General features: G+C 29.6%; 12 protein-coding genes and 1 long non-coding RNA gene across 16 annotated transcripts in view; 9 read left to right on the top strand and 4 right to left on the bottom strand.

Annotated features, from left to right (window-relative positions):
- Positions 1–870, top strand: part of LOC133036824 (cytochrome c oxidase copper chaperone 2) — a 1589-nt gene extending 719 nt beyond the window's left edge. The window contains exon 2 of the mRNA XM_061113587.1: positions 373–870. Within this exon, the coding sequence (XP_060969570.1) occupies positions 407–649 (243 nt within the window). The 5' untranslated portion in view covers positions 373–406 and the 3' untranslated portion in view covers positions 650–870. The remainder of the gene's footprint in view (positions 1–372) is intronic.
- An 8939-nt stretch (positions 871–9809) lies between these two features.
- Positions 9810–10683, bottom strand: LOC133034289 (uncharacterized). Its single transcript, XM_061109343.1, is given in 4 exon segments — positions 9810–9959; positions 10055–10162; positions 10283–10334; positions 10523–10683. Coding segments are annotated over 4 exon segments (360 nt in total). The 5' UTR covers positions 10573–10683.
- A 5489-nt stretch (positions 10684–16172) lies between these two features.
- Positions 16173–18381, top strand: LOC133033518 (uncharacterized). The gene is made up of 3 exons (XR_009685634.1): positions 16173–16520; positions 16651–16727; positions 18010–18381. It is a non-coding gene; the product is annotated as an uncharacterized LOC133033518 (long non-coding RNA).
- Positions 18382–24775: 6394 nt separating this feature from the next.
- LOC133036817 (probable ubiquitin-conjugating enzyme E2 26) lies at positions 24776–30063 on the top strand. 4 transcript variants are annotated; one of them, XM_061113571.1, is made up of 8 exons: positions 24776–25012; positions 25118–25221; positions 26432–26569; positions 26682–27809; positions 27935–27998; positions 28216–28355; positions 28443–28754; positions 29278–30063. In XM_061113571.1, the coding sequence occupies exons 2-8, from the start codon at positions 25144–25146 to the stop codon at positions 29695–29697; spliced, it is 2280 nt and encodes a 759-aa protein (XP_060969554.1). In that variant the 5' UTR covers positions 24776–25012; positions 25118–25143; the 3' UTR covers positions 29698–30063. The 4 variants fall into 4 exon arrangements, with proteins under 4 accessions (XP_060969554.1, XP_060969561.1, XP_060969564.1 ...); XM_061113578.1 differs by having other exon boundaries at positions 24779–24969; XM_061113581.1 differs by having other exon boundaries at positions 24806–25008.
- A 3908-nt stretch (positions 30064–33971) lies between these two features.
- LOC133033517 (translation initiation factor IF-1, chloroplastic) lies at positions 33972–34704 on the top strand. Its single transcript, XM_061108329.1, has one exon. It carries the CDS (start codon positions 34083–34085, stop codon positions 34515–34517), a length of 435 nt encoding a protein of 144 aa, XP_060964312.1. The 5' UTR covers positions 33972–34082; the 3' UTR covers positions 34518–34704.
- Positions 34705–39973: 5269 nt separating this feature from the next.
- Positions 39974–42398, top strand: LOC133033515 (probable protein phosphatase 2C 39). Its single transcript, XM_061108327.1, has 4 exons — positions 39974–40269; positions 41139–41387; positions 41472–41748; positions 41896–42398. The coding sequence occupies exons 1-4, from the start codon at positions 40237–40239 to the stop codon at positions 42183–42185; spliced, it is 849 nt and encodes a 282-aa protein (XP_060964310.1). The 5' UTR covers positions 39974–40236; the 3' UTR covers positions 42186–42398.
- Positions 42399–42418: 20 nt separating this feature from the next.
- Positions 42419–45266, bottom strand: LOC133033516 (squamosa promoter-binding protein 1-like). The gene is made up of 2 exons (XM_061108328.1): positions 44651–45266; positions 42419–42880 (listed from the first exon to the last, which is right to left on the bottom strand). Exons 1-2 carry the CDS (start codon positions 44971–44973, stop codon positions 42664–42666), a joined length of 540 nt encoding a protein of 179 aa, XP_060964311.1. The 5' UTR covers positions 44974–45266; the 3' UTR covers positions 42419–42663.
- A 17328-nt stretch (positions 45267–62594) lies between these two features.
- Positions 62595–64010, bottom strand: LOC115707409 (uncharacterized). The gene is made up of 2 exons (XM_030635366.2): positions 63816–64010; positions 62595–63140 (listed from the first exon to the last, which is right to left on the bottom strand). Exons 1-2 carry the CDS (start codon positions 63933–63935, stop codon positions 62778–62780), a joined length of 483 nt encoding a protein of 160 aa, XP_030491226.2. The 5' UTR covers positions 63936–64010; the 3' UTR covers positions 62595–62777.
- A 10984-nt stretch (positions 64011–74994) lies between these two features.
- LOC133033514 (uncharacterized) lies at positions 74995–75815 on the bottom strand. Its single transcript, XM_061108326.1, has 2 exons — positions 75620–75815; positions 74995–75410 (listed from the first exon to the last, which is right to left on the bottom strand). Exons 1-2 carry the CDS (start codon positions 75725–75727, stop codon positions 75168–75170), a joined length of 351 nt encoding a protein of 116 aa, XP_060964309.1. The 5' UTR covers positions 75728–75815; the 3' UTR covers positions 74995–75167.
- Positions 75816–84546: 8731 nt separating this feature from the next.
- LOC115706259 (uncharacterized) lies at positions 84547–87471 on the top strand. The gene is made up of 4 exons (XM_030633848.2): positions 84547–84879; positions 86330–86551; positions 86662–86774; positions 86883–87471. Exons 1-4 carry the CDS (start codon positions 84694–84696, stop codon positions 87256–87258), a joined length of 897 nt encoding a protein of 298 aa, XP_030489708.1. The 5' UTR covers positions 84547–84693; the 3' UTR covers positions 87259–87471.
- Positions 87472–89272: 1801 nt separating this feature from the next.
- LOC115707075 (small ribosomal subunit protein uS10y) lies at positions 89273–91105 on the top strand. The gene is made up of 3 exons (XM_030634910.2): positions 89273–89549; positions 90221–90334; positions 90723–91105. The coding sequence occupies exons 1-3, from the start codon at positions 89438–89440 to the stop codon at positions 90863–90865; spliced, it is 369 nt and encodes a 122-aa protein (XP_030490770.1). The 5' UTR covers positions 89273–89437; the 3' UTR covers positions 90866–91105.
- Positions 91106–93036: 1931 nt separating this feature from the next.
- On the top strand, positions 93037–93454 carry LOC115708312 (UPF0329 protein ECU05_1680/ECU11_0050). The gene has a single exon (XM_030636545.2). The coding sequence runs from the start codon at positions 93162–93164 to the stop codon at positions 93324–93326; it is 165 nt and encodes a 54-aa protein (XP_030492405.1). The 5' UTR covers positions 93037–93161; the 3' UTR covers positions 93327–93454.
- A 10676-nt stretch (positions 93455–104130) lies between these two features.
- On the top strand, positions 104131–108348 carry LOC115705064 (protein DETOXIFICATION 19). Its single transcript, XM_030632303.2, has 7 exons — positions 104131–104883; positions 105002–105546; positions 106151–106237; positions 106354–106410; positions 106512–106750; positions 107686–107804; positions 107951–108348. Exons 1-7 carry the CDS (start codon positions 104536–104538, stop codon positions 108050–108052), a joined length of 1497 nt encoding a protein of 498 aa, XP_030488163.2. The 5' UTR covers positions 104131–104535; the 3' UTR covers positions 108053–108348.
- Positions 108349–128651: the final 20303 nt, after the last annotated feature.

Raw genomic sequence — 128651 nt, 5'->3', positions numbered from 1 at the left:
AATCAATGAGGGCATCTTCAACTGTGATTTTTATTTTACTTTTATATCTAAGTTGAGGTTATGCTCAGTTTTATGGGTTTTACTTTTGATTTGTAGCTTTTACTTTGTGCAACTGTATAATAATAAAGCTTAGACTTTGTGAGCTATTTAGGCTGTGAATTGGTTTTTGTTTTTGCTCAGTTGTTACATAATCTTGCTGTAGATATTCAAGTGTTGTTTTTCAACCTTCTAGTCATCTAGACATATTTAGTTTTTGTGTTCATTCATTTTATCAGACAATATTTTACTTGAACTAGTTTAACCCATGAGCTTTGAAGTGCATAATACTTCCATTACTGTTCATGATCCTCTGTTTTTTTTCTTTGTCTTCAGAGTTCAATTTCATTTCCTCCAAGTTTATTCTGAAATGGGTGGGTTACCAACAGACGATACTTCGTCTACTTTAGCTTTGGCAAGTTCCCAGCAAAAACATGAAACACCTATCAATAAGCCTGCACCTGAAACAAAGCCGAAGAAGAAAATTTGCTGTGCCTGCCCAGATACCAAGAGGCTGAGAGATGAATGTATTGTGGAACATGGGGAAGACGCTTGTACAAAATGGATCGAGGCTCATCGTATGTGTCTCCGAGCTGAAGGCTTTAATGTTTAGTGCTAATGCTATAAAAGATGGTTAAGTGACAATAAAAATGATTTTGACAATTATCGAATACAAACTTTTTGTTTTAGGATACAACATACGAGATGATATCTCAAAATTCCAGAATAATGTAAGGAAGGACACATTCGTTTCTTGCCTGTTTTTCTATCATATTGGATAATTTTAGTGAGCATTTGTTGAAATGTCAAATGGATGATCCCATTTGTTTAGCATTTGTCTTGGGTATATTGTTCATTTTGATTGGTACTTAAATCCTTTCACATCTCACGTGTTGATCAATATGTGAAAAGTGCTTAAGCAAAATGAGTCAGTATTCGTTTTTTTTCATTCTTCTGATCTGAATAATATTTGTGACAAGATAGCAGTTCCATCTTGGCGTTTCAGTGTCTGCCAAAACTGGAGAATCTCTGTTCAATTTACGATCATTCATTTATGATTATTATCAATATGCTTGTGTTCTATTGATATGACAACTGCACACTGGGTATTTGTGTTTGCTTAAACATAAAGATCATTATTTTTATATTTTTATTTTTTTAGAAACCAGTTCATTGGAAGCACGAATGCTCTTAATTTGTATTTGCGCAAAGATAGGTACTTCCAGAAGCCCGAGTGCTCCATCCAAGACATTGTTTAACTGGATTGTACTTGCTATATATGTAGTTCCAATGGGTGGGGGATAGAGATATACCCGAACCAGACCCGCCCAGGATTCAAACCTGGACCCAAGACCCGGGATCGGACCAGGACTCGAATCTAGGATCCAAGTCCGAGACCCAGACCCGAACCTGGGATCCAAGCTTGGGACTCAGAACCCAGGACCTGAACCCGAACCCGTGACTAGACCTGAACCCGTGATCAGACCCGGAACTAGACCCAGACACCCGAACTTGGACCCAAACCCGAGACCCAGTTCAGGGCCCTAATCTGGAACCCAGACCCGGACTCGGACACAGAGACCCGAACCCGAATCTGTGACCAGACCCGGATCCTAACCCCAACCCGGGACCACACTCGAATCGGACCCAAACTCGAGTCCCAGACTCGGACCTAGGACTCAAACTGGACCCGGACCCAAACCCGAACTTGGACCTAGACTCGGGACCCGAACTGGGACCCTGGTCCCAGCTCCGGACCCTGACCTGGACCCGAGACCCAGACCCAGAACTAGGACCCGGACTCGAACTCGAACCCGAGACTCAAACCTGAAATTGAACTCGGGACCCAAACTAGGGATCAGAATTGGAACTCGGACCCGGACTCGGACACGAACCCGGACATGGGACTTGAGACCCAAGACCCGACCCGAACCTGATACTCGAGACCCAAACTTGGGCCTAGGACCTAAACTCGAGACTCGAGACGCGAACATGGGACTGGACCTGAACCCGAGACCTGGACTCGGACCTGGGACCGAACCCGGACCCAAGACTCGGGACCTAGACCAGGTATCCGGACCAGATCTGGCCCCGGAACCCAAATCTAGACCCAGACTCGGAATTTGGACTTGGACTCGGGATCCGATACCCGAGACCCGGATCTAGGACGTGGGACTCGAGAAATGGACCCGGGACTTGGACCTAGACTCGGGACCAAAACCTGGACCCGAGACCTGGATCTGGATCCGGGACCCGGACTCGGACATAGGACTCGGGAGTTGGGACCCAAGACTTGGGACCCAGACCTAGACCAACACCCAAACTCGTACCTGAACTCGAACCTGTACCCAGACCTAGACCCAAGACTAGGACCCGAACCCAAACACGGACCTGTGACTCAGACCCAGACCGGGATACGGACCCGAACTGGGGACCCAAACCCAGACCTGGGATCCGGACCCGGACTCGACCCGTAGTTGGTGTTGGGGTCGAGCTTTTTGAAAATATATTATAGCTTTACACAATCTATTAATACAAGTCAATACCAAACATAGTATTGTATTGAATAATACTAATACAAAATTAAAATGGATATAAAATTATAAGTTTAGATATTAAATTAAAATTCAATAAAAAACAAAAAAAAAAAAGTCGGGTCAGATCTGATCCGATTTGAGTATCTAATCTAGCGGGGCGAATCCTTACATGATGTAGATCATGTCGGATTATAGCCGCATCAGATCCAACCCGATCCATTTACACTCTTACACCAAATATTGTTAAAAGTACTTAACCTAACTTAGCCTAAGCATAAACTGTTGGGTTTTATGCCATAAATAAAACTCATTTCAATATAATCAGATTTACTTATTAATATAGATCAAAAATAACATTTAATGTTGCATGGTTCACATGATTTATTTCATGATTATATGTACATAATGTATGAATTCGTCTGAAACCCTTTTCACATACATGATCCTGTTTATTGTGATGTCAACACATTGGAAAGTAAACATGACTATGTGAATAAAGTTTCCTAGATTTATCAGACACAGGGTTTTACTGATATGATAATCTACAACAGAGTTTACTTGCATTTGGAGAAATGCTATGTTCTTTCCAGAGCATTGGTTAAAGTAAAGCTCAGGTTGGATGCATAAAGTATGCATCGGAAGGGACCGATATTGAACTTTGACTTAGATTTATTAAACTTACCGTAATATCTATTCAAGTCAATATCGCCTAGTTGATCCTAGATCAAATGATCTTAATCCTGTTATGATTAGGCTCAATCTCGAGAGGCTATTCGTGTTCTTTGATTTGTTAGTTAAGCCTACATTTAGGTCAGGGTGATACGTACATTTTGGGAACACGGTAGTGCAATTGAGTGGGAGCGCTAACATAAACATGGAATCTATAGCTTCTATCTGGCGAATAGTAAGTAAAGGATGATCTCCTTCGAGCTTGACCAAACGAAAATAAATGGTGGAGATCTCATTTCACATAAGCTGAAATATCATTTATACGGGGTTAAGTGTTTTAAGGATTAAATACATTGTAGGGTGTAACGGTAATTATAATCCCTTTACAGTGTAGATCATTCATATAGAGGATCATTGATCAAATTAAGATTATAACAATGGATAACTAATGATGTGTATATATGGTGGAACATATAGAGCATTCTATATACTGAGAGTGCAATTCTAAGTTCTATGCGTGGATTCAACGAAGAATTAATAAGTTAGTGAATTTTAGTAATAAATTCTTGATCTACTTATTGGAAGCTCGGTTATATAGACCCATGGCCCCCACACTAGTTGAGATAATATTGCTTGTAAGACTCATATAATTGGTTTTGATTAATCAATTATAATTCTCAAATTAGACTATGTCTATTTGTGAATTTGTCACTAAGTAAGGGCGAAATTATAAAGAAAGAGTTTATAAGGGCATATTTGTTAATTATGATACTTTGTATGGTTCAATTAATAAATATGATAAATGACAATATTATTTAATAATTATTTATAGTTATTAAATAGTTAGAATTGACATTTAAATGGTTGAATTTGAAAATTGGCGTTTTTGAGAAAATCAGATGCAGAAAAGATAAAACTGCAAAATTGCAAAAAGTGAGGCCCAAGTCCACTAAGCATGGCCGGCCACTTTTGTAGGGAATTTAAACTGATATTTTCATTATTTTAATGCCAAATAATTCAAACCTAACCCTAGTGGAATGCTCTAAATAGATAGTGAAGGCTCCAGGAAAATTACACTTAAATTTTCTATTTTTCCTTCAGAGAAAAACCTGAGCCTTCTCTCTCCCTATCTTTGGCCGACCACTCTATCTTTCTTCTGTTGGAAATTATTTTACCAGGATCTAGATTTACTAACAAGTATGTTGGATTAACAACCTAATATGAATTCTAAAACAATGAAAATAAACACATATAAAGTTAGAAAATCTTACAGTGGGTGCAGCGGAATATTATGACTCCTTCCGTTCAGATCTCTAGCCCTTGATTCCTTTCTATAGCAGAGCATCACCAAGATCTGAACCTGGATCTTCTTTTCTCCTTATTTGATGCAGAAATTCCATAGTCTTACATACTATGATTGAGGTACCACTTGATGTGTGTGGGCACTACTCATCTCACAAGGATTTCGAAATTTTCTCTCTTTTTCTCTCTTGAATTTCGTGGCTTATGGCTTACAAGAGAAGAGAACAAAGGTTGCTTTATATAGGGAGAAGGGAGAGCACAACTTTCCAAATAAAACAGTTTCCTTAATTACTGTGTAATCAATTAACTGCCTTATTCAGTGTGATCAACCACTTTCCTATTTTTGCTAGGCTTTGATTAGCAATTACATGGCAATGAAAATTGAAAATAATAATTGGGAAACACACAAAGAGGTGCCGGCCATAGGGTGATATGGGCCTCACTTGGATTTTGTAGTTTCCTCAATTTTATTTCAATTTCTCCAAAAATGCCATTTTTCCAATTCTAATCATTTAAATGCCAAAACTAATTATTTAATAACTAAAATAGATTATTAAATAATATTGTCATTTAAAATAATTATTAATTAGACATACAAAGTCTCTTAATTAATAATTAAACCTAGAAACCCTTTTCTTTACGATTTCATCCTTAAACTGTGAGAATTCATAAAGTAGACATAGTCTAACTTTTAGAATTATAATTGATTAATTAAAATTAATTAACTGACTCTTACAAGCAGTATGGTCTCAACTAGTATGGGGACCATGGGTCTATATAACCGAGCTTCCAATAAGTCGAACCGAATTTACCAAGTAAATTCCCTAACTTATTAATTCCTCATTGAATCCACACTTAGAACTTGGAATTGCACTCTCAGTCATATAGAAACGCTCTATATGTTCCATGATATAGACACGTCATTAGTTATCCATTGTTATAACCCTAATGTGATCAATGATCCTCTATATAGATGATCTACATTGAAAAAGCACTACTGTTACCGCTACACCTTCAATGTATTTTATCTTCGTTTGGTTAAGCTCGAAGGAAATCATCCTTTACTTCTATTTGCCAAATAGAAGCTATAGATTCCATATTTATGTTAGCGCTCCCACTCAATTGCACTACCGTGTTCCCAAAATGTAAGTATCACCCTGACCCAAAAGTAGGCTTAACTTAACAAATCAAAGAACATAAATAACACTCTTGAGATTGAGCCTAACCATATCAAGATTGAGATCATTTGATCTAGGATCAACAGGTGATATTGAATTGAATAGATATTACGGTAAGTTTTAATATATCTAATCAAAGTTCAATATCGGTCCCAATTGATGTATACTCCATACATCCGATACTGGTAAACTTTGCCAATGTCCTGGAAAGGACATAACACTTTTCCAAGGTGTAAGAATACCTATCGCTGATTATACCATGTTAGTCTAAATCGAGTGTTCTGACAAATCAGGGAATAAACTTTTGAACATATAATAAAGATTATATTCCACTGTGCTGACAACACTATAATCTTTAACCAACTCATATGTTCTGGACTTAAAAAGAATTCATACATTATATACATATAATCATGAAATAAATCATGTGAACCATGCAACATAAAATGTTATTTCTGATCTTTATTAATAAGTAAATCTGATTATATGAAATGAGTTTTATTTAGGGCATAAAACCCAACATCTTCTTCATTGAAATTTCGAAATTCTTAGTGTGAGAATAGTGCCCACACACAGCAAGTGATACCTCAACCATAGTGAGGAAGATCGTGAAGAAAGACTTTCAGCAAGAAGGAGTTTCAGCATCAAAGATTCAGAGAAAGAGATCCAAGTTCAGATATTGATAATGCTCTGCTACAGAAAGGAGTCAAGGGCTAGATATCTGAACGGAAGGAGTCATATTATTCCGCTGCACCCAATGTAAGGTTTCCTAAACTTTATATGTGTTTATTTCATCGTTTTAGAAAGTTCATATTTAGGGTGTTAATCAACATACTTGTGAGTAGATCTAAGATCCTGGTAAAATAATTTCCAACATAAACAACACCATTTACTAGTCTAGGATTAATACATGAGCGAAAAAGAAAACCTTTTTGATGGTATGCTACAAGATGGTTAAATTTGACATACAATAATTTTTGCTATTACGTACATTTACATTTTTGTATAACGGGTACATTTACGTTTTCAAAAAAAAAAAAACTATCTTTTTAAGGGATTTTTACATCACATACTGAAATTTTAAACTTTTTTTTTTACTATGGGGAGGAATTTTTTTCAAAAATATTGTGTTTTTTTTTTCAAAAATACTGTGCAAGTTTCATACTGTGCACTCTTAAGTTTTCACTGTTATTTTACGGTGGATTTTTAGTTGTTACTGTTGTTTTTAATTGTTCTGATTTGTTGTTTTAGGTTGTTTTATTAAAAAACAGTATTTTTGTAAAAAAATTCGTGTGACAGTAAAATTGTAAACTTTAACACAAAATCTAGTATTTTTGTAAAAATTCCAAACAATAATTTGATATTTATCATTAATTACAATATATTGCCATTAATAATCATGAAAATTACACTGTATACTTCTATTAATTTGATGCCTTTAATTTTTGGGTTAATTTCACAAATGCACAAAAACAACAAAAATACGGTTTCACAGAATTTTAAACATTTTTACGACTTTTTTGATTTTATTTACATAAAATACGGTTTTTTTATGTTGAAATTATGTTCATTTGTTGTTAATTTTTTTGCTATATGTATGTTATTTTTTGTTGTTTTTTTGTTGTTATTTTGATGTTATTTTGATGTTACTTTTATGTTGTTTTCTTGTTGATTTTATGTTGTTTTCGTGTTATTTTTCAGAAAACCGTAAAAATGTAAAAAAAAAAACATTCTTTGAACGTAAAAATGTAAATATTTTATAAAAAATAGTGTCTTATGTAATTATTCCTTAATTTTTTCCATCTTTTTCAAAATCTATTATATTTACCTATTTTTTTTAATCATTTTACTAATTTTACTTCTATCACTTCTCAAAAATTTTCATTCTTCTCTAATCAAAATTTTGTCCAAACTTGATTCAGTTTAATTGTTTTAGTGAATACTAAAGTTTTTTTCTTTATTTGATATGATTATTATTTTGATACCTTATATTAATCTTTTAAGAAAATTTAATTTCCTAATTGTTTTTACCATATATTTAAGAACAATTAATGGTACCATTTATAAGGATTCTAAGGCACGTTTTAATTTTTATAGTTTTTGTTAAAAGTCAACTTTTTTACTTTTTATTATGAATTCATTATATGTTTTTTTCTTCTTAAAGAATTTTGCTTTTGTATTTCTTTTAGTGTTGTAAAATTATACTCTTTATTTATTTTGTTTCTTTTTACTAGCTATTCAAAGAGTTTCTTACTAGTTTTTGTACTATTTTTGATGGTTTTGATGTCTTTTATCACTTCTGTGCCTTTTATGGCTTTTGTGCCATTTTTTGTCTTGTCCCTATTTTTTAGGGTAGTTTTGTGGTATGATCAATGGCTATGAGAAGTGATCCTTCTTGTCCCATGATTTCTACTTCAACGACCTTTTCACTTTTAATAGATAAGTTTTTCTAGTCTTTTAAGTCCTTATATTTATTTTGGATTGATTTACCATCATTCCTATTGTGTGGTAATAGAGTTTTATTTTTCTGTTATTTTGTAGAAAGTCTTCAATTACTGAGAATTCACCGTTAAGTTTAATTTTAAATATAATCTGAAAGATATTAATTTTTAGTAATTTTAAATTAGGGTGTTAGTATGTTGTTACTAGCCAAAGATTTTACCTTTGGCTAGTTATACTTATAATTTTGTTGGTCTTTTAGTTTTTAATATTGTTGAGCTAGTGATGTGTAATTATGTGTTAATTTCTAAAGTTGCTTTTTAATTTTTTCTTGAAGATTGTCATTCTAATATAACTTTATTTTTTGGTTTGGTGTTGTGATATTTTTTCAAATTTGGTGACAATGGGAAGGTGTTATTTCAATGGGATGAGGCTCTGTTTGAAGTTGTTATAGCTTTATTGTCTAAATTTTCGGAGGCAGTTTTTTCCTATGTGGCTCGTGATTAGATTTTTGCAGCTCATGGTTTGACAAAACATGCCTTTCGGTTAGACAATGAGCTATCCTGGTTCGAGGATGTTCCACCACCGACTCTAGTTTGCTGCATTGTTAATCTTGTGTGACTCTGTTCACCACGTCAAAAAAAAAAAAAATTGTCCAAACTTAATTTCCCACAAACCTAACATCCATTTACAAAGAACACAAATCTATTACGTTTAAAATTATGTCTTAGTTATGTGAGTGCGTGAAGATAATTTGAATACAAGACTCGTACATAAATAGAGGTATATTTGAATTAAATTTTATTTAGAGATAAATTTAGTTGATGTATAAAAAAAAGTAGGTATTCTTTAACTTCTCCCAATAATCATTAATGATATTTTAGCAAAAAATAATCATTCATGATATTTTTACTTTTTATACTACTCTGCATCATAAAATGTGAATTAGCACAATTACAAATATTGTGATAAATATGGTCTAATCCTTTCGAAATAATTAAATATTATTAAAGTTTTTTTAACCCTTAAAAAAACAATCTTAGCTAGTATTACTAATTTAGTTTTTTGTTCTCACTAAATTTTTTTTATACTATAAAAAAAGAGTATACATTGGATTAATTAGTTCGTAAAAAGAAACGATTATTATTCTGTTTTCTTACAAAATCATTAATTATACAACTTACTTTAAGGGATAATATTTATACAAAATTGACTTTAAATAAAAAATATATATAAAGCTGTAAATATTACCAATAAATTGTCACCAAACAAAAGTATAGTAGAGATAATTATTTTCCATCCTTTATTCCTAATCAATCTCTATCTCAACATTTATATTAATTATTATATATAAAGATCTGTCAAAGCTCTCCACACACTATAGCTAATCTTCTACAAGTTTTGCCAATATCAGAGGTCCAAGAATAATATTGGTGGGTATGTATTCATTTGTCTTATATTAAATTAGCCTTTTAACTAAGAAAATCATATGTTGTTCTTTCCCTGTGTATTCCTCTTTTCTTATATTAATTATTTTGTTCATGGAGTACTGTTCTAATATTAGTTAAATATATAGTTTAAGAACCAAAAAAATTATGAGAAGAGAGAGTAATTAATTAAAAAAGCAATAAATTCATTAACTTTAAAGTTACACTATAGGCCACAGATCGAAACAAAGGGAAACAATAAACATAGTAAAAACTGAAGACACACAACACATGCATATATCTTCAGAAGAGACACGATAAACAAACACAAGTTTAACATCTGAACAACACACAATATTGTTATTTGACCACTAATATTACATGATTATTATTGTTCAGTAGTCAAAATAAGACTCCCCACATTAATTATTATAATTATATATATAATAATAAGGAGTGTTTTTGCTGTGCTTAATGACCACAGGTGCAGTTTGTGCAAGTGCAGCTAGTACCGCACTTGCACTTTCCGTCGTTCTCAGCTGAGGGACCATCCATCACCATGGTCTCCATGTAGCTGCAATATTAATTAATATACCAAATAATTAAGAATACATATATAGTTTCATTATATATATCTTTTGTGTGAACCATATAGATATATAGATCCTATGTGTAATCAGAAAGTATGTTATACGTACCTCTTCTCAGCCTCGACAATAACGAGACTGTAGCTGCTTCCCTTCTTCCTGCACACATAATAATAAAGCCCATGTTAATTAATAATATATTATACTTGAATATAATTATGCCTAAACAGCTACTAGCTAGAACTGTTACAAGTATACATATAATATAATTGTACGTATGCATATATATAGTTAATCAGGATGATAACTTTTAGACTATAATTTGTAGAAATTAATATATTACTTACACACACTGGGTCTTGTCAGCACAGTCGCAGTTACCGCACTTGTCCGACATGGTGATTGAGCGAAGAATTAAAGGTTTTTAAAATGTAAGTTTGATTTTTGAGCTTTGATAATGGTATATACTACTTGTGTTGATGAGTTCAATTCAACTCAACTTGGTGGTGAATTTATAGATGGAGGAGGATATGGGCCGAGAATGATAAGGCCCACTAGCCACACGCTTCCCCAGAAGAATCCGAAAGGAATCTTAGCAGTGGGGCCCATGGACTGGCTTGGCCTTCTACCCTCCTCTCGTGTCAACTTCATTTCTCTTTTTACAGAATAACTAAATCAAATCAAACTCTAATAGTTGAAGAATGAATTCATGATATCTCAACAAATCTTTCTCTCTATTCATTTCCTCCTATCTTTTTCCACCTACTAATTATTCTCTAATCTATAAATAATACAAAAAACGTACCAAGTAACATAAAGTTATTTAGAGAGATATATTTAATATTGTGAAAGTTTCTTCATAATTTATCCAATCATTATATATGCTTATCCACAACTGTGTAATTTGATTTTTATTCAAGTGATGATTTAGTAAAAGAATTTCTGTATATTTATTTGTGTTATATTCTTTTTCGTTCTTTTCTTGCTCGAAACGTAGAGGAGTTAACTATATGCGCATCCATATTACTTTAGCATATATAAAAATATAGATGCATCATATTTAGACGTGGACGAGTTTCTCTTTTCTTCTTCTTTTATAATTGAATGAAAGAAAATGACAATTTTGTTCTTCTCCCATAGAAAATTTTAAAAATAAATAAATAAATAAAATGCTTATTAAATTTGCCTATGCATATATAAACGGTAGATGTATATTACTGAGTGTAAAATGATATGAAAATGATTAATATAGTTTTTCATTCTTCAATGATTTAATAGTTCCCTAATCAAGTCATCTCATCAGCCATGCATACTTGAGTACAGAATTCCCGCCAGCAAACTTTGGTGTTCGACAATTAATATGTATATATAAAATTCTTTATTTTTAAATGGAATTCGAATAAAATCAACTCTATTGATTATTAAAGACAAATTACAAGAAAATTCTCATTTAATGTTTTCCTTTATTACAGTCAAAACATTGTTAATAGGCACTATATATGCTTAGCACACCTAATATATAATATATAGTTTGTAGTTTTTTACAATCATCATTAAAATAAAGTAAAAGATGGACATCCGAATTTTGACATTCAATTATATTAATACTTATAAGAATATTAGGCACTATGCCCTTATAATATTCTAACAAATACATGCCATGCCATATATTTAATGTTTGAAACGTGATTACAAATATTCTTATCAGTAAATTTAAGAAAAATATAAATCCATGTCCATCAAAGCTATTATAAATTAAGAGCTAAATCAGTAATGAATTATAATTTTTTGTGCACTATATATCATTGATCAACCTCTGAGGTGCTCTCTGTAATTTCGATCGAAAGAAAACAAAATGGGATTATGGCCGAGCGGGTGGGTCTCCGTCTTTGTATATATATATTATATATATATATATATATATATATATATATAGGTTGCTTAAATGAATTGACAACTTATTTAGTTTGCTTTCAAATATTTGTGTGAAGAAGTCTTAGCCTTAAACTCATGTTTTCAACCTTTTTATCCACAATAGTATATATATATATTACAATGCATACATATATAAATATTTATATCATGATCATGCCTGTCCTTCTCCAACCCACTGGTTCTCAGTTCTCACTCCAAATTAACGTGTCCACTTTAGATTTAAATTTAGTTGATTGTTACAATAAATAATTATAAGAAGGAGAAAGAAATTCAAAGAAGAAGTAATTAATTTGAAGTATTAAATATCTCAATGAGTTGAAAAATTATCTTTTGAACACACTCTTATATGAGGAATTTATACATGTTATATAAATATATCTATTTATGATGAAAGGTCATCTCTAAACCGCACATACATGTTTTATTAGTTTCTTCTCGAATGATCTGAGTGTTATTTTTCTATTTTAAGGTTTTATTTGTATAATTTGTCCAAAATTCTATTTCTCATTGGTCACATTATTTGAATTATTGTAGCTCATGGATGGAAAAAACGATAAAGATATACATACATAAATGATCAATATTAGTTCATATATAAAATAAACTATGTGTATTCTGAAAGTTAAATAAGAAGACGTAATGATAATTGATAGATGATGTTAAGCAAAAATAAAAAAGATAATTGAGAGATGATATATGAAAGGCTCATAAAAGAGTCATTTTTCTAAAAGCTGCTTCAATATTCGGCCAATAAAACCTATTGTGGAATTGGACATCGGGAATGCCAATATTCATATGGGGCCTAGCACTCTCTATAAACTAGTAGAGCAATTTACAAAAACTATGTTAAAATAATAAAATAATTAGGAATGTTAATTTTAAACTTAATTTATGAATATGGACAAAATAATAATAACAAAATATGAGCTTTTTTTCATATTTTATTTTATTATGATAGCCAGATATTAATATTGAGTTAGTTATTTTAAAAGTCTGACGTGGCAACTGGTAGTAACTGTTTGTTAATCACTATAATTTTTTTATTGATGGTAACTGATTAATATTAGATTACTTTTTTAAATAACTAATTCGATCATGGTAACTGGTTATTTTATAAATTGATAAGGAAAAAAATATCAGAAAAATGCAAATATATATATATTTATATAAAATAAATAAAAAAGCGCAAAATTTATAAAAAGAAAAAAGGAAAAAAAGAGACTCACAAACTACTATTAAGACCAGCCACAGTGGGCTCATCCTATGGCACTGGGCGTAATAATGGGCCTGAAAGCTAGTTTGGACTTGGTAATATTAAATGGGAAATTTACAAAAATACTGAAATTTATGTTATCTTTTACAAAAATATTGTCACACGGAAATTTTTTCAAAAATACTGTTTTTTTTAAAACACCAGTAAAATACAAAGCAGAACAACTCAAAACAACAGTAGAACACTAGTAAAACACCAGTAGAACACCAGTGAAAACTTAACACAGTATACTGCAGTATGAAACTTATAAAAAAACACAGTAAAAAAGTAAAAAATACCGTCTGACAGTATTTTTGTAAAAAAATAGCAAAAGTTAGTATACCATGTAATTAAATAGGAAAATTTCCAATTAGAGTACAACTTTCTTTGATTAATCATATAATAGGAACTGAATTTCATTATGTAGATTGTGGGACATTTGATAATCTCCTTTCATTTTTTTTTTGTTCTATATACAAATGATTCAAACAACGTATTGAATACTCCAGTGGCTGGCTTAGAAGAAAGAACAAAGAAGAGAGGGAGAAAATAAATGGGAGAGACCATCCACAAGGTCAGACGTACGACCGCTCTAATGGAACTGGAAGACCATAGTGAATCGAACAACTATCACGGTTGATTAAATCCAAAAAGTTAAAGCTACTTATTTGTTTAGAGTACTATAATTTGATTCAGTGTTTTTTTAAAGAAGAAAAATAAAATCTACTATTTTGGGCATCCTTATTCCTTACATGTATACCAATTATAGTTGTTTCTTTTTGGGTATGTTGATTATTTTGGCCATGTTTTCCTTTGGATATATTTGTTGATTGAGTTTGGATTTTGGTCACTGATATGTTCCTTTTCTAATATAAAAGAATGATTTAAAGTTACTTTGTATTATGTCATAGTGATAGTGTTCGAAATATCGCGACCCAATAGAGGCTAGAGGGGCAATCCCCCCTTAAAAAAAATTGAGAAATATTTTGGTTAGTTATAACGGATATTTATAATTAAAGGTGATAAATATAAACAATATTAATTTTTATATGTTGGTTAAGTTATTTTACACCTATTATAGAAGTCAAGTAATCAAATCCTAGTATAAGTATCTTTATTTTTAACTAGTATACTGTTACGTGCGATGCACGTATGTTATGTTTTATATTAAGTATTATATTATGAGTTCGGAAAGAAATAAATGAATCAAAAATAAATAATATTTAATTTAGAGAGATTTGAATAATAAATTTAAATTAAACTTTTATGTCTAGTATAATGGAGTTTAAATTAAACTACAAATGTTAGTAAAAATATATTGGAAATAATAATAAGGTTATAATATATGTTGCATTTGTTCCAATAATAGCAGCAAGAACATCTTTGACCTGGAAAAATAAATATTACAAAATTAAAAATAACTAACACTGGAAGGAACATTCTCACTACCAAGAAGAAATCTTAGATATATATTACAAATATTACAAAATTAAGAATAACTAACACTGGAACATTCTCACTACCAAGGAGAAATCTTAGATACGGAGTCAAAAACAGAGCAAAATTAAAATTAATGTGTACAAGTATTCCTAAGAAGCTACTATTGTCAGCCTACCAGAAGTCATGAATTTTAACAATACTAACTGAAATCTCATCTGCTCATTATAAAGCCACCGTCACACAAAATAGTACAACAAAAGTAACGAAGAAATATTAAAATTTCGTCCGATGATTGCCTGTTATTGAAAACACCAAAATCCCAACTGTTAAGAATAATACGATTACTGCCACCAAATATAATCGTCTCAGTCTTTTCCTGTAGTGCAACTCCTTGGAATTTTCTGAAATCGTCGAAGCAGTTTCTTGATCAAAATCGAATTCATCATCATTATAAGGATGAACTTGATGAGTATGAATCCCTGCCATATTTACATATATGGATCGATCTCTTGGAAAAGAAATGAAGTACTATAATTTGTAGTTTATATTATAGAGAGAAGTTTTCACGTAAAGAAATAGGTATATGGTTTATTATATTTATAGAGTTACTTGAAGAGATTTGGAGGGTAAGAAGGACACTTTTTAATTATTATAATATGATGATATATAGTAATAATATGTGATGAGAAATATGTAAATATTATTTAATTTTTTGGGTTTAATTATTGGGTTTATTTTTTAAAATTTGAATGAAGCTGTAAAAAAATTTCAAAAATGGTGGTAGAATTTGTTAGAGAGATATGTGGGTAAGATATTTTTTTTAATTTAAAAAAAAGATTGTAGCCGTGTAAAAAAAATTCAAAAATGGTAGGATTTGTTAGAGAGATATGTGGGTAAGATATTTTTTTTAATTTAAAAAAAGATTGTTTAATTTTTTGGGTTTAATTATTGGGTTTATTTATTTGTTAACGTTTAACGTTAACAGGCTAAATAAAAAAAAAATCGTTAAACCAAGAATTAAAAAAATTTCAAAAATGGTGGTAGAATTTGTTAGAGAGATATGTGGGTAAGATATTTTTTTTAATTTAAAAAAAAGATTGTAGCCGTGTAAAAAAAATTCAAAAATGGTAGGATTTGTTAGAGAGATATGTGGGTAAGATATTTTTTTTAATTTAAAAAAAGATTGTTTAATTTTTTGGGTTTAATTATTGGGTTTATTTATTTGTTAACGTTTAACGTTAACAGGCTAAATAAAAAAAAAATCGTTAAACCAAGAATCGTTAAACCAAGAATTGCCGTTAGATAGGCACTTTTAATATATAAAGATATTTAGTTTACTTTTTGTCCTCCTAAAAAAAAGTTTGTCCTCCGTTCAATTTTAATTCTGATGGATATATATAGAGAGGCGGATCACATAGAAACGATGTTAAATCATCTTCCGAAAAAAAAAATCGAGAAAAATGAATATTTAGGGTGTGTTCGGTAACCATTATAAAAATGGTTTTCTGTTTTTTTAATCAAAAATTTAAAAATATAAATAAAAATTGTGTTTGGTAACTCCATTTTATTTTTTGTTTTTAAAATTAAAAAATAGAATTCAGTGAATTTTAAAAACAGATTTTAGATGATTTTAAAAAATTTTAAAAACACTTTTACTTCTCTCTCTCGTTAGTCATTCTTCAGAGTAGTTTCCATGGCTTCAACTTCACCATTACAAGGTAAATCTCTTCTTCTCGGTCTCTATTTCTCTCTGTATATTTATATGGCTCTCTTTTCCTCTCTCTCTATGTATCTCGCCTCTCTCTCTCCCTATTTCTCAGATTTTTTTTGTTATTCCTTCGTTCTTAGATTTGAAAATGAAAAAATGAGAAGAGCATGACAATGAAAGTGGTTTCTTAGAGAGAAAGATCTTTTTGCTATTACAGGTATGATTTTCTTTTGTATTTTATTTTAATTTTAGGGTTTTTATTTGAGAAAAATTGTTCTTAGCTTTTATTAGGATTTTGGATTTAATCTTTCAAATTAGTTTTGGGTTTGATTTCTGAAATGAGATTTTGTTGCTTAATTTAAAAAAAAATAGTGAGTTTTGAGTATGTGAGTGTTTTTTGTCATTAGTTGATTCGATTGGTACTCATTCATTGAATTTGAATACATCAATTTATTTTGTTAGAACCCTCCCTTCAGATGAGAGAAGGTTTCTGAGATTAATTTGGTAGATACTGTTAGGTATGTAAGTGGTAGCGTTGGTGCAATTGTGGTAGAATAATTGGAATTTCTTCGCCTATAACATCACTGTGATTAGGGAAACAGGGAACAATTTCTTGGTGTCATAGGTAGCTATGCTAGAACCAACATCCACTCTGCTCATTGTTTTAGGATCAGTGAGTTTAAGATAGTGAAATTGACACAATAAATAATCTTGAAGAATTTGGAACTATTTATTACTAGTTTGAAACTGTGATGATTAATGTTGAGTGGAATTAGGATTCACTTAAAAGAGTAATAGAATAAGTAACTGGGGTAAATATGTTAACTGATTAACAATCACTACTACATCATTATTTTTATAATATGTCTAGTTATTATGTTCGTGAGACTTGCGAATTGAGAGAGGAATCTAAGATTACTATGCTTAATTAGTTCCGAGTAATGATCTGAATCAATCAAGCTAGATTAGAATAGATTAGTGTTGTTTGATGATAATGATGATTATTGGTTTATAGGGAATGGTGCTACCTTGGACTTGGACTGTTGAGAAATAAGAATTTGTCCATATCAGAAGAGTAACTCTGTAATTCTGATTGATAGAAAAACAAATGATTTCAAACACTAATACATACCACTTTATAATTCCCTTTCAAAATTATTACCACTACTCAACTTGATCAGAGGCATACATCAATGCTATTCAATTCTAAATTTTAAATAAAAAGAAAAAGTTTTATATTGATTGTGCAAATTTTTGTTTTGTTAGAGACAAGAGATTGTATTTTTTTTTTTTAATTCTATTGTTACTTTATTGTGATGGGATTGGATTGGATTAGTTTCTGCTTGAATGTGTTAGTGAGCTTTATAAATTGATACCCAACACTTGTTGTCAACACTTGATTATGCTTCATTAGTTTGTAATTTTTTAAATTAATTTTATTGTTTTTTGTTTTATATAAGTTTTAGAATTAGTTTTATAATTACATGTCGATTGAATAGATGGCAGGAACAGATAGTGAGGTGGTTATTATTGATAATAGCGAAGCTTCTGTTTGGCCTGAAAAACATGAAGAAATTTTTATTGAACTTATGGAAGAAGAAGTTTTGAAGGGAAATAGGAATACTATAACCTTTACAAAGCAATCGTGGAAGCATATAAAGGAGGAGCTATATTTACAAGCGAAGAGAAGTTACACTGATATGCTGATCATAAATGGAGAGCAAATCGACGATGAAGATAATGAGTGAAAATTATTAACAATTAGAATTTTTTTAATAGTTTTCTTCAATATTAGACAATTATTAGTTCATATTGTATTATGACTTTGTCAGTTTTATGTTATAAATAATGAGTTTCGTGATTTTAAATTACTTGAATTTTTTTAAGATGTTAATGAGTATTTTTTATTTGATTTTTTTTTATAATTTTTATATATTTGTTTAAAAATAAAAATGAATGATATTCATAATTTTTTATTTAAAAAAAGAAAAAAAAATCAAATTTATGTTTTTTGTTTTTAAAATTAAAAAATAAAAATGGTTACATAACACACTTTTGTTTTCTGTTTTTAAAATTATAAAACAAAAGTAGTTGTAGAACATACTTTTGTTTTGTGTTTTTAAAATTTAAAAACAAAAGTAGTTATAGAACACATTTTTGTTTTTTAAAAACAAAATTTTAAAAATAAAAAATCTACTTTCATTTTTCTGTTTTTAAAATTAAAAACCAAAAGTGTTACCAAACGCCACCTTAATTAGTTACAATATATATTTGAATTTACTTAATATGTTTACATAATAGAGAAGAAATTCTCTTTATGTAAAGTATTTAATATTATTTATATTTAGTCATCATTGATTGGAATCAATCCTTGATTGATATTTTTAGTTTTACTATGTATAAATAGATTTTGTGGTGTTTTTATGGCATATTGAAGAAATTGTGACCTTGGTTATACATGAAAAGTTTGTTGATCCTGTCTGAGTTGTCACTATAGAGTGTGATTTTTCCAGTTTATTTTAGAAAAATTTGTACACTTGTCAAAATGTGTTTGTGGCTGTTTCTAAGATTTCAATTTTCTATATTCATCTTTGTGAGAAGAGAGTTTCTTGTGTGAAAACCTAGAGTGTTTTACTAGGTTTTAATCTCTATATTGTTGTTCTTTCACTGTTCTTAGAATAGGGTGAGAGATTTGTTGAACAAGAGAATAAGTCTTCGGAAGAAGACTTGTCTAAGACTTACTACAGTAGGAAGTAAGCACGCTCACACCAAAAGCTAAAAAGAGTTCACTATTTGGTGTTTTCGGAAGTCAGATTAGCAAAAGAAAGTACAAAAGATTATTGTAATATTTTATAGGGAATCTAAACTTGTTTAAGTCAATTGTATTTGTAATTTTTGTGGCTTTACTCATTGATTTTCAGTCTCTAGGTGTGACCCTGTGAAGTAGTAGTGTTTGAAAGGACACTAATACCACGTATAATTCTTTTGTGTCAAGTTTTAAATTCTAGACAATTTATTTCTGTTTTCGCTTTGTTACTGCAAGTCTATTTTTTGGAGTAACGAATTTTCAATCTATTTCTGCAAGTCATTACAATTATTAAAGAAATAAATTGGCATATGCAAAAACACAAATTTTCAATTCTAAATTTATAAATTGGTTTATTTTGTGGGGTTTAAATTATAAATATCACAAATAATTATTTTTTTAATTACAATTTAAATAAATCATAGATTTTTGTTTATTTTTTTTTTTAATTTAAGTTCGTATTTATAATTAGTATAAGTTGATTAATCATTTAAGTGTGTGTTTTTTAAGATTTAATTTAATGTAATGTTTTGTTCTACTTTATTTAAAAATAAATATAATACTAAAAAAATATTATTTTAGTGTATTTTTAGTATTTATGATTGGAATGCGTTTTTAACACCAAATTTAGTTTTAGCATGACACTAAATTAACTGTTAAGGTTAGAGAGATGCTTTAATTACAATAAACTAATATTATTTTAAAGTGAAAATTTAATATAAAGAGTGAGAATACAAATTTATTTATCATATTTTCTATCATAAGGATAAAAGAATACTAGCCGTTGGAAAAAAAACCAAAAAATTGTAATATTTATTCATACCCAAAGTGTGCACTATATAAATATTAAGTATTAATTTCATAGAATTAGGAATGTTTATAAAATAACTAATTTAATTCATTTGCACGATTTAATCTTATCTAATTTATAAAAGTGTGGATATACGTACTTGTGTAGATTAGATTGGATTAAAAAATTGAATATTGATTGACATGTAAAATAACTGATCCAGTTCAATCTACATGTATTTATAAAAAAAATTAAAAAATTATATGTACAATTAATATTTTAATATAAAAAAATAGTAATTTAAAAGTCTAATGCATTTAATACAATTATATTTTAAAATTTAATAGATCAAATGTATATTCCATTCTTATATATAATTTTTTTTTCTACATACAATTTAAACAAAATTAAACATTTCTTTATAGCTATTTTTTTATTTATTAATTTCTTCCATTTAATTTTTTATTTGTTATTTTATCTATTTTAATTTGTTATGGAGACATAAAATAATAATAATTTATTTTATTTTGTTGCTAGATATTTGATTTTTTTCATAAATATTAAATAATTTAATATTAAAAAGTCACCATAAAATAACTGATCCAATTATATGCACTTTTGCAGATTGGATTGGATTTGAGCTATTGTGCAGATTAGATTAGATCTAAAATAAGAAATATGCACTTAGTGTGAGCAAAATAGTATGAATTGAATTGGATGAACACCCTTTTTATATAAAAATATGTAGCGAGATTTACTTCATAATTGTAAGGAAAGTATATTTATGGGCTTAAATTTTATTTGTTTTCATGTATTTTGAAACTTTCGTGTGTGACTCCCAAGGAAGCCTACTAAAGGTTGAGCGAGAAAGTAGGGCTGTTTGGGATGAATTAATGCTAAGAGAATGATAATATGAAACAATAACTTTTGTTTGTTTTAAGGGTTTAACCTTGAATGTTATTCTCTTATAAGTAAAATAACTATTTTAAAAAGGGATAATATTGATACCTAAAAAATAGTGGGATTGAATCATTCCCTTCCATTATACTAATTTAGATAGTATTTTTTAATTATTAAATAAATTTAAATACTATTAATATTATGAATTATTATAAACAAAATATTACGATATATATTTAGTATATGAGATTATTTTTTTCGATTGAGTTATTTTTATGTTATTATCAATAATATATATATGTATTATCTTAATCTTTACCCACATGATGTGACACCTCTACATGACCAAAAGCAAAAGACACGTGCAAGACAATCAGCACCAACCGACCAGAGTAGTGCCGTGCAACTCTCTAACCCTCAAGATCTTAGGGTTGCGAGATGGACTCAAACAAGAAGAGCATGAAGACTTACAAGATCCACATCTTCAAAATTATGAGACAATTAAGTTCATCCTGATATTGAAATCTCTAACAAAGCTACGAGGATCATGAACAATTTCATAAAAAAAAAAAAAAAACAGAGATGCACAAAGTATTGACAAGGCCTTGGTCAAACCTCTAGTTGGCTGGCCAAGGGTGACAACCCATATACTGGGCAACCTCCAAATATGGCTGACCGACCAATACTCGTATTACGCCCTAACATTTGTAGATTTTCTCGTGGGCCTTGTAAAAGATTCCAAATATAGGAACAATTCAAAACACCCACAAAAGTAGAAAAGTTTTGCCAAAATATATCTGCCCTATATTCTATTTATTATGTATTTCAAATAACAACTTGTAATGCTCTAACATTATATAAAGAGCCTTAACCCTACGTGAAAGGAATCTTTATCAGTTCATTCATTATATACATGCACAATTAAGAGCTCAGAAGCACTAAGAAATCAGACTCTCCTCTTTCACAAGTCTTCTCATGCTTGTTCTCATTTTTGTATCTCAAGAGTAAATACAAAAAGGAGTCGTTACTTGATCAAAGTGACAGAACCTCTATCACTGCCGGCCCTGAAACAAAGTGGGCCACAGGCAAAAAAAAATTTTTTGGACCCTTATGTTAGAAAAAATATGGTATTTTTCAAAATTAATAAAAAAAATTGTATAATTTTAAAAGAGGAAAAAAAAAATTGGGCCCCTGGGCTGAGTGGGCCCTAGGCACAGGCCTAGCCCGCCTATGCCCAGGGCCGGGCCTGACCTCTATAAATCTTGTGTCTTTCACAATTATTATCATTCAACTCATGACAATTATAAATAAAATTCGATCCTAGTCAGACTCTATGTTAGTTGGCTAAATTTACAATCAACAAATATGCATTATACATAAATTTTATGCGAAAGGTATACAAAAATGATACAGCTAACAAAAATAAATAACACAGTTATAAAATATATAAAAATGTTTATTTTAATTAATAAAAAATACAATAAAATTCAATATTTACTAATTAATAAATATATATCTTTAATGAAGAATTATTTTATTTTTATGTATAATTAATATTAAATAGATATATTGTTAAAAAAATATTAAATAGATATAATAAAAAATAATTTTATTTTAATTTTTTAAAATAATATATAAGATTTCTGTACTCAACTAAACAGTGTAATTCAATTAACGGGTATATAACTATATATTATCCTACACAGCCAATAAATAAAATTTATACATTTTCTTACGATTATATTTTCTTTCATAATATTTCCTATAATTAAATTATTTTGAACACTTCTTTATTTGGAATAAATTCGCTTAGTCAATAATCATTGAAAAATGACACACTTCAAGCAAATAAAATTTGCTGACAATTGGGAAGGTAACCCTCATTTTTGTAGTGTTTTATCTTAATTAATTTTTGACATTTAGAGTTTAACTATATGCAATTGTACATATTTAAATATTCTAATTAATTATACTGTTGTAATACTTATTTTCATTTGAAGTGCGCACCATAATAAAGATGCCCTAAGATTTTGTAGTGAAATGTTCTTAGTCTAAATTAGGATTTGATTGTTGATTTTGCAACTTATAAACCGAAGTGTCATGAGATTTATAAATTCTTAATATACATATTTCCAAAAAGTAACTTTACATATAATTTTCTTTTTGCGTAATATGAAACTTTTCTCCGTGTATAGTTGTCAGTAAAACCTATCAATGGTAAAACGAAAAGGTACAATCAATAAATTGAATGCTTCTAATGATTATAATTATAATAGTAACACATGCATAAATCGACAAACATTGAAGATTCACATAATCTAAATAAAAAATTATCGACGACTGAAAAAGTAACCCTAACTTTTATAATACATTATCTTAATTTTATTTGTTCGTTTGCATTATTTGAAACTTATCTTTGTATAGATTTACCAATGGTAACACGAGAAAGTACAATCAATAAATTGAGTGTTTCTAATGATTATAATTATAAAAGCTATACGTATGTATAGATCAACAATTATTGAAGATCCATATTATCTAAGTAAGAAATTATCAATCATTGAAAAATAACCCTAATTTTTATAATATGTTATCTTAATATTTTTTGTGAGGTGATATTTAAAAATTTCATTGTAATCATACGCATCGTACCTATTTTAATATTCTAATAATATGGAGGATATATATTAATTTTATCATTTTTAAATATGATGCATTGATAGCTATTTTTTATAAATGTTTTTAGTCAAGTATTTTCCTATCTTATTACTAGCTAGAAAAAAAAAGTATAAATAGCTAATTTATAGTGTTCACTTTCATTTTTTTCTCTTTGTCAGATAAATTTAAGGTGTTAGCTTATGTTTAAAATTTTTAATAAGAAAAAAATAATTGATCTCTAACATTTATCCACCTATTCATTCATAATAATCATTACCAATACTTGGTATTTTAAGAGTTTATTTCTTTTGTAAGGAGTTGGATTTGAAGGGATTGCGTAGTCATTTTCCATGAAATTAAAGGAAATAAATTATAGTACAACTTTCTTATGATGATAAACATAGTAAAAATCTTGCTAATAAATACAGTATTATCTGAAAAAGACCCACCTCAGATGTTTCCTTTCTTAAAAAGAGTATTGATAGGTGCAATTACATCATATCAATTATGGAAAAATCTCCTTTAGAAAAAAAAATAAAAATATATTTATTCTTTTGTTTCACAAAAATCATACTTTGGTTAAGAAAGAAAAAATGAGGGGATTTTTTTTTTTAACGCATAATAGGGAGTTAATAATAAATAATTTAGAGAAGAATAATTCATAATTGCAAGGACGAGGCGTTACTAGTCAAAGCTTTTAGCCAACCAAATCCATTTACCTTACGTGGCTATTTTGCATGTTTGGCCCACTTTCCACGTGGAGGCAGGAAAACGCAGAGATTAGCCCATTCAATCCCAGCCGTACATTAGCCATCATTATGAAACAGCTTAAAATTATTCTCGTGCTCAGTCAACTATTCAGTATCTTGGTCGATAAGTTTGGGAATACTCCTGTACGACCAATGAGTCAATCAGGTTGGAGAGTAATACCATCAGACGGTTCTGAATTTATTTCGAATTTGTGAAAGATTAAAGGGTTGGGCCCGCATTGGGAGTAGTCCAACAAGCAGTGTCATAAACGTAATTAATGAGAAAAATACGAGTATTTAGTTAAGATACTCTCGTATTCGTCGTAATCAAGATTGATCTGCTTCGAAGGCAAAGCCACCGAGCCATGTAAATATATATAAATATAATGAGTTTACAATGCTGTAACTATTCCTTTTCTTTATTTCTTCAGCTGAGCCGAGCCGGAGATTAACCTATTCTAGCTTTAATTTGTTTGTATTTAGGATTAGGATCAGTCCTTAAACTCTCGCGGTGAAGCCGATTGGTCATTTGTAGCCGCCGCCGCCGATACCCTAAGTGCTTTCCTCAGGCTCAGAATTTTTGTTTTCTCTCTCCGTTTGTATATTTTATTTCTCTCTCTAATTCAGTCTTCGACTTTTTTAAAAACTTCTCATTTGGTTCGCTTTCTCTTGACTTTTCCCTCACTTTCTTGCTCTCCAAACAGGAAGCTAGCGATTATTTTGGGGGTTAATGGATCCTGATATCGTCGAAATCTCTCCGCCGCCGGCGTCGGGTTCTCAGCCTCCTCGAATGCGTAAACATAAAGAGGTTTAAGTTAAAACATGATTATTTTTTCCCTCTTCTTCCTTTCATTTTATTTTATTGTCAATCAATTACTGGGATGAACGTTTACACTCTAAATTTTGGTTCTTTCCCCTTAGGTTTGATCATTGAAATATACAGTAAGAGGAGAGTTAATTTTTTTTTTTTTTTTTTTTTTTTTTTTTTTGGAGTTAAAGCTGATTTTATAGATTGTCGTTTTTCAGTGGAGTGAAACTGACTTGATTATAATTGTGGTTTGGCATGTGCTCCCTGGTTGGGGACACATTTTGGAATTATATTGTTTTCTTTGGAAAAACATGTACTCAACCCGAGTCGAAAACTCTATTGGATTTTTGTTCTTGGAAATTTGGATTTTGCTCCATATTTGTTATTGAATTTTTCTGTTTTGGATATGGGTCCTGTAATTCGAATTGGGGAGGAAAGGGTTTTGGGAGGTACAGGTAAGACTTTTCCTACCCTGAACGATAAAATTATAAGCAAGTTTTTAAGAAGCGTTATGATCTTTGTGTTATCCTTGATCTTCATTGTTTTCAATATATTTGTATGCTTTATTTTTATTAGTAGGGCTCGACCCATTTTTTGCAGTCAATCAATGTAGTCGAATGTGGAGTCTGAGCAACATAGGAAATAGATTGGAACTTTATGTGTTATCTTTGTTTGGGTTTTTGCGAACGGTTATAAATTATAAATGTTTTAGGACAATCTGTATTAGTGAAAATAGAAGAAAGGAAACAAATAGATACGAGGAATTTAGAGTTGTGGAATATAATCATGAAAGTGATTTATAAGAGAGAAGAGATCTGTAAACTATGAGGGATTTTGTATGTTAAATAACACTGAACATCTGATACTTTTTTATATTTAGCCAAATTACAAGATAATCATAATAAATAAATCTATCACTTTTTTAAAAGATGATTTCACATATTAAATTGCAATTATATTGATAATATCTGAGAGACTCTCTTAATATAAAATTCTTAATAAGTTCATGTTTTTTTCTTAGAACATCAGGAGAGCTGCTACGGGTAAATTTGTGTACTTTATTGTCCTGAGTATTGCTGAAATTTGTTGCACATTTGCGTTTGTGTGTGAAATTTATAATACTGATTTTTTTCTGCAATTTAGTTGGAAGATTCAGTTTGTTCTAAACATTGTAACCCCGTATGGTTATGTTATTTTTTACCTTACCTAGATTGTTATGCATGATGTGATTGAAATCGATGAGGACGATCCTGCCGGACTCTCATTTCTTGATAAGGCTGCTGATAAAAGTAACAAAGGGAAGGCAGTAAAAGTTGATTCTGATGGATACAGTGATTATCAAACCAAGGTTTCTGATTTCTAATTAACTTAAATCAAAATTTACTCATTTTCATATATAATTGCTCTCAATGTACAATTTAGCTTAACCAACCATTCTTATATTTTTAATATCATTGTAGGAAGCTATGGTTAATTTTTTTGGACCCTCTGGTGTTGAAGCACTTGGAACACTGGATGGGGTTGAATCTTCTAAGAGTTTTGACCCATCAAACATAATTGACCTTGATGGCCACAGTTCCGAGGGATCTTGTGTTGATGATAAAAATGATGATGATGTTGATGATGACGATGACTATATCGGTTTACTTCAGGATGAATTTATGGATGTTGATCAATATTCCATGTTGCAAGCCCACTTTGATAGTGTTGATATTCCTCCCGGAATAGAAGCACCAATCCCTTTTTTTTTGGATAATAGTTATGGTGGAAGTAGTATGGCTCATAGCCCAATGCAATCATTTAATGTTGATCTCCACGGAATCAACAAATCTTCGTCTTCTTGGTCACCAAATTTTGGTCAGATTAACAATAATTCAACCTCTGTAAGTAATCCAAGCTTTCAGATTCCATTCGATTCTGTAATTCAGTATTCTGGAATGGATCTATCATCCAATAAGTTTGCTTCTCAAGTTGCTCAAAGTAAGAAGGCAGTAGCTAATTTGCAACTTAGAGGAGCTGCTTCCAGTCCCCCGCATGGAGTACTATCCAAAACTCGGAATCGGAAATCTTTTCAGTTGAAAAAGAAGCAACTTATCATAAATAGTTCAACTAACTATGATCCAGTAAATCAATTGGACACAATGAAGCTTCCTATCGCAGCTGAGCCATTATTTTGGGATCCTATCATACCCGAAAGTATGAAGAAAAAATTTGGTACAAGTAGTGATAGTTCAAGTTTTTCTGTTCCTGCGAACATGCCACAGCATCCTTTTGGATTTAAATCTCATCTTTCGTGGTCAAATGGGTCTATAAAAACTTTTAAGCCTTTAGTTGCTCATTCAGATTTTTATGATCCGTTGGGTTCTGTATTGGATTCTGAAGACATGGCCAATCCTCTGTGGTTTGACAATCTTCATTCTCCTGTGAGTAGTGAAGCTGCAGTAGGTAGTTCAACAAACAATGTTCAAGCAACCCATAGCTTGGATAGAGATGAAATTCTTAGAAAGTACCAACTTTTCAAACAATTCGATACTGTTGAAGGTCATACAGACCATTTCTATGTTAAGGATAATTCTTCATTGAAGCTGGTGAGTGTACATGATGTGCTGTGTGGCTTTTCATTTATATTAATTGTAATGTCTAACTTTGTGAATTTTTAAATAAACGAAATCTCTATTACCATTTCGGCCATTTCTAAATTTAGTTTTGGCAGTCATCAAAGAATTGGGCGAAGCGCATTCAGGAGGAGTGGAAGATTTTGGAGAAGGATTTGCCTGGTCAGTTTTCTGGATTGATTTTGTCTGTACGCTGTAGTGAGACTTTGTTTTATAAACTAGTCATTTCATTGTGTTTGTATGTCTTGCTTAGAATTGATATATGAGCAATGAAAAGTTGTCAAAAAACTAAGGTTTCAGCCTGCCCCTGATTCAATATCTTTCTTTCTTTTTAACATTCCTTTTGGCTGATCTGCTGCAACATTTTCTGTATCAACAGATACTATATTTGTTAGGGTTTATGAGAGTAGAATGGATCTTTTGAGAGCTGTTATCATTGGAGCAGAAGGCACTCCATACCATGATGGTCTGTTCTTCTTTGATGTCTTCTTTCCTGGCAATTATCCTAATGTACCCCCGGTATGTAATCAATGTTACTGTAGCCTATAGTGCATCATTGCTGTATTTGCACACATTTAAAGTCTAATAACCACTTGCTTACTTCAGCATGTCTATTACCATTCTGGTGGCCTTCGTCTAAATCCAAATTTGTATAATACTGGAAAAGTATGCCTCAGTCTACTCAACACCTGGTCTGGCAACAAGAATGAGAAATGGATCCCAGGTACATCAACGATGCTTCAGGTTCTGGTCTCCATACAGGGGCTGATCTTGAATACAAAACCTTATTTTAATGAGCCTGGCTATGCTCCAATGAGTGGGTCAGAAAATGGTGAAAAGAGGTCCCTCCAGTATAATGAAAGTACATTTATCCTCTCCTTGAAGACGATGATGTATACAATTAGGAGACCCCCAAAGGTAAACTTTGTGAATTTATTTATTTTTGCAGTTTGTAAGAAATTTCTGGAAAAATAGTAGCTGGGCTTGCTTTTTCAATGATATGACCAAAAGCCGTATAACCCTTCGACACCAACTTGTGCAGTTGATAGTAGTTTCCTCTTCAATATTTAACTACGTTTGCATGTGAATTTTCTAGTTCTAATAAAGTATTTCCAAAACCCTTCATCACGATAGTCCTAATTTGCATTATGTTAGAAGTGTAACAGCCTATTGGGAGTAAATTTAATTCATTCCTTTGTTTTGACCTGGTATGTTTTATTTGCCGGTGGAATTCGGAAACATGCACCAAATTCCACCTGCTGAGGTCTTCTGGCCTATTAGATACTCCATACAAGATTTTTTGTTAAGTTCTTTAATTTGATTCTTTGAATTCTAAGGTTTACGAAATTGTGTTACCATGTGGGTACTGCGTGTATGCCTACATGTTTATTACTTATATTGGACAACTTCTAACCATAGAATCTTCGTTGATTGGCTTCAGCATTTTGAAGATTTTGTGATGGGGCATTTCTGCAGCCGTGCTCATGATATTCTGGTTGCGTGCAAAGCTTACATGGATGGTGCTCAAGTTGGATGTCTGGTCAGAGGTGGGGTTCAGGATGTGGATGAGGGTGATAAGAGCTGCTCAAAACAATTCAAGAATTCCTTGCCTGCATACGTGAATAACCTTGTCAAGCAATTTTCTCAACTTGGAGCTAATGACTGTGAGAAATTTCTAGTAACGGATGGGAATGGAAATGAGAATGGAAATAATGGAAATGGGAATGAGAATGGGCATGAGAATGGGAATAAAAATGCAAAGGTGAAGGTGAAGACAAAGGTGAAGAAGGTGAAGGTGAAGGTGAATTTGAATTCAAATGTGAATGCAAATGGCAGCATTGCACATGCTTCTGCTCCATGAATGGCTTTGATTATGATAACATTTTATTTTGTTAACATAAAGCATTTTACTTCTGAGGAAGAAAATGCAACTTAGGCGTCTTTCAATTAAAATTAGTTTATACTTAATTTATAGAGTACATTTTATGTACACCCATTCTGTATGGACACATTTGTATATAAAATCAAAATGCGGATGGGTGTACTGGGTTCAAGGCGCTCTTCAAGAAGTGAGACTTCGGTGGTAATTTTTTTGAAGCAAAAAATGCTGGTAATTTTAAAGTAGGTCAACTGAATTGTATAGCTAAAGTTAGTGCTGTTGACTGGTTTGAGACATTTGGTACCTGAATTTTTTTTCAAGTGAAATCGAAATTATCGACCGAGTTAATGCTGTCTTCATTTTTTTTCCTGAATTAGTAAAAGGAGTGGTATGGTCATTTCACCTATTCATTCTTTCTTTTGTTGTAGTCTCATGCCTACTTTGAAACTCTAGGTAAATTTTAATAGAGAGATGATATTGAGTGGAGCGATAGGTACCAGTAGTGTTATTTAGCAATTTTTTTTTTATATATGTACAAGAATCTTTTCAAGTGATATATCCTTATTGGTACAATTAAGTATTTGGTCTTATATAAATTAATTTAAGTGGTGTTACACTAGTTTTTAATGGCAATGCTTTTTCTTTAATTTTATCTACAATAGGTTGAATGTGATATTTTACCTATTTTCTCTGTGTTTTTTTTTATCTGAAGTCTTTGATGGCGTGGAGAATGGAGTAGTGAACTCTGGACTGTATAGAAGACCTCTTTATTGGTGTTCTTTAGATTGCTCTATAGTCCAAACGACAACCATCATTGATGAGCTAAAATTGTTTTCCAACAAGTCAACAAAATATTAATTATTTTTTTTTCTTTTATTCTTTCTCTCTGACATCATAACATAGAAACTTCTGTGGAATTTGTTTTTCAAAATAAAATATCACTCTTGCTTTTCTCCTTGCCCGGCCAGCAGTAGGGTGTATGAACATCAAACAATAATAGATTAGTCCCTATGAATAATTAGGGTAAATACTCTTGTTATGTAAAAGTTAACATTGAAAAATTGATAAAAATAGAGTATTATCTTAAAGAATAGAGAGTGTGATTTGTTTATTTAACAAAACAGATAAATGTATTAGATAAAATGTTATTTACTCACGCAAATTATATTCATCATGGTTATCAGTGAATTGGTGAAATGAACTAGAAAACATGTAGTAGAAATGACAGCTCAAGCATTGTGATGTGTATGACCAACCCTCATTCTCTTATAAATTGTAATGGCTATCTTTAACATCTCTTCCACTATATTCCATTCCTACGATCCATTGGCTATGCCATCTCAATCCTCTTAAGCCTATCCCATGCTCTTCTTTCGTCCCCATATCATACTGTGTCCAAAAACGACATCATCTCTACTTCCCGTTTCCCACGACATAATGGATTCTACCGTACCAGAGGAAACGACACTAATCTAAGACTAAAACATAGGTTTCTTTTCTACAGGAGCCCTCCAAAACTATTTCATTCATTTTTTGGAGTGTCCATGAAGCTGAATTCCAAGGTTTTGTAGTTGCATAATCTTCGAGGCACTTTGACACTTCGTACCAGTGTTGGAATTACACACTATTCTGGAAGAGACTTCAAACGTTACAATCGTCTTTACTCTTGACCCGGTAAAATTTGGTAGATGCTCTCCATGGTTTAAATTCAGTCTTAAGTGGATTTTGGTCAGAGTCTTCAGGAGAACTCTGCATGGTTGGATTTGGTTATAGCTCTACTGAAGGGATATCTGACCCTCTTCATTTTGAAACACCGGAGTTGGTGTCGACTGCTTTTGTCTTCAATGAAGTGCAAGATCCCATTTTGAGAGCAGATGTGGAGACTATCAAAGCTATTTTCTCCAACACGCTTGCTTGTGTTTTTTCAGTGTTGCAGATCTTTCACCTGAGAAGGAATCCTAATGTAGTTTCATTCGTTTCAATGATCATGTTTTTTTGACTCTTAACTTTGGCCTACACAATACCTCTTATGCTGGAGTTTAATCCATTTTCATTACAATTCATAAAGCCCAAAACTTGTTTTTTTGGTGGTTGGCTTGAAGCCAAACAAATAAGTGAAAGGGGTGATAAAAGTTGCATTCTTCTTGTTCCAATCTCGTCTTCTACAGCACACATGGCTGGTCAGAAGATCCTCTCATGGAGACAATGAGGGACTACAAATGGCGGAGAAGGAGGCCATGTTTGTGACATTACGGGTTTATGCTGAATTGGCCTTTTTAAGTCGGAGGAAGAGAAATCATGAGGTTTGTTATTCTTTCTTCTGCCTTCTTGACAAGTTACAAGAAAGACCGCATTTGGGATACCATGAAATCTTGTGCTGACAGACATCCTTTTAGATAGATAGCTTTCTCTTGCCTCAAATATTTTTCAAGCTGTTCAGAGATTCAAGAGAGATTTCACTAGCTTATTCTTACTACATCGGAACAACTCTTGTCTGTTGGATCCTTCCCAATGCTTATGGTTTTGTTCTGCTTTCTTGTCTTGACATATGAATAAACTTTAAAGTGAAGGATATAACCTCAAATTTTAATCAATCTCTTACTAGGGAAGTTTTCTTTGCATCCAAACAAACTATAAAATTATTTTATTATAGGCTAATTAGTAATTTTTCCCCCTGAACTTTGACATGTACTAAATCGTGTCCCCTAAACTTTTTGGATCGTTAAAAATTCCCCCGAACTATTGAGATTGTTAAATTTAAGGACTTTTGTTTAATTTTAGTAAAAAATTCTAACATGCATGAAAGTTCAAGGGGCATGATTTAGTACATATCAAAGTTTGAGGGACATGATTTGGTAGATATCGAAGTCTTGAATGAAATTAGACAAAAAATTTTAAATTTAATAATCTAAATAGTTCGAGCGGAATTTTTAACGGCCAAAAAAGCTCAGAGGGCACGATTTACTACATATCAAAATTTAGGAAGAAAAATTACTAATTAGCTTTTATTATATTATATTGACACATTTTTAATTTGTACTCACTTTTTTTTATATATAATTTCATAGTAAAAAATCAAACAAGAAAATGTACACTATTAAATAACTACGAAAATAAAATAAAATAATTAAAATTAACATAAAAATATATGAAAACCATTATTATGATTAAATCTTTAAAAACCAATATTGTAGTACAAATATAAATTTTATGAATGTATATAAAACTGTGAAAAGAAGATTTCAAAATATTAGGAGTCATTTTTTAAAATTATTATTTTTTTTATTAATATAGTATTGCACTTATAATTTTATGAGTGCAATTAAAACTCACCAGTTATAATTATTTTTGTAAAATTTTATTTGCACCCCATAAAATTATAAATACACCTTATTATTAAAAAAAATATAAACTTAAATAATTTTTAAAAATTATTCTTAATATATTTTTTAAATTTTTTCCTTACATTATTTTATATTAATTTCAATACTTATTTTAATTTTATTTTTATAATTTTTTCTAATTCATATATGTAGATATGTATATTTTTTTCTAAGAAAATTTCAGATAATTTTTTATTTTAATTTTTTTTTTCATAATATTTAAAATATAATTTAATTTTGTTTAATAGATATATTTCTTTAAGAATATAATTTGGAAGAAAAGAATTAAAAAAATTAGTATAAATAAATATATAAAATAAAAATTATTAAAATGGAATGCCTAAAAGAAATTATAGTTATTTAGTAAGGGGAGTTATATTTGTACCCCATAAAATTATAAATACACACCATTATTAAAAAAAAATATAAACTTAAATAATTTTTAAAAATTATTCTTAATATTTTTTTAAAATTTTTTCCTCACATTATTTTATGTTAATTTTAATACTTATTTTGATTTCATTTTCATAATTTTTTCTAACTCATGTAAATATTTATTTATTTTTTTCTGAGAAAATTTCATATAATTTTTTATTTTAATTTTTTTGTCATTATTTTTAAAATATAATTTAATTTTGTTTGATAGGTATATTTTTTAAGAATATAAATTGAAAGAAAAAAGTTAAAAATACTTAGTACAATTAAAGATATAAATTTTATATAAAATAAAAATTATTAAAATGGGGTGTACTTAGGAATTTTTGGGGTGTAAATAAAATTTCCCAAGAAATTATAGTTATTTAGTAATTACATTTACAATAATACCCTTTGATTTACATTTTAGAAGAAAATAAATGAATAAATAAATAAGCCCTAACTATTCGAACGCTTATCTCCTTCTATCCGTTTCTCCCCTCTTTCTAAACCAGAGAGACACAAAACCAGGGATAACAAAATCAAACTCCAAAACCATTTAAAAAAAACATGTGGAGCTCCGGCACGCCCCAGCAGGCGTTTCTCCATCTTCCTCTAGGGCCGAGAAGCTCTACGACATTGATCCCAATCTCAGCAGCTTCAGCCAACTTCCCGGAATGGCAACAGAGCCCGTTGTGCTGGGTTGGTTGTGGGAAGCGTACTCCTTTGGTAGGGGTGGTGATGGCAAAGGCTCCAGGGTCTAAGGACAGCTCAGAGCAGCAAAAATGGACCCAAGAAGGTCTGGTGACGGAGTCACTCCCCAACGGTATGTTTCGAATTAAATTGGATAATGAGGACATGATAATCGGGTACATATCTGGGAAAATTCGTAAGAGTTTTATCCGAATATTGCCCGGAGATAGAGTCAATGTTGAGGTTAGTCGTTATGATTCTACTAGAGGTCGAATTATTTACAGACTCCGTAGTAGCAAAGATCCCTCTTGAATTGAAGCCTTAATTAATATTGTATTGTGTTGTATGATGTATGGTTCGGTTCAATTTTTGAGGCTAATTGATTTCTCCACATTGCTAATGGCTAATGCTATTCACATTTGTAAACAAGTGGGATTTGTACTGTGTATTAGAACTATGTAATTGAGTTTGAGTCTCTATACAAATCTAAATGCCCCCATATTTTGTTCCAACTTGTTAAAAAAACGAGATTAAGAAAATGTATCATAATAGTTTTTTAGAAAAGTGAGACTCATAATGCAAGCCTTTTCTAAATTCTTACGCTAACACAGTGTTTGGTAGAGTGGAGGGAGATTAGAGAGGATGTAGAGTAGGAGAGAGATTAGAGAGAAGGAGAGGAAAGTTATATTTCAGAACTTAATTGTTTGTTAATATTTTTAAGAGTATATTTGCTATCTTAACTCAGTTGTTGTTTAAATATAATTTTATAACAGAGTATATTTGCTATCTTAACTATCTCTCTCTCAGACATAGCTTGAGGCATGCAGTAATAACAAGTTAGAAGTTACTCCTGACATAACTAATCACAACACCAATGGAAAATAATAGGGTGAGAGTGGAAACAAGAGGCAGAATAATAGAGTTAACTAGGTTGATACATTCAAACCTTTCATCCAAAAGGCCTTGGTAAAATTTGTTCAATCATCTTTTTATTCTATTGAAAAAATGATTTGTCAAAATTAAGTTAATTGTCATGTGCATCAAATTCAATAAGAATGAATTAAATTACTATTGGACTGGTTACAATTAACTAATTAAGTGTATTTTAAATAGGGAAATTTGCGGCATTAATGCTTAAATTGTTGATTTTGTTGCAAATAAATACCCAAATTCTAAAAATAGCGGTATAAATACTCAATTTTTCAATTTCTTTTAATCCGTTACTACTCATTTAACTATTCTGTTAATTGCTAACATAAATACCATGTGTTAATACTTCTTTAGTCCATCTCATAATATTTATTTTAGAAAAATAAAAAAAATCATTTAATTATTATAACAATTACCCATTTAACTACTTTGTTAATTCATCCAAAAATAAAAATTACCAAATGTTGGTATTTTACTGGTCCACTTCAAAATATATTTTTTTAAAAATATTTAAATTATTAAAAATGTAATTATTATATTTTTTTAAAATGAAAAATGTAATTAATTGAAAAATTATGAAATATTTTAAAAAAATCTTTTTGAATTAACATTAAAACTTTTCTGAGCCATCATCTTCTCTGTCGCACTCTCAAATCCCAAAGTATTTGATCTTCCTCCATAAAATAGATCCAAATATTATTTCTCAAGCAAGTGTGGAGGGAGGGGTCAGGCGAGGTTCAAAATTCGGGCAACTCTTTCTCTCCGAGAGAGGCGAGGAACGACGAAGGACCATTGAAGGTGCATCACTCGTCGGTGGCGGCTAAGGGACGAGATCTGTGTTAGAAATTTCTGTATGGGATGTTGACGGTGGCATGGCATCGAAACTTGGACCCGGAGATGGATCCAGATGCATGGGTTGAACGCATGGCATAAATACTCAATTGATTTTTTCATTGTTCTTGATGGCTTGAGTGTTGATTTTTGGTAATGAAATTTTTTGTTTGGTTGTGGATGAATTTTGAGAGTTTTTTTGTAATTTCTCTCGACAAGGTGAGGTTGTGCGAAATTTTTTTTGATTGGGGATCAGTTTGTTTTTTTCTTTTTTTTTTTAATGGAATATTTTTTGTTTAATTTTTTAAGCTAAAATCAGTTTAATTTTTAAAAGCTATTTTATAATTTAAAATCTTTATTAAATGATTTTTTATTTTTTTAAAATGAATATTATGAGATGGACCAAAGAAGTATTGACACATGGTATTTATATTAGCACTTAACAGAATAGTTAAATGGGTAGTAACGGATGGGAAGAAATTGAAAAATTGGGTATTTATGCCACTATTTTTAGAATTTGGGTATTTATTTGCAACAAACTCAACAATTTAAGTATTAATGCCGCAAATTTCCCTTTTAAATATAGCAATGTGATTTTCGATGATTGTAATATAGCATAGTATAGTTATCAAATTTTTACTGTTCTCAAGCCAATTATTATAGGGCAAAAATCACATCATGAAAAAAAGTTAGTATACCAACCAATTCAGAGATAACTGAATTATTTTTAGCCAAAAAAAAAAAAGAAGGAGACATGACACAATTAGGATATGATCTACAATAAACTTAAGTATAGATAAAAGTCCAAAATAAATAGAGCTCAACACAATTCCGACCGAAACAACTACAGTTCAATTTTGATATGTGATAATATGAGTCTTATAAGTCCAGAATCATATTTGTAAAATTACCCCTGCCCTGCACTGCAGCTATTATTACATTATGAGACACCATTAATTTTGACTGTTAGCTATAACTATAAATACATCATGCCATATATTCAGATAGATTATATATTACGTATTAACATATGTTTTACAGCTACGACTACGAGTAATAGTTACTTATCATTGGATAGTCATAACAATTTCTTTCACTTTGGAGCTGTCAATAATCATATTTCATTCACGTTTAAAAGAATGAATATATTGTTTTTTTAGGAAATGGAATGACTATTGTTTGAAGGGTTGAATAGATTTTTATTTTATTATTACTGGCCAGTTTCTTATGAATAGAAAAATTAATGGAGCTCCAATCAAAGTGCGCTAAGATTTGATTCCTACCGATTTATATCCTCAAATTAAGATAATGACATAAATGAAAAAGTGAACAAAATACTTTTTCAACAAATCTCTCATTAAATTGTTGATTGGTTTAGAAATGTAAAAAGAAAAGTCTAAAGATAACTTAATATCAATAATAAAAATAACTAGTACCTGTTTGTCCTTCTCTCATCAGTCATCAATAATTTATAATGCATCCAACTCCCTTTGATTACTAAGGTTCAATTATTAATGCTTTTTTCTTTATCAAAAATAAAAATAATAATTTATGCCTTTTAATGTGTTAATTTATGTTCATAAAGAAGAAAAATGAAAAAGCCCAGACCAAGAAGATTCATCAATTAGAGCACTCGGTTCATAAAAAAAAAAAAAACACTGTATGTATGGATTTTGGATAATATATGTGGTGCTCTAAAGCAACCCCATTGCCAGTTCTTAAACAATACACAATAGAAACATTTTCAAAAACATCTACAATATATTTAATCTCATGAATAATGCTCCTGTTAAGATTAAAAGCATGAAAAAGAAGTCAGTGCCTCATATTAGCCAACGAAAAAATAAAATAAAAAGCAAACTTATTGTATGCCAGTGCCAATATAATTATAAAAAGAATGAAATGATATCTCCCAAATTAATCTCTTAATTCAGTTTCAAAAAATAAAAATAATAAAAAAAATTATTATCTTAATTTTCATTTGTGCAATCCGACAATAATTTTAGCAACAGCTCAAGATTATAGTAGCATAAATAAAGATAAAAGTGAGAATATATATTCACACCTCACCTTCTTTTAATTATTTTATGCTGAATATATTTACATTCTATAAATGTGTAAATATTTATTTATTAAAAAATATTAGCTAATGTACTTTTAAACATTTTTTTTATATTATTAGTTTATTTTTTGTATTAAATTTAGGTGTTTTATTTATTAGAATGTAGATTTTTCAAAAAAATAATAAATAAATTTTTATTATTTTTTTTTGAAATGGAATAAATTTTAATTACTTTAAATGTAAATTTTTATATATTTTATGTTTTATTTTAGATATATTTTATATTCATATGTATATTTTAAAAGAATGGATGCAAGGAAATAAAATTAAAAGAAAATAAATAGAAATCTTAAAAAAAATATATACGTGTTAACTTTAATAATCAAAAGAGCATTGAACATCTCTAGTGGTGGTGCTTAGAGATGATGTGGTGGGATGTTTGAAAGATGCTAATTATTGGGATATTTGGGTGCTAAATTAAAAAAGAAATATTGATCACAAAATTTAACATTGATGACATTGATGCCATATTTATTTTTTAATAACAATAAAACAAATAATGTTAAATAATAATGTGTGGCATTATTGGCAAATTTGAAGACTGTTTATTATTGTAGTACTTAATGTGGAATAGAGATACAATAAAATTTTAATTTTCTGATGATTGGAGAATTTTGGCACTTTAAATGCATCACTATTAGAGATGCTGTTAAGTATAAGTAGTGTCAAACATCATTTATAAGTGATATCTTGTAATTGGTTAACGTATTTCATGTAAGTTATTTTTATTAAATTATATGGTACTTAATGCTTAATTGTACTGACAATAATATTACATGTTGGAAGGTACTAAACACTAATAATACCTTTAATTAAAAAACTAAAAAAAGTATGACTAAAGGTGAAATGTCCAAATAATAATTATTTTAGAATGTACCGGTTGTGTTCAAAATCGCGTGAATTAGGAATACATTTCTCGACATATAATAAACATACAGTATTACTTTAATCAAATTTCAAAGGGTAAATATAATGGTATTTATTTTATTCGTAGTAAATTAACACAAATATCCAAACTTACCTTAACAACATCTCCAATGAAAATGTAAATAAGTAGTGAAAAGTTAAAATATAACTCATTTAACAAAAAATGTGCTCCAATAGCGTGCTAAAAAGTGAAGTAAATTTAGCACATAGCAAATTTTGTGTCAAATTTAGTACGACAATTGCTATGATGTAAAATTTACACCACAGTTAATGTACTACTTTTTCATTTATATTTATGTCATTTTTATTATTTTATTAGTATATTTAACTATCACATTAAATTATGAAACATTTATATTATTTTTTTATTGGGTATATATTAAAAAAAAATTAATCATAAAGTTATTATATTTAATTTTTTTAATAAAACATTAATTAGATATTAAATTTTACATCAAAATTTTGCAATTGTACATTAGAGCACAAAGTTAAACTTTGTTGTAAATTTACTACAAAATTACTTTTTAGGCTAAATATAGTAAAATTTTTATATCTCCATGGTCCAAGAAGATAACGATAAATATTCTCATTAGATATTAAAAAAGAGATTATTTTATAAATACACAAAAATAACAAAAAAATTATAAAAATACGGTTATACTGAATTTTAAATATTGTTATGATTTTTTGATTTTATTTACAGAAAATACAGTTTTTTTTATGTTGTACTCCTGCTAATTTGTTGTTGATTTTTTTTATGTGTATGTTATTTTTTGTTATTGTTTTGATGTTATTTAAATGTTATTTTTATTTTATTTTATGTAATTTTCTTGTAGGTTTTTTGATTTTATGAAAAACCTTAAAAATATATGAAAAAAAATTCTTTAAAGGTGAAAAATCTAATTAATGTTATTGAACAAAAATATTGGATTATTAAATAGTAAAAAAAATAGGGGAAATGGATAGAGGAAAAGTCATGGGTAGAGTCGACAGCTTGTTAGATGAAGGCAAAGAACGCGGCAATTACAGTGCTCGTGTCAACTGTCAACCACACCATCGATCTTTATATCCTCATCACTGCCCACTTGTCTCTCCCTCTTTTCTCTGCTTCTCTCTCTCTTTCTCATTACCCTCTCTTCTGTTTCTCATTACCCCGCCCATTCTCTATTTTACACTTCACATTCAATACATACATACATACGTAACATATATAAAAACGCCATGACTGGAAGAGAAATCCTTAACAAGATGAAGGTACGCCCTTTTTTTCTTTTAATGCTTTTCCTTCTATTTCCTTTCGTGGGTACTCGTTCTTTTTCGTTTTAGGATTTGGATCTCTCCTCAATTTTACCATTTCCTTAGACTGCTTCTGCTTCCCTTTTTGGATACGAAAACCCGTTTCTCTAATTATACTAGTTTCAATTGGATTCTTTTTAAACTTCAATTATGGGAATCGTACCTGGGATGTTGCATAAGATTTCTAGGGAGTTAATTTTAACAGCACCTTTTGCATTGTATATATTTACATTCATGGAACCCTGTCGTAGTAAACGTTAAGGCATAATTATTAAGTTCTCAAGATCAGAATAATCATCAATAAGAATTATTGAAGAGTGGATGTTATCATGTTAGGATCCGGATTTTCTTTGTTACTTCGAAGGTTTAATTCTCGGTTTGCTGATGATTATCATTAGTGGTAATGATATCTGCGATATGAAGGCACAAGATTTAGGAGTTAATTGCAGTCTTTTGGGGCTCTACTAATTGCAATCTTGAGCTGATTGAGGTGAAGGATGCGGCTGTGGATTCGGGTGGCATTGCATTGAGTGCAGGAGAATGTTTGTGACAAAATTTTAGATACCTAAAATGCTTTGGAAAGTTCAATTGATCATTAATAAAATAGGGGCACGTACTGAAAGAAAAGAAGAGTTTAACTATTTAAAGTTAGGTCCCCTTCTTCCACCTGGTTGGGCCGCAAATTCACACTCTCACATTAGTACGATAGCTTGTTCATATCCCAACATTTAATGACTAGCTTCTCTAGATTCACTGTCTCTTTATTGTTTGTACAAAAGTATTATCTGCTGAAAAATCATATTGAGAATAATGCAATTCTTCTACAGGAAAAAGTGGGATTAGGTCCATCGGATTGTGAGTCTGGGAAAGGGAAGAGCAAACTGCAAAAGCATGTAACACATGGCTTTCACTTGGTGAAAGGAAAAGCACAGCATCCCATGGAAGATTATGTTGTTGCCCGGTTTAAGCATGTTGATGACAATGAACTAGGATTATTTGCAATATTTGATGGCCATTTGAGCTCTGAGATCCCTGGTTACTTGAGAACACATCTCTTTGAAAATATTCTGAAAGAGGTAATCAACGGTACACATTCAATCTTTTCATTTTGGGATGCTGTAGTCTAGTTCTGTTACTTTACTTGTGCTGTTTTTTGCTAGCCTGATTTCTGGACAGAACCAGTGAAAGCAGTAAGGAGAGCATACCGCATAACAGATGATACCATTCTGAACAAGGCAGTTGATTTGGGCAAAGGGGGGTCAACTGCAGTTACAGCCATATTGATAAATTGCCACAAGCTGGTTGTGGCTAACGTTGGCGATTCTCGAGCAGTCATATGCAAGAATGGGAAGGCCAAACAATTATCCATAGACCATGAACCAAGTGTTGAGAGAGAGCACATCGAGAATAGAGGTGGTTTCGTGTCCAACTTTCCAGGTAATCTAAACTAATCAAAAGTGTCATGACAGTTCTTGACTGGTTAACGTTATGATTGTTTTTTACATGTGGGGTAACGAAGTTGGTTTAGATGTTGGTTATCTCTCTGTATTCATGATTGAGCATATCTTTTTTTCATGTAACCAGGGGATGTTCCACGTGTTGATGGTCAGTTGGCTGTGGCGAGGGCATTCGGTGACAAGAGTTTGAAGAAGCATCTGAGTTCTGAACCTGACGTGACAGTGGAGCTCATTGATGATGAGACAGAGTTTCTTATTCTGGCTAGCGATGGGTTATGGAAGGTAATGACAAACCAAGAAGCAGTAGATTCCATCAAACATATAAAGGATGCTCGCTCCGCAGCAAAGCACCTTACAGAGGAGGCTCTTCACAGGAAGAGCACTGACGACATTTCCATTGTAATTGTCCGCTTTTAGTCGTTATATATATGTGTGTATATATATAGCTCTTCCTCTCTCTCTCTCTCTCTCTCTCTCTCTCTCTCTCTCTCTCTCTCTCGTTTTCGGATTAAAACAGCCACAGTAATGTGTTGCATATTTTGATGATATGTGTCAACTATTTCGTGCATGCAAGACATGAAATGATATCACATGCTTTACTTAATGGCTAATTAATTTTCATTTGAAAAACTGCAACAATTTTTGATTAACAATAATAAAAGCTTAAAATTTTATTTATGTAAGTGTTAAACTCTTAAACACTAAACCAAGCAGATAATAGAAAGTCAAGAGACTTCAACTTATTCTTACGAGACCATGGAGCATGTCAGAACATGGCCGATAGATACACGCACCAGTTATTTATATATATGTCTTTATATCTATATCGTAATATATATGAGTGACAGAAGAGAGGGAGCATATATGTATATTTTATAGTGCAAGAGTATTTGTCTCATGATCTAAAATGGAGATGCTTGTAAGTAGAACTGCCCAGATACTTGGGCCTTTGCTGGTCATCGAACTCTGACCTATTAAACTGTTGAGTTTCTTTCGAGGTTTTAGCGTCTCCATAAGACTCAACTGAGCTTTTCCTGCGTCTCTCATTATGTCCAGCCAAACGCCTCCGGCAGCTTCTTTTTGCATCATCAAACTCAGATATTTCATGGAACCTGCTACTTGACTATATCAATTACTATACGGTCCAATTAAAACCAATAAATGTTTCTATATATATTTGAAGTTGAAGTGTTCTAAACACATGTAGTTAGATGATCATACTACGCATAGGCAACGGATATTGAAATATTAAGCCTGATATAAAATTAAACAATCGAGCATATATATAATTCCTAGACATTATTAAATGGTGCAAAAATATATAGACTAACTACAGACAGAAAGAAAAAAAAATGCTGGAAAGGGATCATAACAATATTATATTTTTAGACATGAATATTCAGTCATTTGAACAATTTAGGATATTAAGTTAACGAGCATTGTTATTGGATACTAAGGGTGCCTAGGAGGATCCGCTACTTAGTCACACTAATAGCAGTTTTGCTAGACAATAATACCTTTTAGCAATTCTCTAATTTAATATATACTTAACATTTTATGACCATCATGTGGAATTTGAGAGAAAAATATTAGCCGCCTTGGTCATAAACAAAATAAACATAGCTGTTAATAGTTTTATAACAAAAATCATTATATAGAGAGAGATATTTTTTATAAAAATACTTTTAACAAAAAATGACACTTGTTACAATTGGAGTTTTAGAGTGTGTGCGAGTGTGGGAAACGATTTAATTATTAAATAATAATATAAAAATAAATTTACGAAAAGAAAGTTCTTCAACTAAACGCCAAATGAAATCTATAACACACTTGGGATATAGGTAATAAATTAATGATTTGGAGTTTGATAACTTTCATTTTCACGGCATTGACATATACATAGCATCTGCAAATAAACCCTTCTAGGATGGTCATATTCACACACGTACACTTAATTCCACCAAGCTATCTCAAACTTCCAGTTCCACAACAACAATAGCTGCTTTAGTTATATATAATTACACATTAGGGTTATTGTGGTCATAATACTAAATTTTTTCAATTGTTATATATTTTAGTTTTAGCGTTAATAATATAAAACATTAATATTTTGTTACAATTAATTATAAATGGTTAATTTTTTTGTTGTCAAATAATTACGTAACAACACTTAAAGTAACACAAAAAAATATTTAAATTCTAAATTAATTAAAGAAATAGAATTATATATGCTAGCATGTCATTGTTTTAATAACAAAAATTAAACTAACGGAAAGTGTAACAATTAAAAAAATTAGAGACTATTAATTAATTTAAGGCCAAAACTTTTTCTCGGTACAATGATCATATGAAATCAAAATTTAATGTATATATCAAGATTTACAAATTTACTACCCTATTCATATAAATATATGTACAGATATTTCTTTATTTCTAAATTTCAATTGGCCGAAGAATTCTCATCGCACTATTACTCCTTATTGTCTTTTAATTTTCTTCCTATTGTTACTATACAAAATGGTCATTTAAGTTGGTCAATAGCTAAACGCCGAAATTATAAATATTTGAATGCAGTGTAGATTAATTGATTTTTTTTTTTTTTTTATTATGAAAGTAGATTAATTGATTGAATATGAGATATTACACTTTAGAAAATAGTACTTTTCCATATATATATATGCATAAAATTTAATGATCAGTACCATATTGATTGTACCAATCTCTCAAACATAGCATATATATATAATTAAGTGCAATATATAGTTTTGCATTTATAAATGTAATATATTACGAATGCAATAATAATAATAAAACTTAAAGAACTAAGCAAGAACGCTAGTAACAGTACGTATAAAGAAAAGGAAGAGGGAGAGAGAGATGACCTGCTACATTGCTGGCAAAAGCGCTGTTGAAGTCCGGAAACGAATACTATTGATGCCTTGGAATGAAACTCACAGACCTTATGGCGGCGGTGATAACGTTTGGCATCACTTAGATCAGCTCCACACCTCTCTGCCTGACACCTTGCTGGCGAGACATCACCACCACCGCCACCTCCCGACGCCCTTGATGATGATGATGATGATGAATATGGTGCCCCTGCTCCTCTCTTCCTCTTATCCTTGTCATGATTCATAATCAAGCTGCCGCTCGATTCACCTGATTCGCCCCCGAGTACCACTTCTTCATCCTCATTATTGTTCATACCTATTAATTAATACCTCTCTCTCTCTATATTTAGTACCTACCTATAGTACTATATATTGTCCAATTTTTTCTCCAAGTTTTCCTGATCAGTTGATCATATATATTATATAGTTCGTAGGCTTCGCTTCCATGAAAAATTGAAAATAAGAAGGATATATATTGATCCCAATTAAGAAAGTTAGAAAAGTTTATAGGTTTATATAGAATCTGTTAGGAGCTTGGAGACCACTTATTGTGAAAGCCAACTGGCTAGTTTTACTTGGGGAAAGGTCCTGAAAAAAGTTGGAGAGCAAGAAAAGGACCACACTCTATACCTCCAATTATTTATAGTGTTGGGGAATTGCATGTATATATTATGTAGAATAATCGCAAATGACAATATATATTTTAAGAATATATAAAATTAGTCGTCACTTTTTTAGATTTTTTTTTTTGTCTATGTTATATTTTTTTATGCCTGCATCATACATATGTGGTCTCGTCTTTTTCTCACACGATTAAGGATGATTACGTACGTACGAAGTGTTTTCTTTTTCTTTTATATATGTACGTATTCACTATATAAATACAACTTTTAACTCACCAAAAAAAATAATATATATATAATTATAAAATATCTCCAAAATCTATATGGGTGACTATTCAATGGTTACATTTTTATTGTAATTTCTTTAACCTGTAATAGCATGTTACTAATAGGCAGATTTTTTTTTAAAAAAAATTTAATTAATTATAATTAATTATTTTCTTAAAATAATTAATTAAATAGTAGACATTCTTTTTTTAGAATTATTTAATTATAATTAATTATTTTCTTAGAATAATTAATTAAATATTTAACAAGACCTCTTTTAGCAATTAATATTTATATTTAAATCCTTACTTGAATTATTTTAATAATTAAGCCATTTAATTATAATATTTACAATAAAATTTATTTTTTTTTTACAAAAATTAAACTTCTTTTGACACAAATTAAAATTCTCTTCTTATAATAAATTTTCAAATAATTAATTATTTTTAAATGATATTTAATTATTTTGTTACAATTATATGAACTAAGTATGAGGTCTCAAGCTAATCAATCGATAACAAGTGCAGCCATTTTTTTTTCTAAAAAATCCTTCAACTTATTTCATTTTTTACTTTTTAAATATTTAAATAAAAAAATTAAATAATTAAGTGTAATAATTTAAAATTAAGATTACAAGTATAATAAAATTTAAATTATGAAATTATATGTGTATAATTTTAAATTATAAAAAGTTTTGCTATAAAATTTTAAATAATTTAAGTATAAAAAAATAAATTGCTAAAAGATCCTTATATAGTAATAAATTACAAAAAATTAATTAATAATTATAATTAATTTAATTTTAAAATATAATTAATCTTAATTAAAGTTTTATAAGGAAATAAATGATTAGGTTACTTTCAGGTTACAAGTTATTTATTATTTATTTTTATTTAATTTCCAAATTAATCACAACCATTTAATAGTAATCCAATGGCTTAAAAAAATGTAACCATGATGGTTACAATAAAAATGTAACCATTAAAACATCTTCCATATATATATATATATAGTTATTTACTCTATTTTCTATATACTTATGAAATATGTGTAAAAAAGATTGAGTAAAATAGAAAATTATGCACTATTTAGCAGGAGCATGGTAAATTAGCACATTAATTACATCAAATTAGTTTTCCAAAATCAATAAGGAATAAAATGAGAAATTTGTTTACTTTCTATAATTACAATAAGCAGAATAGGAAATTAGGTAGGTTTCCTTTCTTCTCAATTACTACGAATATATCCCATAAATTTAGAGATAGTGTTGTCTTACAAGGATATATAGGATATATCTCTAAAATTGTATAACTCGCATCCCCTGGTCAGTGTATGTTAGCCACCTGCTTGATATGGAAGCTGGTCGGGTGTCTTCGCATGTTCTGCTCGGATGTCCCAACTTCTGTTTATCACTTCGAGTATCAAATCTTCTTGCATGACTCATTAAATGTACAATCTTCTGTCCAGGTGATGAATTTTGTCACGTGTCACCCAAGTGGATGCCACATCACCTTGGGTAGAAATTTGGACAACAATTTGCATTCGACTTGTTCTTGTTTAGATAATTTTTCTTCCAGTGCCCTTTCTAATGACAATAGGCTCATTCATCTTTCGCAAGATATCTTCTTGATGACTCTCCTCTAGACGTTGATTTGGATTTCCCCTATTATTCGATTTACCTGATTACTTGTTGTTTGATCTTCCTCTACTTGCATCCAATGCTTCTGGCGTTGAGTCTCTATGATCATGTTGATCCTTCTTCCGGTACTCATTGTTTACCAAAGCATTAGAAACATCTATAAACTTGTTAGACTATTTTTAGCCTATGTTTTGGGTCACAAATAGAGTCGTTTTTCGATGTTTTAGGATAGAATTACGCTTGTTTTCTATGTTTTTAGTTTTCTCATAGCTGTGGACGTTCGGGGTTTCAAAAGTACAATAAAAGACAAGTTGAGCCAAGAAAAATTGAAAAATCAGGATTTGGTTTACTTCTGGCCGCGACGGATTTATTAACGGCCGTGGCCAAGATTTGGCAGAGAGGTACTTCCAAGATGGGCTCAGTAGCCGCGGCGAGCTACTCCATGGCCGCGGCCAAATCAACACTCGCCGCGGCGAGGGAATCTATGGCCGCGGTGAGGTTTCGTACGGACGAAAAATATAAAGAAAATTGCGAGAAAGAGAAGAGGGGAAGCAAATTTTAGACCTAAAAGCAGTCAAGAACGGCAGGAGGAGCAGAGTGGCGGCCCGGATTCATTCCACCAACACTTTCTTTCTTCCTTCCTTTAATTTTTCTTTATGTTAAATTCTGTTTTAAGAATGGTTATGGATTTGAACATGAACTAAATTCCCAATTAGGGATGATGATGAATGTTGTTTAAAGTTTTCCCTAGTTAATGTCAATTGTCATTCCTTTCATCTTGATTTGTGAAATTATCAATATTTGTGTTTATAAATTTCATGTTTAAGCTTGATCACCTTTTACGTGTTCTATGATCTCAATTCAAAATCTGAAAAGTGAGAATTGAGAATGCTAAAATTGGATAATCTAGGCTTTATGTGAAACAAAAGTATTTGCGTGACCTATGTGACAATTAGATTATTGCTTAATGCTGATTACATGTGATTCTACTTAAGAGATTAATTAGAGAACATGTGATTTAGAACCTAAAAGATCTGAAAAGAGTTAGGTTAAAATTGTATAATCTGTCATTCACATCAAGAAAAAGGATAGCAGTTAGGCATTAACAATTGGGTAAACAAATCAACATGATTCTCTTCCCTATTTTCTCATCTTGATTAATTTTTATCTGTCTACTTAAGCTTCTTGAATTTTTATTCTGTTTTTAATTATAAAACTATTGGTTTGCCAAATAGAATCATAAATTTAGTCTAGTGGTATTCAATCCAATTCCCTGTGGTTCGACTTCACATGTGTGAGTTTACTACTTTACTACGTGCACTTGCGTACTATTTACAATTCTCGTAACAAAACTTATCCTCATCTTTACCATATAATAGAGTTGTAGTTAAATACTCATAGCTTTCAGATAATGAATTCAGCAACAACATAGCTTTATCTTCATTACTAATTTTAACATCTAAATTTTGCAAATTTGCCAAAATTTTGTTAACATTATCTAAATGTTTAATCATAGGGGTACCTTTCTTGAACTGGAAACGAAAATATTTCTTCTTCAGGTAGAGTCGATTCTCTACACTTTTTGTCATGTACTTGTCCTCTATCTTTTTCTTAAAAAAAAACTGCAGCTACACTTTTTTTCGTGATAAAATACTTCTGATCTTTTCTCTGGCATATAGTCGAATTGTGCCACAAGCTTGACGATTGACAAAATTCCAATCTTCGTCAAAATAATCTTCATGCCTGGACTCCAAAGCAATATTAGTTCATTCTCGAAACAATATAGATCTGATACTTTACATTGCTACATGCCAAAGTTATTGGTACCGTCGAATTTCTCCACTTCAAATTGTGCATTTGATAATATGGTTCTCCTCATAGAACCTCTTAATGCGCCAAAACTTTTTACGTCAACTTGTGCATCTTACTTTGAAAAACAGATGTTGCGTTGAATTCAGAATGGTCCAATTAGCTAGGAACAAATTCGACTCGGTTAAAAACGGGTGAAAAATGGAATGGACCGATCCAAAAATCACTATTGGACTGAGTTAAATCGGTTGCTGGCAGCAACACTCTAGCAGCTACTGGCGGTGTGTCAGACATCCGATTGAGGAAATTTTTGCGGCGTTAGATTTGTCTCGCCAAGAGCTTCGATTTGATATATAATGTTGCTATATTTGGCTCTCATACTAAATTGTTGTGCGCGGAAGCAATAAATAGTAAAAGATAGCGATAAATATATATCAAAGCGGTAAATAATAAAACACGCAGAATTATGTGGTTTGACAATTTGCCTACTCCACAGGAGGCAACTGATATTATTGATCTGAGTAGAAAATATATAAATTATCAGATACATATTTCCTGCTAATAATATCTCTTGAGTGTTTTCCAAACTCACCAAAATATTTTTTAAAATTTGGATATATAGATGCTCTTTCTTAGATTACCCACCGAGTCCGATTGCACTAAGTTGTACACTGAATTGTTCACCCTGAATCCGTACACACCAAATTGCTCCCAATTATATATATATCTAATTGATAACAAAGAGCTCATCTTCTAATTATATATAATAATAAGAAGTAGTTGCAACTATATAATAAATTTGAGAACATATATAGCTATTGCATAGCTTCATATAACAAAATGTGATATCAAATATTAAACCATACATTTGTTAGAAAAATTAATAATAAACCCAAGATCTATTTGTATATAACATAGAACACAATAATAATATATAATAATTAAGTATGCGTACCTGATTGATCCATAACAATTATCTCTGTTTGATCCACAACAGTTACTCCACTTTGATAGTGCAATACTATCAACTAAGTCTTCCTCCCTAGATCTCTAAATCAGAAGCAGTTTATTTATCTGATTATCAAAAGGTATACAATTGTGATGAGACAATATGTATTTATAGAGTTAGGGAGGGGACTTAGCTACAAAACCCTAGTTGGGCTGGGCCTGCTCATCAAAGGCTTCAGTCAACTAGAAAAGCCCACACTTCTGCTTCACCTAGACTTTACACACAGATGCTAAGCCCATTAGTTCTTTGTTGTGTTAGCCCATGTTGTTGGTGATCAATTCTTATCATGATAAGAAGTGATCTTGATCTTGGAGAGGCATCTTTAGTTTTGGAGATTGAGATTTATCATGATAAGAATTGATCACCAACAACATGGGCTAACACAGCAAAGAACTATCCAATCAACCCAAGTTTTAATAAAACCAATAAAACTTAATGTAAGCCCAAATAAAAAGTCTAACATTCTCCCACTTGGGCTACATTAATTTTAATACATATATATTATATATCAAAATAATTTTATTTGAAAACGACTCATGGGTTGAACAACAAGAAAACATTTGTGGCCACTTTAAAAATGATAGTTCTCTGATAGCATCTCAACATACCGGTCCAATTTAACCTTTGATAATGAACTATGACAATCATATTGTTTTTAACTCAACAAAAGACATTCATAATCACAAATACCAAAGTATTAAATCGACATGGTCAATAAGTCTAGCAGTGTGGTAAGGAATTATGTTCAACATGTGATCAATTTAAAATAACATAATATCCTTATCAGTCCTCAATTTCACTGATACTGTGATGCTTAATAAATAAGCCAGTGAAATTAAACATACACAACTTAATAAATAAGTCAGTGTCACTAAATTTGCTTAAGAATTAAGCCAACAAAATATCATTGTCATTAAGCAGATATACTTAATATACAATGATCACAACAAGATATGAACTACATGTTTTCAATTCAATTATTCTCGAGAATATAACAAAACCTAACTGAAAGCATAAACATCCAATAATCAAAAAAGTATTGGCCCACAAAGTAGTTCATAACATCAACAAGTAAATTACATATAAATGTAATCTCAAAAGATAAAATAAGAAACTCCCACTAACCCAAAGGAACAAAAGATTATAAAATGCTCATATGAACAACATGTAATCAAACAATATGGCACTTAATCCTTTGGTTAGAGGATCTGCTAACATCAACTTGGTTTTTCAATATTCTGTCACAATGTCTCCTTTCTTGACCAAGTCTCTAATAGTGAGATACTTTATTTCCATATGTTTAGAAGCACTACTAATCTCATTATTCTTTGAAAAGAAAACAACAATATTATTATCACAATAGATTAGTATAGGAGAGGAAATAGAATCAACTAGTCGTATCTCTAAAATCAAATTCTTTAACCATAAAGCTTACAAAGATGCCCCATAACATGCAACAAATTTAACATACATAGTAGATGATACGATTAAAGTCTATTTAACACTTTTTCAAGAAATAGCAGCACCAACAAAAGTGAAAATATAGCCAGAAGTTGACTTTAAATCATCTACATAACCACCAAAATCTGAATCTGAATAACCAACAACTTAAAGATTGTTGACATGCTTATACACAAGCATAAAACTCTTCGTTCTATGCAAATATCTCAAAACTTTCTTGGCTGCAACCCTATGATCATGGTCAGGATCAGATAAATATCTCCTAAGAACATCGACCATGAAAGCAATATCAGGTCTAGTGCAAACCTAAGCATACATCAAACTCCCTACTGCACTTGCATATGGGATATTCTTCATTGCTTCTTTTTTTTAAGTCGTTCTTAGGACAATGTTGCTTAGTAAATTTATCCCTTTCAAAATAGGAACGAAACCAGCTTTACACAAATCCATGTTGAACCTTTTGAGCACACGATTATTGTAAGCTTCTTGAGGTAAGCCAAGAAATTTTCAATTCTTATCATGATAAATCTCAATCTCCAAAACTAAAGATGCCTCTCCAAGATCTTTCATATCAAAATTGGTAGATAGAAAACTTTTGGTCTCATTTAGTAATGACAAATCACTGCTGGCAAGTAAAATATCATCTACATAAAGAACAAGAAAAAATATGATGACTCCCACTGATCTTCATATAAATACACTAGTCAAACTTGTTCTCGATGAAACCCAACAGTGTCACAACCTTATCAAACTTCAAGTACCACTGGTGAGATGCCTGTTTGAGACCATAAATGGATCATTTCAATTTGCAAAACAAATTGTCATTTCCATTTTCCTCGAAGCCTTCAGATTGAGACATAAAAAATTTGCTCACTCAATTCTCCATTCAGAACAATAGTTTTAACATCCAGTTGATGCAACTCTAAATCAAAATGCGCAACTAAGTCCATAATAATTATGAATGAATCTTTAGTGGAAACATGTGAGAAAATTTTGAGTGTAATCAATACCTTCTCTTTGAGTAAAGCCTTTAGCCACTAAACACGCTTTAAACCTTTCAATCTGTCCCTTTTTATCCCTTTTAGTTCTTAAAAAATCCATTTGCAACCTATTGGTTTGAAACCATCAGGTAATAAAACTAGCTCCCATACACCATTTTTCTTCATGGAGTCGATCTCATCATCCGTAGCTTCTATCTATTTTGAAGAATGTGGACTATTAAGTGCTTCACTAAAAGTAAGAGGTTCCACAAAATGACCAAGATCACATTCACCTTCTCCAAGGTAAATAAATTTATCATCACACCTTATTGACATCTTTTGTCTTTGAGATCTCCATATAGAAGGTACTTCTGGAATAACCTCTATTTATTGACCATCATTTTGAATGACATATTCCACAATTAGATTTCTCTGATAACAAGACCCTCATCAACAACAAAACCTTCTTCAATAATAGGTTCCTCATCAATAGCAGGACCCTCGTCATCTTGGATAGTAGGAGCAATATATTCATCAGCAATGGGAGTGTTATCAACTAGAGTAAGAATAAGACTGCTATTATTATCATCTCTTGAAAAAGAGATAGGAATAAAATTTCCTTTAGATGACTCCCCCATTTCAAGAGATGGTGAAGTAATATTTTCAGCAACATCAAATTCCAGAAATTTAGCAGTCTGAGATTCAACAATTCGCGTACCACGAGTAGGACAGAAAAAGCGATATCCTTTTGAGCGCATTGGATAACCAATGAAATAACAACGATTTGTTCTCGAATCTAACTTTACAAATTAGGATCATAAATCCGTACTTCAGCTGGACAACCCCATACATGAAGATGATTTAGACTAGGCTTTCTCTCAATCCACAACTCAAAAGGATTTTGGAAACAGATTTACTGGGAACACGATTTAAAATATAAGTTGCAGTCATGAGTGTTTCACCCCATAAAAACTCTGAAAGATTTGTTCTACTTATCATATTTCTGATCATATCCATGAGAGTGCGATTTCTCCTTTCAGCAACGCCATTTTTCTCAGTGAACCTGACATATTGTATTGAGAAACTACACAATTTTCTGGAAAATATCCAGCAAAAGGCCTCATGTGTGTTTAGATTCTATATAACAACCAGAATATTCTCCTCCGCGATCAAAATGAACAAATTTTATGACTCTTCCCAATGATTTCTCAAGAACATTTCGAAAGATTTTGACTTTATCAAAAGCGTTGGATTGTCTCTGATCAGGTAGGTGAGGCCATAAGAAGAAAAAAACATCGATAAAAGTTATAAAATACTTGTTGCTGCACAACGTGTTGGAATAAGGTTTACTGATGTTAGTGTGGATAATCTCTTATAAAGAGTGACTATAGTGAGCAGTCTGCTTTCTTATTTTAGTCAATTTTTCACCAGTACAATCAGCACAAGTATCACAACCAGAAACATCAACAGGAGAAAGAATTTTAGCTAGAAGTAATCGATCAATTCTTTCTTTAGAAATATGACCCGATTTATTGTGCCAGAATAATAAGGATGTTATCTTAATATAAGATTTCTTATCCACAATATTCACAATATTGAAAAAGGAAACTAAGGAAGTCAATGATAATTTGAAAAGAATATCAGAGTAAAAACAGTTTCCAATTATTCGGAGTCAAACATAATGTCAACACTATAATTGGCAAAACGAAAAGAAAATCATTGTTTAACTATAAGCGGAAGCGAAACTGAATTACTTTAAAAGTAAGAATCAAGAAAGTACTGTTCAAGACAATCTGAACACTAAACTGTAATTCAAGAATAAATATGCCAACATAGATAACATCATCGCTAACATAAGTGCCACTTTAAGCTTTGACTCCTTCTCACTTATCTTCTTGAAATCCCTTAGCCTCTGGTTGTTGTTGTTTGTCTTCATATTTTCTTTATCCTTTGTTGGGCTTGAGTTGAGAAACAAAGTGAGAAGACTCATTCTTTTCATTTTGTTAGCTTGCTTGTTTCAGCTACACACTGAGAAATTAGATCACTAAAACTCCATGTTTTATTATAAGTGTTGTAGGCTGTCTTGATAAGACTGAAAGAGGCAGGAAGTGCATGAAGAGCTCGATGAATAATGAAAGAGTCAGGAAGAGGAATATTATGATCTTTCAACTTGGACTGAACATTCACCAATTTCAGAATAAAATCTCGCACTCCTTTTATTTTTCATACTTAATGGTTGCCATTTCATCCATAAGATGTCCAGCTTTAGCGATTTCACTAGTGTGAAATAGTTTTTCTTTGCTTTGAAAAACTCATTAGTATTTAAGGTGTTTGGCAAACCATCAAAAGATGTTCAGGAATTAAACGGTTCATAGCAATGAAACTAAGATGATTTGAATTTTTCCAATGTGCATGAAGAATTTTTTTATTTTTTATTTTTTTTTTTTTGGGCAACAATTCTGATATTAGAATAAGATCAGCAGATTTTTCTTCTCGAAGGCATAAGTCCAAATCTATTATGCCTAAAGTATTTTCACATCTCGTTTCCATGTCTTAAAGTTGAAGCATTCAGAATTCAGATGAAAACGGTATTGTTGTTCGTAGAAAGGAGACCGAAAAATCCAAAAAAATAAAACTTGAATAAGCAATATGAGCGATGCATTAGAAAATATTGTAGAGTCAACTGGTCATTATAAACTCCCCTTTGGGGTGAGAATATAACACACACATGATCTACCTTCATGAAGTTAACAACAAAGAAAAAATACATATCATTGAAGAATTTTATTACCTTTGGGCAAATAAAATTCTTAAAAATATGTATTAATTCAAGCAAAAAACTAATAATAAATTTATATATTTAAATTATTACCTTTGGGCAAATAATTAAAATATATACATTTAATATTAACTCACTTCATGGAATGTGAACTAATATATGTAAATACTACCTTTGGGCAAGTAATTACACATATAGTCAACCAAAAGATATAATATTTTCTTCAACATGTGAAATTTGGTGATAAAACAATCATTGAAAATTAATAATTTTCAACCAAATTTCCAAAAGAGATATATAATTGCTTTTATTATATTGATAATCAAAAAATAAAGTGTCCACCATAACACATTATTTTTGTATCAAACAACCAAGTTTTTTTTAACTTTAGAACAACAAATAATCAAAAGATGTGAATATAAGAAAATTGGTGGAGACTACATAGTTAAATAAGGGAGTGACTATGTCTAATGGAACGAGAAGAAATTCAAAAAATTTTCTATGATTTACGGATTTTGAAAAATCATCAAAAATTATTTTTAATAATTTTTTTAACTGCATAATCATCATTAAAATAATAATAATTATTAAATTGCGTCAAAAAATTAATTAAAAATCACCAAAAAATCAGAAATCAAATTCTAATAATGCTGGAAAAAAGAATCGTCGAAAACGGAGTCATTAAACTACCTCACTCTCTCTCACTCTCCGGCAGCCGCGAGTGGGCTTCGTCCCAGCGGGTTGTCTTCAACCTCCAGCAGCTTCCATGGCTGCAACATGGATCTTGTGCGACCCGGTTCAAACCCGGTCGGGTCGGGATGAAATTCCGGCCATAAAAGTGACGAAACGGAGGGGAAAAAGAGGGATTTTGATTGGTTTACAATTTCTAATAGATCTATGTCTCTAATTTTGGCTATTAATTGCTAAAAAAAATAGATCTAAAGAAAAGCTATCCAAAAAATAAAGAACATAAAAAAAAGTTTATTTGGATATCAATCTTGATCAAAATTCAAAATTAATCATTGAAGAACATTCATAAACAATTAAGAATGAGATATCTATAATCAATTTTAAATTAAAAACAATAAAATCAAAAAACACAAATTATAATTTCATATTATAATTATATAAACCCTAAAACTTTAAAGTTAAAATTCTCTTAATATACACAATGATTTCATGCATGTAATATATCAATAGAACGAGAATTTGATGATAAACAAAACCCCTAAAGTTTTAAGATTTAAGAACAAAAAATTCAACATAAAATAATAACGAAATTCATATGTAATTATGGATAATTAACATATGCAAATTAATTATACTAATTATAGGTTCTAAATCATATACAATAGGCAATTTGATACCACATGTTAGAAAAATTAATAATAAACCCAAGATCTATTTGTATATAACATAGAACACAATAATAATATATAATAATTAAGTATGCGTACCTGATTGATCCATAGCAATTATCTCTGTTTGATCCACAACAGTTACTCCACTTTGATAGTGCAATACTATCAACTAAGTCTTCCTCCCTAGATCTCTAAATCAGAAGCAGTTTATTTATCTGATTATCAAAAGGTATACAATTGTGATGAGACAATATGTATTTATAGAGTTAGGGAGGGGACTTAGCTACAAAACCCTAGTTGGGCTGGGCCTGCTCATCAAAGGCTTCAGTCAACTAGAAAAGCCCACACTTCTGCTTCACCTAGACTTTACACACAGATGCTAAGCCCATTAACAATTGATCACCAACAACATGGGCTAACACAGCAAAGAACTATCCAATCAACCAAGTTTTAATAAAACCAATAAAACTTAATGTAAGCCCAAATAAAAAGTCTAACAACATTTACAAGGGCAACTTCAAAACAATTTAATTTTTGAGCCAAATCCAATAATAACTACTATATTAGTCTCCTTCACATGTACGTGGATCTAAAGAATACTTATAGAATTACATGGTGTATACATTAATGTCATATTATATTTAAAATAGTAAAGACCTAATTTTAATAAATGTAATTAAATGAATTTTTTTTTTACAATTACTATGAATATATATTTTAATCGAATGCACATATATTATTCCTCTGTACTTTTGTGGTCCAAAGGTTTTACTGTACATTTTTGCGTCACTAGCTTCCGCGTCGCACTGGATGCTTATTAGATGATGACCTATATATCTTTAAGTTGGCTTTTGGTCCCGATGATCACTTTCCTATATATTCCCATCTCTATATATACCTAGATGATATATATCATTATCATTTGTTATATATATTTCTGGAAATTAGCATTCAACTATTTCAATCTCATGATGATCATGAATATAATTAATTTGAACACAATCATGTCACGCGCGCAGAGATATTAGATCTTATATATCTTATTTATTCCAAGTATCAAATTCAATTACCCATATAATTAATTAAATTTTTACTTTGTGTATTTATGTGTAATGCCAAGCATCTTAAAGTGTCTAGTATGATCTAAAATTTCTTTTGGACTTGATTTTACCTTTTGTATTCCCCGAAAAATCTATTTTATGGTATAGAGGCCGCTTAATTATATATGACCTCCCCCTCTAGCATTATCACATATAGATCAATACTGTTCATATAGATCAATATATGTAAGCTATAATTAATGCGTGTAACGCCATCTTATATATGTATTTCAAGTTATTTATAAGCCTTATGTCTAAAACAAATAATTACAAGATTAGAAATAATATTTGTAACAACTAATTATATTTAAGTAAAATATTTGATAGTAAAACTTCTTTCTATATATTAAGAATTTATTAAAATTTTACAGTAGAGTCAAATATATATTAACTAGCTTGATTAAAATGAGACTTGTCAACATGTGTCTAACATCCTTTTGTTTCCATTCAAAGAAAAAAAAAAAAAAACTTCATTTTGTTTACTTTATTATTTTGTTAAGTTCCATGTTGAGAAATGCACAAAAGGTTCTTTAAAATTATTTAACATGTTTCAAATCATGTCATCCGAACTTACATTCATATGATGGAATTAGAGAAGAATCACAGGAGGGGCCAAACAAATATTTTTATATATTTATTTTTACGGTATATATACAATTATCATTTAACATTTAAAATAATTAAAAAATGTACAAAATGCTTCTACACAACTTAGATTATCTCTAATAGATAGTGTAAAAATTTTGTTCTAAATTTAGCTAAAAAAAAAGTTAATGGTATATTTACTGCAAATTTTACACCATTAATTATTAGAATTTTATTTTATAAACATGAGCAACAAAAAATACATATACACCACACTTATATATTACTTGATTAGAGATGCACCTATATGAAAATAAACATCACACAAACAAATTCTCAATTCAATACTGGATCTGGGTTTTTTCTTGTGTATTTTTCTTAAAAAAATTTCATAGACTTTTATTATAACAAATCAATTGTTCTTTTTAGTAGCAAAAAGTTTAATTAACTACTTAATGTAAATTATATAAATTACATATTAAAAATAAAATTTCCAAAAGATTAAGGGGGACATATATGGCTACCACATTGTAATTATTAGTAAAATTGGAAAGAATCAAATTTAAGTCCTTGAACACAATCTACTGCAAAATTTGTTGAGAAAAATGGAGAAATACAATTTAATATGTATCAAATTAGCTCGAAAGAGGAAGAAAGAATCTAAATAATTAATTAACTACTACATAGAGATTTCGTTGCTATATTATCTAAAAATTAAGTTATTGACAAACTTGAGAATGTAAAGTGGGAAACCGTGTAAAGTAAATTTAATAAGATGTGTACAGACCCGCATCTAATTATATTTATTATATATAAATGTAATTATGTAACAGAATTATTTAGGGTTTAGAATTTAAGTTTCTATGTTAACTTTAAATATTATTGATATTATTAATCTTATTTTTAAATTTATTAGTTTAACTTTAAATTAAAATAAAATGAAAAATTATGTAAATATTTTATATAAAGAAATTTAAATTTAACATATTATAAATATTTTTAATCATATTTTTAATTTTATTATTATTTATTTTATATTTTAAATTGAATTCACACACCACATAAAGTTTGAAATAAAAATTTATATTTATATTTAACCCATATATAGACACACTCAAATTTAATGAAAAATAATTGAGATATAATATTAGTGACTCATTTAAAGGATTTTTGAAAGAGAGAACGCAATATATATGTAATATTAGCTAGGTTGTAAGGATTCGTTTCTAGGGTGTAGAGATATGGACAGTCTTGACACAAACTAACACACACTTCCATTAATTGGTCATGTTGGATTTATTCTTTCTTTGACAAAGGTATCATATACCACGCGCACCCTAAAGTGAAAATATAACGATTTTGGTGAAAAGTTTATTAATATATAGTAGAAAGCTATTTAAGTTTGGAGAAAAAAAAAAGTAAATGCCATCTGTAAAAAGGAATGATACAGCTGCATGACAAAATAGAGAGGTATATATGCGTACTTTGTACTATATACACTAACTGGTCCCTACTCCCCAACCAAACCTAATCTTAACTTGGACAAAATAATCATGCATGTGTACGCACACGTTTATGTTATGTTGTTGGATTAATATTTAACTATATACAATTGATAAGGATGATATAGATTTTTCAGAAGTCTATGCATCAACTATATTAACATACAAACTAATATGATGATGAGTGAAAAAAAAATGAACGTACGATTAGTCATACCTATATAGCTATAAATAGTTATATATGATTTTGGTTTACTTTTACTCCTCATTCATTATTAACAGTATGGGCCGGTTTTTGCTTTAGAGCACTCTCAATAGTTGGGCTAAAATAGTTTAATTTGAGACAAAATTACAAAATTGAGCTTCCAACAAGTGTGATAAAACTTAGTTATTTTACATATTTTTTAGCTCAATGAATAGTGTTTAGCTAAATGTATAAATAAGTATTCATTAAACTAAACATATTTTAATATTATTTTCTTTAATTTTTCTATATGTGTAATAGTATATGAGTTATGAATATAAAATGAATAAAATATACTAAAAATATAATATTTAAATGATAGAGAAAAAATAGAGAAGTTGATATATGATATAATGTAAAAGTTTGAGGTAAAATAGATAAAAAATAAAGTTTTGGTGTTATATTTTAAAGAATAGAATAGAAAAATATTGGGAGTGCTTATATATGATTTTGGTTTTATATAAATTTGATAGTCTTCTCATTGTTTTATATGGAGGAGAATTATCTAAATTTTGTAATTAAATAGTGTGTTTTTGGCTAAATTCAAGAAAAACAATATCATTATTCTTAGTGAATTCAAGAAAAATAATAGAATCAATTAATTAAGAATCAATTATATTTATATGAACTATTAGGTACTAGTGGGGTCTAGCACATTATAGACGTGTCACGTTGCGATTGACTAGTAATATACTTTAAAAGTTATTATATTAAATTATATAGGACCTGATATTTGATTGCACCAATAGTAATATTGATACGTAGAAGTAGAAGGGTGTTAGCCACCACTCTATTTATATGTATATATCGTTGAAGAGTCATTATGGACTCTAACTCCAAGCAGATTTTTCTATTTACCCACCAATTATTTAGAAGTTGCTACAAACACTTAGCATTAATAGAGAAAGAAATTGACTAGACTTTTCTAGCTTTGGGTCTAAACTCAAGTTAACCACAAATAAATCTAAAAATTTCTAGTCTTGCATGTAAATAACTAGAATTTTCTACTCTTCATAATATAGCAAGTGCCACCGACTTTTGGCATGTATATATAGGGGATTATTGGTTCCCTTGTGGTGCGTGGTGAGTTATGTAAAAATCTTAATGCACAAAGTGAGTGCGTTTTAGTGTCATCAATTAAGTCCTACTAAGAGTGCCATAAAACTAGTGCAAAAATATTAAGTGTTCTTAAAAAGTGTAAGTAACTTTTAAGTAGTGTGAGTGTCTTGTAAATAAATGTGTGAGAGCAATTTGGTTATAGTAGAAAGTTTCAGTCTTGGTGTAATTTCACATGTATGTATGAGTACAAGAAATGTCACTTTTACCAGTACAGTTCGTTATTGTGCTGGTAAAAGTTATTAGAAATGTCACTTTTACCAACACAGTTCGTTATTGCTGGTAAAAGTAACATTTACTAGTGCATTTCGCAAACTGCAATGGCAAAAAGATCAAAGTTTTACCAGCGTACATTTACAGTGGCTAAAATCTAACTTTTACTAGTACATTTACGCGTTGGGAAAAATCTTTTTTGCCAGCGCTTTTCATTTTATGCAGACAAAAATTCTAATACCAACATTGATTTGCCAACCCTTTTTTGCCAATACATCATGGATAAATTCTATTTTACCAGCGCAATACCAACTAGTTTATATATAACTGAGTGTGTATATATCAATGTATATAAATAGAGAATAAGAAAAAGACAAAAGAAAGAGAGAGAGATAGATTTGGGCTGAAGAAGAAGAAGAAGAAAAAGGAAAAAAGGACAGATCTGGCTGGTTGACGGTAGGGTTTAAAATTAGGTTTAATTTATTTATTTTTTAAAATTTTGATTCAGTTTTTAAATATTCTTGTGGTTAATTTAATGTTTTTATTTAATTTTAGTTTTTAAAATAATTTCAAAATGAAAATTTAATAAAATTAATAATTTGAATCAATAAGATACTGCCTTGTAGCTAGGTGAGTATGTACGTTAACAAAAAAAAATTAATCTTATTATGGTAAACTTGGTTAGCCCTTAATGAAAAAAAAGTGGTCTTCTTTTCAAAAAAAAAAAAGTTGTTATAGTGCTTGTATTATATGTGGAGTGACACAGTCACAATAAATCATTTTATATATATATATGTGATTTGGTTATTCTCGATCGTCAGCTACTTTGGAATTGGCATTTCCCTTTCCATTCGCTCTTACATATCTCTTATCTAAATTAAGTTGGAACTTTAATTTGTCAATTTCAAGTCAAAGAGATAGACTTCGTATCCGATTCTCGAACTCACTTTCTTTTTCTTACTTTTGTAATAACTTTATATTATATTTGATATATATAATATTTATATTATTTGTGGGGATGACGAAGCGCATTGTCGTCTACTACCGTAACTATACATAGTGTGGTATATATGCCAAAAAATTCTAAATGAAAATATCAACATATGTGCATTATCAATTATGGCATATGACGCTGATAGGTGCCGCTATAGCTTTTTCGTTTTTTTTTTCCTTCTTTAATTTTGTTATCATCATCAACTAATAAATTGGTATGAGTTATTTATTTTAATATATCATAATCAACTCTATGTATTAATTTACCATTATAATATAATTTTATAGGAGAAAGAGAGTACGTAGCGTACCCGCACTACAGAGATAGAAATAACCAAACGCTATAATGTATATTTTTTATAATAAGCTGCTAAACAAATACGGGAAGACATATATTATAAGATTCAATAAATAAGAGCTAAAATTAATGGTCGTGATCAAAGAGTTGGGTTATGATGATCTTGGTTGGGTTGGAGTGAAGAGTTGTTTAGATCTTGTATGGATCTATATTCGGTTGTATCGACAACATTTTTGTCAGCAGTGGCGATCAACGTGTCTTGGACATTTTGAGTTGTATTGTTTGCCGAGTCCCAAGCTGTGTCTATAGTTTCCGAAGCCAACTCCCCCATCTTTTCCGCTATTTTCGTCGCTCCTATAGCTCCTTCTCTTGCTTTATCTGCAACAAATCCCGTAACGCCACTCTCATCCTCAATCTTGTGCTCACTGTTTCTTCCACCAACGACGTCGTTTTCGGTGTGATAAGTCGTCGATTCGCTCTGATCACCTCTTCCTCCTATTTTCTTTATATAACATAAAAATGAAATTAAAAAGAGACATATAAATAAAATTACACTTATTATAATACAGTAGAATTTCTATTCAAGAATAGAGATGGACCAAGTAAATTATATTCTAATTGAGAAGTTATAACTAAATAGAATTATACTACAAAAAATTAAGAAACCAAAAAATATCAATATAACAATAATAACAATAAATAAACATTAATACTATATAATAACTGAAATATTTTAAAGTAAATATAATTTTATATATGTATTATAATTTAAAATAAAACTATTAATTTTAAATAGATAAATTTAAAAAATATATTATTCTTATATAGAGGTATATTTTGTTAATACGAGACTTAAAAAAATATATAACTAATTACAATTTAAAGATTATTCTTATTTATAATTGGCTTAAATTGGGACTTGATTATTTTATAATAAATTAGAAATTATTCTTCAATAGAGTATTCTTAAATAGAAGTTTTACTGTATTACATTTCTTCTTTTGTACACTTAACTGAAAAGGACTAACTAGTATTTATTTATATAGTTATTACTTAATAGGTACATACTTAAGTTACAAATTTAAGTTATATATTATAGAGTAAGATAATTATTAGCTAGCTACAAATATATTATATATATATGATGCATGTATAGAAAGAGAGAGAGATGTAACACCTGTGCGCGTTCATAAGCCGTGGAAAGTGAAACCCTGGTTATTCTGGAAAAACCCAGAGTAGGTTTAAACAGAAGCTTAGAAAAAGTGAACAAAGAACTACTCTTTCTTAGTATGTCCATATGTAATGTATAGATAATTAATTAAGTAGCTATATTTTCTGCTTTCAAAAATCCTGCCCGGTTACTTACAGGCCCACCTCGATTTACTTATAGCTCTCTAATTCTATACAAACAATACCATTAATATTGCATGAACTGTGTCCCAACAAAATATAATCTGACACGTGTCCGTGTCTACGATGACACGTCGTCAGAAACGACACGTTGGGGCCTATTCGGTGACACGCTCACTAATTAGCTGTCTGCCAAGGAGGTAGATAATAGGATTAATTGATTAAAATACAAAATGGATAATGTGGCTAATGGCACGGATCATATTTGGGTGCGTACGTGTGAATGAATATATGAATAAAAATTACGTACGTACGTAGTCGAACTACAGTATCGGCACCTCACTGACCAACGTGTTATTGTCTACTTAAGTATTAAGTGAAGAGTATAGCATGTATATGTGTCTTCGATTTAAGGAACACAATCTATATTATATATTTTTTATTCATGGAAGCATATTAATAAACTCCAATAAATTGATATTTTAATTGACTGACCCTAGGCCCGTTTAAAAAATTTCATTTTCCTTATCAATTATCATTATTCGGTGATAAGAACGAACAATGCACACACTTACAGATTCGTCAACCCAAAATTTTTGTTCAACTATTTATCGTCCGGCATGGTAATTCTGAAGCATACTTTTTATTGGAATAACAGAAGCTACACAGGATTCCAGTGAAAATGAAGCAATTATTTAATCTGTTATGTCACGTGTTTGTATTGTAAAGCAGTTAGTTTGTTAAATAATCAGTTGTAATTTCTGTTACAGTTAGTTAATCTCAACTAACTCCTTGTACTGCTTCCTTTGCGTGAATATATAAAAAGGACTCCTACTGCCTCAAGCTTTACATTGAGCAGTATCAAATCTCTTTCTTTCCATACAGTTCATCTTCCCTGTTTTTCTTTGTTCTTTGCTCTTTTTCATTCTCCTTCATGGTATCAGAGCTTCATGGCCAACAATGGCAATCAAGATCCTGCTGCAACACAAGCTCCAGCAACTGCTCAACATCAAGAAGCTGCACTCCCGAACAACAATCTTCTACCACTCAATCTAAGACTTGATCGAACCAACTACACGCTATGGAGGTCACTGGTTCTAGCAGCAACTCGAGCATACAATCTAGATGGATACATTCTGGGGACACTTCCACAACCTCAGCGTTTTCTAACTGGTAATGTCCCTAACCCTGCCTTTTCCTCCTGGTTACGCTTTGACCAATTTCTAATGCATTGGTTGATGAACTCCATAACCGAGGCCATGCTTGGTCATGTTATCAATGCTCAAACCTCTGCTGAAATCTGGACCACATTTGAGCAATTATTTGCCACAAGATCAAGAGCCAGGATACTACAAATCAGAGGGTTACTCCAATCGACCAAGAAAGGCTCCTTATCTGTTGATGATTACATTCTAAAAATGAAGCAATACAGTGATTCTCTTGCTGCAGCTGGACAATCTTTAACAGATGAGGATCTCATACTGTATGTTCTTGGTGGACTTGGTGCTGAATACGAGGCTGTTGTTGTTAATCTTACTTCAAGATCAGAAAAACTCACCCTCCAAGAAGTCCAATTCATGCTACAAAGCCGAGAAATGAGGATAAATCAACACACCACTGAGTCTCTCACTAATGTTCAAGCAAATCTTGCTATTGTCTCCTACAACAACAACAATCGAAACAATCAAAGCTACAATGGTCGTGGCTACAGGGGTTCAAATCGTGGTGGCAGAACCAACAACACAAACTATGGAGGCAGGGGTAGAGGTTCCAACAGACCTACATGCCAACTTTGTGGGAGAGTTGGACACACAATAATAAAGTGCTACCACATATTTGACATTAATTTCACAGGTCCGACACATGATCAAGGAGCTTCAAACTCCTCCACCCCATCCGAAACCCCACAAGCTCATCTCTCTCAAGCCACTACTACACCAGATTTCTCAACAGATTGGTACATTGACAGTGGGGCCACTCATCACATGACCAACAATGCAGACAACCTAACCACCTCCACAGATTACAAGGGCAAGGCAAAGGTTATAGTTGGTAATGGTTCCACTATCCCTATCTTAAAAATAGGTTCAAATTTCATTCACACACAGTCTTTTAATTAATATTGCAAGACATTCTTCATGTTCCCAATGTTTCTAAAAATCTCTTAAGCATTTCTCAATTTACCAAAGATAACAATGTTACCCTTGAATTTGATGATGTGTGTTGTCTTATCAAGGACAAGAACACCAAGCAAGTTCTTCTTCGGGGTAAAGTTCACCAAGGCCTTTACCAGCTCAAAGTTCTCAACTCAAAGTCACCCCAATCTTCCTCTGTCACTACAGAAGTCACTCCCACTAATCCGAGTGCTTTCAACTTCACCACCACAAGTAACCCTGTGTATGACAAATCAAGAATTTCTGATGTTTGGCATTGTAGGCTAGGACATCCCTCTTTCAATGTACTAGCTAAAGTTCTTACCACTGTTTCTCCTCAAACTAAATGTACTAAACACACTTTCTGTGATGCTTGTCAAATAGGCAAACAACACCATTTCAGTTTTAAAAGCACTCCTAATAAAACTACTATGCCTTTTGAATTAATCTTGTCTGATGTTTGGGGACCCTCTTTCCATGTTTCCAATGATGGATACAAATACTATCTTAGTTTTGTTGATGATTACACTAAATATGTTTGGCTTTTCCCAATGCAAACTAAATCTGAAGTGAATAGTTTATTCATCAAATTCAATCACTATGTTGAAAGGTTCTTTCAAGCCAAAATCAAGAGTGTACAAACTGATTTAGGTAAAGAATTTGAACCTCTCTATAAACTATTTCACTTTTTGGAAATTGTCCAAAGAAATTCATGCCCCCACACTCATCAACAACAAGGCAAAGTAGAAAGAAAACACAGACACGTGGTTGATATAGGTCTAACCCTTCTTGCACAAGCCCAAATGCCTCTCACTTTCTGGTGGGAAGCATACACTTCTGCTGCCTACATTATAAATAGACTACCTAATCAAACCATAGATTTTCTTTCCCCATATGAAAAGCTTTATCACCAAAAACCTGATTATAACATGTTCAAGATTTTTGGCTGTTCTTGCTTTCCCATGCTTAGACCATATGAATCACACAAAGTGTCTTTTCGATCTGCAAAATGCCTTTTTATTGGCTACTGTTTAAACTCAAAAGGATTTAGATGTTTGCATCCTAGTGGTAGGATCTATGTAGCTAGGAGTGTCACCTTTAATGAGTCTGAATTTCCCTACAATGAACTGTTTGCCCCACCTGTTCCTACACAACATAAGTCACCTATCTACATAGACTCTAACCAATACACCATACCTCCCATTACACCAGCAGATATACCACCAACTCCCCCACCCGATCCTCCAAGTGAATCTTTCAGTACCAACTCTGACAGCAATACACCTACTCCCATCTCACCAACTTCCTTCACTTCAAACACCTCTTCACAACACAGTAACACCAATAATCAACCTATAACCAATGTTCATCCCATGCTCACTCGAGCAAAAATGGGAATCTTTAAGCCTAAAACCTATCTGTCAACATCTGAACCAGAAGTGGAACCAACATCAGTTAAAGAAGCCCTTGCTAATCCTAAGTGGAGAAATGCCATGGACAAAGAGAACACAGCCTTGGTCAAAAATAACACATGGACCCTTGTTCCCAAACCAGAGGATGCTCAAATAATCAGCAACAAGTGGCTGTTTCGAATTAAATACAATGCTTACAGCACCATAGCCACTTACAAAGCTAGACTCGTGGCAAAAGGATTTCAACAAGTCCCAGGTATCGACTTTTTTGAAACATATAGCCCTGTGGTTAAACCATGCACTATCCGTGTCATTTTCACTCTTGCAGTCACCTACAAATGGGAAATTCAGCAAATTGACATCAATAATGCTTTCTTGAATGGTGAACTTCAAGAAACGGTTTACATGGCTCAACCACAAGGTTTCATTGACCCTCACTATCCTCATCATGTGTGCAAACTAAACAAGGCCATCTATGGTTTAAAACAAGCCCCACGGGCTTGGTATGATCAACTCAAGCATTTCTTGTTGTCATTGGATTTTCAGCAATCAAAATCAGATACCAGTCTGTTTTATAGCAACAAAAGAGGCAAACTTTTATTATTACTCATCTATGTTGATGATATTTTAGTTATAGGTGCTGATAATGATCAAGTACAACACATTATTCAAGTTCTACACAACAAATTTGCTCTTAAAAAACTCGGGCCAGTCAATTACTTTCTGGGTTTTGAAGTGCAAAAAGACAACAACACAGTCCACCTTACACAACAGAAATACATAAAAGATCTCTTGACAAGAACTAATATGCTGACAGCCAAGCCACAATCCACTCCAATGTGTTCAAATGCCAAACTCACTCATGACTCGGGTGCCTCTTTGCAAAATGTGACAGAGTACAGAAGTATCATCGGGGCATTACAGTACCTATGCCACACTCGACCTGACATTGCATTTGCTGTAAATCGTCTAAGCCAATTCATGTCTCAACCAACAACTGAACACTGGGGAGCTTGCAAACGTGTTCTCAGGTACTTAGTTGGCACTCAACACCTTGGACTTACCTTCAAACCAGCACAAGTTCTTGACCTTCAGGGCTTTACAGATGCTGATTGGGCTGGCTGCTCCATTGATCGAAAGTCCACCTCAGGCTATAGCATCTTTTTGGGTGGTAATCTCATCAGTTGGTGCTCCAAAAAGCAACAAGTTATTGCTCATTCCAGTACTGAATCTGAGTACCGGGCTTTAGCTTTGGCAACCTCTGAAATAATTTGGCTACAATCTCTCCTAGCTGAGTTATCTATCACCACTTTTCAGACCCCTATTCTATGGTGTGACAACATGGGAGCTGGATCCCTTGCCTCAAATCCAGTCTTCCATGCTAGAACCAAACATATCGAAGTAGATCTCCACTTCATCAGAGATAGAGTTCTTGGCAACAAACTTGATGTGCGTTATGTTGATTCCAGCAATCAGATTGCTGACATCTTCACTAAACCACTTCCAACATCTTCATTCCACTTCTTTCGATACAAGTTGACACTTGGTGTTCACCCGTGCAACTTGAGGGGGGATATTGGAATAACAGAAGCTACACAGGAGTCCAGTGAAAATGAAGCAATTACTTAATCTATTATGTCACGTGTTTGTATTGTAAAGCAGTTAGTTTGTTAAATAATCAGTTGTAATTTCTGTTACAGTTAGTTAATCTCAACTAACTCCTTGTACTGCTTCCTTTGCGTGAATATATAAAAAGGACTCCTACTGCCTCAAGCTTTACATTGAGCAGTATCAAATCTCTTTCTTTCCATACAGTTCATCTTCCCTGTTTTTCTCTGTTCTTTGCTCTTTTTCATTCTCCTTCACGTTTGTTTTGGAATACTTTTGTTATATATTGCAAAATTGAGCAATCAATTAGGTCCCGTGAGTACCACTTTTGTAGAAGAAGAACGAGTCACATAAAAGTTCACCAGAACAGAACATCACATATGCCGCCATCTCACCGAGCAAAGCTAGTTAGTATTGTGTACACTTTTTTCTTTTGAAGAAAAACTTATTTTTTAAAAACTTATTTTATTTAATTAACTGTTTTTAGATGTATGTAATTAATAATTAGTAAATTAAAACGATTTCTCCTCAATTTTTTAGAGCGAACAAAAAGACATTCCAGTTTTTTCATCAAGTTTTACATTCGTATTTTTGTATTAATATTTTCAAGCAGTAATATTTGAGGAAAAAAAATATTTATTAAATTATTATTTTATTTAATTAATTTTTTAAAACGTATTTAATTAATTGAGAAACTCAGAATTCAACTTTTTAATAGATTAGATTATCTCTCGAATCGCTTGTTAAAAAGTTAACAAGTGGAGTCTCCTAAAACTGTATTAAACTAATATAAGTTTGACATTCAATTAATTTTTTATTTATTAAAAATTAAACTTTTACCTGATTCTATTTAGGTTAACAGGAATCTTGACTCGTGCGATCTCTATATAACGCAAGAGGACCAACTGGAAAAAGAATTTTTTCTTTTTGAGAACAGACATCTCTTTTTTCTCGTAAACAATTTTACATTCGTATTAATTTCGATCAACAGTAATATTTGAAGGTGTATTAATTCAATTAATGGTTTTCTACAAATCTTCAGCAATGTCGCCATTAGCATATATAAAGATAATTAGATAACTATATATAATTGTTATTGAATGACACCATTGTTATAAGAGGAAATTACACTTAGTATGGGATTTTAAAAGTTCTTATGGTAAATATGGCACATTTAAGTTTGGCCAATTTATATGGTATTTTTTTGTTTTTAGATTTTTTTATGGTATTTGATATGCCATATATATGTAATTAGGTTTCTAAATCCCATATTTAATGTTTTTATTTATTTAGGAAGTTTTATTTGTCATTGATGCCGGAAAAGTCACCGGAATTTACTGCCGGTGCCGGAAAAGTCGCCGGAGTAGCGGTCGGTCCCGGAAAAGTCGTCGGAGTTGCTGCCGGTGCCGGAAAATTCGTCGGAATTGGCATTGTCACCGGAAAAATCACTGAAAAATCACCAAGAAACCGGTTTCTTGAAGTCTAAGAAACCGGTTTCTTGGTGATTTTTCCGTTGACAATGCCAATTCTGACGACTTTTCTGACGTTAGTTGCTACTCCGGCGACTTTTCCGCACCGACAAGAACTTCAGAAAAGTCATCAGAATTGGCATAGTCGCCGGAAAAATTATCAAGAAACTGGTTTCTGGTTTCTTGATGAAGAAACCAGTTTTTTGGTAATTTTTCCGGTAATTTTTCTAACGACAATGGCAATTCTGACGAATTTTCTAGAGTTGGTAGCAACTCTGACGACTAATACACTAGCAGCTACTCCGGTGACTTTTTCAGTACCGACAGTAAACTCTGGGAAATTCGTCAGAATTGGCATTGTCCCCGAAAAAATTATCGAAAAAATCACCAAGAAACTAGTTTTTTTTGTTCATCAAGAAACCAATTTCTTGATGAAGAAACCAGTTTCTTGGTAATTTTTTTTGTATTTTTTTTTCTCTATTTGGTTGATTGATGAAACTGGTTTCAATTATTTTCAGTGTATATCATTTTTGTTTTGTTTTCATAATCTTTATTATTGTTGTGTAACAAAATTAGTTCTTTGATGAAGAAACCACTTTCTTAGTGAAGTTCTTGATGAAAAAACCACTTTCTTGGTGATTTTCTAATGATTTTGCTGGCGACAATACCAATTCTGACGACTTTTTTTACGCCAGCAATAACTCCGGCGGTTTTTCCAACACTAGGATCTACTCCGGCAACTTTTTCGGCACCGACATCAAACTCCAGAATAGTCGTCGGACTTGGCATTGTCACCGGTAAAATTACCAGAAAAATCACTAAGAAACCGGTTTCTTCATCAAGAAACCAGTTTCTTGGTGATTTTTCCAGCGACAATGCTAATTCTGACGACTTTTTCGGCGCCGGCAGCAACGCCGGTGAATTTTCCGGCACCGGCGGCTACTCTGACGACTTTTTCCGACGCCAGCAGTAAACTCCGGTGACTTTTCCAGCACGAGTGACAACTTCGGCAATCACTATAGTTTTATTTGTTTTATTTTTTTAAAAAAAAATAAATATGAAGGGAATTTTAATATTTTTTTATGGTAATTTAATTAAGTTTTTATTTTTTATGAATTTTAAATTCATATTTCTTTTTAATGTTTTATATGGTTTTTTTTAGAAAAAAAGCCATATTTTTAGTTTGATTGGTTAGATAATGCCATATTTAATGACACTTACTTTTTATGCCATATTTATCATAACCTTAATAATTTTTCCCATATTTTTTAAAATAGCCCTTGTTATAACTATAGGTTTGGGCCAACCTATATTGAGCCTAAACATCTAATTTTCCTTTATTAGGTATATCTAGCCCATCATTCCTAAATACTTCTCTTGTTGCTCGTGTGATTGTGGAGAATTCGGAAGTATCTCAACTTCAACTATTCGAAGTATGTTCCTATTATTATTAGACCCCAAATCATACATTAATATTTTAAAATAATAAGAAAGAGTTTATCAATACATGTGTTCGCAATTCTTGAATGTAGTAATGAAGGTAGACAATTATAACTCAAATTATTAAACCTTTTGTGAGACAGTTCTTATATATATACTAGTAAATACCCCGCGCTTCGCGGCGGATATATAAAATATTTTAGATTATATATAAATAAATTGTGTATTTTAATCAATAATAATTACTTAATAAAAATAGATTAAAATTTTAACTTTATTAATAAAAAATTTGTGACATAAATACTTAAAATATTAAATTTGTTGCTAGTAAATACCGAAATGCTAAAAATAATAACATAAATCCTCATTTATGGTTTAATTTTTATTCTGATGTGTGTGTTATTAAGTTCTGGGTTCGAATTTTATTATGTGTGTTTTTAATGTTTGAGTTTTAGTATTTTACTGGGGTTATAATATTTGAGTTTGTGCTTATGAGATCTGTTTTTATTAATTAATTTATTTATTTTTATAGATTTTGAGAACTTGAAATTTGATATTGTTTCTATTGATTATTGAGATTGAAAGTTTAATTTTTCATACGGGAATTAAAATTTATTTTTCCGTTTCACTGATTGAAAAATATTAGTAGAAAGTTTATGGAATTGGAATTTTGAATATATGAAAATAGAATTGAAAAATAGCATTTTAATCGAGAATCAAAGTTTATTGTTAATCTCCTTACAAAAAAAAAGTTTATTGTTAATCTGTAAAGATAATATGGCTAGAAGAAGATGGAAAAATTAATTTTTATTTCACTTAATATGTATATAATATTTTTTTTTGAATAATATGAAATTATTTTAATTATTTTTTGTTGTTTAAAATTATTTTTTCTAAATAATTATTAGTTTGACCAATACTATATTTACACGTGGCACTTTATTGATCAATTAACAGAACGATAAATTGAGTGTTAAGTTTAGAAATTTGAGGATATCAATAAGAACTACAATGATGACATCACTTTATATGATTGGAATATAAAAATAATACATTATGAAAAAATTTGATTCATAATCTCACACCTGTTTCTTCTTCTACATAATCTTACATCTGCTTTTTTTTTGTTCAATTTATAATAAATTTTTTCTATAAAAAAAAAATACTTTTCCTATATTTTGCAAATAAAAAAAAAAACTTCACATATATATAGTTATGAATACATATATCTAAATAATTGAATAATTATTTAATTTAATCTATATTTATTATTATGTGTTTTTTAAAAATTAATTAATTTAAGATAAATATTTTTATAGAAAATTTATTAAAATAATAGTAAAATATTAATTTGTAAATTTATGCTAGTAAAATATTAATTTGTAAATTTATGCTTTTATAAAATATTAAAAAATTGAGAGAATTTATATATCTATATAAAAGATAAATATGAGGCGGTGACGTGGCGGTAAAAAAGTGAGTTATCATATAGAAAAATAATTTAAGATACATATACAGTGAGTTTAGTAAGTGATAAAAAAATAGGTGAGTTATCATTTTCAAAATTACGTCATATTTGAAAGAAAAAAACTAATAAAAAAATCGTGTAGTTTAAAAAAAGTGATTTTATAGTTAATATTTTTAAATTATATAATATTTGAGTTTTATAAAAAAAAAACGTCAACAAACATGTTATCATATTTTAAAAAATATATATACTAATTAATAGAGTAAATCAATTGAGTTTTATAAAGAAAAGGTAAAAAAATAATTTATTATATTTTAAAAAATATATATACCAATTAATTAAAATAAAAAAAAATTAGAGAGTAGATATTTTTTGGTATATACGTTGAGTGTAGTTTTTTTAATTAATGTTTTATTTTATTTTTTTTTTAAATAAATGACTACGTTAATTGTAGTTTTTTTTAATTAATGTTTTATTAGAAAATAAAAAAAATGAAAAAAAAAATAAAGGAATAATAGATAGATATATTTGGAGTGATTTTTTTAGTTAATATCTATATTAAAATATACTCATTAGAGAGATTTTAGAGGCCATGTCGTATTTTATATTAATTAATATTTATGAAACTAATAAAAATCAAAGAAAAGAGAGAATTAAAGAAAAAACAAATAATACTCATTAGAGAGATCTTAGAGTGCCATATATATCACCTTGGTACTATATATGTATCTTAAGAAAAAGAGTAAGGACGAGACACCTTGGTACTTGGTAGCTATATGAGACTTAATAACTTAACAACACAAGCCATATGAAATGGATAAAAGAATTGCAATGTAATTTTGTTATTCTTTCCTTGACACACCAAAGCGAGTTGTATGAAGGATAAGAAACATACTTTTTTATCACTCATCTACTTTTTCATTCTTATTTAGAGTGCGAATACCTATCATCAAAATAAAAATATATTTAATAATTAGTGTACATATTGTAAGATACTCAAAATAATGTAAAAACTTTAAGTGAAGAATAATAATAATGTTTATAGAAGATGAGGGATGTGATTTTTATAAGAAAAAAAAAAAGAAGATCAAGGATTACCATCAAGGGATGTATTATAGTATTATAAGTTGTTTAATAAGTTGAGAGAATTTTGGCTAGAAAGAGATTGGGGGAGGAAGATGATTATTTATGCATTTATATATAGGTTCAAGGTTAGTGTGATTATTTATGCACTTTTTTTTTTTTGAATCGTATATAAAATTTTAAAATCTATATAATTAAATTGTATATGAAGTTTTAAATTTTTTGAATCTATATGATTTTTATTTTATTGTTTTATTTTATATAAATAATATTTTATTATATATAAATAAAAAGTGATCCATGAATTTCTCATAAACCAAGAATTTAGTTATATAAGCACACTTTATATAGAATAGATACACGGACAAAATTAATCATGTTAAGTATTCGTTAAAAATTAATAAATTTTGACTAGCCATTAACAATTAGGGTGACGGGTGAGATAATGGCACATACACATTAATGAAATTAAGGTAAGTAAAAGCAGAACACAGCAGACATTCAGTACAACTTTGAAAAAAGAAGACGAATCAAAGAGTAATTAATTTAGCGTTGTGGATCTAAATCATAGCCTCCAGCACGTCTCCTCAGATCTTGAATATTAGGATCATCTTCATCAGATGTTGTATTACTATTTGGGCCTTTGGTCTCTTCATCTGCTACTCCTCTGTTTCGGGTACTAATCTCTGTGTCTCCTACGCTGTCCACCGCCTTGACTGGGCGACCGTCGTTCGGCATGTCCAACCCATTTTGGTTGCCTTCAATGTCTTCTCTCACAGCTTTACTACCCTTGTAAATTTGATCATACTCAATTTCATTACGTATACCACAAATTCACTCTTGAATATTAGAATGTCTAACAACATTTTTGTTAATTCATGTGTAAGTGTAACATCCTGAGTGCATAACATTTTATGTTATTTAAAAACAACGAATAAAGCTTCCTTTTGCCTTTGATTAAGTTAATTAATCGTACGCATGTACATTGAAATTAATACCTGGGCTCTACTACTACTAGAGATAAAGAAGCAAACACGAGAGAGTCTGGAGATATACAGTTTAAGGAGGAATGGTGTTTTGAATGTTTTACTTAATAATGAAGCCATAACGTACGATGATTTAGCTTCCTAATGATGAACCTTTCTTGCAGTACTGGCACACCGTTAGCCTCTCATTTGTGGTTTAATAGTTATAAATATGGAAATATTGTACTTAACGAGTTACGTGTTAGAAACGAGAGAGACCAGCGAACGAAGAAGAATTTATTAGGTGACTCACACACATCATGCATGTCCTTTGGGGACACGTAGGCGCCACAACACTTTTTTTTTTCTTCTAAACGAAAGTAGATTAGAAAATTAAAGAAATACAAAGCGCAAAAAGAAATTGCAACATTTATCACAACAACGCCTAATGCAGATTTGTTCTATAAGACCTTCAAAATTTAATTTTTCATAACTATACATTAAATATTTTTTTAAAAAAATAAAAAAATAAATATTGAAAATTAATCTCTTAATCTCTTAAAAGTAATATCCTTTACTACTACATCAAATAATTTTTATTATATTTTTTCTTATTTAATATTTTATCTATATATAGAAAATGATACACTTTATAAAAAAACTCTATATATAGATATATATTTACAAGATAGTTTATAAAAAACACAAATGCATGCATATTCTTAAACTAAAGTATATATGCACATAATCATTTAGCATAATGCTATCTTAAACTATAAAGTAACAACCTATTGTTTTACCTTATAACTATTTGTGCAACATAATTTATAAATGAACCTACTAATTTATTACTGTATGCATATCATAATAAATCTTATAAAATATAAAATGCGCGCATTCTTAAAATAGTATATATATCCACATAATAATATAGTATATTAATATTTTATTATTTTATAAATTACCTTGTAAACATATATACATATATTTCATTTAATTAATTTATTGGTTTATTGATGCATATCGACAAATAATACATTAATGCATGAGAGTATACATGTAGGGTTGTACAAAAAAAAATTGTAAACTGCCCAAATCGAATAACCCGTCCAAACTGAACCGAAAAAACCGATAAAAATTACAAACCGAAATAACCTGAAAAAATTACAACCCGCCCAATCTGTTTCAACCCGCCCAATTAAACCGAATAACCCGACCAACCCGATTTTGGCTTTTTTTTTTTTTAGTTTTTATTATATATAATAATATAAAATCATGTACTTAATTGTTAGTTTCAAAGTCATATATATTGTGTTGTGCTTTGGTGGAATTTGATATTTTTAATTTATCTTTTTAATTTTTATTGACTTTGAAACCAAAAACAAAAATAAAAAAAGTTTGGCCGGTTTGGGCAAGTTAACCCGACCAAACCGCCCAAACCGTTAGTCGGTTTACAATTTTTTTTTTTTTTTGAAATTGGACGGGTTGCACTTAAATTTTAGCAACCCGAACTTTAGATTATGTTAAAAAATATATAGGATAAACTGCCCAAACTGACCGATGTACAACCCTATACATGTTAATCTAATCTCATAAACAATTAAAGAAAAGCATTGCTCACTTATAACTTCAACTAAAATATTTATTTTTACTGGTAGAAACGTCAAACCTGCTTGTATACAAAGTACATGATTGTACCGACTCATACATAGTAAACCTAGATAGCAAAACTTACAGCTCTCAAAAATTTGAATATGATGAAATGCCTTGCTCACACACTACAAGAAAAATGAGCATTAATGAGGACAAATTTCGTTGGTAAAAACCCATGTTTTCGTCAGTATTGCGCATCAATGAGGACATTTCGTTGGTAAGAAGTCGTTGGGAATACTTCGTTGGTAAAAACGATTATCAACAACGACTTTTTAAGTCGTTGGGAATAAAAATTATCAACAACGACATTGTCGTTGGGAATAATATTTTATTTATTTATTTTTTTTAAAACCTGAGTGCATCAACAACGACATTGTCGTTATTGATATTATTATCAATGACGACAATGTCGTTATTGAAGAGCTTTTTCGAAAAAAAATAAATAATTATATTAAAATTATTTGTAATTAATAATTAATATATAATATTATATTAAAATTATTAAATTAAATAATTAATTTTAATTTTAATTTTTTTTAATTATTTAATTAATATATAAAATTATTGAATTAATTAAGATATGAAATCATTTAACTAAAAGAAAATATTTAGAGTCACTAATATTACAATAAAAAGTGAGTCATAAACATTATAGTACTGCATACCTAAATATAAATTAGTGTTCATAAACTATTAACAAACATATTAGATCGATAGTTCGTAAAATTAAAATAGATATTTTAAAAGAAGTTTGTAGTAGCATCGTCCTCATCACTAGCATCTCCAGGAACATCCGACCCAGGAACATCCGGCATCTGTGGGTAGTATGGCGGCATTTGCGAACTTGTCATCATCTGAGATGTCTGCTGCCCATGTAGTGTCGACATCATTTGAGATGTCTGTTGCCCTTGTTGTGTCGGCATCATCTGAGAAGTCTGTTGTCCTAGATGTGTCGACATCATTTGAGATGTCTGCTCCCATGGTTGTGTCTGCATCGTCTGCGATGTGTTCTGATATTGCTGCCCTTGTGTCGACATCTGAATATTTTGCGGCATCTGTGACATTTGTGGCATCCGAGGCTCTAACATATGAGACGTCTGAGGCGAGTGCGTCATCATATTCAACAATACTTGCGAATTGTTTGGCGACTGAAACACAAACTGCAAGTATGACTGGTACATTTGACTGTGAAATTGCTCAGGACTTAACATTCCAGACTTAACATTACAAAGATTTATTAATTATAAAATTTATCATCACTTACTCAATTATTAATTATTTATATTCAACTAATTAAAGTTATTTATAATTATTTAATTATTTATTACTATTTTTTTTTTATAAATATACAAAAAATCTTTTTAATTCAATTACTAAATTTTAGGATTTATTTCACTAATTTTGTTAAATAATTATCCATTTAAAATATAACTTGTTACCATTTTTATAAGAAACTATTAACTTATTATTTTTATTATTTATAAATATTTTCTTTATTATTAATCTAATTATTTATTAATATTTTTTATTGTAAGAATTTATTAATTATTAAACTCATTATTTATTCAATTATTAATTATCTATTTTCAACTAGTAAAACTTATTTATTAAGTATTTAATTATTTATTATTTTAGGATATTTTATGTACCCTCATTTCTTTATATATTTGAGCTTATTCTTTTTGCTCTTGTCCCACTTCTCAAGACCACAATGGGATATATGTAAACTATATATGTTGGGGTAAACCTCATTACTAAACATATGCTAAAACCTTTTCAATTATGTAACAATATCATAGCTTTTATGTTCTTATACAAGTCATTCATCCATTTTTTTTCCTTCAAAAAAAAAACTTTAATTAGTAGTAACTTAGATCATTAGCACCTTGATTATCCCCATAAATAAGTATACTGTATTTTATTACCACTTTTTATACGTTTCATATGATAATAAAACTAACTTATATAAATATATATAAGAATATATATACGTAATTTCTAGGTTTGATATATCAAAATATTATTTAAAAAATTGTGTAGGTTTGATATTTAAATAAAATTGCATGTAACTTCAATACGAGATTGTCTATTTTTTTTTCAACTAAAAGTAAATATTAATTTTCATTTAAATTATTTTTATTTAATAAAATATTAGATTATTTTTTTATTATTAGTCTAATTATTTATTAATATTTTTTATTGTATGAATTTATTAATTATTAAACTCATTACTTTTTCAATTATTAATTATCTATTTTCAACTAATAAAAGTTATTTATTAAATTTTTAATTATTTATTATTATTTTTCAAAAAAAAAAAAATTATTTAGTTAAATTACTTAATTTTAGAATAATTTCATTATTTAAATAATTGTTAACTTATAATTTTCTTTTTTAAATATAACTTCTATGTTTTTTTTTAATTATATCAAAATTTTAACAAAATTTGACCAAAATAACATTTATATTTTAAACTACCCAAAAATTTTAAACCTAATTTACACAATCTAAAAATTTTCAAATACATCACAAATATTAAAATATTACATATTATCAATATAAACCAAAACATTATCAAAATATATATATAAAAAAAACAAACAAACAAACAAACCAGCCGCATGTATATCTTTTATATATATAAACAGAAATTAACACATGATTTTTTTTTCCTTTGCCAATGTAATTAAGTAAGCCTACAGATTCTTTGATCGACCAAAGCATCAAAGTAAACAAGTCAAATTAGGTATGAAATACCACAATCTTTTCTTTATTTTACAATCTTACATAGCAACTTTTTTATTTAAATATCTATAGATATATATTTTGTGTTATATTTGTTGATTTCCTATCCTCCATTAAGATATATATTCAATTAAGACTAAAGTTTTTTTAAAAGTCTGATATTATTATTATTATTATTATTATTATTATTATTATTATTATTATTATTATATTGTTGCTGTTGTTGTTTCTATTAATATTCTTGAATTTAACAAATAGATTTAGAGTTACACAATAACAAAAACAAATACAAATACAAATATTATCTAAAAAAAAACCAATTTCAGAATATTCACCCATATATATTAAAAATAAAACAAACAACAACTACAATCACATATAACATTTTACAAATCAAAATAAATACAACTAAATAGCTACAAAGATTAAAACAAAAAAAAAAAATTATAAATACAAATACATATATAAAAATATATGCTACTAAAAAAAATAATGAAATATTACCTCACAAATGCCACCGGTGGTGGGCCGACGCTATGCCATGAAGGAGCCGAGCTCCGGGCGGTCAGACGACGTCGGGGACGGAGTGGTGGTGGGCGGAAGGATCTGAAATGAGGTTTTTGAAGGGGGAGAGGCGGAGTTTCTGAAATAGGGTTTTTGAAGGGGAGAGGCGGACTGTGATGAGAAGGAAATGAAATGGTTTCCTCTGCAATTTTTTTTTATAGCAAAATTGTCCCCAACGACATGCCCCAACGACTATGTCGTTGGTGGCAGACTTGTCAGTCTGCCACCAACGACATAGTCGTTGGGGCATGTCGTTGGGGACAATTTTGGGGGGAAATTTGCCGCCTAAATCAATGGCTCATTTTCAAAAACCACACACACATTCCCAACGACAATGTCGTTATTGAAGATTTTTTCAATAACGACATTGTCGTTATTGAAAAGAAAAAGTCGTTATTAATTAACTGTTTTTTTTAAAAAAAAAAAACTGAATAGCTTTCCCAACGACAGGCAAATGTCGTTATTGATACTCTCATTTTTAATGAGGACTTTTAGGCGTTGGTAATAGTGGCGTTGGTATTAACCATTATTCTTGTAGTGACATGCAATGCTTGTATAAAGCTCAACACACATCTTCTTCCCAGTAAACTCTGAACCAAACTCATATCCATTAAACTCCTTCCTCATACCATGCACAAAAAGCTCAACACAAATCTTCTTTCGAACAACATTCATATTCAAAGATTTGGGGACATGGTTGATCATTTCATGTATAAAGTATTCAGCATACCTTATAATGAATACACCACAGTCACTAAAAAAAATACAAAAAAAACACACATTTAATATCATTGTAAACTATATAATTAATAAATCTATATATAAAAAGTAAACAACATAGTTACCACTGATCTTGTTGTGACAGTTTATCCACAAACACAACTTCCAAAGAATCTGCCTCACTTACTCCCTAAAAATACTTTGTGTTCTTGTCAATATCCGACCTCCGATTATAGAAGTTCACATGAGATAGCAAAATGGACAGAGAACAACAAAAGCTTTCACAAAACTAGTGTTCCCACTCCGGCAAAATTATTTTTATTAGGGAAGATAATCATCTTACCCTAAACACCATTCTCAGGTTTATTAAAATATTTCTCGCACTCTTGTAAAAACATAAAAAACAACACACAATATAAAATATTATAAACTATCTTGGATACATATTCAACAAATACATTACTATACCTCAATCTATCTAAGTATACATCATAAATTGAATTATACAATATACATTATCTAATACGATTTACATAAAAAATTAAATCGGTATAAACAATATACCTTACTGTATACTATATATATACACAAAATTCGAGTCAGTCTCATAATGCAAACAAACACTCAAAAAACTAACCTAATAAATAACAAACCAAATAATATTTGCAATATAGATATATTCTAAACTATTACGCATACAATTTAACAAATATACACTCCTACACCTAATCTAAGTATGCATCCCAAATCAAAGAACATAATATACATTAATTTATACAATAAACACACATTCAGTATACAAAAATATGCACAATATACAATAATTTATACATCACACATAAAAATATAAATCTTTTTAGACAACACACCTTATTGTATACTATACACACACGAAATGTGAAATAATTACATACTTTAAACCAAAACACAAAAACTTAAACTAGTAAACCACAAATCAAATAATAACTATTATGTATATATTTTAACAATAATACATTACAATAACTACATATAACTATACATCAATATATACAATAAACGTTAACTAATTATACAATTTGTATATGTAAACTAAAATATCATATACAATACACTTTACCGTATATTATGTATACATAATGCACAAATCACATAATACATAACTAACCTCAAAACTCACCAACATATATTAAAAAAACACAAAAACAAAAACATTCTATATATAATCATCCTTAAAATTCAATAAAACACTAATAAATACTAACAAATCAAAAAATAAAACAGCAAATAAATCAAAATAATCACAAAAACAACACTATCTTAGACCAAACGCTTACAGGAATTCAAACACATACCAAATCCTAAACAATCGAACCATCAATACACCGATCCAAACAAAAATAAATTAAAAAAATTATAAAAAAAAACAGTACTACCTTAACCTAAACACTTAGAATAATTCAAACACATAGCAAACCCTAAACAATCGAACCATCAATACACCGATCCAAACAAAAATAAACCAAAAAAATTATAAAAAAAAACAAACTTATAAATACCTTAATGCTATCTGGAACTACAATCTCTTCATCACTATTGACATACTTCATCCTTTTCGAAGCTCGATCTACATTTCTCCTTTTTTTAATTAGATTCATTTGCACTCCTCTTCATTGAAACATTCGATTTTCCACTTTTACTATCCTCAGACATTGTTTCCTTCATGTTTCTCCTCGGATTTATCGCCTTAGAAGATATAGAGGGAGAATGTGACGAACGTGTTTTCACCATTACTAAGAAATTACTAAAAAAAAATAAAAATAAATGCAATGGATACCATATTTTATAAGAGGCAGTTTTGCAAAATATGTTTACAAAGGAAGTTTACAGAAGGAGGTATTAAAAAAAATTATGGGAAGTTTGAAAAACCGTGATCACGCGCTCTGCGCCTCCTGACGCATGTCCCATCCAACTGTCGCTGACATCGTCCCTCTCTTCAGTGTATTCTAAAAAGCAAAAAAATGGATTAAATTTTAAAAACGGTATAAAGTAGCGGTAATATTAATAATTAGAAAAACTAAGTTATTATTAGGATTAAATACACAAACATGTGTCCACATGTAAATTTCCCATAAAATTACCAAAAGCCCATGAATGAGAAGCAGGAAAGCCCTGCGCAAGACATGTCACTTCTACAAAGCTTGATTCGTGGGCCCCATGTACCGTGCTTTGTGTGTATAATTATGCATTTTTTAGCTGCTCTCCTCATCTAATTACATAAAAAAATAAAAAAAAATAAGTAAACTGATAAAATTTTATTACATACATATACTCCATTATATATATGGTAGAATTTATTTTCTATAGGAAAATTTGATTTTTTATGCTTACACGTGCTTAATTTTTTTTTTCCTAAACTCATAGTATTTAATATTTGTAAGATATGACAACTTTTATAATATCCCTAAAATACCTCCCATTTACATCTCCCATTTACACAATCGGACCCCCCTCATCGGACCCCACATCGGACACAATCAAACCCATCGAACCCCCCATCGGACCTACGTCTCCTACCTCGCAAACTTACAGATTCATTAAACCCCATCGGACCTACATCGGACTTTGCCCAGATCTGAGATTATTAAATTTAAATCTATCCCTAAATCTAACAAAATCTATCTTTAACACTAATATCACAAAACAAAATCAATAAAAAACTAAAAAACAGAACACGAACTCATCTTTAACATTGTGTCCGATTTGGTTGGGGGTGTGCCGTGGGTGCGCTGTGGGTTAGTGGGGGAGCACCGTGGGTCAGTCGGGGTGTGCGCGTGGGTCGGTGGGGGTCTACGGGGTGGTTAGTCGTGGGTTGGGATGTTGAAAGGGCCTCTTCAATGAATCGAGCGAGAGAGAGAAGCGGAATTTGAAAAATGAGAAGTATTTTTAGATTTAATGTAAAGTGGATCTATTTTTAAAATTTTGAAATATATAAGTTTAAGGAATTAATTTCTCCAGTTAATATGCAAAAATAATTAAATTTTCCTATCAAATGAATGATTTGTTACTACCCTATGCTATCCGAACAAAACAGTCTCACTTTATATATTTCCTATAAAGATATTATTAATAAGATAAAAGACATATTTTTTTTTTATTGAAGTAAGATAAAAGATAACCACTTGGGGCTAGCTCAGGTGGTCATAGGTGGGTGTGTGAGTGTTGGAGGTCCTGGGTTCGAGTCCCAAGTAAAACATGATGTAATATATAAACGCTTGAATAAAAAAAAGAAGTAAGATAAAAGATATTAAATTGTACGATACAATTTTTTGTCTTATTATCTTAATAAGTTATAATAGGTGTTGGGTTGGGCGCATTTATTGTCTCGTTATAATATTGTTAGGAAGGGATAGGGATCTTGATCACTTCGGCGCTCGGATCAAAACATGGCGGACATCAAGGTCGTCGGAGTAGTGGGCAGCGGCCAAATGGGCTCTGGAATCGCTCAACTCGCCGCCGTTGATGGCCTACGCGTCTGGCTCTTCGATACAGATCCAATTGCTCTCTCCAGGGCGACTAACTCCATCTCTAACTCCGTTCACCGTTTAATAGCCAAGGGTCACCTAACTCAGGCAAGCAACTCCGTCCTTCTCTCTGCTTTCTGTTTATTCCCCGATTAAATATTGGGAAAATAAGTAAATAGAAAGAACAAGGAAGTAGTGTTGTTATTTGATAAAAAAGATATATTTAGTTTAATTATACAACTTATTTGTTTCCTATATCATGATCATAATGGATGCATACGAGTTAAGATGGTGTTTGATTTGGTGGAATGGAATGGTAATTGTAATGGTAATAGTAATGTAATAGAATAAGAATTGTAATAGGAATTGATTGTTATGTTTAGTTTGTTATTGGAATTAATATTGGAATAGATAGTAAATTGATAAAATTATCCCTATTTTAGTAAGAAAAGTATAAAATAAGAGTAAGATAGTTATTTTAAGCAATTGTAATGAGGATTCATGAAGTATAGGAGTGTAATCATTTTTTATACAAGTGATGTAATAATGATTACAATGGAATGTTATTACAAAAGTTTAAAGGCAGATCAAACATTGGAATTGTAATCATGATTCCATTAGAATGTCGATTACAACAAACCAAACATGCCATAAGTATTTACTCTCTCGGGTTTATGGTTTGTGCACAAATTTGATAGGTTTAGATTTGTTAAAATTCCAAATTGCAGCCTCTGCTGTTCTGCTTTGCTCTCTGCTTCTTCCTTAATTTTATAGAACACATATTCCCATATCTCTCATATATATATATATATACACGATTTTCGTTAGAATCTAATATTATGTCCATTCTTCTTATTTCGCAACTAAATTACCCTTAAATTCTTCCAGCAAGTGAGTTTCTCAGAAAACCAAAGTGATCTTTGAACTTTAAACTTGCATATAATGACCATGTGAAGCTGTAAGCCTAGGTGTATTAACAGATTCTTCACTTTTTCTTAAAGGGTGATTCACTCGTACCCTGTTTTAAATTTACTTGAATATCTCTTCTAGAATGATTGATAGAACGAGAGGTAGAAGGTTTGTTTAGGCTAATATAAAAATCATAATATTGAGATGTGTCATCTATTTTGCTGAGGACAATCACAGCTGAATGATTCATTCGGTTAAAATCTTAGGCCTCTTCTATTTGATGTTCAATAAAGTGTTGCCAACTGACAGAGCTAGGCCAATGGCCAATGGCCACCCCTAGCTTTCTAAAAACTAAAAAAATCTTATAAAATGGACTCTGGAGACATTAGCCTCATCTTTCACCTTCTTTCTTCAATTCCTGGATTGATGATACTTCTGATGTTAGTGTTTAATTTGCTACGTTATTTTCAAAATCCTTATACTTATGTTGTACTACAAAAGAGAAGGTCATCAGTGTAATCCTTCCTAGTGAAGGAAAAGTGGAGTTCAGTGTACCGCTTAAATTACATTCTGACATGGCCTTAAATTTAAGCGTTTGTTTATGTACAATACTGGGCTGATTTTCTCTCTTCTTATTTCCAATCGACAGGTTGAAAATGGGGAAGTCTTGCAACGTTTGCATTGTACAACAAATATGGAAGACCTTTCTGAGGCAGATATTGTTATTGAAGCTATTGTGGAATCTGAAGATGTGAAGAAGAAGTTATTTCAGGACCTAGATAAAATTACAAAACGTTCTGCTATTTTGGCTTCTAATACAAGTTCCATCTCTATTACTCGTCTAGCATCAGCAACTACAAGGCCATGCCAGGTTATTCTTGGAGTTGAATTGTTTTTCATTTTCTCAACAGAAACATTTACAACTATGAATGCCAGTACCCCATATATCTAATCTGATCACATGAAGATGTTATTTCACAGGTAATTGGGATGCATTTTATGAATCCTCCTCCTATAATGAAGCTAGTTGAGATTGTAAGAGGTGCTGACACATCAGATGAGACGTTTAATGTAACAAAAGCCTTGGCAGAGAGGTGACTTACTCAAGTACTTCTTACTACTGCTATATCTACTAAGATCATTACCTTTTAGTGTAAACTTAATCTATCACCCATTTAAGCTTCCTGCTGCAAAATTTGCAGGTTTGGCAAGAAAGTGATATGCTCTCAGGATTACTCAGGCTTCATTGTGAACAGGATTCTAATGCCAATGATCAATGAAGCGTTTTCTACACTGTATACAGGTGTAGCAACTAAGGAGGACATCGATACAGGAATGAAGCTAGGAACAAATCATCCAATGGGTCCTTTGGAGCTTGCAGATTTCATTGGATTGGACGTCTGCTTATCAATCATGAGAGTTCTTCATGCTGGTCTGGGAGACAGTAAATATGCCCCATGTCCTCTTCTGGTCCAGTATGTTGATGCTGGTCGCCTTGGAAGGAAACGCGGTATTGGGGTTTACAACTATGCTAAAGCCACTGAACTGGCAAAACCATCACCATCATCTAAACTTTGAAAATCAGTCATACCCTATATTTTGCTTTACATTTTCATCAGAATTCAGAAATACGGGGGGATGTATGTATGTTCTGTTTATCTGTCTTGAATAAGATTGGACTTGTTTTGATCAAGAATTAGAAATAACGTTTAGGCCAGTGACTCCAGCTACATAATACTTTCACCCCCTTTGTGGCTAATATATATCTGGTAAATTTCTCCAGTTGTGGCACATGGTAAATTTCAGTGTAAATAATATGTAGTCACTTTAGTATGCTGATCTTGTCCCCTCCCTCTTACAGTTAGTGTACTTTGACAGTTTATTATTTATAGCTTCTTTAATTTTAATAGTGCATTTGGATTTGGAAGTAACTGTGTAATTACTAGATAGGGTAATTATTAGGGTGGTAATTATACAGTGTAGTAATTACACTATATTTTAAAATGTAAGGTGTATTTGGATATGAGGAGGTAATTACATATGAATTCTTAATAGCTTGTTTGGCAAAATAGTTAGTAATTACATGGGAAAATAATATTTTTTAGTAGCTAATGCTTTAATATGGAAAGTTTTTAGCAATTACACAGTGTAATTACATTCAATTCTCATGGGGGCCATGAGAATTGGAGAGTGTAATTGGAACCCCTCAATTACTTCTAATTACACAGTTACAGTGTAATTACATGGTTAGACAAACATGTCAAATTGTGTAATTACCTTCAATTACACCAAAATCCAACTACATTGTGGCTTTTCAAACGCACCCTAAGTACCTAACCATAAAGTAAAAAATTATTATCCACATCTCATTTTCTTATTAATGTATTTCAATTAATTTTTAAATAAAAAAAAAAAAATGTGGACCAATAGAAAATGTTACGCGGCTATTGACTTAATATTATCAAGTATTTAGGAAAGTTCAAAAATAATAACTTATGTATTATTATCATCAAAAATTAAATTTAATATTTATCTCCAACCAAAATTAAAATTAAGTAATTTATGGCGCAAATTACTTAGTTAATTTAATTTGAAACATTATGGGTGCGTATAGAAAGAAAAGTCGTACTAAAAAAGTTTTCATTTAACAAAATTATCCATTTCAAACATAAAAAATTATTTTTTCTTTTTAAGTTTTCACACTTTTTTTTATTCTACATTTTCTTTACTCTTTTTCTTTATCCACTAAAATTTAATGTTTCCTGTTATAAAATAACTTCTGGTTTATTTATTTATATTTTTTTTTTTTGAGAATTTCTGGTTTATTTTCATGCAAGATAAAATTAGCGATTTACTTCCTACGGAAAAATTAAAAATACTAAATTTATGAACAAGAAACGAAATTTACACAAAATATTAGTTTTGATGAAAATTTATACTTTTACATTTAAATATATATATTTTTTTTTTTATATTTTTAAGATATTTTATAAAAACAACATAAAATCCAAACAATATTAAAATAATATACAAATAACAAAAAACTAATAACAAAGACCATAATTTCTGTAAATAAAATTTTGAAAACCATAAAAAATATTTAAAATTCTGTATATCTGAATTTCTGTAATTTTTTTTTGTTTGTTTTTAGTATTTATGAAAGAATCTCAAAAAATAGTCACTTTTCTCTTGATATATGAAAAAATTGCTCTAAGAAAGGTGGAATGGGCCATTAAATGGGGTTGGGCTTGCTTAGTTGGAGCTAAGTTGAAAAATACCACTTTTATTAAGCAATTAATCAAATTTACCTCTAATTTTATATTTATTTGAAACATACCTCTTTTTATATGTATTGTACCCAAAATACCCTGACATAAGAGAGTCACATGGAGATTGGAGAGTATCTTAAAGTGACAGGAGCATAATTGGTACAATGTTTAAAAAAAGAGGTAAAAATGATAGATTTTAAAAAAGAGGGTAAAAATAAAATAGGACAATATAAAAAGAGTATAGAGTGTTGCTTTGAAGTAAAAGTACTGGAGTTGGGTCCAATTGAAACCCTAAGCCCAATACAGAGAAAGCTTCTCAACCTCCCAAAACCCTAACCACTAGTAAGGCTTTAGAAGCAAATCTCGTTTCACCTCTGTCTTTCTACCGAATAGCTACGCCAGAGGTCAAGACTCTCCTCTTCTCTGCCACGGCCGCATCATCATCGAGCGGGTTAGGGTTCATCTAAGCAAAAACCAACTTCTCAACAATGGCGTACGCTGCAATGAAACCAACGAAGCCCGGTCTGGAGGAGTCACAGGAGCAGATCCACAAGATTAGGATCACTCTCTCATCCAAAAACGTAAAGAACCTCGAGAAAGGTTGTCTCTTCATGCCCTATATTTTATATATCAAATTATGCTGTCAATGCAGTTCTTTTTCTACTGTAATGAATTTAACCCGTTTGAGGATTATCCATACTCTACTGTTGAAAATATTTTATTTCGGGAGGAAGTAAGCCCAATATTAGACTATTAAACCTACTTCAGATGTATAAACTTTATTGATAAGAATTTTTGATTTAGGGGGAAAGTAAGACAGGTAGTATCAATGAAATGTTTACGCCAGGGTGACAAGCTCATTTGCAATGTAATGTATTGGAAGGAATAGTAATGATATTAGTTTCTGAAGCAAACAGAAGGATTGTGTTTTCAAATTTACCAAATCTGTTTTATAATTGTAAAGGAAATGCGAACGAGAAACACTTTAGGGCTTTGTAAACATAAACTGTTTTTAGTTGATATAATTACATTTCAGCACATATTTTAGAAAAAAAGATTGCATTTTGCAGTAAACATATGCTCTTCATTGCAAATTTGTACAGGTTGTTTACAAATATGTAACTGTTTGAAAAACAAAACTCATTTTTTTTTATGGATATATTTTTTTTTTAACATTTTTGTATTTTTGAAAATTCCCATTTTTATTTTGGTTAAGAATTTCTATGAACTGGGATTGTGCTGATTTTCTGATATGGATTATGTTTTGACAGTTTGTGCTGATTTGGTTCGCGGTGCCAAGGACAAGAGGCTAAGAGTCAAGGGACCAGTGAGAATGCCCACTAAGGTTTTGCTTATCACAACCAGAAAGTCCCCTTGTGGTGAAGGTATGTGTTGATGTTCCTCATTCCATTAGTTTTTGCATTGGGGATACAAATATAGGCCTTGATATCAATATATTAGTCCAGAGGAACCAATGTGAATGGTTAAGCAGATGGTTTGCTCGAATGTGGTTTTGGGTTGTATAATGTATATTGTAGAGATTGGTTGGTGCTTCACTTTTGAGTTTTAAGAGCCAATCATAAGCGCTTTGGAGAATGTCGTACAGGATGTTGGAAGTTTGGTCAGTGCACATTGTTTTAATCTCATTACTTTCAGATGATTATAGGCTTTGGTAGTGGATTCAGTTTTGAATGCAAGTCAGTTATTGATCATAAAATTCTTTCCCAACAATTTGCCTTTTGATCTCTTCAATATTTTGCTCGTGCTTTGCAGGAACAAACACATTTGACAGGTTTGAGCTTCGTGTCCATAAAAGAGTCATTGACCTCTTCAGCTCTCCAGATGTGGTGAAGCAAATCACCTCCATCACAATTGAGCCTGGTGTCGAGGTGGAAGTCACAATTGCTGACTCTTAAGTCCCTGCCCCATAATTTAATGCCTTCTCCACCTCATTATTAGTTGATAAGAAATTTTCTATTCTATGCTCTCATTTTGGCTTAAACTTGGATGACATAATAGTGTTAGCAAAGGACTGGCCTTATATTCTTATTTTTGAGTTAAAACTACTTTGTGATGAGGGAATTTTGTTTGTTAGCAGCTTTCGTTTCAAATTTTTGGTTGATTTACTGAAATACAACATTTTGATTGTTGAAAAAGCCTCGCTCCAAATATTGTTTTTTTTTTCTTTCTTTTCTCTTCCTTGAGCCTAATTCTGTTGACATTTTTTCTTATCCTGATGTTACTCGTCTTTATTGAAGTCGTTGGGTGCAAGTAACACTTTGAAGTAGTTAAATTTAAATTGGCTGTGTTAGTTTTCTTCTGGTGGTCTTGACACTTATTCTGGATCCCAATTGAAAATTGGTTTTATAGTGTATATTAATTGTTTGTTTAATAGACAATTAACACTATGTCGTCGTTTTAATTTCAATTTACTTATACATATCATTACGAGCAGTGCCATCAAATTTTTCCAGTAGAAAGTCTGATATACACATGTATGATATGTGATTATTCTGATTACATGCATCCTTTTTTGAGTGTTGATTACCAGGCACTTGAAATTCCAATAGAAATTTCAAGTCTAGTGTTGATTACCACTACCAGGCTCTTGTACATCATTTTATTTTGTTCAATGATTAGTCATAAGAGAAAGAGACTCGAGCAATTATAATCTGAGCTGTAAAATCTTTCATACCAAGTCTATTTTCCTTTGTTGTTACGACTTACGATATATCGTCATAATTAATCCTGATAATTACGTTTTGCTAATTCTGCTACTAAATTCATTTCCTCCTGATAATTACGATTTGTCCATAACAACAGTCCATCCCCATACACACTGAGCTCACTGAAATAATTCGTTTATGTAGTAGTGTACACAATTGACCTTATATTACAATCTTCATCTACACTACATTGCTTTAAACTTTAAAGGACACATCACATGGCTTGCTTTCCTTTACGAAGAAGAATAATCTCTTGGTTAGCAAATTCAATAAGGATATCATTAATTATTATGGGTAGAGTGAGCTTTTTCTTGGCTCCTACTAGTACTAGAAACGACAAAAACTACTATAGCGAAATTAATGTACCCGACCAGACCCTTGTTATATATTTTTCCTATTTTGGAAGAGACTATCGCCACTTGGGTTGGGCGGCTCCATCATGATCCAGATCCGAAATGTAGCGGTTATATCAAGCCAATTATTCGTCCTAGTTACTTATGGGTTGGTTATGTTGTTCACATTTCAACACAAATTTTAGAGAATTGTTTATGAAAACTCATCAATATTTACCTTAAAATTAAAATCTAAGTGCATGTTTGGCATCATAACTAAAAAACTGTTTTTTGTTTTTAAAAACAGAAAATTGTTTTTAAAAACAATTTGGCTTGTTTGGCCTTGTTTTTTAAAAACAGTTTTCAGAAAACAAAGTTACAAAAAACAAGAATTTTAAAAACAACAAAATGTTGTTTTCTGTTTTAAAAACCAATCCACCTTTAGTCAATATTGTTTTTAAAAATCACTAACCAAACATGACTTGTGTTTTAAAAACTTTAAAAACTATTTTTTGTTCTCATTTCTAAAAACAATTTTTTAAAACAAAAAACAGAAAACAATACCAAACATGCTCTTATCTTTAAACTTTCCAACCAATCCTTGTTACTAATTTATAGTATTAGGTTGAACAAATAGATGACTATCATGAAAATGCTTAGTTAAGGGAGTACTAGTATACATTTTTGAGTACAAAAATGTAATAACACTAAATATATATGATCCACCCTATATCGATCTCTATTTGTACAAAAATGTGCCTCAATTATTGGTGGCCAGCTTAGGAATCTTTATGATGAGACAAGAAATTCAAAAGTTGCCTATCTTTTTCATTTCTTCATGGCTACACTTGACCTATTTAACCAAGAAGCCTATGAATGAAGAGCATTTTCCTCATCGTAGTTGATTAAGGGCATACTGCCCCACATAAAGCTGGCGTGATTATTTTGAAAGCGACTGAAGTGGAATCCAATGGGGTTGCATTATTATTACAATACTTATATTATATATATATATATTTATTTATTTATTTTTGTAAAGTAGGGTTACATTAATAAAAGAGGAAGAGAAAAAGGGAAAGCATATATCCAGATCTTTTGCTTACACTAAGGACCTGAACTGAAACTCTCTCAAAACATTGTGAAAAAGAGAGACCATGAAGTTCTTGTTTCAGTGCCCATGTTGTTCATGTTTCTGCTTCATGAAGCCTAAGCAAGGGAAACCAAAGGCAAAGGAGGTCAAGGAGGAGAAGAAAGAGGCTAAGAAAGAAGAGAAGAAGGAAGAAAAAAAGGAAGAAAAAAAGGAGGAGAAGAAAGAGTAAGCTCCATTTACTTATAGTAAAAGTTATAACCACTTTGCTTTCTTAATTTCTTGCTGTTTTTGTATGACCTTTCTTTGGTATGGACTGGCAAAATTGTAATGTAGTATATTGGTCCAACTTCCTATTCATGAATTCTCATAAATTGAACTTTTAATTGTGAAATTCCAAATTTTATCTACTTTTGAACGGTACCCATTAAATGGAATTAAGTCAATTGTGTAATGAAGCTATATATGATATTATTATATTTTTCTGTTAATACAGAGTCTTGTAGATATAAAGATGTGTACCTACTTTTTATACAATAATGTAATTTACAGTTTTATTCCTACAATTGTCATGAGTTTAGTATGTGTTGAGTAAGATGAACATGATGAAAGCGGTCTTAAATTTAAATGCACCATTAGATTATTAGATTCTGATGAAAAGCAGAGTTGGAAAACGTCAAAATCTTGGCACTTTTATTATTTGACCGGCACAGAAATTTCTGCTCGTTATTCTTATTAGTTTCTAAATATGCTTAATTTTTTTTTAATTAACCTTTGAATCTCAAAAGCTGAATCCACTATTTTTTTTTTTTAAAAAAGTGATTTTTAAATTCCTTGCCAATTTAGTGTTGTTGTGTGAACACTTTAAAAAATTAAATGAAAAAAAATACTTATAGTAAATTTCTCAATTTATAATTCATTTAAGAAAGAACAAATTATATGTATTTACTATTTAGTAATGAACGTGACAAGTTTTAGGTTTTAGCTCATGAAGTGTGAAAAGAGGTTTGCCGCCAATTCCGATTACATGTGTGATGTGTTAAAGAAAAAAACAATGGTAGGGAGGTCCATGATGGCAAATTGTCATTTTGTTTTTTGTCGACAATTAATTGAATTGTGGGTTTTTTTTTTTCTTCGTTGGGTTAATAAATGCACAGTATATATAGTTCTCAGAACCGATGACTGGTGAGTTTGGTAAGGTAAAAGAAGGGTGTAATAAAGGTATGAGTTAATTGTGGCATAATTCCAAAATTTTCATTTTGTTTCTATTTAAAAACCCTCCAATCATAATACTGTTAGCAATTTAGCTATTCTATCCATTATTAGTTATTAATTATCATATTGAACTGACACCTTAAACATAAAGTATTCTAATACAATGTATAAATAACACAATTTAATTGAGCCACAAAATAAATATTAAAAATAAAATAAAAAAATTTAAATTATTATTTTTTTTTGAATGCAAAAATTTTAAATTATTAATTTGAAGTAAAAAATAATTTTTTTAAAACCCTAATATCATGAACCATATCTCTCTCCATTTTCTACTGCTTACGCACCATCACCATCTTTCCCGGTCTTCCTCTCTTCCTCCCATCTCCGGCCATCATTCACAAAAATTACACTATCTATCAAATAAATTTTTTGCAATTTTTACTATGTTTTAGATTAGATAGATAGTCATTCACAACCTCATACAGCAACAGATCGACCAACAATGATCTCTCATAGCAAATCCTCTCAATGCACGTGGGCCTTGGCCCATACATATTGGTTCGGGTATTTATTGGACCACATCTAATTTTTTTTAGGCCTATTCAAATCTGATCTAATTATATATTGAATGTTAAATTTACCATCCGATCCGATCGATCCAATTAATTTTAGTCATTTAATCGATCTAACATCCATTAAATGTTAGATTGGATCGTTTCTATCTATTGAATGTATTTCATATATATATTTATTATTTTAATTTGAGTTTATCCAATATTTCAGATTTAATAAATAGGGATGTGTGCATAAATCAATCCAATCTAATGTTAACTGGTTGATCCAATTACAACCGACTGCCAACCATTATATATCTAATTGTGATTGGATCAAATTGGATGTTATTTTTTAATATCCAATTAGATCAGATCGAATGTTAGATGTGATACCTAAAAATCTAATACATCTAATTAAACTAATTAGTATTTTCATTTAGTTTTAATAAGTAATTAGATTTTATATTATTATAGATAAAATATATATGCTTATATTATATATATATTTTTTAGGAAAAGGAAGAATCTATTCAAACTGAACAAAATTTGTTTATATTAAAATTAACATTAATTTTTTTTTTGATTGGATGAATTGAATTCAATCCAATCTAACATATATTGAATCTAAAATATTATATGAATTCATTTTGATCTGAAAAATATCAAGCTTAAAATATTAGATAAATTCAAATTAAACCAATAGATATACATGGAATACATTCAATGGATAACACCGATCCAATCCAACATAGATATTGAATCGATTGGATGACTGAAATTAATTAGATCAGATCGAACGAAAAAAGTTAACATCCAATATATAATTAGATTGGATCTGAATAAGCATAAAAATATTAGATATGGTCTGATAATGAACACCCTTAAAAATAAATATTTTATTAGGTGGCCTTTGGTTAGAATAAATGAAAGCATAGCTAGAATATGAATGAATTTTCAATATTTTAAAATGAAACCAAACAAAGGAATGAAATAAAATTTGTTTCTTTCTATTCTATTCTGTAGGATTTTCTTGGTGAATTTCCAAGATTGTCCCTACACCAACTCAAGTGTGTTAGAGATTTTATAACAATGGAAGAAAATCAAGATTTATTACAACTCTATTGTAAAATAATACAAGAACTAAAATAAGAGATTGATTAAATATATGTTACAATACATATATATACACTATATATATTACATATATATATATATATGAAAGGTAGAAGAGAAGATTACAACACATGTAATATAATATATGTATATATATAACAAGAGAATAATATATATAAACACTCACTCACAACCTTGAGTGTAGATTAGTGGGGATCACCATGACTTGAACAAGGTATTACACCTTTGTCCAAAAGCTTATTTCCCCCTATCTCTAAGCACTAAGGGAACTCTCTAGGAAATAGCTTTGGGAATTATCAAGCCTTAGGGTTTTCTAGCAATGTGCTTTTTTGATAGAAAACTTCCTCTCTCCAAAATGAGCACATTAGACCTCTTTTTATAGTGTTTAGGATATCACCATTTGAAATTCAAACTCATAACCCCTATAGATGTTATGGACTCAAATGTAACTCTTACACACACCATAACTCCTATAGCATTATAAGAATTTCAAATAAAGGTGTGTAACATCTTTTACACTCTTAATGTTGGTGATAATGGTGGAGGTTACTCATAGTAACAACTCCCCAAATGTTACAAAAAGATGACAACTAATATAGTCATATGTTACATATTATTAGTTTATTACACATATTTAATCTATATATTATATTATTATAAATAATGTAACAAAGTGAAATGTCAAAACGATAGGGACAAAATTGTCCCAGAAAATTCAACTTAAACCACAACCAACGACAAAGAAACCTCAGTCGTTTCTTCCCTGCACGACAGATCGTTTTGCACAAACGATCTGTCGTTCTCCCTTGAACAAAACCAAGTTCAAACAGAGCTAACCCTAGCTCATTTGATACTTCGAACCTTCGAGAGTTTCTCAAACTCTCTCTCTCTTTCTCAGTGCCTTCTCTCTGGTTCTCAAACCCTAGAACCGGAGATTCTTCTCGATCTCTTGATCGATCTCACCCAGAAAACATCATAAACACACACACACACACACACAAAGATTAGACAAAACACAGTAGGTTAGAGTAAGAAATCAAACACTAGAAGTTATAGAGGTTCACCCTAAATCAGGGGTACGTCCTCTTTCGAGCTCGCCTTGAAGACGATCTACAGATCTGCACTATTTGAAGAAGTTTAATACAAAAGGTGAGAAATCCAAGTCACAATCTCGACTGGTAATTCTGATGTTCTCTCTTTTCCTTTCTCTGTGTTTATTTCTCTCTTATTTTATTTTCTCACTCACTAACTCTTTTCTTTTTCTTTGCATGAACTTGAAACCACGAGTTTTGGAGCTGAAGTTTCCAGATCTGGAAATCTGGGTTCTGGATTTCTGGTATCTCTCAACAACTGAGAGATTGGTAAGTCACTTGTCCTCCTTTTATAGTTGTAGTTTAGGGTTGATCAAGGTCTGGGAGTTAGTTACAATTTCGGTTGTAACTAACTACCAGATCTTGATCCACTAGAGGCGAAGCCACATAGGATCTGGTCTGGTTTTTATTTGTATTTCTTCTCTTCTTGTAAAACTGTTATAATAAGTATTACAGAGGGATCTAATTTAACATATTCCATTTCATTACCTCCAACCAAACACCACCATAGAGTATTGCAAGGATCTAATCCAATCCAATCAAACCGAACTAATTCAATTACAAAAAATTAGACATTCAATTACAATTAGATTGGATAAATGTTAAAAGATGGATTCTAATTGGATTAGATCTGTTTTTAAATGTTGATCTCAAAATCTAATTAAAAATTGATCTAGCCCAATTACAATTATTATATATTAAAAAATTATTTATATTTATATATATACACTACAAGAAATGTTACTTTTGCCAGCACATTTTTGTGCTGGCAAAAGTTGGTATGGCGCTGGTAAAATAGAGTTTACTTGTGATGTGTTGGCAAATGGAGGTTGACAAATCAACGTTGGTATTAGAACTTTTGCCAACATAAAATAAAAAGTGCTGGCAAAAATGAATTTTTCCAGCGCGTAAATGCGGTGGTAAAAGTTATATTTTAGCCATTGCAAATATACACTGGTAAAACTTTGACATCTTTGTCAGCGCAATTTACGAAATGTGCTGGTAAAAGTGACATTTCTTGTATAATAAAAAAATTTAAAAACACATTATAATTATATTTTAACTGGTTGTTTTATTTTTGTGTTGAATTTGTAATAATATGATATTCTGTGTATTCGTTTACATGATATTTTGTTCTATTTTATTATTTTCCAGTGTTATTATTTTAGTTATTTTAATTTTTTAGTTGTAAAGATGATATCTGAATAGAGTATTAAACTTAAATGAAGAGTGATATTTAAATGAAAGATGCTATTTGTATGGAGCAATTTGAATTGGATTAATTAGTTCGGTTCGGTTCAATTAGATATCTATTATTGTCTATAATAATAATTTGCTTATGACACTATAAGTCACAAGGTATATTTATCTAATTAAGCTGAAATTAAATATGAACAATTAAATATAGGCATATTATTTGAAGAATGCAATTCCTTATTAGGCTGCTATTTATATATGTATTTTTTGTCTAGACTCTTGAATAGTGTCAAAATAGCAGGGCCGACCCTGAGGGTAGGCAGGCTAGGCGTGCGCCTTGGGCCCCCGAACGCTCAGGGCCTCGAAATTGTGAAAAAAAAATATATTAATATATAGATAAGATTTTAAATAAGAACAAATTATAATAAAAATTGTTTGGTGTTGTGGCAAAATGCTTAACTTCTCTCTAACCTCTACATTTTAATCTTTTTAAAAAATATTTAATGTGTAGTTATGAGGAATTGAACCTTAGAGCTCTCAAAATTTTTAAAAGCTTTACCATTAAACTAAGTACTTGAGCTATAATTTTTATAATAGTTAATCTATATATAGGAGCTCCAAATTTTGATTTCGCCTTAAGCCCCATATACCTTAGGACCAACCTGCAAAATAGTATCAGTTTAATGTTACATCATGCAAATTGTTTGAAAAAAAAAATAAGCAAAATGTAACTACTGAACAAGAGACATGCACATTGCCAAATAAGAATACTAACCGAGTTGGAAAATTGGTAGAGATTGCCTTTTTCCGTCCCTCATCCATAGCAGGGGAAAAATGATATCCACTCATTTTCATTCATTCAATGTTTGCGGTGAGGCAAGACCTACAAGAAATGAAGGAATTCCTATTTCAGTTCCTTTGTTCAAATCAATATTGACTATGTTTGACTTTCCTTCCCAATTTTAACAATTTTTTTTAAATGGCACTGTTTTTCTTATTTAGAAAGGAGAGAGTCACTATTTTAATCGAAAGAATATTTTAATGTCTATGTTGTACCCGTTTCCATACATCTATGTTTATTTCTCGTTTGACTAAAATTCCTTTAATTATATTTTATTACTATATTAGGTACATATAATAAGGTGTTAAATATGTGCCACATTAAATTTTGGTGTTGGGACACCATATTAACGATCCATAATAATATTCATATATAGGTATATGATAATAAAGAGTTCGATCTCCAACTCTCAATTATTTCGTATCTGCATTATACCATTGAATAAATGTAATGCAAGTATATATATGACACTATATTCGACATTCTTTTTCCAAATAATTTTCTAAATTATTCATGATAACTTTCGAATATTATATATCGTCGACATAGTGCATTTCTTTTCACAAAAATTAATGAATAATTGTATGAAACTCTGAATTACAGAGCTAGCTATATCATGCAATTTGGTGTTTTCTCTGACAAAATTAAAATAATAAAATATATACAAGTATAATAATATATTTCGTTTTGTTTGTTGCTCATATTATACGTAGTCAATAAATATTTTTCTTCCTGTATGAGGCACTATGAACATGTAACTTTTCTTATTATTTTATTGTTTCATTTTCTTTGCACGCTTTCTTATACTTTTTTAAAAAATTGCATGAATGTGTATAGGTTAAAAAAAATAATGGCACAGGAATTAAGATAATAAATTAAAGTGATGAATTAAATTTTTTAAATAAGGAGTCATCTGTTTATGAATTATAAAAGTAAATTAAAAATTTTCGGATGGATACTTTGAGACGTGATCCATATCAGTGCCAGAGGCAGGGAGACTTTGGGGCTCAAGCTCCTCTTATTTATTATATATAATTAATGAAGAATATATTTCAATATAAAAACGGTGAAAAAAAGCCATTCTCGTGAAATAATTGAAAATTTGTATTTTTAGATATGGTAATAAGTTTTTTTTAATATCAATAAAGAAAAGGGCATTTTACATAAATGTATACATTTTTTTAAATAATTACAAAAAATGTACAAAAAAACACAATTTTAAAAATACACATATTTGAAAACATATTTACAAAATTTCATACAAATTCTTAATTAAATTATAATAGATATATTAATGATTCAACTTTCTATATTTAGATTTGTATAACTATTTGTATAACTATTTTCTCATTATGTTTTGTTGTGTATGATATTGTAATATTTTTTTAATATTGCTTATATGTTTTTAGTGTTTTTTTTTTAAATTTATATATGTTTTTATTAAACTTGATGAGTTGTTTTTGTTTATTTTTTTAATGTATTTTTTTGGTGGAAGAATTATTCATGCTCCATCTATAAAGGTCCTTTTTTTTTGGTATTTTTATCTTTGTTAGTTGTTTTTTTTTCGTTTTTTTTTTGTGGTGTTTCTTATCATGTTTTTTTGTGTATCGCATTGTAATATTTTTTTAATATTGTTTATGTGTTTTTAGTGTTTTTTTTTTTAAAAAAAATTATATATGTTTTTGTTAATCTTGATGGATTGTTTTTGTTTATTTTTTTAATGTATTTTTTTGGTGGAAGAATTATTCATGCTCCATCTATAAATGTCCTTTCTTTGGTATTTTTATCTTTGTTAGTTGTTTTTTTTTCTTTTATTGTTTTGTGGTTTTTTTATTATGTTTTGTTGTGTATCATGTTGTAATATTTTTTAATATTGTTTATTTGTTTTTAGTATTTTTTTTTAATTTATATATATTTTTTTGTTAAACTTGATGGGTTGTTTTTGTTTATTTTTTTAATGTATTTTTTTTCACTTTTTATTATTAATTTAAAACTGTTTATTATTTTTAATCGTTAATTATTTTTTTATCTTATATTTAAAATATTACATCTGTATATTTTAAATATTATTGTTTATAATTAGAATCTTATTATGTTTTTTAATTATTAATATATAAATTTTGTTAATTAGTAGGCTTACTCATTAATACCATATCAATTAGTCATAAAAAATAGTTATACAAATCTAAATATAGAAAGTTGAATCATTAATATATCTATTATAATTTAATTAAAAATATGTATGAATTTTTGTAAATATATTTTCAGATGTGTACATTTTTAAAATTGTGTTTTTTTGCACATTTTTTGTAATATAATTGTTTTTGTTGTACACTAATGAAAAAACCCCTAAAGAAAAATACGATTTTAAAAATCTGCAATAACAAATTAAAAACTTGTTACGGCAAAACACAAATTTATAGTAACATAACAGAAATAACAGATATAAAAATTTGATACAAGATTAGACGTGGTATCAATATTTTTTCAAACACTCGATTCCACCCAGAGAATAAAATTAATTAATAAAACCGATCTCAAACAATTACAAAATACAATTGACTTAAACAAGTTTAGTCTCCATCTCTAAAGCTTTAACGCAGTCCTTTGCAATTTATTTTGCCAATCTGTTTTTTGAATGCCACCTAACAGCGAACTCCTTTCGTCTTTTGATGTGTGAGTGCTTATTTCCTCTCGAAGTAAGATTTTATACAAGTTTTCTTTCGAAGATCCTTCTCTTGTTCAGTGAAATTCTTCAACTTGTTCTAAGAACAATATAATTAAGAACAATAAACACAAACTAAAACCTAGCTGAATACTCTAGGTTTTTATAAAAGAAACTCTCTCTTCACGATGAAAATATGAAAAATAAAACTAGAAGATGCGAAAAATATTTAACTGGTCTCTAGATAGCCACAAACACGTTTACACAAATGTACAAAAGTACTTTCCTAATAATGTTTTGATTTGCAGTGATGAAATTACATTTTACCGTGACTATTCATTATCAAATAGAAACTTTTCAAATAAATCCAAGAATACAATTTGGACTTTAATTCTTTCCATAGAAAGATTATATGATCTGTTATATACATTATAAAATGAAAATTAACAACTAGCAAAATAGTGTCTCTAAATGTGATTGTTATATTAGATCTATTAAGTCCTTGTTATCTATCTTTCTGAGTGTATGTCTTTTTGGTTGGGAGAAGTTTCTTTTTGTTTAATAACCAAGTATTGTTTGACTCTCAACGATAAAATTGATTAATATATTAATGTAGTAATAACAATGATAATATACCTATTTTTATTAACCAATATTATTTTTTGTTTTTGAAATTGTAAAGAGTTGTGGCAAGCATATATATTTGTTAAAAAAAATTAGAAGTATTGTTTTTATTTTTAGTTAAAAAATGACATATTTTTTTATTATATATTAAATTGTTTATATTATTTGAAATTATATATATATAATAATAAGATATTAGTAATGCAATGCATGTTTGGTTGGAGTTGTATTAGAGTTTCTATTACCTAATTATTAATTTAAATAATAATATAAAAATTAAACCTAATACAAATCTATTATATTTTTTTAAATATATAAATTTAATTTAATTTTAAATTTATTTATAACAAAATATATCTAACTAATTTTATTAAACGATAAAATAATAAGTAAATAATTTTGAATATTTTAAATAATATAATTAATAAACTTGTTATAAAAATATGATTAATTAATTAAATTTACTTCTAATTCAATTTAAATTAAGATTTACGTAAAAAAATCTAATTTTATTGATACTTTTAAATTAAATTTAGATATTTAAAATTATTTTTTTTTTCAAAAAGAAAATAATTAATTGATTGATTTAACGGTGCTAACTTTAACTGTTAATTTTAATGAAAAAATAAAAATAAAAATTATTAAACCAACAATTTCTGTTAAATAATCACATTTTTTATAAGACTTAACTAGTTATATTTAATATAAGAGAGATTAAGTTTTTAATAAAAATCAAATAATAAAATATCTAAATAAAACTAAACAAGATATATATATATATAGATATTACCTAGTATTTTATATATGGGATATTAGTGGCTAGATCACTTGAACTTTACATTTTTTTAACACTTAACCACAAAAATTAAAATTTTGATGGCAAAACTTACTAAACCTCCATTCTATTTTGCTCTTTACGTCAAAAAAAAATTCAATTAAGTGCTACGTGGACTGCCCATGTATACACGTATGTACGCGTGTCAACTTTTTATTAGTCCACGTATACACGTATGTACGCGTGTCAACTTTTTATTAGTCTACTTAATAATAATTTTAAAAAATAATTATAAATATTTATTAAATTAAAAAATTAGAAAAAAAAATCATTTTAAAAATATATTTTTTTATCTCTCTCCTTATCTCTCTCGATCTTCTCCTTCCCAGGCCCTCGCCGAAGCCATCTGCCCTCTCTTTATCTCTCTCGATCTTCTCCTTCCCAGACCCTCTCTTTCTCTTTCTCGTCTTCTCTCTCTCTCTCTCTCTCTCTCTCTCTCTCTTTGTGGTGGTCGCCGGAGTCGAAGCCTCACGTCACTTCTCTCTCTTTATCTGCCCCAGTCATTAATGATTGCCTTAATTTAATTTTTATTTTTCTTTAATTTAGAAAATAGTGGCATGGTGGTTGTGTGGTGATGGTGGTAATAGTGGTTGTGTGGTGGTGATGATGATAATGAGATGAATAACTCAGAAGAAAAAAAAAAAAGGAAAAAGAGATAGGGGAGACAGTTGGGATGGATAAGGAAGATGTAGAGTTTTTTTTTTGGTTCTCTTCATTAGAAGAAGAAAGAAAAAAGAAAAGAAAAAGAAAAAAAAAATTATATAATTATTTTCTATTTTTTATTTATTTATTTTTTTTTTAAATATTTAAAATTATATTTTAATAATTAATATTAGGTGCACTACTAAAAATTTGCTAAGTGTACACGTACTGTGGCACTTAACTGAAATTTTTAGACCGAAATGTAAAGAGTAAAACGAAATAGGGGTTCCGTAAATTTTGCCGTCAAAATTTTAATTTTTGTGAATATTAAATGTTAACAAATTTAAAGTTTAGTATAATACCATAGCAGAAATAATAAATGTAGAATATAATTCCGATTCTTATTAATCTCGATTAGCATTATTAATTAATGACTGTGGTCTTGAAATTGGGTCAATGTACTAAGGCTGAGACTGACACTAAACTGACCAAACCAAAGTGGAGGCGGCTTGTAGTATTGTTTGTTTCGTGAGAAACGTAAACAAGTTTTATTTCTCTTACGTACGTAGGTGTTAAAATTTATATATGAAATGAGAAAGAGAGAAAGAGTGAAATGGATTAAATAGATCTAGCTTGAGAAATGGAGGGAATTAGTTCATCAATATCAGATAGGAATATAATTGCAGTACTACCAAGAGATCTAAGTGGTACTGCAGGTAGTGGTAGTGATGGTGGAGAAGAAAGAGGAAATGTAATAATAGTAAACATTACTAGTACTAGTAGTGGAGAAAAATGGTGGAAAAAAGTGTTAGAAGTGGAGGAAGCCAAACAACAGGTTTTGTTTTCACTGCCATTGATTCTCACCAATGGTTTCTATTATTTGATACCTCTCATTTCGGTCATGTTCGCCAGCCACCTTGGCCCTCTCCAGCTCGCAGGTGCTACTCTCGCCAATTCATGGGCCACTGTCACAGGCTATGCTTTCTTGGTACGTATTAGTTTTTTTTCTCTAATTTCTTCCTAATTCCCACATTTTTGTATTTATATATATATAAACGCAGAGTAGTAGTAGTGCACACTAAATCATTGATGTTTTACATATCTAGATTGGGCTAAGTGGTGCTCTTGAGACCCTTTGTGGACAAGGATTTGGTGCAAACTTATACAGAATGATGGGCATTCATCTACAAGCCTCTTGTATCACATCATTTCTCTTCTCCATCCTCATTTCGTTTGTATGGTTCAACACTGAACCAATATTAGTTTTCCTTGGTCAAGATCTTGAGATTGCTGAGACTGCAGGCATTTACACCAAGTTTCTGATTCCTAGCATATTTGCTTTTGGTTATATACAAAATATTTTGAGGTTTCTTCAGACACAATCAGTTGTTAGGCCTGCGGTTTTGTTATCAGCAATACCACTGGTGTTCCACATTGGTATTACATATTGTTTGGTCCATTTAACACCTCTTGGCTTCAAAGGAGCTCCAATAGCAACCTCAATCACACTATGGATTTCTTTTTTTATGCTGGCTGCATATGTCATGTTGGCCAGGCAGTTTCATCTAACATGGCAAGGATTTTCAACTGAATCTTTCTCCTACATCCTCACAAACTTGAAACTTTCCCTGCCCTCTGCAGCTATGGTCTGGTAAGTCCTATTACACCTAAAGCTTTTCTCTCTTCCTTTTCTGACTGTTCAACAAGTTCTCCCAAATTGTAGTCACAACAAGGATTACATATTTTATGGAGTTTTATATATTTTTTTTTTCTTACTAAAGAAGAAAGATTTTTATACTTTTTGTAAAAAAAAATGACTTTTTTTTTTTTTCAAAAATTATTTTATGGAAAAAATTGAAAAAAAAAGTTAAAAAATATGAAAAAAAAAAAAAAACAGATAAGAGTAATCAACTATCTTATACTATTTTCCCATATTTTTTTTAATATTTTTATAAAATTTAATCATGTACTTTTTTTATTTTTATAGTTTTTAAGATATAAATTTGCAAAAATATGATTTTTTTTTTTCAAAAAATTATTTTATGAAATTTTTTTAGAGTTAACTCAATACCCTAAAAATACCTGGTCACCCTTATTTAATTTTCCTATATTTTTCCCTAAAATTATTTTTTTAATAAAAAAACATATCTTAGCACAAAAAATATAATAACCCTTAAAATTTGTAATTTCCTTATTTTCCTCCATTCTTATTGGGCTTGGTTACAACCTAACATTCAAGTGTTGTTTTTGTCCAGCTTGGAATACTGGGCTTTTGAGATACTAGTGTTCCTAGCAGGACTGATGCCAAACTCGAAATCAACCACTTCTTTAATAGCAATATGGTTAGCTTTATTTTTCCGTACATACATTAATTTCTCTTGATTAATTAATTCATAATTATTTGAAGAAAAATAAAAAATCTCTGTAGCTCGTTAATTGCCATTGATTCTGTTTTCAGTGTAAACACAGAAACAATTGCATACAATGTTACATATGGTCTAAGTGCTTCTGCCAGGTTGGTAAACCAAACTATGTACACTCAAATAATCAGCCATAATATTAATTTACACATTTTTTTTACCTAAAGAATATGATGTAAATTGTTATGTGACACAGTACGAGGGTATCGAATGAATTAGGAGGAGGCCATCCAGAGCAAGCTAAGAGTGCAATGGTGGTTTCCCTCAAGCTCTCTGTACTTCTTGCTACAATAGTTGTAATGGCTCTAGGATTTGGGCACAACTTCTGGGCTGGTCTATTCACTGATAATTCTGCAATAATAAAGTCATTCGCTTCCATGACACCCCTGCTTGCAATATCCATAATGCTCGATTCTTTGCAGGGTGTTTTATCAGGTTAATTTTGATTTGGACATCTCTTTTTCTAATGCTAACCATTATAAAAATTTCAACCAATTCTTTACTCTTTCACATGAGATGAGACCCCCTATAATAGTTATTAATTAGGCGTAGTCTCACATTGAGAATATATGAGAAACATTATAGCTTAATGTAGGCATGGTTCCATGTGGCCCCTCCGCTTTTGATCTTCATTGATTGGACATTTTAGCCAAATGTGTGCTAGTTTCGAGTTTTAAAGTTTTAGACTTCTGTCAAAAGATCCACAATTTTTTGGATTTGACCTTGTAGGGTTATTTCAAAATGTCAGATCCTATCGTAACTTGAAAATAGTGTATTAATAGTCACACATTAAGAATATATGAGAAACATTATAACTTAATATTGAAATTGATGATGTACTCCATTTAAAATCAATTGATTTTAAGTTAAAACCTCAACATCACACCAGAAACACCTCTTTCAATTTGTAAAAATAATATATATATATATATATATATGGAAGCATTTGAATTCTATTAGGCTAGCTTAGTGGTGGGGGAGGGATAGAAAAAAAGGAGATATCATGGGTTCGAACTTAGGACCTTGAAGCTATTATACTATTAAATGATTGTAAAATTCATTACGCTATACTCAAAAAAAAAAAAAAAAAGAATTCTATTAGACTTAGTCTCATATTATTAATTTGTGAAAATAAAATATTTATATATAAGAATGTGTTACTCTTCTCATTATCATTTCATTTTGAATCGAAACTCATGCATCTTATCTCAAATTCTAACATGGTATCAAATTTGTTGTGAGCCTAATCGTTCCATTGTCTCCCCTTTTAACCTCTATTTGTGATTTTTCGTCCAAAGTGTGCCAATTTTGAGTAGTGTCAAGCATTTGAGCTTTGAGAGGTGTTGTTACTTAATAAATAATTTCTTCAGGTGTGGCTAGAGGATGCGGGTGGCAGCGCATGGTTGTTTATGTGAATTTGATAACATTTTATTTGGTTGGCGTGACTGTTGGGAGCCTCCTTGCATTTAAAATGAAACTATATGTTAAGGTAATATGTTAGTCATTTTAATATTTATTTTTATTTCTCAAAATATTTGAGATTTGATTTAAATTGTTATACATGTCAATAGTAATACTCTAATATAAAAATTAGAGTTTTGATTTATTTATTGATTTGGATTTTGGTACATATAGGGATTGTGGATTGGCTTGATCTGTGGCCTGGCATGCCAAGCAGCCACACTTGTGTTGATAACAATGTGCACAAACTGGCACATGATTGCAGCAGTCGTTTAATAGAGAGTAAAGATGGATATATTTAGTATATTTTCGTTACACTAAGAAGTTGTAACTTTATTTATACGATGTATGATTCCCTTTAAAAAAAAAGGAAAAAGAAAGAAAAAAAACATACGATGTGTGATTCCCTTTGGAAAAAAAAGAAACATATGATGTAGGATTTAGTTAAAGAATTTTAGCTTCCAATGTCAAATTAAACATGAAGTGATTTATTATATAGCTAGAACTTCTAATAGCTAGCTGATGGCATGGCCAAATTAAACATGAAGAGGGTTCTTTACATTATTACATAGCTAAGTTCATTGGATGCTTTTATTCGTTCAGCATTTTCTTTGTTTCACTTTCTTTCAATAAAATCTTTGTCTGATGCGAAAAAAAAAGTAATCATGATTTATTGGGACACCGCATTTTTGGTGATGAAGGTGTGATAGATTTTGTTGGTAATAAATTTGAGAAGTGTGAAGAGTGTCCATATTAAGAATATATATATATACAGTAGAACCTCTATTCAAGAATAGACTTGGGACCAAGCAAATTATATTCTAATTGAGAGGTTATAACTAAGTAGAGTTATACTAGAAAAAAAAAATTAAAATACTAAAAAATATCAATGTAACAATAATAACAATAAATACTTATTAATACTATATTATAGTAGAATTATTTTAGAGTAAATATAATGGTAATACATATGTTACAATTTGGAATAAAATTATTAATTTTATGTAAATAAATTTACAAAACATATGTATATATTTTATTAAGATGTAATTATTCTTATATAGAAGTATACTTTGTTAATACGGGATTTAGAAAATGTATAATTAATTACAATTTAGAGGTTATTCTTATTTATAACTGGCCCAAATTGGGACTTAATTTTTTTATAACAAATTAGAGGTTATTCTTGAATAGAGTATTCTTAAATAGAGGTTCTACTGTATATATATATGTTGAAATATAATATTATATATATAAGATGCATATAATATTTTTCATTGTCAGTTGATTTATCAAACCAACTTCTCGTCGCTCTTGTTAGTGATGTTGGAAATAAAATGCTAGTACTTGCTCGTCTTATTGTGTTAAAATTATTTAGGTGTGCAGTGTGCTAAAAGATCAGTTGTCTCGTCATACTGTGTGATATGCAGGTTCTTGAATCCCTAAGGGAATTGAAAAGTTAATATAATAGGATAAAAATGCTCTGTCTCTTCATCTGAATCATATATCCTGATAACTTCCTATATTCTCCATCTTGTGTTGCTAGGGATCGACCTATTCAATCGATCTCGAAGATCTAGAACGTTACAATTCAAGTGCTCGTGCAAGTCAGGTTGTCTATAGTTTAAATGTTCGCGTAGATCAGGGTCGCGTCGCCTTTTATTTCTCCGGTCGTAATTGCTAATTAACCAACTTAGTTGCAGAATAACTCTCAAATTGATAACTCTTAGAATTACTTATGCTTTCTTGATCACCTTGATAATGGCGACGCGTACCTTCCCCATCTCGTGTTTGCATATCACGTGCATGGGTTCTTCGATCTGCTCTGCCCATGAGTCCTTGATCTAGACCTATTAGGATATGTACTTGACCTAGTCTCCAGAGGTTCTTCTCACACTGGCCTCTGTCTTCGAAATAGATTTGACATGCGCCCCTGCTTAAGTGTATGCGCTGTTTTTGTCGTTGTGGTTTGGCCTTTGTGAGTGTCTCAGTGGTTGACCTGTCCCAGGCCGATTGCCAACACCCCTCGCATTGTTTTGAGAGAATCCTTGATTCTCAGGTCGTGATTGTCTGAAATCCATATTCATGCGAGATGACTCTGGGTTTTTAGGTTGTACATTTTCGTAGTTTGTATTTCTACAGGAAGTTCCTAGATCATTGGGTCGAGTTTCCCTATTTCTATTATTTCTTGGATTTTGGGAGTTCTCTTCATCCATTGAGATATCCCTCGTGTTCTTAGCTAGGTTGATCATCTTGAGTATTCGTGGATTTCTAAGGTTATTCCCTCTAGGGGTATCCCCATGTCTTTTGGTCCTAGAGCCTTTAAGTCTTCCTCGAGATCGTCTAATTGATGTGTCGGGTTGATTCGAAGGGCAATACTGCACGCAGCCCTTGCAGCTGTTACTTCGCGCTCTAATTTTGCATTTATTTGATTTGACTTAGTCAGTCCCTGTCAAAGTTGCCTATTTTCTAGCTCCACTAATAGAACATATCTAGTGGGATCATAGGCATCCTCACTTCGTGGGATTTAATCCCCACTTTTCTCAAATTCTCCAATATTTCCTCTCCCAAAGCGAGAAATCTCAGTTGTATTTGTCCTATGAGAATTTTGATATTTTTTTTTCCCTGGACGTTGAGTTGTTTTCCCTTGTTGATTCTCTTCATTTTGAGGAGCATTTTTGCCATGGATGGAAAGTTCGAATATATTTCAAGGAGGGTATTTCCTGAGTTTTTTCTTACAAGGCTCTTAATGAAAGCACCAACTGTTAATACAGATTTTAGTTAACTAATAAATAAGCCTTTTTTTTTGTAATTAATATACTCATTAATTAAATGAGCAATGATAATAATAATAATAGTAATAAATGATAAGAAAATTTTTAACGTGCTTTTTGAAGTTAACTTTTCATAGTCTACAAGTCCATCTTATTCTGGGATTAATAAATTGGATACTGAATACAATTAATAAATTGTATACAAAATGAAAGACTAGTATAGCTCTCTCTTTCTCAAATTGGTCGTCTTTTATTCTCGGGTTCTGTCCCTATTTATAGGAGTTTAGGGTGATAGTTATTCTCTTGGGATCTTATCACGTATAACTGTTCGTGAAATGTGGACAATCCTCACGTTTCACACTTGCATCACATGTGATAATGATAAATAACTTCTCGTAACAACTCATTTAACTTAATCTATAAGTAGTTACGCTGACTTTGCCTCTACCTCATCCTTCTCACAATGCAACTATTTTCCTTTAGACGCTTTATTATAAAAATCAGCGTCTAAGTATACGTTAAGTAGTACTTCTCACGTTTTACTATTAATATTGAGTGAGGCATACACGAGACGTTTATCATAGTATGACAATTGCGAGGTGAACCATGCTGGGGATGTTGTCTTTAGTTTTTCAACATACTCACGAGTATATGGTCAATGAGCTGCGAGCTATTTGAATTCATTATCTACCATTTTCAAACAGCCATTTGTCGTGTATCTTGTGTATCCCGAGATGAACCATTTTTGTTCTTCATTCATTTCGCTGGTCTCATCAATTAGTAGTTATTGTTTATAGCTCACCATTGTTTTTAAGTGGGCGAGTTCGAAGATTTCTACCAACTGTACTTTCCGAGACAAATTGTTTAAATTTATTTATTATATTGTTTATTTTGGGCGGGTCCATATTCCAGTTTCATTACACGTGTCAGCATTATATTATTATTCAAAATATATAAGTATAACAGGAAGAATATATAGGTGATCATACTAATGTAAACAAAATATACTCTTCCGAACTGAACTGGGTTGTTTTTTAGGTTCAAGAAATCCACATTTTTTATGATTAATGCTTTGGAAAGGCAGCTCCATGGAAATAAATACATCTTCGATATTCAGATCCATAGTTGATATTAAACTTAACTATTCTAGAGGTTTTATGCCACAGTTTTATTATATATATACCCTTTAATTACGAGAAAGTATGCTTTTTGTGGGTCTAGTCATGTATTGTTGTGTTCAAATTCTTTAAACGAGTTATGATTTTTCTCCAGAAATGAGTTGGTATTCTTCTAATTTAAATTATAAACTTTTTCAGGTTTATTAGACTTTCAGTACGTAGTAGATAAATTGTTTAAAACCTCACCTAATAGTCCTAATCATATTAATTAAACAAGTTAAATGTGTTCTATTTATCAAATATATATACATATATTACCAAATGCTAGAACAAATGGCAAATAACAGTTAGATGCCCAATAATTTATTAGAGAAGAGTTAAAAGATCATGAGAGAGGCAGATGGAGTAGTGATGATACTTTTATAATTAAAATATAATATTAAATAGAAAACTAATAAATATAAATTTCTATTCAAGAATACAATTGTAATTAAGTAAATTATATTATAATTGAGAGGTTATAATTACTTAAATAGAAAAAAAAAATTAAATTAATACCAAAAAATATTAATGTAACAATAATAACAATAAACAATTATTAGTATCATAATAGAATTATTTTAGAGTAAATATAATGTTTATATATATATTATAATTTGGAATGAAATTATTAATTTTATGTAAATAAATATTTATAAAATATATGTATATATTTTATTAAGATATATAATTATTCTTATATAGAGGTATACTTTGTTAATACAGGACTTATAAATGTATCTCTAATTACAATTTAGAGGTTATTTTTATTTATAACTGATTTAAAATTGGGACTTATTTTTTTTATAACAAATTATAAATTATTCTTGAATAGAGTATTATTCTTAGCTATAGATAGAGGTTTTACTCTAGTTAGTTTTTAGAAAAGTTTATTAAAAACATTTATTTGGTACTTTTAAGTGTTTAACACCACACCAATTTGATATTTTATAATTGATTAACGATTTCTTACATTATTTATTAAATTAAAATTTATTTAATTCGATATATATTAAAATGTAGTAACACGTTTTACACCCTAATAAGGTTTACCCTTAACATTTCTGGTCTGTTAGGTGGAATTTCAATTAAGGTTGCTACTGGTGGGAGTAGGGAATGGGTCCAATGGGACAGATATCATGATTTGGCTCCTTTCCTAATAAGTAACTCTTTGGCTTAAATAAATAAAAATAATTAAACAATTCGTACGTGTACTAGATCTTAATTAGTATATATATTAATTGGTACGTACGTAGTAGTTACATGTTTTGGTTGCCTAACACGACATTCACATGCATGCAAAACCTTATGGTTTCGAAAATGACAGCTACAATTTATGTATATACACATTATGATTATGATTAAATTAACAATAATAATAAATAGTAATGCGGTAATATTATGGCATATATTGTCATTTCTGTTTGTCTCGTGATTATTCGTTTTGCACATATATATAAATACTAGTCATTGTAAACATGCCATAGGTACATACACAAAATTTTCAATGTTTAGGCTTGAAAAAACAATAAAAAAAAGTTTAATTCAATATACATATATGCTTGATGTTACACATTGTTTATTTTATTTGTTAGGAGTTAATTTTTTTTATTATTTTAAAGGAAGATTTAATTAGTTTTGTTAATAAAAAAATAGTAAAATTAATATTTTTGTTAATCCATTAATGAATTAAAAAAGTAAAAAAAAAAAATCTTTAAAAAATAATTAATGACACATTTTTCGTGTCGTGTATCATGCCAATTTATAGCATTATCGTATTGAAATTAGTATTTTTTCGGGCATAATCGTACTCGTGCCTTTCAGACTCATGTCGATTTCATGTCGTGTCAAAAGATCTGGCACGTATTTACAACACTAGTTGGAGAGATGCTCTAAGTCATCATTGCTAAAAATTCTTTTATAGTATGTCTTTTTTTCTTTTTTAAGTAATTGGCTTTCGTTTTAGGGTGTGGGAAATAGAGAAGAAATAGGTGAGCATGTGAGAAATAGAAAAAAAGTAAGTGAGCACGTGAGAAATGTGACGAGAAGTAGGTAACGATTTTTTAATGGATCCTTATACCCGACGGTTTAAAGCCAATCTGGCGAGATGGCGAGAAGTAGGCTTCAAAGCCAATTTGGCAGTGATTCTAGATCTTCGGAGGTGTCGTCTGACATCCAATTCAAGGTCATGAGCAAGGTCATGGGTGACAGGAGTGACTATATTCGAGGAGTCGGTTACAACATAGCAAAGAAGGAGAAAAGATCAACAACAACATCTAGCTCTTCGAGCCAAAGTCAAACTCAATCTCAAGCAGGGTCTACTCTTTCTCAAGACGTTGGTATTATGGCTGAGATGTTTCAAAGATTGCGTGAACGCTTTCCACCGAGACAGGACACTTCTAATCTGTATAAGCCGCGATTTGACAAATTCCTTCAGCAATATTTACCTACCCAACCTCAAGGTAGTGCAACATATCCAAGGCCGCAACAACAACCTTTACAGCAGACTCAGCAATCTCCTAATGTGCAGGGAAGTGCCTCCCAATCTCCTCTTATTCCGAACATGTTCGGACGCTCCTCCCAGTCTCCTCCATTTTTCTACTCTGATTTTTTTGGAGGATCACAGTCCCAACAGCCGATGTTGGGCCAATTTGGGAGTTCATCTCTGCAGCCGGTGTTTTTTGGGGGTCCAATGCAGCAAACTTCTCCAATCAATTTTTCGGTTCACAAAATCCATATTTTTTTCCTGGTCAGTTTCAGCAACAACCCCCGAACTTCTCGCCACAACAATCTTCAAATATTTCGCAACAACAACAATCTCCGAATTTACCACAAAAACGACAGACTCGACAATTTGTGGAGATTTTATCTGCTCAGCAACCATATTACCCATCACCGCCAGTATCGCAATCTCAGGACAATGCACCAAATCCTGATATTAACTTAAACGCTACTGGCTCAAATTTTGAAGATGATTTGTTTGATCAAGACAATATTAATTAGTTTATCTTAATTTTAATTATGTGTGGATTTATTTAAGTTTTTAATTATGTTTAGATTTCTTTAAGTCTTAATTAATATATGGATAATAATTATTTAATTTTTAAGTTTTAATTAATGTATGGATAGTAATTATTTAATTTTTAAGTTTTAAATAATGTATGGATGATAATTTGTGGATTTGTTAATTTTAATTTTAATATTTATTAATAATATAAATTTGAAAAAAATTAATTAAATAAATATAAAAAATATTTATTATTATTAATATTAATTTTTTATTTTTTTATGAAAAACATTAATACCGGCGGACACCCACCGGTAATAATGTGTCAGACATAACAAAGACGAGGCGTAATCACCGACGGGCCCCACCGCTAATGGTCCGCCGGTATTAATGATTAATAGCGGCAGACGTGTCAGTCCGCCGCTATTAATTATTAATAGCGACGGGGTATTACCGGCGGACCCCCGCCGCTAAAGACCAATACCGGCAGATTACAAGATTATTACCAGCAGACTGTTCCGCCCCTAATAATGGTATTTGTTGTAGTGTATACACATCATTTTTAAACCGTCGGGTATAAGGCTCTCCTAAAAATTCACATTTTATTAAAAACGTCGCCTATTTTGTTTACTATGATTTTAAACCATCGGGAATACTCTATTTTTCCCGAAGGTTTTAAATAGTTACTTAATTTTTTTAGCGACGGTCCAAAAAAAAGTCGTTTTTAGGACCGTCACAAATTTTAATATTTATAGTAGTACTACAGTGATTTTTCAAGAGCGACGACTTTTCCGACGATGATAGAAATTTTGTCAAAAATTCTCATTCTATTTTCTATTTTTATTGCGACTAATATTTTATTTTAGTAGATAATAACTGTTTTGTGTAGTGAGTTGATGGTCGAGTCTTAAAGCTTCTTAAAATTTATAACTGGTTAGTACTTTTGGTCTTGTGTTGGTTTTGATTTTGGTAGTGGGTTGGTGGTGAAGTCTTGGAGCTTCTAAAAAGCATGTACAGTTTATATATGAGTTTTGGTACTTGTAATGTTACTAATTTTTTTTTGTTAAAAAATTAATTTTTAATTACATAGAATTAATGAGTTTATTAATTTATTATCTTAATATAATTATTTTAATATTGCTTCAATTTTTATAAATAAATAAATAAATAAAATCAGCTTCTGCAGTTATAATTGATATATTATTTTACTTGGTATTTTATTATTGAAAAAGAAAAAAAAATGTACACAATTTAAAATTTGTTATGATATTCTTTTTTATATATAATAATTTTTTTTTATATATTTTTAACTTTTTTTTTTTAAAAAAAATATTTTAGTACAATTAAATTTTCTTTTTATATATATGGGCAAGACTATGGTATAGGACCTAGCAAAAGTTTTCTTTGGTAGGGAACTTTTTTTGACCATTGATTTATTATGATGTAAAGTATATACTCTTACGATAAAACTGCTCGTATACAATTAAAACTTTATACATATTATAATAATATATTTATTTTTTAAAAAAAAATAAAATGATATTAATAATTAAAAAATTTATTAATTTTTATTTTGGATTATTATTTTTTTTTATAGAATTTATTTGAATTATTTTTATATTGGTATTTATTTTCAAAAAATAATTGTTTCTCCTAAACTCATTTTTTTTAATCTTTTCATCTACCTTAAAAGCATATGAAAGCAAACTATAGTATTAATTAATTAAGTCAATTAGATTTTATCTTTTTCTGCCAAAAAAAAAAAAGTTTAGAAGAAACATGTTGGTACGGTACTAATTAAAAAGCATCTAAAATAATTTTTATAAAACACATACTTGAATATTTTGAAAATAAAATAAATTTCTTTGAAAATTCATTTAAATAATTTTTTTAATCACATTCTATTTTGTATACTTTCTTTTATCAAAAGTCATTTCATTTATCTCATTACTTTCTCTCTCATTTTCTATCACATTTTTTTTCACTATTTTCACTTAAATAAAAACTAAAACGTAAAAATAAAAGTTATAAACACATTTTTATTTGAAAATTTACACAATACACTTAAAGATCAAATTTTTACATATATATATTAACATTTTATGAATTTTATTTTTTTTTTTACAGATTTTTCGTTTTTTTCTTTTCTTGAAGGAAACATTATTCATGTTGTTTTCCTATTGAAATATTGTGAAAATAACGCTCTGTATTTAAAAATGAAAATTAAAATTAGTAAAAATGTAAAAATAATTGTAGATCCATAAAAATATAATTTTTTTGTTATTTTTGGGTGTATAAAATAATCTATTTTTAAATTTCTAAAAAAAATTAGTAACATGTTTTTTTAGATTTAAATGTTTATATTAAAAAATATATGAAAAAAGAAAATATTATACAACCAGGCATATATTTAAGAATTGTATTTTTTTTCCATCTTAGAGATCTCTAGTCTAACAATTTATTTATTAAAAAAGAACTTCAAAAGAATAACAAACACAAATTTATTATTGTCAAAAAAAAAAAAAAAACACAAATTTATTAAAATAATAAATAAATAAAATAACTTCCTACAATAAAATACATTGTAAGAGTGAACCTCAAAATCATACTTGATAATTGGTGGAAAAAAATTCCTTATTCTGTAGGGGAAAAAGAGTTGGCCGCACAGTAGAGAATCCAGATATATCTATTCTATATAAAGTGTGACTATATAACTGAATTTTTGGTTTATAAAAAATTTATGGGTGACTTTTTATTTATATTAAAAGTAAAATAATTTATTATTAAAAATAAAATAGTTTATGAGAAATTCATGGTTCACTTTTTATTTATATATAATAAAATAAACCTATTAAATCTAAAAAATACGATTGGGTTTTTGCTGTTGTACATCTACTATTTTTCTCTTCTTCTTCTCTTCTTCTCTTCTAGAATTACCATTTTCATATAAAAACACTCATTAAAGGAAAAAGTTATATTTTAACACATACAGTATAATTAAGAAGCCATAAAATCTATATAATTTCGTCTTCTGTTAAATAAAAATAAAAGCAACTTAAAGCATTATTATAATTATGCTACTTTGTACATGCTGCGACAAAAAGGAATGTCAATCTTATTAATTTCTCCATGTTCTAGCTATTAATGCAAACCAGAAAAAGAAAAACATTTACTAAAACCCACCAAAACTTATCATAATTAAACCTGGGCATTAGATGCCAAAAAAAAATAAAAATAAATCAGAGAGTACATTACAACACTGTTTTTGATCACGTGCTCATAAATTAAGAGCACAATTAAATATATTAGTGAAATAGTGACTAACATCTAAATTTCAGAGTTGACGAAAAATTTGCAATTGAATGAGGTAAAGACTACTACAATATTTACTTTATAAAACTTTTGTTTCAATATCTTACTATTATTAACACCATTTGATTTGGATGTAGAAAAAATATTTTTGGATTGAGGTGGCAATAAAAATAACTGATACTGTCCAGAGTTTTTATTAAATGTCATGTGACGCATGTCATAAAAAAATAGATTTATACAATCGCAATGAAAAAATTATATGTGACAAGCCAACATGCGACCAGGAAGGATTTCCTACACCATGGTATATTACAAAAAACATATGATGTTATTGAAATTAAGTTAAAATAATAATAAAAAAAGATACTAACAATCTTATTATGCATTTTACAGTGCTATAGCATATGTTGAACTTGATGACAATACAAAGAGCCTATCTGCTGTCATGTTCGCAGATATTGTAGAAAAAATATTTTCGTGTACTGCTGCCCAACTAATGAAATTTACTACAAATGTGTAATTTTTTAAAAAATAAAATAGTTTTACATGCCTTTCATAAGTTGATTTTTTTTAATTAAATAAGCTATGCACACCATGTCTAATCATTTTAAATGAAAATACATCACGGTTTGCAGGAACACCGCCGCTTTGTCGATACTACCATATTCAATTTATCAACGAAAAAATGGACAATCCAGATATATGCGGACCCGGCTAGAATGAAAAGTGTAAAATATAAAAATTATACTATGGTCTCTATCGAAGCAAATGAAGATTGAAATCCAGCAATGACTATCATTAGTTTTTTTATCTACAATTTTTAGACAAATGCTATCTTCAATTATCAATAATTTAGAGATTGATTTTTAATTTTTTTTTTTATTTTACACCTATTTAAGTAATGTTTCTTTAAGTATTGGAACATCAATTTTTAATTTATTTTTGGATTAACTTAAGAACATATTTAAATCATCAAGCTTTCTTAAATATTAATATATTGCATTCGGTATTCACTTTTAATTGACAACATTATAAACTATAATATTTAGATACACATAATAATAATCTCACCTAATAACTAATAATATTTTTTCTTTAATTTTTAATTGTATTACTTTCAACTAACATGAAAAAAAAAAACTAGCATAAAATTTAGTATACGTGTCTTGCACGTAATTTTTTGTTAGTATAAATATATCTTTATATATTAAAAGTGTCTATCTAACGGCATTTCTTGGTTTAACAGAATATACTTAAAATGAAAGAATATTCTGTTAAATTTAACGATTGATCTCCCGTTAACAAATAAACTCAATAATTAAACCCAAAAAATTAAACAATCTTTTAAATATTAATAATTTCTTTTTAAATTAAAAAAATTATCTTAGCCATATATTTCTCTAACAAATTTTTTTATTAAGCTGCGACAAATTACTGTAATTTTCTCTCTCTGCGTCTCACTCTCACCCTCCACGATTCCCTCTCTCTTCTCGGCTGCTATTGCCGGCGTCGATCTCCACCACCCTTCTCTCTCCGTTTCACTCATCTCTCTCCCCTTCTCGGCACTCAGCATCTCCCAGCTCCAGCCTCTCCCTCCCTCCCTCCCTCGACTCTTTCTTTCTCATGATGGCACCAATGCGACTTTAGTGATTTCAAGACCTCCTAATTCATCTCCTAGAAATTGGTAATCTTTCTCTCCATATATACTTAAACAATTTATTTTTGTGTTCGATTAATTTGTATAATTCGATAGTGAAAATATAGACCACGCTCTGTAAAGATGGTTATAGAATTCTAACCGTCTAACACTTGCTTCCTTGAGTTTGCTAATTGAAATAATTTGGATTTAATTTGTTTCAGCTTCCGTGTATGCTATTATAAGTTTGTTTCGTGAAAATTGAGATTTGTATTGTCTCCGACTCCCACACTATTATCGGCTATATATTTAAAGCACTCATTCCTGAAAACATTTATAATTTGCATTGTCTCCCACACTATATCATCTCCAGGTGCTTGTTGTCGGTTCCTTTCGATATTATCACTCGAAGAACATAGCTTCATCAAGAACTTTTTATATTTATGTATTCCTCGCTATTGATCATCTCCAGAGACTTATTTAGTCTGTTATTCAAAGAAATATATATGTGAACATATGGATGTATGTACAGTGACGGACCCAGGATTTTTACTTTGTGGGGGCTTATTTATCATAAAAAAATATTTATAACTACATTATAATCACTCTTATTAAATTTATCTAATTTTATTGGGGCTATTATACTATTTTGGTTTATAATTATTAAATTGAAAAATTTACATTTAATTTTTTAAAAGGCAATATTTTTGTTAGTGGGGGCTATAGCCCCCACATTATTGTGAATGGGTCCGTCCCTGTGTATGTATATACCTCGCTATTGATCGACTTGAGGGTGCATAAGGGAGCATTGAAGTTAGCTTTTGCAGGGGCTCTGTCTTCTATGTTCTCCAGATGAACTTGGCTTCCCTGCAAAACCAATCAAATAAATAAAATAAAATAATAAAAAAAAACATTTAACTTTTCACATAATTAGTTTAATATATAATATCCAGCTTTCTTACCAATCTAACCCTGAAACCCATTTAATGTACCATGGAATACATTCCGTGAAATTATATCACAGGACAAAATCGTGTTCCTACAAATTATAATATATATATATATGAAGATTTTTTTTTTTTTATTTTTACAATTCAAAATAGTTATTTTTCCTTTTTATTATTTTTACGGAATTTTACATAAAAATCTCATAGCAACTAACGGAACAATTTAAATCGTAACTAAAAATATCCACATAGCAACTCACATTAAATCCACTAAAATCGTAATTAACCATACTGCAATTTTCTCCTAGTATATATATATATATCAAATCTTGTCTTTTTCTCTTATATATTTTTGTAAAGAGCATCTCCAAGGAGAACATCAAATTTGATGTTACAATATCACCAAATTTAGTGTTAAAAATTATCTTCTCTCCAACCATAACACCAAAAATTACACTAAAAAATATTTTTTATTATTATATTATTTTTTTAATAAAATTAAAAAAAATAATATTATATCAATTGTTATATTTAAATAATAATTAGTGCATCACTTTTAAATTGAAAATTTAATTTTATTAATATAAAATTAATTTATGGTATTCACATTTAAATTTACACACAATAAATTAAAATATACTTTTATAATGTACCCTTCTAAATAAAGAAGTCAAACATATAACATACAGTTTGAATCTTCTTTTCGGCATGTTAAATTTTTTCGAATTTTTCAATAACATACCGGATGTCTTAAATAATTATGATCTACATGATCATAAAAAAAATAAACTAAAAAAAATTTCGGATCCAAAACAAGTAAGAGTATATCAATGCACTACTTTAAAAAAATATATTGTAATTTTATAAATATAAATAATAATATATATAATTATTAAATATATAAAAAAAATGAAAAAAAAAAATATAGTGTGCTACAGTGCACTGTATATATGCCGTGCACTATAGCATAAACGGCAATATGCAGCCGTAAATGCTGTGTCCTTGGAGAAAATCTCACACTAAATATAGTGTTTTGATGGCTCCTTGGAGAAGCCCTAATAGCCGTATAAGTTTGACGGAGTTACTTCAATACTGTATCATCATCATCATGAGATGAATACGGAGTATTCTAGAAATTGCAAATGAGTATTAAAGTGAGGTCACAGTAATATTGCTTACTGACAAGAGTTATGTTGATCTTTCAGGTATATCTAATCTGTCAAAGTGGGCAATAGCAGTTCCTAATAACTAATAGTGGATTGATTACTGACAAGAGTTATATTGAAACTTGAAAATCATGATCATTGGGCTCTTTTTTGGTTTTGGTTACATGAGCTCCAGGCATCACTTTCTTTTAGTATTTTCAATTTTTTTTGGGTACTTCTTAAAAACTATAATCTTATATCTTTTAGTTTTATATTAGTTATTCTTGATTATCAATTCTTATGTCTTTAAAATGATTTTTATTTTTCTGTTAATCAACAAAATGATATTCAGTTTTATTACACTTATTCTACGCAAATATAATATACATTTTGAATTAAGTGGTATTTTATTATCTTATCTCATCCTCTATTTGAGGAATAAAAAAGGAAAAAAATAAAAAGTAAATTTCCCTAGGATAGAGAAAGAGAAAATTTTAGAAAAAAAAGATACAAACAATATTTAGCATTTTTTAGAAAAAAAAAAAAAAGCATTTTGTTCCATTATTTGTGTAGGAAAAATTGTGAACAAAAATAGAGGAAACAAAAATAGGATGAAATCTAAAGTAAGTTATATGATGAATCACTCATAAGTACCAATTGTTCAAAGAAAAATCATTGCTCTACCTACCCTCAATAATTACTACACCATATCATATATAATTTCATTCTGACATTTTTTTTCAATCACTTGTGTATATAGTCTTAAAACTTAATTACTTTTTGTTATCTATCTAATTTATATTTTGATACTATTAGATACATTAATAATCATTTTACTCTCTTTTCAATATATGTCCCTACAAATTTTATAATATTAAATTATTTTTTATTAATAATTATTGTACTATATAATAATTTACTTAAGATTTCAATGACATAAGATATATTTTGTTAAAATTAAATATAATTCATTGAAAAGTTAAAAAGTATTAGCGAACTTATTCCTTAGTTTATATATAATTGAATCTATATCGTTATTATTTCTTATGAGCACTCTTAAACTTTTCAACATTATAGTATTCAATACCACTATAAGATATCTTATATATAAACTATTATAATTTTAGAACTTTTGTCTCTAAATCACCAATCACAAATTTTGGTGACAGTACGTATACTCCAACCAAAACAAAAAAAAAAAATCCATTAGAAAAACTATAAGTATCAAACCAATATATAATCAAAATTTGGGGTTCTTAAATTTTATAATTCTGGTGGCAAATAATAATTTCATAAAAATTGTAAGACACTACTCGTTTAATTGGGAGATAAGTATCACAATTCTAAAATTTTAATTTTATTTTTATTTAAATTATTTCTCCCACGTAAAAAATCAGAATATGTGCCCCAATAAAATCTAAAATAGTTTTAAAAAAGAATATACAAATATTTTTAAGAGAGTATGACCATGCTGCCCCTTGCCCTCCCCAACCCAATTTACTATTTAATAGTTAATTTGGTAAAGATCCAAAAAAAAAAAAAAAAAAAAAACAAACGAACCACTCCATAATTTAATAATAATAATAATGTTTAAGAGATATTACTAACCAATCTAATATATTTAGGAGATATTAAATATTATTATTGTTTAATAACATAAAAAAGAAATGCTAAAGATAATAGTGATACTAAGTACCACCTGAAGAGTGCTCATAATAACTAATATAGAATAGCTGGTAATAAAAAGATTTATTTTTTTTTTTTTTTTTTTTTTTTTAATGAAGGTAATAAAAACTAGTTAAGAGCACTCCTAGCACTGTCATGAGCATTTTTACTTTATTCTTCACAATATATCACTAAATTTTTTATTTTTTTTCTATTTTGTCTCGCACACTTATATATTATAACACTATATATCAGTTTCTTTTTATATTACACACTATATATATAAAAAAAATCAAAAAGATGAAAAAAATTATTAAAATATTATTTGAAAAATAAATAATATTTCTCTATATATAGAGAAGTACTATTTATAATATAAATTTTTAAACTATTTTAGTTTACTAAATTGAATCCTATTTTAATAATAATTCTTTATACTTTATCTTTTAAACTATTTTTAAGACATTGTTACGATAGCTCATAATATTTTATTTTATTTTTTTTAAAAGAAAAATAAAAAAATTAATTAAAAGGTAGAATTATTTTAGAACATTTTTTAAAAAAATACGTTACATTTCAATGCTTATATATAAATGGTGCAGAAAATTTGGATCCACTGTGACTATGATGAAGATGTGGTCCCAATCAAATTCACATGTGACCTATATTAATTTATTTATTAATTTGCCAAGTCTCAACTACCACTCCAATTATAGTATGAAGTGTGTGGGGATTTTCTCTTCTCTTCTCTTATATTTAGTTATGTTGTATTATTATATTATATTAAATTGGATTATATATCATATTTTTATATAATATTATGTTAAATTTTAATTTATACTAAAATATTATATATTTAGTTGTTTATAAAAGTTAATACCACATATAATTTTACATAAAAAATATTGCATAAAATACAATTCGACCTAATATGGCGTTCCAAACGAGCCTTTAGTATCTTTTTTTATTTTGGCCACTACAAAATAATGTATGATTTTAATCATTTATGCATTTTATTTTAAAAAAAAATTATTTGCGCGTAAATTCTTATCTACTCTATTCTATAGAATATATTATTAATTATTTTTTATTTTATTTTATACCATACATTAACTTTTATTATTAAAATTAATTATTAATTAAAATAATAAAAAGAAAGAGATAAAATAAAAAAGAAATGATTTTTTTTTTCACAGAAAAAGAAATGAGTTAATTGGATATATTAGAAGATTTTGCCGTATAAATTTTATGTTTCAAGTAATATATATATTTTTTCTGCTTAATTAAAAAAAAAAAAGTTTTTTCCTACTCGTTACGTGATTGCTACCATTGTTACGGGTCGTTTGTAAAGAAACACATGCATGTATTAATATTTAATTAAATCTATTAGGAAAAAAAAAGAGAGCATGTATTAATACTTGACGTAAATATATTTTTAGTAAAAAAAGTACTGTTAAAATTGTATAATTTATTAAAAAAAAAATAGAACAAACATAAAATAAAATATTCTTAATTAATAATAAGATGAGATTGTTAATTTTTATATAAATAAATAAATTTCCGTTAACAATTAAAGGTCAATTTTTAATGTGGATTATCGAACGGGTAAAATTAGAATTATTTAAGTTTTTATGCTTAATTTTTCTATCTAATTAGAAAAAAAAAATTATTTTTACATCATATAAACTGAACTTATTCTATCGGCTAGGAAAAAAATTAAAAGAAAAAAATTTTCAGCAAAAAAAGGACAAGTAAAAATTAAGTTTGACTTAAGTATTTTTATATGAACATATTTTTGATATAGTGTAAAAAGAGATATTTTTTAAGTAAATAATTAAATTAAACATAGAAATTTAAATTTCTCTTTTATTATTAGTTATTGGATCATAATTTGATGATTTAATATATATTTTTTTTTTTGAAAGATGATTGTTTATTCAAATACTTTCAGCAAGTACAATAGAGTTCAAATCATCAGGAGCATCATGCTCACTAATAGTACAATCTGACAATAAACAAGACCCTCTAACCACACAATGAGCAGCCTTGTTTGCAGACCGTTTAACAAAAAATAAAGACACATTCTTCAAAGAAGACAACAAAACACAACAATCATAAGCAAGTATCCCGAACTGAGATGGCATCTGAATGCTACTTTTGATTGCTTGAACCACCATCAAAGCATCACTTTCAATAGCCACATCAGCCCATTGCCTTCGCTTAATCCAACTCAACGCTTCTTTGACTCCAATTATCTCCGCAATTTCAGGTTGAACCACCCCGAAGCGACTACCCGAGATTGCTTCAATTAATCGGCCATTAGAGTCACGAGCTACATAGCCATAACCAAATTTATTCTCATTTTGAAAAATAGCACCATCGACATTAATCTTAATCGTATTTGTCATTGGTTTCTTCCAACACTCAACAACATTGTTAATATTATCTATCAACAATGCACTTCTTTTATTTTTGTGTTTTAGCATTAATCCATTGATCAAGAACGAGTCTAGCCGACCGTACCACTTCAAAAGTTAAATAAGTTTTATCATTCCACACCAAATTATTACGAACTGACCATATTTTCCAACTAATAACAGCTGCATCAGCAGCCACTGAGAAAATTAAATATGTTTAGTGTTATATTATTTAATATAATATAATATGTAGATTAAATAATTAAGTGTGACAAAGTATTAATCTTGTCAAATTGTAACATACATTATGGAGTTACAAAATTTGTGTAGAATGATCTCAAAATAGGAGTTGCAAATCCTTTAAATTGATGATCACTTGAATATGTAACTCTCATCTCTTTTTTCACTCTTAAATTAGTAAAAGATGTTACTAATTGTTTATGAATGTGAATGAATGATAGTTATTGAAAATATTATTGTTGGAGACTTGATTTATTCATTTATAAGGTGTATAAATGGTTCAAAATCAAGTGGGAATGATTTGGAACACTTTGGAAAAGAATTGGCCAAAGCTGAAAAAATAGTAACTAGTAACTAGTTACTGTTTTTTCAGCATATTATTGCCCACGTTTTTGAAAGTTTGAGAGCCTTTGTAACAGCCCAAAACTCCTCCAAATCACCCAATTAATAACATAAATGCCCAATTTATGATTGGTAACATCCAAGGGCTTTATGGTGATCATTCATGTTCATATGAGAGTGAAAACTCTATAAATAAAGGCCATATTGTTCACTTGCAAAAAAAGTAGTTGAAACCATTTGTTGTGGTTAGAACCTTGTGAGGATATGCTCATCCTTAGACACTAGGCTGAGCATATGAGGCTTGATAAATCCTTAAGAGCATTTCTAGAGTTTCCCTAAGTGTCCATATGAGGGAGGAAATGACTTTTAGGACAAAGGTCCTTGAGCCTTGGTCAAGCTTTTTGTGTGTTATCCTTCTTCTTTTCTAGATTTCTTGTAATCTTGATGAAATACTTTTATTTGTATTTTGAGTATTTTGATTGTAATCCTCCTATTCTCTCTTGTAATGAGAATTTTTCCAACAATCTAAAAGTCATTTATGTGGCATATTCTTCTTTCTAAAAGACATGCCATGGAGGTCAAACAATCAAAGAAAATTATCCATGAGGGAGAGCATCAATCAAGATCATGAGAAGAAAAATAATGTGGTAAGAGATTCAAGCCATCCATGGGTAATCATTATGGATTTATTTTGTGATATCTTATTTATTTAATAGTAATATATATTAACATATTTATATGATGAGATATGATATTTTGGTATAAAGTTTTTACATGTTAATGTATATGATATGTGTATATTATATTATTATATATAGTGATATATAATATTATAATTGAGATTATAACATATTATTATATGTATATATATGAGAGATATATATATATATATCATATAATATGTGACATATGTGAGTTATATGTATATTATATGATGAGCATGAGATATAATTACATATATATATTTGTGAGAATAAATATGTAGAAATAGTGATTTCTATATACATGCATACATGATATATATATTGTGTATATGCATATTAATGTATTTGTATGTTAATATATATGATATGTAACATATATATATTTAATTGTGGAATTAATATTGATATTTTGTATATGTTATTTATGATAGTATGGTAACATATATACAATATTAATTAATATAAAATTATTTGAGAGTTATAATTTTATGGGAGTTATATATTAATTTTGTGTATTAATATATGTATATAAATTATCATATTAATATATGTACTATATGGTATGATAATGGAGATGATGATAAAAAAAAAAGTGTGTTCATTCTATCATTATTATTGTGAAACTATATTATGATTAAAGATAGTTACTTGGAAATGAAGTTCCATTTTGGTGATAATCATCTCATTTTATGAGATAAGAAAAAGTGAACTATGTGAGTTACACTTTTTTGTGTTTGTTCATTTCATAGCAAGAGCATAGTGATCAAAGTGGATCTATATTGTGAAATGAGCTCATACAATTGGAAGGACAATTTTAGACTCAAAGAAAGTGGATCATTGTGGATTCAAATAATGAGATAAAAGATTATAAAATTGGAGAAGCAATTTTGAATCTTAAAAAGTAAAGTGGTGAAACAAAATTGATGAGAAGTAATTTTGTTAACTTTGGACTAATCTCAATGAGGAGATAACCATAAAATTGAAGAAGCAATTTTATCATTATGTGAATTTTGTGTTATCTATTAACAAATTTTAAGTATAATTTTGTTAATAAAGGACAAATAATGGATAAAATAATTCTATTAATTTGTAAGTGGTATTTGGAGAGATTATCATGTGATATCGAAGTTCATGATAATTTTGAGTGCACATTATTTTGAAAGATAATGTGTAGAGAACAAAATAAAATAAAGAGATTTATTTTAAAGTGATATGTGGTATTTTAACTTTATGGTTAAATGTGGGGGTGAGATTTGAGTTTAATCAAATTTATTGAGAAATTATTGATTATATATATGTGGTTTTGAATTTAATATTCTAAATTAATATTTTGCTATGTGCATATGTGAAATTTTGACATATTTAGTGTCAAAATTTGGTGGTAATAATTTCAAGAAAGAAATTAAATTTAAGATAGTGGGGGTGCATACTCCAATATGAGAAGTTTAGACATATTGAGTGTCTAAAACTAAAAATGTATGTATTTGAGATATATGCTTGATGTCTTAAATATAGTATAACTTTGACAT

The sequence above is a fragment of the Cannabis sativa genome, chromosome 1 (genome assembly GCF_029168945.1).
Source record: "Cannabis sativa cultivar Pink pepper isolate KNU-18-1 chromosome 1, ASM2916894v1, whole genome shotgun sequence".
In the NCBI taxonomy this organism is placed as follows: Eukaryota; Viridiplantae; Streptophyta; class Magnoliopsida; order Rosales; family Cannabaceae; genus Cannabis; species Cannabis sativa.
This window is presented reverse-complemented; position numbering and strand designations above follow the sequence as displayed.

Bases quoted from the DNA above. Each gene is read 5' to 3' on its own strand.
- LOC115708312 (XM_030636545.2), top strand. From the start codon at position 93,162: ATGAAGTTCTTGTTTCAGTGCCCATGTTGTTCATGTTTCTGCTTCATG.
- LOC115707409 (XM_030635366.2), bottom strand. From the start codon at position 63,935: ATGGACATACTAAGAAAGAGTAGTTCTTTGTTCACTTTTTCTAAGCTT. The intron at 63,141-63,815 runs GTGTTACATCTC...TGTTATATAAAG, and splicing joins CGGCTTATGAACGCGCACAG to AAAATAGGAGGAAGAGGTGA.
- LOC115706259 (XM_030633848.2), top strand. From the start codon at position 84,694: ATGGCGGACATCAAGGTCGTCGGAGTAGTGGGCAGCGGCCAAATGGGC. The intron at 84,880-86,329 runs GCAAGCAACTCC...TCCAATCGACAG, and splicing joins CCAAGGGTCACCTAACTCAG to GTTGAAAATGGGGAAGTCTT. The intron at 86,775-86,882 runs GTGACTTACTCA...CAAAATTTGCAG, and splicing joins ACAAAAGCCTTGGCAGAGAG to GTTTGGCAAGAAAGTGATAT.
- LOC115705064 (XM_030632303.2), top strand. From the start codon at position 104,536: ATGGAGGGAATTAGTTCATCAATATCAGATAGGAATATAATTGCAGTA. The intron at 104,884-105,001 runs GTACGTATTAGT...TTACATATCTAG, and splicing joins TCACAGGCTATGCTTTCTTG to ATTGGGCTAAGTGGTGCTCT. The intron at 106,411-106,511 runs GTTGGTAAACCA...TATGTGACACAG, and splicing joins GGTCTAAGTGCTTCTGCCAG to TACGAGGGTATCGAATGAAT.
- LOC133036817 (XM_061113571.1), top strand. From the start codon at position 25,144: ATGGATCCTGATATCGTCGAAATCTCTCCGCCGCCGGCGTCGGGTTCT. The intron at 25,222-26,431 runs GTTTAAGTTAAA...TACCTTACCTAG, and splicing joins GAATGCGTAAACATAAAGAG to ATTGTTATGCATGATGTGAT. The intron at 27,999-28,215 runs GTCAGTTTTCTG...CTGTATCAACAG, and splicing joins TTTGGAGAAGGATTTGCCTG to ATACTATATTTGTTAGGGTT.
- LOC133033515 (XM_061108327.1), top strand. From the start codon at position 40,237: ATGACTGGAAGAGAAATCCTTAACAAGATGAAG. The intron at 41,388-41,471 runs GTAATCAACGGT...GTTTTTTGCTAG, and splicing joins TTGAAAATATTCTGAAAGAG to CCTGATTTCTGGACAGAACC. The intron at 41,749-41,895 runs GTAATCTAAACT...TCATGTAACCAG, and splicing joins TTTCGTGTCCAACTTTCCAG to GGGATGTTCCACGTGTTGAT.
- LOC133033516 (XM_061108328.1), bottom strand. From the start codon at position 44,973: ATGAACAATAATGAGGATGAAGAAGTGGTACTCGGGGGCGAATCAGGT. The intron at 42,881-44,650 runs GTCATCTCTCTC...GTCAAGTAGCAG, and splicing joins TTTTGCCAGCAATGTAGCAG to GTTCCATGAAATATCTGAGT.
- LOC133033517 (XM_061108329.1), top strand. From the start codon at position 34,083: ATGTGGAGCTCCGGCACGCCCCAGCAGGCGTTTCTCCATCTTCCTCTA.
- LOC133033514 (XM_061108326.1), bottom strand. From the start codon at position 75,727: ATGGCTTCATTATTAAGTAAAACATTCAAAACACCATTCCTCCTTAAA. The intron at 75,411-75,619 runs GTATTAATTTCA...CAAATTTACAAG, and splicing joins CTAGTAGTAGTAGAGCCCAG to GGTAGTAAAGCTGTGAGAGA.
- LOC115707075 (XM_030634910.2), top strand. From the start codon at position 89,438: ATGGCGTACGCTGCAATGAAACCAACGAAGCCCGGTCTGGAGGAGTCA. The intron at 89,550-90,220 runs GTTGTCTCTTCA...ATGTTTTGACAG, and splicing joins CGTAAAGAACCTCGAGAAAG to TTTGTGCTGATTTGGTTCGC. The intron at 90,335-90,722 runs GTATGTGTTGAT...CGTGCTTTGCAG, and splicing joins AAAGTCCCCTTGTGGTGAAG to GAACAAACACATTTGACAGG.